Source organism: Myiozetetes cayanensis, unplaced genomic scaffold, assembly GCF_022539395.1.
Source record: "Myiozetetes cayanensis isolate MyiCay16 unplaced genomic scaffold, myiCay2020 scf5-8, whole genome shotgun sequence".
Taxonomy (NCBI): domain Eukaryota; kingdom Metazoa; phylum Chordata; class Aves; order Passeriformes; family Tyrannidae; genus Myiozetetes; species Myiozetetes cayanensis.
This window is the reverse complement of record NW_026087742.1, coordinates 36,811,583-36,954,568: the sequence shown is the minus strand read 5'-3', so window position 1 is coordinate 36,954,568 and position 142,986 is coordinate 36,811,583. Positions and strand designations below refer to the sequence as shown.

Genomic DNA, 142,986 nt, shown 5'->3' with positions numbered 1-142,986 from the left:
GAAGGCAGACACCTCAGGAGTCCTGGGGAGGACAAGGGCAGAGGAAGGAGTGCCCCTCCACCTACCTGAGGCTGCTACTCATCTGTTGTGAAAATGCAGTTTAATAGCTATGGTAGGGAGAAAGCATCTTCAGAAGTAAGGTCTAAATGAAGAGAAGACTGGTCCAGTGGGCTGGGACTGCTGGTTACTCAGTGGGGAGCACATCAAAGTCAAACACAGCACTGGAGAGAGAGGAGCTGGATGAGATGAGAAACTGTCTTCATTTGTTATTAAAATTTGGTGGCCACCTTTTTTAATTTAAAACCATGTGAAAGGTATTTACATGCTGACGGATTAAATAGGCCCATGAATGCAAACACTATACTTTTTCTGTGATAAAGCACCAAGACTGGCCAACCCTGCTGAGCAAAGTGAGACACCTCTGAGAAACCCTACAAGTTGGGGTATTTCATATGAAAAATCTCACTGCTCTCTTGCCTCCATTCAGACTGTTTTAGACAGATCTGCAAGCTCTGCTCTTCTGCAGAAACGCAACAACATCCTGAAGCTGTACTTCAGTGCCCTTTAACAGGTCACCATCCCTAACTTAGCAAAGGTTAAGGAAAAATACAAAAACTACTAAGTCTTTAAAGACAAAAAAAAATAACCTCATCACAAAAAGATCTTCATAAACAACCTCCTCCAGCAGAAAACATGAACTGTCATTCCTGAGTGCTACTGCACCTTGATCAAGAGGCAATCCAGCATCATTCCCTACGGACCAGCAGCTCAAGCAGCTCCTGCAGCCAAGGAGCTTCAGCTCATGGGAACATATACTGCAGATGCAAGCTGTGTGACATTAAATAGCAATCCCCTATGTCTGTTCAGAGCCCATCTATTTTTTCCTTTATGACTGAGACAAGGAGATAGCTGGCCTTCCTCTGGCAGCAGGCTTTGCTCCCCAGGGTTTGAAAGCCCAGATGTGTTACAACCAAGAACACTTGATGGGCTGTCCCAAACCTTGGAGATACACAGAAATAGACAATTTATGGTGAAAATTTAGTTTGTGAACTTACTCTCTGCTCTTTTATTAAGATTCATCATTGGTGAGAGCTTGTTCACTCAAAGAAATTTAGCTCTCAAGCTACGAGGGTAGATATAAACAAGCCTCTGTTTCTGCAGAAGGATTTTATTTGATGTAAAAGACAAGAATTTAAGGGCACATTAACATTATTGAGAAATAGCTACCAAATAAGCAAGAATCTGGTTGTATTTCACACTATTACTTGAGAAAAGCAGCCCAATACTGGCTGATAAGATTGGGTAGCATCTGCCAAAAAGATGTGACCAAAGACCCTCTTAGGATATTGCCGGTTTTATCAGCTGGTGCCTTTAGAGTGCAGATCAGGCAACAGGAGGTAGCCGAGAACTACAGTGCTATAACACCACCTAGGGGACTGAGCCGCGGCTCAGCTCATGGAGAGGCATGTGCAGCTGGCAGCCCAGTGTTAGCTGAGAAGGGCGTTGCTTTTAAACAAAAAAGGACTCGTCCAGCACCAACCCCCACTTTCCTTGCCTTTTCCATATGTCTCGTTTCTCACACAGCTCTTAAACCTTATTTTACCTTCGCTACATGTGTCACACTCCTTTTTTTTTTTTTTTCAGTTTTCATTTAATTTTACCACTTGTGCTACTCTGGTCTTCTCTTCCCTGCTTGTTGCCCCCAATAAATACTGATTATATATAAACCTAAGTATGTGATTTAAAAAATCAAATACTTTATGAGGGATTAGACTGGTTAAACATGATTGAAACAAATATTATTTTTAAAAAGCCGGTAAACCCATGAATTTGCTACTAGAAAAAAAAGCAGAATCAAACCTGATTTTGAAAAGAAACGTTCAGCTTCTGTTCAAGATTAGCACTGAGGAACACAGTGCATCTTCCTCTTCTTTCTGTTTATCCTAGACTTTACTGAGTGCTGTTGCAAAGTCCTCAGCTTTCAGATGGATGGGCACTGTGGGTCCCACAATTTCTGAAAAAGGTAGAATTATGGAATGGTTTGTGTTGGAAGGGGCACTCAGGCCCAGAAAGTGTAATATTTAAGGTGCTACAAAGCAAATAAACAATTTTTTTCTTGTCAAACACACATGCAAAACTGCAAGCCTATTAATCTACTTCAGCACGGTTAAAAGCTTCTAGGTTTTGTGACAGTAGAAGGGCAGCACCACCAGGTGCTCCAGCTTTCCCACTAAATTTTTCAGTGTTATAAAGCCAAGAAAGTAGCAGGCACTTTGAATCAAATTTTGAGTCTATCCTTACATGTAATTGATACAATTGCAGCCTCCTTAGCAAACCTTGACTATAGAGGCTTGTGTCTGCCTTCCCTTCGATTCCACTACAGAAGTCAGTTTTAAATGAAAAAATTGTTTTAAGCCATTGTTGATAGAAATACCTTAACTTTTATTAATTTATGATAACATTATCTTCTCTGGTGAAACATAAGAAAACTTAAAAAACCTGAAGTGAGAATAAAAAAATTATTTTTCCAATATCAGTATTTAATACCTTGCAGAAATTATGAAGATAACAATAATAAGGGAAGAAATGAGAAATTAACTCCAAAGTTACAATTAAATACGGTAATTGACACTGAGTCAACATTCAGGGGTCTTCTGAAGGACTGTGGAAACAAGACTCAGAATCAAGAACCGACTGCACTGAAAGAAAAACCAAAGAGGCTTGCAAATCTCTGTCACAGGAAGCAGATATCCATAAAACACTTACGTTAAAATATAACAGAGAACTGGGTCTGGACTGAAATGTTCAACACAGAACCCAAATTCCCACTGACACGCACTGTAACGAGCACACACTGTTCCACGGCACGGACCTTTTATAGCTCCAAACATAATGGGCTCGCTGCAACATAACCGCATCTTTTGAGTAAAAAATACTACTTTGCATCTCAGCATCATCCTATGGCAAATCTCTCACGTAGCAGCGGATTACATCAACCAATGCCCCTCAGGAAGCACAATGCCATAATCCCCAGAATAAGGATTAGGAGAGGCGCAGAGGGGACATCCCATCCAAACAGCTCCTAATGGAAAGTCAGCAACAGAAAACAGCCTGTTGTGCTTCCTTGCAGAATCCCATTGCACCTCACTGTGATTTTTAGCACTATCTCTCTTCAAAGATCTAAACCAAAATGTCCTTCAGTCAACCACTGACAGGAGCAATGGGCCTACATTTTTCTTCTGCACACTAACAGTATGAAAAAACGTCAACCATAGTCTTTCTAAAGATAACCAAATAATTTGAGCAGATCTAAAACCCATTACAAGGGACAAACAAGCCGATGCTCATAGTGAACAGAACACAGGGAACAAATGGCAGCATGCATCTGCTTTTAAGGAGCAAAGAGGCTGCTGATAAGCTAACAGAGTAGGGGTACCTGAGGAATATGGGAGGTACTTGGTGTTTGACAGGGAAAGGTGGGTGACACACAGGGGACCAATCACTTTGATGCTGTGGGTCTGCATAATCCTAGTATCTCATTCTTATTTTGAGCAATCCTAGGAGACAACCAAGATGACACACAGCTGTGAATGTAAATTGAAAAAAAAATTTAAATTTGTACTTAAAACATATATTTAAAAAATACAAATAATATTTGCTCAAAAAAAATAGAAAATCTTCTCTATTACTTTTAAGCAGGATTTTGCCCTTTCTGGACTTACTAATACCTTGAATCAAAAAATTTGCAAATGCTTGATACAACTGTCTCGTCAGGAAGGAGTTGAAGCGTGGAAAGAAAACTGGGTTGTCAAAACCCAGACATCTCAAAATATCCACTTGCAGAGGGAAACTCCTACACATGTTCTAAGCACCATCTCAGAGGTAATGATTTTGCACAAGACATGAGGACTTTGCACAAGACTGTTTTTGTGTTTCCAAGTGATGATTTAAAGCTTCAGCGTTATGAGTCACTAACGGCAAAAACAGTGAGGTCCCCTCCTTCCAGTGCTCAGCCACTGTCCAAACCCCATCCCACAAATGCAGGGTAATGCAACGAAAAAAAACCCTATTCTACCTGGGTTATGATCTTTAACATTTGACGTTGTCTTCCTGGTATTTATTTCTCAATCCTGAGCCTTCCTCCCCCTCTCTGCTTTTGTGAACCCTCTCTCTCATGCAGCATAGAAAAAGTATGTGGAGAAAACAGAAATACAGAGAAAATGTAAAATTATTTTTTCTTAATGGGTCCAGTGGGGTCAATGAAGTTTAGATGCAACTAGAATTGCTATCTTCTATTTCTCCTGGGTTTGCAAAATGAACAGCAAATCTGAGGGTTTGTTATAGCTAATTGGTTTTTATTTGCCCAGCAAATTATTTACTCAGCATTGGAAAGCAAAATTAATCTTTCTAAACTTATGACAATCAGCTTAATTACTAGTACGAGTATTAAAATCTATTAATTCTTTTTTCAAAAATGCAAAAGACAAATTACTTTACAAAACATTACAAAATTTTACAAAATGAGAGAAAAAAAGAAACTGTTTTATAAACAAAGGTAAATTATTTTGCAAAACAAAAAGTATTTCATTTGTATGCACATTAAAATTAATTTATTTACAGCATTCTGTGTGTAAGGCTAATAAATACTATTACCTTGGGTCAAAAAATTATACGTTTCACCAATCCCGCAATATGCTTAATAACAGCATTATTATCTCTGCCATGACAGTATAGGAAAAAAGGCAGAGAACAAGACAGAGAACAAAAGAGAAGTTCCCTGCCCTAATGAGCTTATATTGTTGATTTTGTTTGGGTAGAGCAGGGTGGCTGGTTGCACATTCCCATTCTGGAGCCAGGTTTGATGCTTCCCTGAGGGCAGCCCAATTGAAAGCTCCTTTCTCAGGCTGCAGAGCTTGAGTAGCCACGGGTTCATCACGTCCAGTAATCTTGCAAGATGCTGTTAATTCATCTGCAAAACCACAAATAACAACCTGCCACATCTGTGCTTTATGATGCACAACCTCCTGCCAGCACCATCCCAGCACTCTGTACCTGGTGTTTCCCCCATGTGAGCTCCTCCAGGACACAGCCTTGCCTCACCCTGCCTCACCTGCCTCATCCCACCTCTGCCCAGCTCTGCAGAGCAATGCTGGTGCTGCAGACACCTCATCTCTGCGGTGGTCCCCAGCTGCCACAAGAGCCCAGGGGGATGGAAACAAGCCCTCCAAGCAACTTCAGCTCACTTTAGCACAGACACAGATGTCTGAAACAGGTCAGATGGGAGTTTGAGAAACACTGTTTCTTCTGCTGGGGGTGGGAAGGCTTGCTGCTGGCAAGATGATGGGCAGGGAGAGCCCTGACATGATACCTGCACACCACCCACTGCAGACAAGAGATGCCAAAGCACCCACCTCAGCAAACCATAGCTCTGGAGATCTTTGGATGGGTTACTTTATCACCTACCAATTTTTATACCCTCTAGATCATATTTTATCATAAAAAATCAATTAATTTTGTGACTAGTTTTGGCCTAACAGATCTGATAACTGGTCTACAAGCAGCTTTTTCTATCCAAACTGTGAAACTAAATTAAGGAAGAATACAACAAAAATGGTTACAAAAGACACCTGCATCTAAGATGGTCATTTTAGACTCCTTTTATAGTCACTTGGCAGAAACAGGTCATGGTTCATCTCATCCTAAGAATAACTGGCTGGAAAGGCATGGTTAAATGATGCTGAAGGATTAGAAATATCCATTCTTCATATACATTTTTGTGCAGCATAAAAAACCCCACAGTATCCATTGTATATTAAGTATAATAATGTTCTTCAGGAGTTACAAGAAAAGTGAGTCTTCCATAAATTAATACAGCTATTTTCATTTTTTTGCAGGTAGAGGAATGTAGAGTGGGCCTTTTCATAATATCTGTATCTAAATAGAGAATTAATTAGGACTGTCATTTTTACGTATTTACACCATCTTAATTCATATTGTTCTTGCTTTATCTATGTGGATCTGGTTTCTGCTGTAGCAAGGAGGAGCAGGGGAGCAGAGCTGGCTCTGCTGTCACCTTCTGCTAATACACATGAGCACTGATTCCATCCTCCCATCCAGACTCCCACACTCTAGTTTATAAAAACAGGACACTAAAGAAGCAATGCACAAGAACACCATCAAAGCCCAGCTTTATTTTGCTCTTCACTGAAAGCTTTAACGCCCCAAAACCATGACAGTGTAAAAGCACTGCCATGAAAGAGGCAACAAAACAGAACAGATATTCAATACACGACTCTTCAGCTAAACCAGCAAGCTTGAAGAGGGGAAATCAATAACAAGAGCAAAGAGGTTAAAACCTCTTCTCCTGCCTGTCCATGGCTGCTTACAGACATTAATTACTATTTGCAGGATGCCAAGCTGCACTTGTAGATGCCTGTTGAACTCGGTGTCCCTACCCAGTCCCATCTACTCCTGGTACACAAGACAACACAGGCTTCTCTATGAGTATCGATCGTAGTACCCTACTACGTGCAGCCTGGTGACTCTCCCTTCACAAGGTCCTATAGATACAGTTGTAGGCAGACAGGACATCAGGCTGGATCACAGGATTTTGTAGCATCGTTGTGCTGCACAAAATCCCAGATCCTGTACTCTGTACTGACGGCATGCAGATTTGGGGATGGAGTTTGAGCTCTTTTCTACTGAACCTGAAATGCCCGAAATCTGAGGTCTCTGAGCCATTTTGGTAGAGTTACACTAGGGAACATGCTCCTGTAGCAGCTCTGGCAGGTGCTAGCTGAATGGATTTTGCAATTTGACATTGGAAATCAGTTCTTCACCTTCTGAAAGGAAAATTACTCAAATCTTATAACATCCACACCCTTTTGCTGTGCTCAGCTCTGTTGTTGGGCCTTTAAGGACAACTGAAAAAGCTGAGCTCAGTAATGAAAGGTTACTTTAATAATGGTGGTTTTTTCTTATTTTAGATTTCAGGAGGTCTGGATGGCTTCTTTTTTGACACATGAAATCCTTATGTTTTTAACAGAGGTGAGACACAGGCAGTCCTAGATGAATCCTTTGCTCTTTTTATAACTATTAATGTGCATATAACAGAGAGGTTTCAAAGTATGAGATATCAGCTTGTACTGGTTTCAGTTGGGATAGTTAATTTTCTTCATAGTAACTGGTACAGTGCTGTGTTTTGGATTTAGGATGAGAATAATGTGGATAATAATGTTGATAACACACTGATGTTTTAGTTGTTGCTAAGTAGTGCTTACTCTAAGTCAAGGACTCTTCAGCTGCTCACACTACCCCACCAGCAAGGAGGCTGAGAGTACACAAGACGATGGTAGAGGATACAGACAGGACAGCTGACCCCAACTGGCCAAAGGGATATTCCATACCATATGGCATCATGTTGAACAATAAAACTGGGAAAGCTGGCCAGGAGGGGCCAGTCACTGCTCAGGGACTGGCTGGGCACTGATCACTAAGTGGTGAGCAACTGCAGTGAGCATCACTTGTTTTGCATATTCTTTTATCATTATTATTATTATTATTATTTTCCCTTACTTTTCTGTCTTATTAAACTGTCTTTATCTCAGTCCACTGGTTTTATCCTCATTCTGATTCTCTCCCCATCCCACCACGGGCAGTGAGCAAACAGCTGGGACATGTGTAGCTGCTTGCTGGGTTAAACCAAGCACAGCTATACTGCTAGAGAACTGATAAGCAAGTGAAGTGCATTTATTGATATACACAGAGGAGAGAAGCCATATCTTTTCACTTTTAATAGACACCATTCTGTTTTCAAGAGCATGTGCACTCCAGCTGTCCTCAGTGGTGTGAGAGTGAGAGGAAAAATAACTCTGCTGCTAATACAGATGAAAAGTGTTTTCCAAACAAAGGAAATCAATATTTCTGTGTATCTATCCATGGGCATACATCCTATTTGGAGTAAAACACTAATGCAGTTAACTGTATGTATGTTTGTCTCCACTTAGGAGCTAATCACTTTAATTAAGCTGAAATATGGTAGGCTAGATGAAGATTTGTCAAAGAAAAGGCCCCTGATGTCAAACCTTTTGATCTCAGTCTCTTTGTGCATGTTCTAAGAAAAACAGGTAATCAGTAAACAGTGATCTGATTATTAGCTCCTTGTCCTGCCAAGGAAGGGCAGTGGAACAAAGGATTCAGTATTCAGGTGTGTCCTGGCCTTGGGTGAGAGTTGTCTGGCAATGCCTTAACAAGGACTGGGATAGCCTACTTCATTTCTGGAAAGGAATTAGAAGCAAAAGTGACAAGTTATATCCAGGTAACTGACTGATGGGACTCAGCTGCCATTTGTAATACAATTGCATAACAAAACAGAAGTATTATGGCAGCCTGACCTGCTCCTTGAGAAGAAGGAGGTATGCTCAGTGTACATAGGCATTTTTCCAACCATGCCTTTTTCTATGCAGGCTTTGTTTCAGTTACCTGCGTTTATCTTACCTTGGGACTGGATTACAGCAGCAGAAGGCAATATGTGGCCAGGCCAGAAAAATTGCTCTCAGGCCAATTGTATGAAAACCTGGTCAACTGAGATCTAGGGTGGTAACAAAACTTCTCCTGAGGTGACCCCATGGGTCTGAATTTCACTTCTGTAATTGAATGACACCTGTGTCATTGACTCTTCCGTTCTAGTAGACATTGACCATTTCAAACCATGGATAAAATCCAAGACACTAATTTTTACTCAAAGAAAACCCCAGAACGGTCTTTGGTACCTGACATGGGCTACCAAAGAGCCTGTGATTCTTCTTACTCAGTGCTGTCTAATTTAAAATCGGTAGTAGCTTTTGAACTAGAAACCCACTCTTCCTATAAAAGGACATTGCCAGCAGTGAGCTCCATTAACTAGTACATGAACTATTCTTCAGGCCACTTTTATCTCCAAAGATGGGCTGAGGATTGAGAAAAGTTGTTCTTTATTTTGTAGGTCACGTTCACTTTAGCCTATTATTTTTAGGTTCTATTTGGGATACCGTGGATGTGAGAGTGAATTAATTTTCTATTAACCTTTGAAGAGAATATGGAACACCACCTTAAAGATAAAGAAAATCACTTCATTTTACCCAAAATATGTAGTAGCCTGGCTAAGGATGGATGTCGATGGCTGCCACCATCACCATTGCTGTCTGCTCCAAGAGGCAACGGTCCATTGTTCTGATGTAGCACCTCCTCTTCCATATGGCTCCCCAAAATTGTGTATGCTTTGCTGTGTGAAGACTCAAATACATTCCCCATTGCCAGTGTGTGTCCCCAGGGCACACAGAGGCAAGTGAAATGTAGCAGATGACATCAGGTCATTGAAAATGTTGGTGTGTCCCCTGAAAATAAAAACATGATGAGACATGACCAACCAACATCTCTCCCTTATAGTAAAGAAGTGTATTTACATGGTGAAGAACAGAAACCTGTGTTTTGCTCTGGGGCTAGGGGATTCTCTGGCTCTTTGAACTTCTTTGCTTCATCAGTCTGAAAAAAAATTCCCTAAAATTTTGCTAAGAACCTATGCTGACATACCAAATCATAGAAACGTATGATGGTTTGTGTTGGAATGGATCTTAAAAATCATCTAGTTTCAATGCCCCTGCCATGAGAAGAGACACCTTCCAGCAGACCAGGTTCATCTATATATTGCTTCTGTTAAGAATCAGCTTGAGGTATTGAAGAAAAGTTGCCTTTTAAAGGTAGAACAAAGCTTATTTTACAGCCCAGAATCCTGCAATATTATATTTAGAATGATAAGTACTTTGACTACCTGTTTCATCTGATTCAAAGTTTACGTAAAATACCTTGCCACACGTCCTTTGTAGGACATTCCTCCCAAAAACAGCAGAGACAGTGGTTTTGCTGGTTTATTCCGTGGTACCCATTTCTCAACACAGCCAAGGTTTTTATGCTGTAGACCCATCTGAAACACAGCCCATTAGTTATGCTCTCTGCAAACAAAGGCACAAAACACACCATTATTTCTTGCAAACCCTGTTCTGTTTGTGCTGTAGCTTGTAGGATTGCAAACATCAGAGAGATGCAAAGCACCAGGGGTACAAAAACATATGAATACATTAATACAATGTAAACAGTGCACATGGAAAGAACAGTTTGACTTCGTTTCACTTTCTGCTGCTTCCAGAACAAACATCACATCAGTGTGGTCACTGATTGGTGTTGGAGCTGTCTTGCTGCTGTATTCCCTGTGATAATTTCTGTTGCCATGTAGGCAAAGACAGCACTTAGTCGTAGGGTGATACACCAGGAAAGTCCCTAGAGAGATTTCTCTTGTGCTTTGGTGAGACATGGGTGATTAGACACCTTTGGCTTAACCAGATTAAGTTTACATTGAAGCACTCACATGATGGAGACATTTCCATCTCCATCGTGTTACAGCGTTCCTCTCAAACACAAAAGGCAGGGGTGGGGATGGTAGCACTGCACTGACAGGTCAGAAATGACAACTCCAGCCAGACCTCAGCGTAGCAAAGAAATATGTGACTTATCCCAGCAGAGATCACAGATCCAGGCTGCTTTAATACAGCAGATCTTTCATCTTATTGACTGCCATGCACTCCTTTAGTCTCTAGAGCCAGCTCCTTCACATCACCGTGGTAGCTTTTTCTTTGTAGATCTCAAAGCACTTTATTAATGGGGAAAAATATCTCACAATCCCCCTAGGAAGTAAGGTTGTTATTATTAGGTTTATTTACAAATGGAGGGACTCTTAGTAGCTTACTATGATCAAAGTGAGGGGAAAATTGAATGGTCTGGGCAAGTCCAGTCTTACTCCATTGTAGATTTCTTAGGGGAAGAACCAGGCTGTCCCAAACACCCCAGCACCCACCACCATTAATTACTACCATCTCTGAGCTCATATAAGAACTGATCATGAGTCACATCTATCTATTTCGAGCACGGGTTTGTGTGAAGGAAAGTTGTAAGTGTGCACACGGATCTGAAGTGTAAGGCTGAGTGGAGACCCTCACCACCACAACTCACACACTGGGCCACCAAATGAAGGAGGAGGTAAGTGCAGGGAAAATGTCATCCTCACAACTTGCACTGCTGTCTCCAGGAAAGTCAGACAAGAATGACTTTCAAAGAATTAGGAATATGTAAGACTTCAGAAAAGGATGAAATCTACTTGTGCCTCCTGGACTACCCCTGACAGGAGACTCTCTTTAAAAATGAATATAGAACCATAGAATATCTAGAATATGATCCTAAGAGTGAAGGTCAGAAAAGATGTCATGGCTGGTCACAGGACTTAGAACCACTTAGATACCTCTCTCTTGACTTTGTGGAGGCTGAAGCAAAGATAAATTTCTGTGACATTTTCATTAAAGCCAGATGTTCTTTTAGCTGAATTTTAATGTTGAGCTTTTATCATATAAACCACACAAGATGTAATTGAAATTCTTTTCTGTTAGCAGAATGGAGAAGTATCTGTAAAATCAGATGATTGACAACCCTGGAAATTAAACTGAGTAGACTGTCTCACTGATGTCTCTTATCCTGCTCTGGTAACACCAGACACGTGAGATACCACAGAAACTAATGGATACTTTTCCTTTGATGCAGCAGCATTTCAGAAGGATCAGTACAGAAGGCTTTAATGTACTGTAACACCATAAGAAAAAGATGAACCGAAGAGGCACTACATGGTCGGACTCCTCAGTGAGAAAAAAGCCAGTGTTTCTTTGTGGTGATATCTTGGGTCAGATTCAGGCTCGAAAGACAAAACAGATATTTTTCGTTCTGTTACTCACCTGTCAGTCACCCAGACCATGTTCCTTCAGCATTTACACGTGCACGGGTTTATCTAGATTGCAAGTCCAAGAGTATTCCTGAGAGTACCCTGGTGAATGCAGTAGGGATGTATGGAGACAGGACTTGAAGCAGATGCTTCTATTCTAAATACCGATTCCTAGAGATGTGCAAGTTAGGTTTAATCTCAGTATCAGGTGAAATGTCCAAGCCCTTCTGGGTCCAAGCCTTAATGGTATAGCAGTCTGCTTTGCCTGTGGGATCTCTGATGCTGAAGCATTTTGCAGCAAACACAGATTTGTAAACATCGTATCCATGGCACTCTCTCATAACAAACTTCAAACTGAAGCCAATAGTTAAGCCTTGAGGAATCAATATATGCATCAATATGACACACTAAAACTGCAAACAAATAAGCACTGGTTAGGATCTCTGGTTTCACATGAAGAACGGCAAGCACAAAACCTCATAGCCTCACCAGAGACAGACCTGCCATCCAGCCTAAAAAGCGATGGCAAGTAACGGGTAATTACAGGGTAATGATGAAATTTGTTGTCTCACTTACGTTCTGTTAAACCAGCCCTGTCTTAGCATATGGGCTCTCATCCAGTCTGTCTTGAAGTTGAAAAGGTCATATTGAGACTTCTAAGTGGAAGTGTCAGCAGGCTCACTCAAAAGTAAGACAACAGGTTCCCAGACCCAGTGCTGCCTTTTATTTATGTAACTTCAGACAAACCATTTGAAATTATCCTCTTAATTTTTAAGTTTTAACTTAATGGTTATAAAGGGACAGTTTCATCTGAACTGATGAAATTTGTTCTATTTCTTTGCTTATTCGCACTTATTTTTGTGGCAGCATTAAAGGTGCTAGACCATGCCAGATATGCAAAAGCAGCAGAGCATGGTACACCAGTGCAGTAAATTTACTCTTCCAGCATGATTTAAAACACAGATCTCAATCTAGACCAAGAGAGATGGACATGACTTAGAAAAAATTATCTATTTTTTTAAACACTTGCCCAAATTGCTGGCTTTGTAGCATATATTGTGATTTAGATAGATAACAAGCAGGAATTTCCCAAAGAGCTGATGACAGTTTATATACTCCAAAATTACTTGAGAAATCTGTGGAATACATGAATGTTGATAGCACAATACAAACAGCATGTGGCTCAACAATACCCCAAGCATCCAGAAGTTTTTGGCAGCCTGCCTATGCTCCAGCAGTTAACATGGGGGGGGGGGGGGAGCAAACTACTTTCTCTTTGGACAATATAGCACTCTGCCTTCTTAAAGTAGCATTTGCAAAATAAATGAGGTTATTCATGAGCAAGCAAACTGGAAAAGGCCTAAATGACCTAGTCTTTCTGATGTACCTGGTGCCTCATGAAGAGTGTACCTACACATAGCTGTGCTAGTTTGTGTGCTTGGTTTGTGGGCTTGATTAAGGATATGGGGCCAAGATATGCTCTGCTATTGCATTGACAGCTTTTCTGTGAAGAGCCAGCACAACCACAAGCAACATCGCTCAAGTATTTAGATGAGCTACAAGATGCAGGGACATAGGGAGACCCAGGAGGAGCAGGTGTCTCATGAAGCTGAACGGTACTCTCAGGTCTGTCTCTACACCCTCTAGGTAGATGTGAACATGACATCAGAGCCACCAGCACTCCCCCAGAGCTCACTGCCCCCTCCAGGCCCTATGCATCTGCCAGAGGAAAGCAGATGACCTCAAGGACAGTCCACGTTCCCTTGAAGTTCAGAGGGATCAAGCAGGTGAATGAGTTACGAGAAGCAGAATGAGATGAGGGAGTGGTCTGAGGCACTCAAGGATCAAACCTAAATTTGCAGAGAAGCACGTATTCAGAGAAAAAGAAACTGAGACTTCTCTATTGCCATTTCTGCTACTGTCATGGGCAACATTACAGAGCAAATTCAGAGAGTTTCTTCAATTTGGCATTTAGGGATACTTGTCTCCTAGAAGCTCTTCTGTTCTTTGGGTGTGATTAGCTTTGGTTGAAGCAAGGAAATACATCATTCAGTTCTTCATCTCACTTTTTGTCTCTTCCCAAAATCTGGTAACTCCTCAGCTTGACTATCCACAATCCCAAAAGGCCACCAAAATAGAAGAACACATACATGCCTGTTGTTTGTTGAGTATCACAACCCACCAGACCAGATTAACCTGCCCAAGCAGCTGAGTTGGCCAGCAGTCCATCCAGAGGGAAATGAGAGCAAGATGTGGAAGGTGGCCCACAGCAGAAATGTAACAGACAAATGCACAGGGAGACACATCAATCACTAGAGCAAAAGGAAGAAAACAAGCATTTAAAACTGTAAAAAGCCTATTCAAATGCCTAAATAGCACATCCAGCTGTCCCACAGCCAGTTTAAAGAGTCCATAGCTTAGCCAGCTGGACAGGTTGCACAGGTGTTGAGAGCTTGTCAAGTTCTAAGACCACTGGACATTTAAAAATGTTGGTTAAAAATCACTTCTTTCCTTGAAACAATGTTGGGAAGAAGATTTTTCCCACAATACATCACAAGTCAGTAACCACTGTGAGGAAAGTGGCCTACACCTCTGTGCCTCATGCACCTACAAAACAAAGAGTGAGATTCATCTTTCTTCTGAAACACTGGAGATGTACCTTAACTTGTTTCCCAGTGCCTGATGGTCCTATTGATGATATTCAACCCAGTGGCAGAGTGGATCATATATCTTGCTTCTGTGCTCTGGGTAAAATTACTCCCACATGTGAAATACAAAAGGAACCCTCCCCCAGCCCCTGCCCTGGTCAGGTCACCAAGGCTGGCATTCAGCCTCCCATGCTGCTGCCAACTTTTCATCTAATACATTTCTTTTACAGCCTTGGGGATGTCCTTGCCTTCTCCTGCTTTCTTCCAGCTGTCGCACATGGGAAAAAGCTTGTAAGGCCTTTACAGTTTGTTTCTACAGCCATGTGAGCATTCTGAGACTATGGAAAAGTCTGTGCTTGTGAGCAAAAGGGTCTCCTCTTGTGTTCCTTTGTGAAGTTCCTTGCATTTCTCAAATGCTTTAGGCAATGGGATTCAGAGTACTTTACTAACTTTGGGGAAAAAAAAAATCTGAACACTTTGATGACATTTGTTTATCTTCTTCATCTCATGCATGGAGTCAAGCCCAGGTCTGCCACTCATTCATACTACCTGCAGTGATGGTGCCTTGGGGGCTGCTCCAGAATGACCTAAGCCAGTGGTCTAGAAGCAACCAAAGACATCCCAAGATATAAAGCTATTAGATATAAAGCTATTAGGGAGTTTCCAAAGGAGGGCAACAAAGATGGTGAAGGGCCTTGAGGGGAAGCCACGTGAGGGGCAGCTGAGGGCACTTGGTCTGTTCATCCTGGAGAAGAGGAGACTGAGGGGAGACCTCATTGCAGTCTACAATTTCCTTGTGAGGGGAAGAGGAGGGGCAGACACTGATCTCTTCTCTGTTGTGACCAGTGACAGGACCCAAGGGAATGGCCTGAAGTTGTATCAGGGGAGGTTTAGGTTGGATATTAGAAAAAGATTCTTCACCCAGAGGGTGGCTGGGCAGGAAGAGTCTCCCCAGAGAAGTGGTCACAGAATCAAGCCTGACAGAGTTCGTGAAGCATAAGGACCATTTCCTCAGGCACATGGTGTGATTCTTGGGATATCCTGTGAAGGGTCAAGAGATAGAGTCTGATGATCCTTGTAGATCCCTTCCAATTCAGGATATTCTATGATTCTATGCTTTCAGCATCTGCCTATTTACTGCACGGACAGAAGTGTGAACCAGAATCCTCCCATCGCTCCATCCCACCTGTCCCAGCTGCCACCCAGTAGAGAGCAGACTCAGATTATATCCCCAAAGCCCTGTACAACATTGCTGCAAGGGCTGGGCGGAATTTGTCAGCAACTTAAAAGGGTGAGAAGACAATTTTGGGGGTGTGCATTGGACTTCAAATCACTTCTGACAAACCAGTTGATCATGGTATCCTATTATTGCTTCTCAGTGATCTGTGACCCACCATGAAACAGAGCTACACCACTAAATAAAAAACTCACAACATAAAGTCTCAGCCTTAAAAATCTACTGAGACGTTTCACTCCAGGCTGGAGTATCCAACAAGATACTGCCATAAAACATGCTTCTCTGTTTTGTATTCAGCTTCTACTGCTTACTTGCATTTACCCCACAACTCTTGCAGAATACAACCAAAATTCTCAGCAAACATCCATATATTAACTTATTTCTTCTAAGCTTCTCTACAGGCCATCGAAGCCACAGGTCTGTGCACATTTAAGGAGCAACACATGAATGAAAAAGAAGGGAAACTAGTAATAAGCCAAGCAAAATATAGGTTTGGGACTGGAAGGGAAAAAAAAAAACGTTCAGAGCTCTGCCACAACCTCAGGAGGTCATTCCAGAAATAAATGTAAGCATGAGTACAAGTATGACTCTGAACCTGTGTTCTCTGGTTTTAACTGGGGCTAGAGTCAGCATTTCCAAGGAAATTTGTTTGTTCCCAGTTAATAATTTAAAATGTCTATCCATGCTTTCCTGCAATTGCATGTTTGTTTTTGTTTGTTTTGGTTTTTTTGTAATTTTGGTATCATTTTTCCATTTTAAATCCAAATTTGCTTTTAGGATAATTATTTTGCTGTATTTCATGTGCTCTTTTAGAGCTTGCTTCAAATAAATCAATCATCTTTAATGCTGCGCAAAGTTATTTTGCAGCATTATGAATACACCAAAATATATTCACAATCCGATAATCTATGCTTTCTATTTGCAATCATCTTTCTGCCTTCTGCTCAAAACCAAGATGGCCAATTTCCAGTCACGGGTGCTCACGTGATCAGGATCTCAAAGCCACAGCATGCCACAACTTGGGCATTGCTAGTGCTCTGTGTCTTCCTGGACTGAGCTTCTGATAATCCAAAATACCTACAGTATCTTTTACATCAGTGGCAAATTCAAGGACACAAATGTAGAATTTTTTTCCATGATGCATACAGCCAACCTGTGGGCTGATTAACTTTAAAAGACAGTTTAATAAATAGAGAAAAATTCAAATTACAAATTTGGAACCATCTTTTCACAGTTACTAAAAGAATATTATTAAAATATTGAGCATTACTGAAATAAAGTCCAGTTTTAATTCTGTTGTGAAAATTAAACCCATGCAAGAACCTAAAATCACTGAAGGATTTCAGAAAAGTATGTACTCCTTAAAAGAAAATTTTTCAATTAAAATGGGCCCATAGCTCCAGGATGCTTCCTGAGCACACTGAGCACCTTACTGCTGGCAGTGCTAAATCCCTGCAGCTCTCCAGGTACTTTTGAAAAACAGGCTTTGATTTGTTCATCTCATACTCTTTGGGGTGAGACTCTCAGGAACAGCTGCCACTGTGTGAAATTTAGGCTTAAGTAATTTAGCTCAAGATCATAAAGCAAAACATCTGCAGAATATAGAGAAGACATAGATACTCTGGCCACAGGTATTGTTTTTAAAATGACCATACAGAAGAAAATATAGAATTATATAAATTTTTAAATGAAGATTGTTACATAAACTGAGCTGGTTGCAAGCAACACCTGAGTTACTTGAATAATCACTTTTTTTTTTTTTTTTTTTACTGATTAGAAACAGGCTGTTATACTTGGATCCTGATTTATCTTTAGTTAAACACCACTTAAATCCACATTAAGTCATTGTGTTATAGTCGACAGATTTTAGAATGAGTCAGCTCTACGCTCCCTACAAAGGGCTATTTACACTTAATACAAACACAGTTTTATATGACTGTTGGATAGAGAGCTGTGTGAGCACTTTTAATCAGGCATAACTCACCTAAGAGTCACCAAACAAGCTTGAACAAATGGTACCCAGTGTTTGGCAGAAAAATATTTACACCACTTTGCCCAACCCCGTGTTCAGTCACATCTCGAAAATGAGCAAAAAAATCTCCCATCTCAGGCAGGAGTAAGCAAGCAGTCAGTTTAAACTCTGCTTACAAAAGTTAATTGGGATGGTGATGCAACATCAATTCCTTAAGGGAAAGAAGTGAGGACTGCAGCAGTGACCTCATCATGGCTGGGCAGGAAGCTTCAGAAATGTTGAAGCTTCTCAATACTGTGCACCAAGCAATATAGAAGACATATGAAGTGAGAGGTGAACAGCAGCTGTATGAAAATTGGTATCATAAAGTATTGACAAAAGCTTAGGGTCTTTGCTCTTTTCTTGCTCAGTTGAAGACAATAATGACAACCGTGAAAAAAGCAGCAGCTAAAAGGGCAGGTGTTGCACTACATGCTGAGTACCAAAATAAACATAGTCTCATTGTGAAATTTAAGGGGGGGGGGGAAGTATCTAACCACATTCAAATTCTCTGTAGGTCAAGGGACAGTTTGTTTTTTGATTTTGTTTAAAATTACAACTTTCCAACAGACACCCAACTTCAATAAATGCTCCTTTTCATATGGAAAATAACTCAGCACAGACTCTCCTATGAAAATATTTTTCTCCTGGCACAACCAGGTTTCATGACTAACCTCAAATGGTCTGACTACTTTGAAAACAATCAGCCACTTTTATTGATTAAACAAACATGAAAAGACATTCATTCTCTTTTAAAAGCAGTTTTCCATATTTTTTGTAACACAGAAGACAAATAAAAAATATGGTCAATTTGCACTACTTCCTTTCTTTAATTTTATTGAATGTAAATCTATATAATTAATACAAATACAATGTTACTTCATTCTATGAAGATCAAGACACCTTACAGTAAAAAATTCCCTGAGACATAATATGCAGCTTGAAGGATCACATAATTCTCTATTCCATTTACATTATAATCAAAAAGTAATGTTATTTCTTTTCCTTATAAAACCCAGAAGAAAACAATCTTCCTTTCTCTCCCTTCACCCCAATATTTTAAGGCATGGAATAAAACACTCTTTCAAAATGTATTCAAAGAGACTTGTCTACTTAAAATAGAAAATAACTTTGCTTAATTTTTACAGATGGATTGTATACATCATCTGCAATGTCCTGTGGAGTCTGGTATCTGATCTAAGGTCCAATTTGCTCAGGCAAACTTTCTTTTTATCATTGAACTTGAGCTTGACAAAGCAAATTACAAAAGCCAGTCCCTAGCCTGTAACAGTAGACTATCAGCCAGTGGAGTGGATGAGCCAAAAATCAGAGATTTATAGAGATGTTGTAATACTGACTTCATCGGCTGTAGGCCTGGGCTGAGTTTCCTCCCAAATGTAAAGGGAAAAATGTGCATCACTAATGTAAGAATGAAGAAACTAGAAAAGGCTTCTCTTCTCCCAGTGCAATTGCTCTGCAATTATTACTTAAAAAACTGCAGTTTTCACTATGCCAGTCTTGAAAATTCCCGGTGCATAACTTACAAATACTGTGCAATTGTGATCACCTAATTCAAATGTGATGCTTTAATTGTTACATAGCTCTTTTCTGAATTTTACAAAACTTTAGTTCCTCAAAGATTCCAACTGTTTTTCTTAGAGAGGCTGAGAAATACAATTAACGTTTGCAATCTCTGGAAATTTCCATTCTCCCGTAGCCTGATCTTCTGCTTGTGGCATTATTAATGATTACACAGAAGAACTGTATACCTGGAAACTTTCAGAAAATGCTAAAAAAATTAGGAGGACTGAAAAAAATGTACTGTTTTCAGCAGACTGATAAAAAGTAGTGCAATCTTAAATATTAGTTCACAACTTTTGAAATTGGGCTTTTGCCTACATTTATATGAAATGTGATTAAAATATGAACAGAAAAAACAAATTACAAATTCAAAGGGAGAGAGATGCTATCATCCCGACACTGAGCTATTACTGTTAATGTTTTACTTACATCGAATCTTTTTAAAATGTCAAAAGTAATGTTATGGGAGTAGCAACCGCTGGTAGAGAAACAGATGAGCATACCATGAAGAACATGCTTTTACTTTAAACAATCACTTTAGACCTGTTGAAGTGAAAGTGCAGCATTAGGTATCATCCCTACTATATGCCACATTGTGTAGACTGTCTTTTTTCCTCTTCCAGTAAATATTCAACAACAACTGGCATTAACACCAGAAAGGTTCATGAAGTACTTTCAGCCATCCTTTCCTGCACAAAAGCAGAAGGGAATAAACACAGAAGTCTGCAAGATCTGATCTGGTCAACTTATGCAAATTATTAATTAACTTCATTATTATTATTATTAATTCATTTTCCAGTAATCCAGTAATCCTTACTAATGGATTACTAATGCTTACTAATCATGGGGAATATCTAATTTAAAATATATTACAGGAAGCTCACAAATCTTAAAAGTACTCACCCAACATCCCATACTGCTTAAGTCAAATCTAATCCTTTTCTAACCTTAATATGACTCACAAATGCCAGTAAATGCCAGTAATGTTCTGATGCTCATCTCTTATTTGCAACTGACTTTCTTCTTTTCCCAAATGTTTTGTGCCCATGATTTTATTCTGAATGAAGTGTTTGAGGAACTCCATGGATTATTCAGCTCCTTAAAAAGGGGCTGAAGAAATACCTTAATCATTTGGGCAGGACTCTTGCGGGTTACCATTTTTTTCCTACCAAACTTTATAGTTGCAAAGGGCATGAAGGGCTCAGTTTCCCAAGGATGTGTAATTGTAACTGAAGTTTCTTGCTGGATTTCACTGAGGCTACATGTAACCAAAAAGTAACCACACACCAACTACTAGGATGACTCCAGCAAAATATCAGTCTAAAAGGGAATAACTACTGTAAATGCTCCCAACAGGCACTGAGAGAAGAAGTTTTATCTTAAGAACCTATTTATTGATTAAAAAACTGAGTCAGAAAGAAAATCCTCAAAACCAAAGGAAGAAAAATTGTGAATTCTTCCCATTTGATATTCTTTCTTCATACAATCTGTATTGTACCAACAGTCTAGATCTTATTCTCTACAGTAATTTTCTTTTTGAAAGGGAGAGATTTGGGAGTTTGGTAATTATTATTATACAAACAGCAAAGCAGCATTCTGAGTAGTCTGTCACCCAGCATTTTTAAAAACGCATGCCATAAACCTGAACAGTTGCTACACAACAACACTGTCTATTGATACTCGAGAAATAAGTTAGCCCTTCTGTATACATATTCAATATAGTAATAAAACCCCTGCCATTCTCAACCTTTCCCTGCATTTTCTGTATGGCAATAATTTTGCAGAGAAAAATATGCAGATTCCTGTAAACATTTTCTAATTCCTGAATAAAGGGAGGGTGGAAATGTACCGACTTTTTTCCCTACAGTCTCTCTTTTCCTGTACTTGAATTTCTACTATACTTTCATACAGGATAAACATGCCCATGGTTTCAGTAGGTAGTGGAAGAAATACTTTACATCATCTGAGCTGTTTGTCCACTGAACTTCAGTTTCCTCCCATACACTTTTTCCTAAATGGAACAATTATTTGGTTCAAAGCATTATTAGCTGGCTGCTGCAATTTTAAACATTGCTAAAAGGTGCTGCTGTATCATTACATTCTTACATTCAAAACTTGTGGCTCAGAAATATCTACAAATAGCTTTCACACACATAAAAATCAGTTTAAAACATTCACTTTTGCCTTAGGAGTACGGAAAGCCAGCACTGATCATGTATCCCCTGTAAGCAGAGGAAAGTTTCACAGTCCAGGAAGTTGTCATAGCCGACAAAATTAGTTTCAGCTGTACAGCTGAAGAACTTGGCATGAGATGTTTATGTTGAGCTGTGCAGAACTTTAGAAGTTTTAGATCTGTGCAACTTTTGGAATTTAACTTGGCTCTTTAAGAATCATCTGGCACAATGTGTTTTTTTGTCCTTTCATAATTTTCCCTTTAATAAAAATCTTCCTTTTGTGGGCTTTTCACAGCTTGTTTTCCTGTACCTGTATGCTTCTCTCACTGATGACAGGCATCTGTGTACTACCTCGGATAATGATTTCTGCTAGACCCATTCTTCCCTATACCTTGACGCTGGCCAGGCAAGCCTTGCCAGCCAGGCACATCAGCTTTCAAACCAGGTGGCCAGATTTTGTACAATCTTGATTTGATTCCCAGCTGCTCTAACGGCCTCGCAGACCTTGCAGAAATGCTCATCCCAGAATGAGGTGACGTGGACTTCGTACTTCTTCCTCCAGGCAAAGTACCGCCTGTAGTTGGGTTTGTTTTTATCGAGGAATTTCAGATAGGTGGCCAGCAGCCGGGGGCTGGAGAAGTCGTCGACGTGGATGAAAGAGTCGGGGGGGATGAAGCGCTCGTAGTTGGCCCTGCGGGGTCCGAGGACGACGGGCACGGCGCTGGCGGAGAAGGCGTTTCTCCAGAGCTTCTCGGTGATGTAGTCGGTGTGCTGGGAGTTCTCGAAGGCCAGGTAGAACTTGTAGGCTGAGATGGTCTCCACCACGCCGCCCTCGGCCAGCGCCAGCCCCCGCGCCCCGTACACGTCTATGGGCAGGTGCTCCTTCAGCTGGCGGTAGTAGCGCACCCGGGCGTGCTCCTCGTTCCAGTTGCTGATCACCCAGGCCACCAGCCGCGTCTTGCGGGGCAGCACGAAGGGCCGGGGCGCCGGCGGGGCGTAGAGGTACCCATAGGGCACGAACACGTCGGAGTCGCGGCGGTAGGACATGGTCCAGTTGAAGAGCCCAGACAGCCCCCGCAGGCCGGGCGAATGCGAAGGCGACTCGAAGTTCATCCAGACCCAGCGCTGGCGGGGGGGCCGCAGCGGGGACCCTCGGGGCAGCCCCCCGGGGCCGTGCCGCGCCAGGTCGCGGTGGTGGAAGAGCACCGCCTGCGCCTCGGCGAACCGGCTGCGGTCGGCGCTGAGCCGGCAGCCGCTGATGTTATAGTGCCGCCGGCAGTCGGCCAAGCTGCCGCGGGCGGCCGAAGGGCTCCCACCACAGCAGCACGGTCACCGCCTCGCCGCCCGCCCGCGTCGGCTCCGCAGCGCGGCGAACAGGGCGAGCGCGGCGGCAGCGCCCAGCAGCCCGGCCGCCAGCGCCCAGCGCCGCCAGCGCCGCCGCCAGCGCCGCCAGCAGCCGCCGGGGCAGCGCCGCGGGGCCGCCTCCATCCCCTCCGACCGCTGCCGCCGCTCTGCCCCTCGCAGGGCAGTGGCGGCGCCGGGGCCGGGCAGCGCATCGCGGGGCTGGGGCTGCTGCCGCCGCCGCCGCTCAGCCCCCACCCCTGGCCCCGGTCCCGGCCCCGGCGGGGAGGTGCCGCTGCCGCCGCCCCTCCCGGCCATGCCGGCCCGTCCTCCCCCCGCCGCCTCCCGGTCCTGCTGCCGCCTCGCCCCGCCCGCGCTCGGCCGCGGCCGCTCCGCCCGCGGGAAGAGCAGAGCTCGGTCTCTCTGCGGGGCTCCGCCGCCTCACCGCCTCCCCCGTGCGGCCGCTCCGCCACGGCAGCCGGCCGGCTGCAGGGCGGTGACAGCGGCCCCGGCTCCCCGGGCTGCTCGGGTGCTCATTCGCCAGCTCGGTGTTGCACAGGGGATTTGTGTCCCCGCAATCGGGAAGGGTCCCCCTGGGCAGAGCCGGGGCTCCAGCACGCACAGGAAGGGTCGTGGGGACTCTCACAGGGGTCTCAGGGCATCGGCACCTTGGGACCTGTGCTGGATTGACCATGGCTGGGTGCCGGGTGCTTATCACAGGCACTGTATCACTGCACTCCTCAGCTGCACTGGGAACAGAAAATATAACTAAAGGCTCCTGGGACGAGATATGGACAGGGAGAGATCACTCACCAGTTACTGTCATGAGCAAAACAGACCCGACATGGGGAAATTAATTTATTGCCAGTCAAATCAGAGTAGGATAATGAAAGATTAAACAAAATTGAAAAACACCTTCCTCCACACCTCTCCCTTCTTCCTGGGCTCAACTTCACTCTCGATTTCTCTGCCTCCTCCCAGACAGCAGCACAGGGAAATGGGGAACAGAGGCTGCAGTCATTTCATCACGTTTTCTCTGCTGCTCCTTCCTCCTCAGGGGGAGGACTCCTCATGCTCTTCCCCTGCTCCAGTGTGGGTTTCCACAGCTCACATTCAGCTTGATGTTCATGTAGGCCCCAGGTCATTTCCAGCATGATTCTTCATCAGCCAGCCAGTTCCCTGCCTGTACAGTGATGAGAGTTTTCTATTCCACATGCAGAACTTGTTCTTTCTACTTGCCAAACTTCTCAAGGTTTCTGTTGGCTCACTCCAAGTTTATTAAGGCCTCTCTGAATTGAAGTTCTACAAACCAAGATGTCAAACCTGATTTCCAACCTAGTAATTTCTGAAAAATAGTGAGATAGCTAATATCACCTGAAAGTCTCTTAGGGCCATAAACACAGCATCTATCTTGATAAATAACACTGATTTTAGTTACAAAATAGGATTATGGGAAAGTTACTTTACCACAGTAGAAAACTGCAAACAAATACAGAAATACAATGCTAAGGGAGAGTAAAATCCTCTGAGCCCTTGAGCTGTACCTAGGCTCAATCCAGAGCACATCCAATACAATGAACATTACCTAAAAGGAACACAATCCCTAGTCTGCCTTAATTAAAGATTCAAAGTTGTCCAAAATCTCTTCTGTTAGTAATTTTGTGTATTTAGACATTTCTGCAGATTATATGAGAAATTTGGGGCTCATGAAAGTGAGTAGGAGAGCTCAATTGACTTCTGTGGAGTTCTGAGTCAATAAATTTGATCGTATCAGCTGCAATGACAGTTCTTATTTTTCTTCAGGAACTTTCAGCACTGATATGTGACTTTGTAGGAGTCTTTGTCTAGTCGTGTTTTAATTTCCATTCCTTGAAGATTTGCTGCTAAGCCATTCCAAACCCAAATCCTAACCAGTTACACTGATGATGCAAAGCCTGATCTGTGTATGGTAAGTCAACAAAAATGTTGGCATTAATTTAGCATTTAAGAAATGTTTCAGGACAACTCAATATGGAAATCTTTATAGGCCAAGTAGTGACAAACTTGAAAGAAAAAAAAAAAAACACTTTCCGTGTGAGGATTCATAGCAAGAGTTGCCTAGATACTTTTTTTTTGCAGTGTCACAGTGAAACTTCAGTCCTGATGTTCAGCTGCACTGCAGTGGCATCCATATTAAGACTATTGTCATACAGAAACAAATCTACTAAATTATTTAGCATGAGATCCAAACAAGGCTTTCTATATTCCTCAACATAACATCAGCTAAAGCTCTATAGTGCGCATGAAAGAAAGCTGAAAGCTTTCTGAAACCTTACTGAAATCCACATTAATTGAGACTGTATACACAGCATGAACATCCAGTATTAAAATAATTCCTATTTGTTTTATTATGATAGATAAGAATTATAACAATTCAAGATGAGAGGACAGTAGCCTAAAATGTTTCTATGAGTAATATTATCACCTTCAGTTAATTTTCATGTTACACCTGCCTCTGTGGAAATTAAATGCCTGTTTACATTTATATTTATGTGTTGTACGTAATTCATTCATTCAAAAATCTTTATAGAATTTATATGTAGAGTATGATAAAAGCTATGGTTAAGGCATATTTTAGAATTTTTATCAATTACAGATCTGTCTGTTTTGTTGCTGCTGTCTTCAAACCCCTCAAAATATGAGAAATAGCAGAAATATATTACAAGTAGGTATTCATCACAGCCACTACTGATAGATGTGCCTTCATCTACAAGTCTAGCAGCCTCCTAGAAATTTTAGTGTACTAAGCTTAAAAGCCAGATGTGATGTGTTGCTGTAGAGTGACCTCACTGTCAGGACCAAGGTTAGAAGTTACGTGTCCCCAGATGTGAGAGTAGGTGAGGAGTTTCTGTTACCTTTTTAATGTCTCATTTGTCTTCTAAAGAATATATACCAGCCTGGCAGTAACACACATCAACTCCAGTTTGCCTCTTTTCTGCCCAGTGCCACCTCACCCCAGCACATCTGTGGCACAATCACATCAGTTCTCTGTGCTGGTAGGGTTTTGTCAAGGAGTTTTTTTCGCTTTGACTCAGGAAAAACTCCACAGACATCACTGAGAAGTACAGTATGATGAAGGTTGAGTAGCATTACCAGAAGCTTGAAGACCTCCCACAGGCAACACATCTGGCTTTGTCGGCTTTGGAGATAAACCAGCCCAGGAGATAGCCCCATGTACTGAGGACCACACAGACTTCTTGGCGCTGTATACACAACTTGAGGAACTGTGCTTTAACTGCTCTGTGGAAACCACAGTAAGTTCTCATGTTGCTGATAGTCAGGAATTTAAAATAAAATGCTATCTGTTAGTAATGAAGCTATTGCAAAATAAAAAAATATTTTGCTTATCTGAAGGTTAAAAATTTGCCGTTTCTAACAGCAGTAAATGTTTTTGCCCTGAGCTTCCTAACTGGCTTCCTCTTCTACTCTGACTCACTCTGTTTTGTCACATTTCAGAAATATTAAAGCCTAGAAAGTTATTTGTCAGCTGTCTTACAAATGCAGTTTAAAAGGTACTGCGACACATGGTTGTGTTTTTAGCCACAGATATCAATCCAGACATTTTCTCAAACAGGGAAGCCTTGTGGAGTTTTTCATCCTAAGAAAATACGATCATCTTCAAAGAGTAGCAGGATGCTATCTGGTACCAAAGTGACACTAAGAATGACTTTGAAGTCTTCTTCATGAATAGTCCCCATGGTTTCAATGCAAGTTTTTGCCAAGTAAGAACCTAAATCTTATATGAAAAAAAGTGATACAAGTTCTGTTCTGTATAAATTGCACCCTGTATTTCAGCATAAAGTTTAAATGCCTGTAATTTGATTACCTAGTGTTTCATGTTCAGGAATATGATCTTTCTGCTCAGAAGTTTAAAATTCTAAAACACAATCAGAGATATAAAAGTGGGTTGAAAGCTGATGCCTGTCTTGTTTGAATGAACAGCTTCTGGGCAGACAAACTCACATTACTGCACATGCAGCAAATGTAATGTTAAAATATTCTGCCTCACTACAGTTCCACTTGTGGCTGTGAGCAGGGTTGGATTAAAACTATGTAAAGTTGACATTTCCAGATCAAGGCACAGGCATGAACAAATGTGCTGTGCTCTCTGTGAATGGTGGATCTTGTCCAGAACACTCTTCAATCTTCCATTGAAGCACACAGCTTTGTGGTTCACCAGTGTAGACCAGAGCCAAAATCAGAGCAGAAAATTTTCCTGCCAAACTCACATGATCTTCAGACCACATATGGATATCAGCAAGCCAGAATCTGTGGATATGTGTTAGCAGTTATCATTAATTTCAATCTTTCTTGGTATTTTTGAGCACTGGACTGCATCTTACGCATCTTACAGTGATATGCAACCAGGACTGATGCTCTCACTTTACCCAGTGAGCATCCCCCAAGCCAGAGGGCAAGATTTGTTGTAAAGCTTCTCCTCAAATGTCTTTGAACTTCAAGCTTTGAGGTCATGTTTCGGTCCAGGAGACAAAACTAGCCCTGATTTGAAGTAAATCTCCTAAACTACATATAATCCAGTTATGGTTCTCTCAATACCATTCGCTTTAATAACTTGACCTCCTTATACTGTGCTTCTTTACTTAATAATGTAGATGTGGCCTTTGAAAAATGTAAATGTTTAAATACTGATATTAATACATACAAGGATATAATAATATAAGCAACAATAACAATTGTCTTTCAAAACAGCAGTGTTTAGTTTGGCTAGGAAACAATAAAATTAAAAATAGAAAAGGTGAGCTGAACAGTTAGACAGTAAAAAGTCACTATGATAAAATATGAGCACAGTTAATTTAAATTAACCAACACCCTGTTTAATGAAGTATTATAAATATCATATTAATATCAGTAACATTGCTGTAATATTATGCAATGTTATATTTAAACAAATTGCTTTGTTTTATTCAACTAAAAGATGAGACACATAGAAAGGTCACAAACATGAATATATCAGACTAGGTAAGAATTACCTAAGCCTTATAACTGAAGTAGTATATTCATTAGAAAAGACCTAACAGGCATTTCTCTGTTGTACAAGGTTGCATAAAAAGGGAAAGAGAGAAAAGGAGAAAATAAGCTTCACAAATCTACTTTTGTTGCAGCAAAACGAAGCTAGTGCAGGAATCTGAGAAAGAACGAGAAAGCATTTTGAAAATTTTAAAACAAGATCATGAAAAAGAATGACAAAGCAAGGAGAAGGAAGTAGGATAAAAACAAAACAAGGAGCAGAAGCAAGATGCAACAAGCTTAATCAAAGCCTCTATCTGAAAACCCAGTGCTTTTCAAATATTTCTGTGTGATTCACGATCAAATTTGCATCTAAAAAGTGAGAATAATGTTTTCAAAAGCAGCTACTCCTCTAGTGCCTCAGGTATAATTTTCAGTGCCAATAATTTTTTTCATTTAGAAACCAAATGGAGATGCTGAAAAGAGTTGGCTTGGAGCCAAGTGAGTGGTTGTTTCGATTTTAGGTTTGAGTGTTTTTCCCTTCTCACTGATACAAAAATAAAAAAAACCCTTAATGTCAGAGAAAAACTGCAGACAATCGAAGAACAAACATCCAGTTTCATTCCAGATAATTGTAAAAAAAGCAGCAGAAAACAAACTCTAGCTTCACAAAGTTGTCACTGAGACTTTCTTTTTAACAATATTCAGTGTGGTTTAGATACTTCCTGAGGATCTGAAAGCCCCAGAAACAAATACCATCTCCACCTGTTGGGCAATGTTTTGGTAGCAGAAGGTTGACTACAAGGATGGCTTCTGTGAGAAGCTTCTAGAAGCTTTCCCCATATCTGACATAGTCAGTGCCAGTAGGCTCCAAGGCGGACCCAGTGCTGGCCAAGGCTGCACTCTTCAGTGACCGTGGCAGCACCTCTGGGATAACAAATTTAAGAAGGAAAAAAAAAGTTAATGCACAGAAGCAAGTGCATCCAGAGAAAAGACGAGTGAGAATATGTAAGAGAAACAGCCCTGCAGACCCTGAGGTCAGCACAGAAGGAGGGAGGGGAGGTGCTCCAGGCACTGGAGCAGAGATTCCCCTACAGCCCATGGTGCAGAACATGGTGAGGCAGCTGTGCCCCTGCAGCCCATGGAAGTCCATGGGGGAGCAGAGATCCACCTGTAGCCCCTGGAGGACTCCCTTCTGGAGCAGGTGGATGCCTGAAGGAGGCTGTGATAGAGTGGCTTTGGCTGGTACACAGTGTCCAGCCAAGGTCAGGCCAACATATACACCTTAAGAAAGATGTGAATTATCAGTCTGAGGCATAGCTGGGAATAAGGAGCTCCTTTGTTTTAAATTACCCATCCATCCTAGTTAATCTTCTCATTGTAATCTACAATTCACTGGAATTTTTCCAAATTCCCTCCTTTAGAAAGTCAGTAACACCTGTTTATCCTACAAATATGTTGGAGAGTTATCTGGGAAGAATTCTGGGAATGGAAACTGTAAGATAAGTGCTAAGTATTATTGATTTGGGAATGTGCTGCAATTATTCTAGTAACGTGGAAAAGACAGATCATTAAGTTGGACTATCATGCTTGACACACTTCATGTTTCCCCAGGGAGGGGCTGCAGGGAGTAAAAGTCTGAGGCCCAGACAAGGCTCAGCAGATCTATCTCACAGTATACCTCCCCAGACAGTACACTGGGATAACAAATGGGAGCTTCCCTCTCCCACAGTAGGTAGTCTCTGTCTTCTATCACTCTTCACTTCCTCCTGCATAGATTAGGCCCTGCCAGCTCTGATGCTTTGCTGGAGAGGGCTTTCAGTCTCTAACCTGGTACCAAAACACTGAAGCTTATGTTATGGAGCTACAAGGGCCACTCTTGTCTCTGCTACACCCTCCAGTCGCCCATGACCTTTCAAACTATCTTTTGTTCTGGTTTTATACAGTGTCTATAAGGATCGACATTTGTTTCATAAGTGACATGACAATATAAAACAAACTAATGATCATTTGGTGTTACCTTGCTGTAATAATGGTTTAAGAGTAAGTGGCAAGTTATTTCAGGTTTCATGCTGCCTCTGTGGTTCTTTGATACTATGATAATGCTCATATAGAGAGAGGCTTATTTATGTTAAACTTTCATTAAATCAGGCTAGATACCAAATCACAAACTCATGCCTTCTGAAATGCTCTGTTTAATAGATGAATTCAGCCTAAAGCATTACAAGGCCTGTCTTCAATTACATTACAATCTTCTGCTGGAGCTTAGGATTCCTTTGCAACAGAGAAGACTATGAAAATACTGAGCTTCACAGTTGAACTTTTGTCAACAAGAGCATTTTGTGATCTTTGGATTGTGGCATCTTCATTGTTGGCTGAAATATGGATCAGATTTGGCTACTTAAAAACATCAGATTGAAAAGCATCGTGAGTATATGCATAAAACAAAAAAAGAAGTCATAGCTCCATATTCAAGCAAAATTTTATTCAAAGTTCTGGAAGTACAGATCTACATTTCCAAAGGTAGCTAGTCATTCTGATGTTTGATTTGACACATCAAAGCAGACTCAGGTCTTCATAGCACTAAAGTTCAGCAATCTGTAAAAAAACAAGATCTGCTTTCAGGATGGATGAGACATTAGATATTGAGTCCCCCAAACCAGTAGTCACTTTTAAGAAAGACATTAAAAGGGAGAAGCCAAAATGCATTAACTTCAGAAATTCCTGACCTTCTGTTCTATGTCTCCCCTTTCATTCCCCTTGTCAGTGCTGCTTCTTTTTCCTTTTGCTAGATCCTCTCCTTCTGGCACTGAACACGGTGGGCTCATCTCAAGAAACACCTGTTCTTTTTTGTCCATTTCCATAACCTGTACCTACTGCATCTCCCAGCTATATTTTGAGGGAGAATACTACTCCCTCATTTCTTCCCCAGACCCTTACACAGAACAGGGGGTGCAAATGAAGATAGTTTGGTGACTACAGGAGCTTAAACCAGATTGCTCCTAATTTTTCTCCTATCATGTATCTTTTTTGTCACCTCCTCTCTCATGATACCTGCCTATTCAGAACACTCAGTATCGTCAGTGAGGAGAGAACCACTTGTCTCTAGCAGCAGTCCCTGAGAAGGAAGGTACATCTGAATTCCCAAAGGAAAACCAACAGATTCCATAAATTTCAGCACCTACATCAATTTGAATAAACTGTTTTATTCTAAAGCTGTTCTTTCTTCATAGATCTCATTAGGAAGTGGAGATCATAATTTTTGAAAACTCTGCTTGCCTTCACTAGAAGCCTCAGTTTAACTTGAGTTTTAAAATTATGTCAACATCTCAAAACTCTGAGTCATTTTTTAGTTGTATTTTAGGCCTGCTCTATAACCAAAATGTTCCTACAAGTAGTAACTCTAAAGTAAAGGAGCATGTCAGAAGGCTGTAACTGTAAACAGTTCCTACACCAGTAATAACTTAATTCATGCCACTGTTGTAACTAAGACACTACTATCTCCAGATCTCACAAGATCAAGATCAGAAGAAAGAAGTGCTAGTCATCGATCTACCTGCATTTTTAAATCACCAGCCCCTGAGAACGTGGGAAGGAGCTTCATTTAATGGCAAAATATGCTGAGTTCATATACTCTGCAAGGTTGTGGCACTAAAAATATTCCTTTTACAAAGCTAACAAACTGTGTTTCCTTAGGGTTGGAAGCTTTCCCCTTCTACTATGAAGTTAATACATTTCACTAAAGCAAAGAAGGTGGGCACATTTAGAAGACTACGCTAAAATCCACTAGCTTATAAGGAACAGGTTTGCTCCACAAAAGCCACACTCTACAGACTGTAAAGAAAGAAATACATTACCCATAGAACTAGCTGGCATTGCAGGCAAATAGTAAAATGCCTGAAAAGTTACCTAGATCAAGCTCTTTTCAGGAGATTGTGTTGGAGGAGGGCTTTTCCAAACAACTGAATTTGTTCAGGTTGGATGTTAAGAACAGCAAGTAAGGTTCATTATGAACATGAAACCAACACTCACCACCTATCAGTAGGAAGCAAGTGATTATTCGATACATTTACAAAAGGTTTTAGAATATGAAATAAGGTGACTCGACATAGCAGTCCTAAACAGATTTCTTATGCAAAGATTTCGAGTCTGTTGGCTGCTTATTAAAGGAACAGGTGGGTTAGTTCTGTAGAAAGATGCCCTGCAACTTAAAAATGATGTGTTATAGTGAATGGTTCTTAACTCTTACTTTTCATTCTTGCGTGTCTTGAGTAGAATTGAGGCTGTAAAAGTAAACTGCTTCTGTTCTGTGACACTGCTTTCAGGCTTCTAATGGAGAAATTGTTCTTCACATCCCAAACTCCTTCTAGAGCCACTGTTAATAATTTGGTAAAATAATAGCATTATAACTGATTTCTTCAACATGTTCTAGAATTAATGTAATAATATTCTTCCATAGTTAATGAAAATAGATTGACATCTTCAGAGAGCAATTCAGATTGCTAAAGGCGTATAACACTCTCTACTGTCTGTAGAACAGATTAAGACTACTAAGGCTCCTAATTGAAGAAGGATATAGCTTGGCTATAACATATAACAAACATCAGTAATATCACTGATGCATCCAGCATCATTTTTTGGTCATACTGGAATATCAAATGCCCTCATAAAAAGATAGAAGAAAATGACCCCCTCCGCCCCCTCAAAAAAACCCACAAAAATAAAAACCCAACAAAATCCAACCAAACCAAAATAAAACCAACACCACCAGAATTAAATAAAAAGCTAATTCATTTTGTGGAAAGGTTCCAACTTACTAATCATCTAATTTATGTAAAACAATACACTTTCATAACCTAAACTGTGTAAAATAGTAACCTTCCAACCTGCCAACTGTTGTTTATCAGAGCCCGGCCACTTAGGGAGCATGTCTAATTCTCCAGATGAAACACATGAAAAAGGGTTACTGAATAGCCTGTACACCACCATCCATCTGACTGTATTTATTATCCATAGTGTTGTTGTACTATGCCTATAACATTATGCTATAATATCATTTTCACACTGAATATAGAATACCTTTTCTATACTGAGCTTGTTATAGATCCATATTATTCATTCCTGTAATCAGTATTTTTGTAATGTTTCTATGTTATCTTTAGTACCATAAGCCTTTGTAACATACATTTCACTGGGAGACTTTTGAGAAATCATGAGAACATATAAGGTAACATCCCATTATACAATCTGACCGAAATACTGCAGACAACTAATTCACTGACAGACTGGGTGCAGCAAAATAGTTGTGTTCAACTCCTAGTAACATTAGGAACACGAGCAGATAGAGCAGACCAACGTTAACATCTGCAGTTCAGCTACACATTCAGGACCCCTTTTGAGTCAATGAGTATGACAAATGCAATAGCAGGTATCTAGGACAAGACAAAAGAACTGCATTTTCAAAGTACCTTTTTCTCTTCATTTACTATAAACAGAACCTACATAAGTCAGTCATTTGCAGGTGTGTGCTGTAATTGCCTAACAAGACTAATCACAACAACAGAGGTGCAGGCTCATATGGTCTTTACATCTGATACTGATTACATTACCCCATTTACGTACACTTTTGTCGGTGAATCCAACTGTTTTAAATTCATTTTGAGTGAATTTAGAATTGGGTCTCTCAATCCTACACAAGAGAAACTATTCTAATAATTACAGCACTTCTTTCAAAAGAAAAAGGTAATAAAATCTCTTCCTACTACTTGGCATTTGTTTCAGCTTTATTAAACTGATAGATCATATGGAATTATCCATGTTCTCTGTGGTCCCATAATTTCTGGACAAAAAGAAAAAAAGTAATAAAGACTATATGCAATTCTTCTGTTTATGTATTTTACATAAAATGTTCCTCAGGATATCACATAAATATTCTGGGTTGCTTTTTTTAAAATAATTTTGCTGCAGTTCCTTAAAAGAAGCATTTGTCCTGACAAACATTTGCCCTTTGCTCATAAAGAGGGATTACCTGCAGCTGGATGTTTAACATTGCATTCTTCTTTCTGAAAACGAAGGTGCTCCTCAAGTATTTCTTTAACTCTCCTAGATGGCTCAACATATACACATTTCTTCCCTGTTAGTAAAACATATTACAAAAGAAACAGTTGTTACAAATCCCCTGAACGCTGACATGCTTTTCTGAATGGACTGTCAAATTATGCTGCTCTGCCTCTGTCTTTAATACACTGTTATTTTAATACACTGTAACTTTAATACACTGTGAGACAAATCATTTACAAATATATGTTAGTGTTCAGCCAGGCCCTGCTCCACAAAACCGAGCGATTCCTCAGATAGGAGGATGGTACAGGACAGGACCCTGGTGGGTATATCCATGAGGTGTGCTAGTAACCAAGGCCACCCAGGGCACTCGGGGAGACACGGCCACTCTGCCTCCCCCCGACAGACATCCCAAGGCAGGGCCGAGCATGAACGAGCATCCAAGGAGATGTCCCCGCTGAAGGAGGTCTCCAAGGAGCTGAAGAGGGATGCAGGCACCTCATGGCTGCAGGGGAGTCTCTGCCTGACGGCGCTGCCCGCGCCCTGGCCGCGGTGCCGGGGGCAGCGAGTGGCCGCCAAGGTGCCCGCGGGGCATCAGTGAGGAGCCGCGGGTGGCCGGCTCGGCTCCCCGAGGGGACACGGCGGGGCGGGCCGGGGTAGGGCAGGGGAGGCCGGGGACCGGGACAGCCGTGCTCACGGGGCTGCTCGCCGCGGGCATCGCTGCCCGGCTCCTCGGCCTCCGCCTCCGGCAGCTGCCGGCCCGCCGCCCTCATGGCCGCCGTGCCCGGGCGTTGCAGTCGGGCTGTTGCCACGGGAGGTTGCCGGGCCACCCGCGCAGGCGGGGCCGCCACGTCGGCTGCGACTTCCCGAGGGATGGAGCCCAGCGCCTGGGGCCGGCGGATCGGGTCCCACATTTCGGGTCACAGCGGGGTGTTCTATCCCTTCCACAGGCCAGGGATAAGCGTGGGGATGCCCCTCGAGGCCCGGCGCAGCCAGCTGCCATCCCCAGGGGCCAGCAGGCTGTGCCCACCTCATGCCTGCTTGGGGCACGGATGGTGACAGCTCTGGGTGCCATTAAACAGCTACTCCTTTTTGTCACTCAGTGTGACCCCACTCGGGAGAGGGGCATGCACGTCACCATGTACCCTCATGGGGTGTCACCAGTGGCCTGCCTCAGGGAAGGATGCCTTGTCACCCTCAGCAAAGGCAATGGTGGACTGGCAGGAGTAATGAGAGAAGAGTCCAGTTTAACTGATCTAGATCTACTGATACTCAAAAGTACTAGCTTGGTTATAAAACGAGGTATCTTGAGACGCTGTTTACAGGTTTGAAGTATATTTGATTCTCCTTGTTTTTGCACAGTTACAGTTTTCGGTAAGAGGAACAGCTGCCATTTACAGTAGTCAATGGATAATGCTGCCAGCAGGCACACAGGGAAGCTGTCCTGCTCACCTGGCTGAAAGCTTTCCTCTGCAGCAGCTTCCTTGAAACTGTCTCTTTGCGTATGGTAGTGAGAATTTATGAGATACAAACCAAGTCTGGTTACACAAATCCATGATGTAATCCATGTCTATATTACTCCTTGGCAGAGTTCAAGGTATATTCATCTTCCACAGATGTCCTGAAACCAAATTTTCAAAAATAATAAGCATTAAAATCATCTTATACCATTCATAATTCGGAGGCTGTTCTTCATTTTCTAACAGAAGTGCTGCACATTACACACTCCCTCTAAAAGGTGGGCGACAAAAATGCCCTCCACAGTCACTTGATGAGAGCACTAAATGTGGGCCAACATGCCCCAACCCTGCTGCTGTGACAATTGTGCTTCAGCTGTGTTAGTGGTGTCTGGAAGGAGCATGGGATCACTCAGTAAGAAACCTGCACGGCATAGTGAAGTGTTTTCTTACAGCTCTCATACTGAGTGACAGAACTTCAGGCCTTACATTCAATTTTCAGTTCAATTTGTTTAACAGAGAGAAGCAAGTTTCTCCGCTTCCAAATTACAGATGGCAAAGCTGAAGCTGAAAATCATGCAGCATGCGATTACCATGGGAAAATCTTTAATGTATGTCTCAGTTTAACAAGACTTCCCTCGGGACCAGAAGCCAAAATATGACCCGTCAAAAAACAAACAAACCGAACCCCAGACCCCTTCTCTCCACACACCCTCTCCGAGTCCGGGCAAAAGCCAAATCCAGCCCCCCGAGGAAAAAAAACCCTGAGCTCTCCCTACTCCCAGCTGAGGCTACGGCGGATGGGGGTTCTCCCTTACAGATTTAGTTTGTGCCGAGGTTATCTAGCACGTCAATGAACCAGTCGTTACGTCCAGGGCTCGCCTAACAGTAAGAGTCTTAGCTTGCTGGCAAGCAGCTCTTGGTATGGGAAAATTCACTAGGAAACGGTAACAAAATATAAAACTGTAACAATGTACTAACTCAAAAGTGGAAGATAAACGCTAAATTACCTGTAACTAAATCAGCTGTAACTAATCAGACACAACACTATGCTGGGTGTTTACCCTCACACAGTTCAGGCTCATTTGTTCCAACCAATGCCGCGTCCATGACCTCATATCTTTAATCAACTTAATTTTGCTAGGGAAAAGTAAACAGGATCTTGACAGAACGTCGTTTTCTTGAAAAGTAAAAGAAAAAAAACCCCAAAACTCCTTTCTCATCCTGTGGATAACACTTCGTATTTATGAACAGGCGCTTGCATTGTAAATGCTTTCAATTAAAAATATGACAAAGTACTTCAGGTTAAATATTTTATTTTAGAATAAGCCTTATACCAAGATCATTAAATATTTTGTGTATCACCCAAATAAGTTACATTCATTCTGAGCTTTCATGCAGTTTTAAAAAAGTTAAAATTTCTCAAAAAATTCAAAGTGAGTTGTAATAAACTCTGCCTAACCAAGCCAGAATTTTTTCATATCAAGTAAATATTCCAGTTTTCTTTACTGCTACGACACTACAGAAAAATTAGAAAGGCCCCCTCCAAATTTGTACTAATTAAATGGAAACTCACAGAAACTACTGAGGCTTCTCACTTCAAATTATGAGTGAGACCACTGAGCTGAATTGCAAGAAGTGACATTTTGCCTGGGGAGAACACTAAAGTATCTTATATTAAAACCTTGCTGCAAAGAGACAGACCACCACCGATGAGCATGCAGAACACAGACAAGAAAGCAGCAGCAAACCCCACATTCATAAGCCTAACCGCAGCTTTTAAGGGGACACGGCATTTATGCAGTCTTCTACTATTTCAAAAAGGTAGTGATACATATCAGTCCTCCTAGCGATGTCAAGGGCAGTTTCATCCAAGTTGTTTTTCAGGTCTGGTTTCACGTAGCGATTCATCAGCAAGAGTTCAAGGGTTTCTCTGCTGTTCTTGTTTCCTGCAGCAATATGCAGTGGGGTCAGCAAACCATTTGTCTGCGCGTTGATGTCTGCGCCCTGCTGCAGCAGGAACGCGGCCACTCTTGTGTTGTTCCACTTGCAGGCGCTGTGCAGGGGTGTCCAGCCGTCCACAGTCTGAGCGTGGATGTCGGCGCCCTGTGCCACCAATTCGTGTGCAATGTCCAAGTGCCCCCTGTAGGCAGCTCGGTGGAGAGGAGTGTACTGGTCTTCGTCACGAGCGTTCACTGGAGCCAGCTTTTCAGTCAGGAGCCTCTTCACTGTACTCAGCTGTTTAAAGAAAACAGTTTATTTCATGTGATTCCGTGAAACAGGCTTTTCCCGTCTGGAAGTTTGGTGGAAAAGCAATTTCTGGCAGTGTCAAAAAAACGCTTAAGTGCAACAACAGACTTGAAAATGAAAGCAGCTATTGTTACTAGGGTTGGGGGATTTTGTGGGTTTGTTCGTTTTCCGTGGGTTGTTCTGGTTTCAAAGAGCTAAAACATGAATATTAGTTGCAATGCTTTAAGAGTACCTTAACCTTACACCTTCTCCTCATTCACCGTGAAGACATAAGTACCTCCACAGAACTGTAGAGGAGAGCTTTTGTGTGTAAGAAAGGCAACTCATGAAAATAAGTGTATAATAAGGGTATAATAATATAACAGAAATCTTGGTTGTCTCTCCTTCACTTCCAAAAATAAAGCTGGGGTTCTTTTCCAGAAAAATACACAAAACCAGTCACCTGTTATCTGCATATGGAGCTTCTGAAACAATAAAATTTCAGATACATCCTCCTCACCTCAGTTAAAAGGCTTATTTGCCAGGAAGAAAGAGCCTGGCATGCTTTCAGTTTATAGAAGTTAAAGAAAAGTGCTGTTACTTGAACTTTGAACTGAAATCAAAGCTTTCTTTCTGAAAGCTAATGGATCCAAAATTTTTTAGTGTGCGTGGGCTACAAAGGGAGATGTTTTACATACAGTGGCTTGCAAAACCAGATCAAAATGGCTCAGAGAAGAACAGGAAAGTGTAGCTAAATTTTTGTTTGTGGATGAGTTGTTAGATATGTGCTTAAAATAACATTCTTCTAAGTGATACATATGAACAAAACAAGTGCCTTACCCGATTGTTTTCAGCTGCCCAGAGCAGCAATGTTTCTGGATTTTTTTCCATTTTCTTTTCTTGCATTTCATACCATTCCTCACTTCTTTCCTGCTCATCATCGTCATCATCAGACTGTCCTGACCAACAGCTCTGAGTTCCTACAGGAATCAAATGCCTGTGCGTCTCCAGCAGTTCAAGCTGGTTAAAATGCTCCGTGAAGTCTTCAAATAACTCGCTGTCATCGTCGTCCTCATCGACTTGCTCGTCTTTATTCATTTTCAGTCAGCATCTGTGAGCAGCAGATGTACAATCTTATTGTTGTACAACACAAATGGAGTTGGTGGACATCGACAAACATGAAAACTAAAGAGCAAAGTTCCTCCACTAACCCGGCCCTTGTCAGCTCTGCCAGAACTCCCAGACAATACCCACGCTGGAAAAGCACCGTGTTACCCCGGTCCCGAAACGGCACCACTTTCGGACGGGCAGCGAGAGGCAGCGCAGGGGTTTGCAGAGCGCACCCGGAACGCTGCCCGTTTTATTAACAAAGGGGCCGGAGCAGTCCGGACAGCAGGGCAGAGTCTCTGCGAGGCCCCGCAGCGCCCGTCCGGCCCCGAGCGAGGCCCTGGCCCGACCCGGCCCGGCCCGCAGCACCGGCCCCGCTCCGCTCCGCACCCCCCGGACGGGCCCCCGAGACACAGAAGGACGCTCCCCTCTCCCCGCCGGCTGGGCCGGGGTCGGCACGGCCCGTGCCTCCCCTCTGCGCCGGCCGTGCCCGCGGGCTGCGGGCAGCCACACCCTGCCCTAATCCCGCCCCGCGGGTCTCCCCTCCGCGCCGAGGCCCCCCAGCCCGGCCCAGCTCGGCCCGCGGTACCTGCGGCCCCAGCGCGACCGGCGCTCCGGGGCGGGGCCCAGCGGCGCTTCCGGGCCGCGGCCGGCGGACGTGACGTGCCGGGCCGAGGCAGCGGCGGGAGCGGGGACCGATCCGGCGGGGTCCGATCCGGCGGGATCAGGGATCGTTCGCTGTGCCCCCGAGCTACCCCAGCGTCTGGCCCGTGCTCTTAGGCTGCACATACCGCCTATGAAGAGAGAAGCTGACTCCCTGAGCTGAGGAGCCTTGGAACGAAGATGAGCACCGTCAACTCACAGTAAGCTCCCGTTGCCTGCACCGCCGTGCGGTCCTGTCACTTCAGACAGAGAGTGTTTCGTGTGCCACATCAGATAGCAAGTGTTTAGTGTGTCACGTCAGACAGCGAGTGTTTTGTATGCTTGGGATGACTTAAGGAGAGCTCCGATCATCATTTGTGTTTTCCCTCAGGTTCTTGTGATCATCATGCTTGCCGTCATATACACGCAAATTGCCAGTGCAGAGAGAGAAGTTGAATGTTTGTTCAACACGTATTTTTTAAGGCAGAAAATATACAGAGGATTCCGTGGTTTTTCATTAGGTACTGCGGAGAGGTGGTTGCAGCCCTTTACTAGAGCAGAATGACTGTGATGAACCTGCCAACTGGTTGGTTTGGTGATGTAATATTTGCAGAAAAATAGTGAAATATTTTGAGAACATTACAGGAATGACATTTGACGGAGTTTTATGGCAAATCTCCTGTGTATTTTGTGACTTTGGACAGATCAACTTACCTTAATAAAGACTGTGTTGAAATTTCCTATGTGTATTGATTGCTCTGTGACACAAGTTTTTCTGTCTTATGCAGGGATGATGAAGACACCTTTAAAATACTTGTTGCTACTGATATTCACCTTGGCTATTTGGAGAAAGATCCAGTTCGTGGAAATGATACGTTTGTAACTTTTAATGAAATTCTGGACCACGCTCAAAAAAATGAAGTAAGTGCTACTTTGTGGAAAGGGAAGGAATGAGGCTGTTGAAAATACGTTCCAATCTACCAAAAGCTGTAAAGCTTAGTCCTAGTACAATCTATACTAATATCAAATCAAATGACTAAGCTATTTATTGCAACCAGTTTCATTTCTGTTTTAGTAAAAGGAATGCCTATTCTTTTGAGAGAGCATTGAAGCTATTCATTGCAACCAGTTTCGTTTCTGTTTTAGTGAAAGGAGTGCCTGTTCATCTGGGAGAGCAATCGCGTTAAATTATGACCCTGGTTGCATTAACTGTGTTTTTGGATTGCCTGCACCAGTTTCACTGGTATTTACAGAGGGTTTGTCAATTCAAGGAGGGAAAATAGTAGGGGAGAGTGAGGTTGATAATACACAGTCTTCAGATCTTCAAATCGGAAAGTAGAGAAAATGTTAGAAGCTTTTGAAGTGTTTGTTAGAGCGCTGAGTTGCTGACATGACCAGCTCTGGTGCTGGCACAGTCAGCAGCAGAATCCTCTGGAGTGGTGCAGAGGGGGTTTCCCGAACCAGGGCAAGCTTATGAGGAGCTGAGAGCTGCTGCCAGGAGCCTGCATCTCAAACAACAGCAACTGATGGGACCTGAGCATGGCCACGAGCAGTGGCAGCCAAGTATCTCCCCACCTGTAAAAGAAGCCCATGGGGAGTAGCAACAAACAGAAGCGCTGCAAACACGACAGGCTGACATGCTGTGGCACAACATTTAATGCAGGAAGGGTGCTGAAGGCTGCCAGCTCCCTCAGTGAGCTGTTGTATCCATCTGACAGAAAGCCATGGCCTCTCTCAGCGCTGCATCCACCATGACTGGCACAGCTTCCCGGAGAGAGCTTCAGTGGGAACACACTGCCACTCCAGCATCAGCTGCAGGGTGGGCCCTGCTTTTCCACCAGTGCTGGCTGACAGCAGTTGAGCACAACTGAGAGACATGCACCCGGGCAGGGAAACTCCACTTAAGGACAGAGCACAGGGAGAGAGTGAGGAGGTGGAGGAGTATCAGGGAGCATGTGTGTGTGGGGGCGGTGGATGTGAGAGAGACACTACTGGAATCACACCATGCCTTCCCTGCAATGAGCCTGAAAGGCAGACAGGACACATGATCCAGAAGATTTTTGTCCTCTCTCCTACTGGATGAACTAACTGAATTAAGGCACAGGAGGCAATGGCAACACATTCCAGCCTGGCACAGCAGGCACATCTGCTCTGTGACTGCCCCACCTTCCCAGGTACCCTGGCATAACAGGTGTGAGGCTGCATCCCTGGGGCCCAGTTTTGTTGACATGAGCCAGCAGTGTTCCCAGGTGGCCAAGAAGGCCGGTGGCATCCTGACCTGTATCAGCACTAGTATGGCCAGCAGGAGCAGGGCAGTGATCGTCCACCTGTATGTACTTGGCACTGATGAGGCCACGCCTTGAATCCCGTGTTCAGTTCTGGGCCCCTCACTCCAAGAAAGACATTGAGGTGCTGGAGTGTGTCCAGAGAAGGGCAGCAGAGCTGGTGAAGGGTCTGGAGCACAAATCTGATGAGAAGGGACTGAGGGAGCTGGGGGTGTTCAGTCTGGAGAAAGGGAGGCTCAGAGGGGACCTTCTCGCTCTCTACAACTACCTGAAACGATGTTGTAGCCAGGGGAACATCAATCTCCTAAGGAACAAGGGCAAGAGCAAATGGCCTCAATTTGTGACAGAAGAGATTTAGACTGGGTATTAGGAAAGGTTTCTTCCCTGAAAGGTTTGTCAAGGATTGCCTGTCAATGGAACAGGCTTCCCAGGGAAGTGGTGGAGTCAATGCCTCTGAAGGTATTTAAAAGATTTGTGGATGGGGCATTTAGGAACAGGGTTTAGTGGTGGACTTGGCAGTGCTGGGTTAACATTTGGACTCAGTGATCTTCGGGGTGTTTTCCAACCTAACGATTCTGGGATTCAGTTTCTAAGGAATTAATGTTTATTGTTCAAATTATTTGTAATTTTGAAGAGGTTTTTTTTTTCCAATGCTTTTTAAAAAGCTAAATATATACAATATATGTGGAAACCACAACTAGTACCTTCTCAAAATAATGTGGTGATAGCTACTGATTTCTTCCCACTAGGAACCACAGCAATAAAAAAATAATGTATCTCTTCATGCCTATCAAAAAAATGTTCAGGAGCCAATTTGGTGACCCTTATTGAAATACTTCACCTTCACTGATGACTTATTTTTTAACACTATCAGTGTCTTTGTCCTATGGCTCTTCATAAATGGGTCTTTTTGGGTTTGGTTTTGTTTTAATCAGTAATTTAATTTTTCTTTCATGAGGAAGTTAAATTTTATGTCTATTACTACTAACTCCTTTTACCTAGGATTATACTTCCTCAGATATGAGAAAATATGTGGAACTCCCTAGAAGACATAATCTAAACAATTTTCTTAGAAGTCTTTCAAGGTAATACGAAGTGTTGTATTAAAATAATAAAGCTTTTTGTTACATACAGGTGGACTTTGTTTTGTTAGGTGGGGACCTTTTTCATGACAACAAACCTTCCAGAAAAACAGTACACTCTTGTTTGGAGTCGCTAAGAAAATACTGCATGGGTGATCGTCCTGTTCAGTTTGAAATTTTGAGTGATCAGGCAGTTAATTTTCATTACAGCAAGTAAGTATATTCCTATAAATTATCATGTAAGACTGGGTTTGCATATTGGGTGAACGTGTTGAGATTTTTGATTTATATCTTCCGTGACTGGAACCGTGAAGTTTTAAGCCTATCTGCGTGGGACGGTCTACAGGATAACTTCACTTACCTAAGTCTGTAAAGGAATGTGTACAGTATTTTGAGAAACTTTCGAATGTGCTGGGACACTTGATACCTTCATGTAATCTACGGTTTCTATCTTGCAAGTACATTAAAAGCAAAGCAATTTAGATGAATTGCTGTGGTAAAATCAACAGTTCTTTGTGTGTAAGCAAAGGTTATGCAGCTTAGTCTGCTGCTACCACACAATATGTTGTACAATTCTTTCCATAGGCTTCTTCTAAAAGAATAGCTCCTTTTTGCCCTGTTCCCAGTTGGAAGTGCTATTCCAGTCCATGAATAAGAATCTTCTTATGCTGTGCAGCTTTAACTTATTCATAACTGCTTTGTACTCATTTGTGCTGCTGCCATGATCTGTTTGTGATGGTGTTAGTTTGAAGAGAATATTGTTCATCCAAATTGCAGACATATTTTAACTTTCTTTCCTCTTGTTCAGATTTCCATGGGTGAATTATCAGGATGAAAATCTCAACATTTCTATTCCAGTTTTTAGTATTCATGGCAATCATGATGATCCCACAGGGGTAATTATTATCATAATTGTACTATACTGTTGCATTACAAAGATATTATAGAAATAGAGACTTGTATAGAAATAGAGTTCTAGTTGGAGATCTAGTTTTAGTCAGTTGCACCAATCTTTGTGTAAATATTTTGTATATCTTTAGGAATGTTAATAAATAACAAGTAAAGGGTAAGTGTGACATTAAAAAAGCAATGGAAAGAAGTTAAGAGATCCATATGAACTCCATTTAATTTCTTAATTTATGTAGGTTTCTGTCATTGAGAACAGGATCACTTTTCATGCCAAAATATTACAGTCTTTCAGAAGGTTTCTGAGACAATCTATCTGTAGAAACTGAAAGCTTTTTTTCTTAAAGGTGGAGAATTTTGATATTTTGACTTGGGCATATGCAATTGATGTGCATCTTGCATTTTCAGGGAAGATAATCTAATAGTGGTGAAATGCTAGCTTAAAAATAAGCTACTAAAAGTAAGCAGGAAATGGACATTTAGAAAGCATTAAAGTGTGCGTGTTGAACTAATAATTTTGCATTTTATATCAAATAACAGTGTATCATGGAGATTGGTGTTTTAACAGAAGTTTAACTTTGGACTTATTATGAGGTAGTTAGCTTAAACAGATAGTTTTTGTAGTAGTTTAGAGACTGTCTATTTGGGGTGGTTTCTTATGTTTTTGTTTTTCTGAATGACTTAATGTTTAATTTCACATTGTTCAAATTAAGTGGAACATGTAAGGAGAAGGGATTTGCCTCTGTACCCATGAATACTTAAAAAAAAAGCTAATACGTGTGGTGGGGTGTATCAACTGCAGAAGTTACTTAGGGAAAGATATTCTCTCTCCCTTTTTAGACTTTCATGTAGACGTTAAAGATTAAATGTTTTGTTCAAAGTTTTTATATTTGTTTCTTAATATTTTTTGCAGTCAGATGCACTGTGTGCATTGGATATTTTAAGCTGTGCAGGATTGCTGAATCACTTTGGACGTTCAACTTCTGTGGAGAAAATAGATATCAGTCCCATTTTACTGCGTAAGGGCAGAACAAAAATTGCTCTGTATGGCTTGGGTGAGTATTCGTCTGCCAGACTGTGACTAGACTGTTCATGTCTTACTGAAGCTCAGTAGGTCTAAATAAAGTTGTAACAAACTTACAAGGCTACAACAAACGTGAAGGTCTAAGTAATTCTAAATTAAAGCATATAGATTCTGTGGCAGTGTCAGTTTTCTCTTCCTGCTGTGTTGCTTTTTTTTTCATTTAGAATAAATCCTTCAATAATTTGATTTTTGTACTTCTCTTGTTCTTAAATGAACCCTGCATAAGTTAGCCATAAATAGCACCCATGTATCTAGTCAGAGCAATCACACTCTTAAATCCTCTCAGTTGTGTACTAAGCTTACTTCATCCTGTTTAGGTAAAACTTAAACACTGTATGTGTATGTACCATTTTGGTTATATTCAAAACCGTAAACTGTCTGAGCAGAAACCTAATGTCTTACATGCCTGTCTGAAGTGGTTCACAAGTAACATTTGTCACAGGTAACCTCAGTTTCTTTAAAGAAACTTATGAAGAGTTTCATACTTTAGAGGTGTTCAGTGCTAGGTTTTCAACTTCAGCTTTGTCCCTTTCTATTTCCTCTACCAGATTCCCCTCTATTCTTACTTCTTACTTAAAATGGTTATTTTTGACTGCTTTCTGCCTACAGAAGCTAAGTATTAATATCTTAATTTTCCCCCTTATTTTATGTCTAGACATGAGTGCTTAAACACTTACGTCTAAGCAACTTTTATAACTCTAAGTTAAGTCCTAGTTGGCCGTGATTTCATGTGTTTAATGAGATACTTTGTAAGGGTTAGTAGTGAAGGTTCTAATACCACAATATAAGTTTTCAATACCCAAAATGGTTACAGAGAAATGCAACAACTTTCTAAAGTACAGGTGTTGCTGCATGAAAATGTTCCTGAGATGTTTCTTTGAGATTGTTCCAGGATTATATATACCTTCTTGACTTTTTTCTGATTTAGAGAGCATTTGTTGTTAAACAAAATAAGTAAACTCTGTATGGGATTTTACTGAAATGCATCATGAACCCTGGTTATGGATGATTTGAGGTTTTTTACTTGTTAAAAACATCAGGGAAATAATCAGCGACAGGCAGTTCACAAGTTCAGCAGACTTTGTCCTGCTCTGTGGAAAAGCACAGACTTTGTAGAATTCATGGTTTATTTCTTGTTTTGTATAGCATTTTGAAGTATGTTTAAGAACTCCATCTCTACTAAGTATCTGTTTTTAAATTCCATATTACAAAAAATATGCTTCTTAGTCTGTCAACAAGAAACAAAACACCCCTTTCTGTTATTTTTAATTCTGCCCATAGTCAGTTGTTCGGCACAGAAAATTAGCAAGAGGTCTTAAAGCAGATGTACTTTGTGAAACTACTTTTAGCAGTGGTTTTAAGGCAGATTTCATGTTAAAATATCTTATTTTCAGAGGTCTATATAGTAAAATACCCATCTTATATTTTGTTCATAGTCATGCCTCAGACTTCCGGGGTCATGAAAATAATAGAATCTTGTAATCACAGAATAGTTTGGTTTGGAAGGGACATTAAAGATCATCTAGGTCTAACCCCCTGCCATGGGCAGGGACACCTTCTGCTTGACCAGTTTGATCAAAGACCCATCCAACCTGACCTTGAACACTTCCAGGCACAGGGCATCCACAGCTTGTCTACACAACCTGTTTCAGTGCCTCACCAGCATTACAGTAAAGAACTTCTTCCTAAACTCTAACCTACATCTATCCTCTTACAGTTTAAAGCCATCCCCCCTTGTCCTGTCACTGCTTTCCCTGGTAAAAAGCCCCGCTTAAGAAACTTTCTTGTAAATCCTCTTTAGGTACTGAAAGGCTGCTGCATTTTGTTCTTTGTGCTGTTTGTAATAGAGTTGCTAATAAAACTGCTATAAAATACAGAGTTGGTTTACCACACAAAAATGATTTAATTTTTTTTTGGTTTGTCAACTCCAGGAGCTATTCCAGATGAGAGATTGTATCGTATGTTTGTCAATAAACAAGTAACCATGCTGAGACCAAAGGAAGATGAAGATAGTTGGTTCAACTTGTTTGTGATTCATCAAAATAGGTAACGGTATGGAATGAATTATGGTGACTTTTAAACTTATTGTGTTACTTCATTAAACTGTCTCACAAAGGATAGGTGAGAAAGCAGATGCGTTAGTTGGTGCTTCTTGTAAGTACCTGAAAGAAAACTTTCTTTTACAGCTCTTTTTGCAAAAGAATCATAAAGGAAAAGGGTTGAAATAAATGAATTAGTAATGTTGGGAAATCTCTTCCCAAACTTTTATAGTTAGGGGCAGTGAGGGTTTGTAGTGTAATATGCATATAATTAAGTCTTGTCTGCTTGTTAGAGCTGGAAGAACATTAAATTTCATATTGTATTTTCTATAATTGTTTGAACTTCAACAGTCTATCTTACCTTGCACTGCTATGCTTTACAGATGTTCTGTCTGCCTACACACTTCTCTCAGCAGGGGTAGTAGGAGCAGGCAGAGTTCTTTTCCAGATCCTTCTAATTTTTCCTGAGGAAGAGGTCAATCCTCATGTTGAAGTAGTGGTGAGGCAGACATAAACAAATATAGCTCAGACAAGTCTGTTTCCTGATCGCTGTCCAGTAGGCTGAAGGAACTCACTTCATTCCTCCTTCATGTCCTCTGCATTCTGGAAAGGGATTGGGGGTAGCATGTCCCATATCTGTTTATTTCAGTGGGTTTTACACCACCATTTAAAAATAAAACAAAGAACCAAACAAAAACAATGGCCATGAGGTGCTATAAAAGCATTTATATAAAAAAGAAATAAGGTCTTGCAAGCCATGTAAGGAGAAAAGAGAGATCCAAATAAAAGGAGTGGGGCAGAAGACAGTGAGCTGTGTAAAAAAAAACCAGTGAGCTCTATAAATTGCCTTTTTGTTTAACCAAACATTAAACAATTGTGTAAGGAATAAATGTGAAGAGTACCTGACACGTATGTCAGATATTATTGCTGGAGTTTCTATATTGCTTTAAATCACACTGATGTTTTTCTCCTCTTTTCACTCCTCCTTGCCCACCCATTGTTTTTTTCTTATCTTGAACAGGAGCAAACATGGAGCTACCAACTACATTCCAGAGCAGTTTTTAGATGACTTTATTAATCTTGTGGTGTGGGGTCATGAACATGAGTGCAAAATAGCTCCATTCCAAAATGAACAACAACGTTTTTATGTTTCTCAGCCAGGAAGTTCAGTGGTGACATCTCTGTCCCCTGGAGAAGCTGTGAAGAAGTGCGTGAGCTTTTCTTTTTGTTCTTGTTTATCGCCTGTCTTACATCTCTCAGGTGTTATGCTGAGAACAAAACAACACTTGTATTAAGTATGAAAGGACTTGTATTAATGGTGTGGATTAGCTTCAGAGTGTAATATAAAAAAGTAGATGGAATCAGTGCCTAGTAGAATTTTTGCTTTCCTTACTATTTAACATTTGAAGCAAATGGAAATTATCTAAGAGGAGTTACTCCCTGATAAACTGGAATACAAGGAAATGAGTTCGTGTGCTTGTGTATGAAACAAGCACAACCTAAATATAATAAAACTGAAGTTTGACAGGTCCCACTCTGAAATACAGATCCAAGAACTTCCTATAGCTTTTAAAATTTTGCCCCTGAAAAGTAAACATGAATTTAAAACAAATCTTTATACCATAGTTCTCTTTAAGTTTATCTTTTAGTAAGTTACCTTTTTCCTTCTAGACACATTGGTTTGCTGCATGTTAAAGGGAAAAGTATGAAAATGCAGAAGATTGCTCTAGAGACAGTGCGAACTTTCCACATAGAGGATATTGTTCTAGCTGATCATCCAGATCTTTTTAATCCTGACAATCCTAATGTTACTCAGGCAATACAAGCATTCTGCATGGAAAAGGTAACTTGTAATGCTACTAGTTTATAGATAACAGTGTGCAGACAGGGGATGGGATCTGTGACTGATTTTGAGACTGGAAGATGAGAAATATTTTGTCTTGCCCTATATTATGTGAGATGGACTTAAGCAGTGTTTCCATAGGAAGCTAATTACATGCCATTCACTCTGCAGCCTTGGCTTCCACATTCCTTTTCTGGGATGACCTATTAAAGTAGGCTAGAACTGTTTTATGGGTTTCCATATCATCTTTGTACAAAAACTTGCCCCCTAAGAGTGGGACAGGGTTGGATGTGTGCTTTGGAACCTGCATAAATACGTCAACCTAAACCCTGAAAGCTCGGCTGCTCAGTCTGAAGTGGCAGAAGTAACTAAGTAGGTTTATTAATTGCTCTTGGTTCTTAGGTTTGTATAAGTCTCTTCCTGCTTTTCCCTGGAACTAGAAATTTAGCAAAGCATAATGGCTATAAAGTAAAGTAGTATGAGTGATCAGTGGTATAGATACTGCTGGAGTGCTACTACTATATCTGAAGGATGACCCTTCCATTGTGATGTTTTTCTCAGTCATTCTTAGGGTTTTCGGCTGAATACTGGTACATATGTGTTCAGGAATGAGAGCAGATCCTATAATTATTTGTTTCTATAGCTCCCCTTGCAACTGGATGTATTTTAAGTTAAATTTGAAACATTCAGGCATCTGTAAGAGAAAGCAGAACTTAATTTCTGATTCTCCTTCACAGGTTGAATTGATGCTGGACAATGCAGAAAGAGAACGCTTAGGAAATCCACGCCAACCAGAGAAGCCTCTCATAAGATTACGAGTAAGAAATTGTTTCATTTGAGTTGCTTTGTTTTGAAAGGTCGCTGCGATTAAGTTTCAAAGCAAAGTCATGCTTTTTGTGTGAGCACGTAATACATAAGTCTTTCTTAAGTCATATTATCCTGCATGTGTTCCTAACCTAATTTATGGAAACTTCCCCGAAGGCTAGTTAATGAAACAAATTAGAATCAAGTTATGAATCTGAGCCGTTCATTTTAGGTTGATTTAATTTTACTTTATTTTTTTCTTTGAAGGGTAACAAAATCAGCTTGATTTGCATGGCTTCTCCAGTTCTGTTTGTTTCATATTTAAATTTTTTTCTTTCCTCTCTTAGGTTGATTATGCAGGAGGCTTTGAACCATTCAGTGTCCATCGTTTTAGCCAGAAGTACATACATAGGGTGGCTAACCCAAAAGACATCATACACTTTTTCAGGCATCGTGAACAAAAGCAGAAAAACGGTAATTATGAAGAAAGGAATAACTGGCTTGCCTTGCTTTTCCTTCTTCTTTAATTTGTTGGCCAGCACTTGCAAAAGCTTGCTGTCTTACTTTCTAGTATGTTACAGGAGGAGTAAAAATGCATGGTCTCATTTAAGTGTATATGTTGCACAAGTACTTCCGTTCTATTTCTGGGTTTGTCTAAAATTCTGGTATTTAGCACAACATCTGCTGACAGTTATTCATAAACAGTTCCTTTTTATTTTGGCCTCAAAATTTATTGAGTTGCTTATAGTAATACATATAGCCCCATACCAGGCTGAGTTACTCTGATTCTGTGATAATTACCATGAAAGGCAATTAGCAGCTTACTCCTGAGGTTTATTAGAATGAGATAGTTTGTTTGTGTCACTCTGCAGGAAAACAGATGAGTGTAGTGCTTTTTCCCTTTGAATTTTAATTTTAATTCTTCAAGAGTTCATTTGTTTATCCCTAAAAAAGTAATGGAGGGAAGGGGTTGAGAGATGTTTTTATATTTTTTAAAAAAGGTCCAGATGTATGACAGCATTTTGTTTGCCCTGATTAATCATGTGTATGAGATGCTCTTGGCTTGTCTGTTCCAGGTATGTCTCTATTCAAGCATTTGTGCAAAACAAATAATAGCTGTTACTATTGCAGCATTTCTCACTGTGCCTAGAATTTTTTATAAGTGGTTAACAGATGTTGCCCAAATACTGGATTTGTAATGGTCCCTAATGAAGATGCAGCTTGTGCAAGAACATAATGTGCTAAAGCACTGTTAATAGTTCACATTAGTGCATTGTAGGTACTCCAATTCCACTGACAGTTTTTATAAACACTGTCAGTTCTATAAACTTCAAAATATCGTTTACTGAATAAAACCTACTTTTTGTTAGTTTTTTTAAAAATTATACCATATTGATCTTGGTTTACTTTTATTTGTTTGGGTTTTTTTTCATAGTTGTGTAATCTCAACCTTTTTGGAATACATGATAGGTTCAGTAATTCAGAAGTTGTTAATGTTTCTTTTGGCATAGCTGCTTATATAACCAGGCTAACAAAACACTGTTCTGTGCTTTCATGTGGCAGTTGTCTTAAAGCAGTCTGTAGTCACTTTATCTTACTTTATGTGGTACGTGCTAATCTCAGGTGATTATCTCTTTCATTCTTCTGCCCTTTCTAACTTGCTGCCAGAGAATGGGGGGCAGCTTTAAGGAGCTGTGGACATTTTCTGCTGAAAATCAGTCAGTGTGCTTTGGAGCAAAATTTCTTCTCTAATAAATGAGTTACTTATGAAAAAAACCTTTGTACTTTGATGCCTTCTTTGATTTTCTTCAGTTTGTGATCTTCTAGAGTTCAGTTATATTAACCTTCAGGATATAGTGTTCAGTATATAATTCCAGACATGTGGTAGTTAGAAGAACTCTATGACTCCTAGAGGTGAAGTTGTCTGTACAGTTCTTGCATCCAGTATGTTTTACTGTATTTCCAGACAACAGATTCTACACTTAGAAGAAAAAACTTTGTATATAAAAAGGACCCACAGTTCTTAAGAGGCCTGCATTAACCTTTTTTCCTTTTACTATCAGTGAGATGATAATAATTAAGAGCTGTAAATGTGAATGATGGTGCCACTGGGCTTTTCTGTTCTAGACATTGATCTTAACTTTGGAAAATGGGTTAGCAGACCTGCTGAGGGGACAACACTGAGGGTGGAAGACCTAGTAAAGCAGTATTTCCAGACAGCGGAGAAGGTATTTTTCTACCTTTCATGATTTTTTTTTTAATATAGCATAATATTTTTGTCTTTTCTTTTTCTTGACTTTCTTAGTGGAAGTAGTGCACCCTGAAAACACTCTGACATTGACTGAGAAGGGAAATTTATTTCCCATATAACTGCGTGTGAATTACCTCATGAAGTATGCATCTTAGATTAACAAGTAATTGTTGTGTATAGGTATGTGAACACATACTGGTTTGAGAACATTATGATAATTCTTCACAGGAACCTGCAGTGTCTGTCCTGTACTAAATAATGTGTCATGTACTTAGGTAAGGAGGAAAATGTGAGGCAGCATGCTCTGAGGGAGAAGCCACCTTAATTTACTATAGGGCCAATGTGAGACTGTAGCATTTACTATTACCAGCTGACTTGGAGTAACTTGTTACTTTGCAGTATATTTGTGTCCTCAGATGTAGTGCAATTTCACATTATATTTAAAGCAGAGCAGGGAGAAGAAAGAGAGACCCCCAAAGTTTGCTTTCTTCCCACCCTGACTTTAAATCTGATATATTTCCCTTTCCCAACACCCTGGCAGAAACATCTCAGAGTTAAAAAACAGTGAATCAGGTGCTCAAATGCTTGATCAAGATGATCAAGCATAACTTGCAGAAGCTACTTCAGAACCTGCTTTATAGAAGGTCTTTGGAGCAAGGATTTTTGAGGTAAAGATCCCCCAAATTATTTCGTCTGGCCCAACTTGGACACATGCTAGCTGTCAGGACAGTATAAATCATATTCTTTTGACATCCTTATTTTTTTATAAATGTCTTTTTTTATAATAGCTGTAAAGTTTATTCCACTGGGCAGCATTGTTTCATGGAAGTTTTTATTTTAGATATGACTAGCAATGTAGTTTCTTTACTGTTTGTGAAGAGCTTTTTTCTTGGAGAAGTCTGGAAAATACTATGGTAAATAAGTGTGACATGCTAGTAGGAAGAGAGTTGTAATTATATTAGGACAAGTAACATGTTTGCTTATTGCTATGGTTTTCTCTGAAATATTCAATGCATGTTACTGTTTTTGCAACCAATTTAATGTAATATATATCTGAAACAGCAGGAATATTACTTGCTTTCTTTAATGGCAGATGCTTCTTAACAAAATATTTTTCTCAATTCTAAAGAAAGTACAGCTTTCACTTCTGACCGAAAGAGGAATGGGAGAAGCAGTGCAGGAGTTTGTGGACAAAGAGGAAAAAGATGCCATAGAAGAACTGGTGAAATTTCAACTAGAAAAAACACAGAAGTTTCTTAGGGAGCGTCGCACTGATGCAGAGGAAGAAAAAATAGATGAGGAGGTAATATTCTGTTAATGTTAATTCCTCAGGAGAGGTCAAGACAGTAGAAAAATCAGATTTGTCTGTCTGTGGGGCATGTGTAACATTTGCCTCTGTTCATTTTCTGCAGTTAGTAAATATGGTGATGAAGCTTCAAATACATGGTTTTAAAGGCTTGTATTGAAAATGGGGTTTAGGTTGCACATGCATGCACAGAAAAGATCTGTCGCTCTAATACACATAGAGCTATATATTTACCACTACTGTGAGAAAGTGGTAGATATAATCTCATATTGGCTTTTTCATTTTGGCTTCAGGAAGAGTACAAGAACAGGGCAAACATAAAGGAAACTTGCCCTTCAGGTGCTCTACTGGCTTGTAACTGCTTGCAGCTCAGGGTATCCCCAAGACAAGCCTGGTGTATGTGTGTCGAGTAACCCTTATGAGATGTTTCTGTCAACTTGTTGAGCTTCCACATGAGCCCATGTATTCAGCTTTAATATTCAAGAATTGTATGAAAAGTTGTTTTGCAGCTTATCTTTTCACTGTGTAAAGAAAAATTTGGTGGAGGGAAGAAGGTTGCATCTACCCATTTTTGTGCTGATTGCTTTAATTCATGAGAGGTTGAAAGAGACCATAAAAAATCAGTGCTTGCAGGTTTTCTATGCCTCTTTTTGTTTTTTTTTTTTGTTGTTTGTCTTTAGAACTAATATTTTTTCCCTCTCACCTCATATGTTTTTCCATACTTGTCAAGTTGAGCTTCCATAGTTGTACACATATTGCAACATACATCTCTTCTGAATATAAATGTTTTCTATCCTGCTTCTTCATCTCTACCCCTTTTTTCCTGTTATTCATTTTTCAATATCCCTTATTGTCAACATTATGTATACACTCCTTCTCTTGAACATAGTATCTCCTACTTTTCATCATGTCCCAAGCCTTTTTCTCCCCAGTGATATAGCTTCAACTATTAATAGAATGTGAGAGTCTTAAACTATAGGATGGCATGAAAGGGCTCTAATCAAACTGTTCAATTATTCTTGAACTCTTCATTTCTCACATGAGCTCGACTTAATAATTCAGTGATCAAAGCTTCTCACTTATTGTGTTTTGATTATTGTGTGACATGAACTGTTATTTTGATGGGAACTCTTTTTTTACTCAGGTGCGAAAATTTAGGGAGACTAGAAAAAAGAATACTGAAGAAGAGGATAAGGAAGTCCGTGAGGTAACTCCTTTGAATTTTGAACATAGGCTAAAAAATGGCATGGTGACTTCTGCATATAAAGGAAGTCATGTAGCAATCCTTCAGCAATACTTTAAGATTGTCCTTGCCAGAAAGTGCCCGTCTGCCTTACAAGCTTAGAAACTTCTTTTAAAATCTTCATTGGTATAATATGTGCCTGAGCTACTGCTCAGTTTGACTTTTGAGATCTCTTTTCTTGTACAAATTTGTGAACCTGAATGTTCATTCATTCTTGCTTTTAACTGAGGTTAGACCAGGCAGGTGACCTTCAAAAATGTGTCAGCTTAAGCTGCTTGTGATCTGACTACCAGTGGACATGTGGATGGACTGTACTGAGTGATGTTACTGGAACAAATTGGTAGTAGGATTGGTAAGCCTTTAGGTGCTGCATCCTTATCAGCAATCTTAGAGTCTTAGATCTCCCACAGACTCGTATCTAGATTGCTTATGTTTTTCCAAAGAGAATTGCCAACTACTGATAGCACTGGTGCTCCTTTGTCTTTGTAAGCTATGTAGCACTGGAATGAAATTTTGAAAAAAAGGACACCTGGGGTGAGATTCACTTTTCCTAATCTGGGGTATATTCACAGGAACCAGTTGTCTTAAGCACCCGCTGGCAAGTCAGTGGAGCCCAGAGGGTGCTTTTCTGAGCAGGTGTACATAGTTGATGCAGGATGACCTGAACTGCTCACCAAACTCTACCAATAATGTATCATATTTACTAGTTCCATTCTGTTATCAGAGCTTAGCTAACTACTCTATATGTACACATCTAATTAAATAGACTAAATACTGTCCCTGCTTTTTCACAGACATCCTTTGCTTCCATAACGCTGTGGATTTGGTCCTGAACCTCAGTGGTTTAGAACTATATATCACAACTAAGGTGCATTTCATCATTTAAGATTCTTTTTCTTGTAATACTTCCTGTTCTGTGTCAGGCAATGACCAGGGCTAGAGCCCACAGATCTGAGGATGCAGTTCTTGCGGCCTCCAGTGATGAAGATTCCATGGATATGGAGATGGTAGGCATTAGTGATCCAAGTGAGGGCCTTTCTGCAACACTGAACCGAGGAAGGGGTCGGGCAAGAGGTAGGGCAAGAGGTGCAAAAGGACAAAACTCAACAGCAAGAGGTTCATCTCGAAGGGGAAGAGGTAAGAAAAACTTCATACTTTGTACTGCAGTTACTGACTTTTTTTTCTTTAAAAGGTGACTATCTTCTGATGCTTCCTTCCAGTGGAAATTTACTGCTTAAGGACTCTTACTGGAAAAAAAAATTTGTCTCGAATACTTGTGGTATCCTATTATATACAGCTTTACAAAGCTTAAGTTGTGACTTTTTCACACTGTGCTTAGAAGAAAAATATCTTGCTTCCCAACTGTGGAAACATAGTAGCCTCTTAAAAAAATGCATTATTGGGAATGTCTGTACAATGAAGTGTGTGGATAAACCTTTGTTACTGCTAATGGTAATGCATTTGATCAGTATAGGGAAGAGGTACAGCTTGTCTCTATTATAATGTAATTTACCAGACTTCAATATTTCTAGTGACTGAAAAAATGGGAAGTGTTTTCTAAGCAAAGTGAGTTAACTAGCTCCTTGGCTATGTGCCTGTGCACTTTACAGGGATAGTGGTTCTTCCTTTATAGATGTACTTCCATTTTAAATATATATATCTATATGTAAATAAAATAGAAAAGATGGGGTCTTGCAGCATTATTTTAATAGTTAATGGCCAGTCTTCGCGAGCGAAGATCCGGGGAAGGTTTTTACACCTTCCAGCCTGCGCATTGGATTTTTTAGGTGAGACACAGTGTGCGCGGAACTGAGCCCACCCTTTAATCCTAAGGTTCATCTGCCGGGGCCAAGCGAGCTTGGACGGTGGCAGCGAGGTCCTTAGGACGTAGGTGGGTTGCCTTTAAGGGCTAACGAGCCCCACCTGCCCGGGAGTGGCCCTGACCGGGAATCGAACCCGGGTCTCCGCGGTGATAGCGCGGCGCCTTTACCCCCTAGACCACCAGGGGCTCCGCAGCATTATACTCCTTTGAGTTATCTCACTAACACAGCCAAAGGTCTCAGAGCAGGATGAGTTGAAATAAAGGCTGTCGTCTTGGGCCTGATTTGGTTGGTGCTTTTAAACTAGTTCTGTGAGCCTGTGCACCAACACTGTTGTGATGCCATCAGAGCAGGGCTCTGTGTGTTAGAGGCTGTATCCGTGGAGCTTTGAACACGACCCAGAGCAGTTCTTCTGCATGTAAGGAGGGCCTTTGATTCCAGGAAGAAATTGAGGAGTAAAGAGGAATGTAGATTTTTTTTTTTATGTGACTTCCCACTCAGTAATGATAGACTAAAGGGGAAAAAAACCCCAACTGAACAGATTTGCATTTTGTTTGTTATCTCTACAGGAAGCACTACCCAAGAGTCAGCTTCTAGCAGCAGAACCTACAAGCCTGTGTCTGTGCCTGCCAAGCATACCATCATTGATGGTAGGCTTTTGATCTGTCCATTACTCTAGTCTGCTCTCTCAAACTGTAAGACAGGTGTTTGTTTAATGATGAAGTGCCTTAATTGCTTTTATTTCTATTAGTCCAATTCAGCTGTGAGAGATTCTTTAAGCTCTAATGAAATAGAATAACTTAACAGTAATGAGAAAAAGCAAAAAGAAAGGGAAAAGAGAATATCACTGTTCTTCTGTCATGGTGTAAAATGAAATGTTCAGGAACTTATGGCTTAAACTGGAAAGAGGGAACATATTACTGTATGCAGTTCCTGAAGAAATAAGCATAGAAAGAATGTGACTTAATAGCATTATTTTATGAAGAATATTCCTCAGGGGATAAAAAATTTTTAAACTTGGCTGATGTTTACAAGGTAGTAAGCTTTAATGCAAATCAATTTAGTCTTACATTGTAGTGAGTTTTAGAAATGCCAGTTTTTACTAGGGAAGAAAAATTTATCTGCAATAGAAGCCACCTGCATATGTGAGAGTAGCTCTTGCTTGCTAGGGAGAACAGGCTCTGAGGAAACAGCAAAGGTAATCTGAGTATTAAAGAAAAAGATACTGCTCACAGATCTGTACACGAATCCCACACAAAATGCCCAAAGGTAGAGCGAGTTTTAAATTAATCAGCAAATTGCCCCAATTTTAAATTGGTCAGCAAATGACCTAAAATACTGCAGAGAAGTAAATTTTAACAGATGTGTTGATGTCTAAACTGCTAGACATACAGGAATATCAATTATAGTAATATTTTTCTCTTCTGAACTAAAGTTCCTGGTGGTTTTTCAACCAGACTGGGAAGCACCTGCAGCTGCACAGAGGGTTATATCCTTGGGTTATCAGACTCCAGCAAAGGCTTAATTTATATTTTGGTTTTGCTTGTTTGTTTTACAGGGTATTTTGCAGAGACAATGCATGCTAAGCAGGTCTTAAATAAAAAGAACTATGTAATGTTGTTTGCACTTAATTGTGTGAGCACTTTAAAAATACTCCATATGTTTTATTCTAGCCTTTAAGCCTCTGAAACCAAACTCCTCCTTGAATTCATCTCAGGCTTACTCTGAGGTAAGCGTCGTCTTGTATGAGTGAAGTTGTGCTGCTTTTGCCATTGATTTGAAAAATAAATGCGTGGTCATAACATTAGCCTAAATGAGCAGATGTTCCCAAGCTATCAGTTCCAGCAGTAGGTTTCTGCATGTTAATTCAGAGACCTTTTATATCACCTGTAGGATGCTTGTCTGAGAAAAAACTGTTGTATTTGTGGTCATAGTCTAAGATACATAGTGTATATACATGTGTATTTTGGGGGTTCTGCAAGATCAAAGATCTGAAGAGCAAACTTGTGCTATATTTGCAAATTTGTCCAGTTCTAGCCTGGAGCCCTGTCAGGTGTATATTATTGTAACTAAGTAGGTGTATAGTTGGAAAAAACCCAAAGGTTCTATGCTATAATACTGAAGCATTATGCACTCTATCTCTAAAAATACATTCTGTGGAAAAGCTTTATAATTATTTTTTTTCAGGATATTATAGATGTTGACTCTGATCCAGAAGACACTTCTTTTGTTCCTTCTTCCAAAGTAAATCAAAGGTCAGTAGGTTTGCTTCATGAATACTACCCTGAGTGCCTTATTTCTGACTGGCAATCAGCAAAGTCCAGGGATTTGATCCATTACCTGAAAAAACAGATTTTTAAGAAAGTCATAAGAAATAGTACTTCGAGAATCTATATAAATTTTTACTTGTTAAAGTGGGTTATCTTTCTGTAACAAAAGAATTAGTCTACTGATTCAGGTAATCTAGATCAGAACTTTAGAATTAATGTTAGTTTGAGAATTTTTATTGTTCTACTTACTTCTGTTTATTCTTAGTCTGTGTATCGGTGGTCCAGCTCTAAGTTGAAGGGAAAGTTATTGGAATTTCTGGTAATTGAGAACATGTTGATGCTGTTGTTTTGGTTTTTTTCTCCTTGTGTCTTTCAAGGTTGTCAACTACATCTTCACTTAGTAAAAGAGGTTCACAAAGCCAAACATCTAGAGGAGTTGATTTTGAGTCAGATGAGGTATGGTATATAGTAGCATTTTTTTAGTTTTATTACATGTAAGTTTCTAGAGCTTACTGTTTTACAGCTATTTGAATAAAGCATTTTAGAGTAAAATTGAATTTACTGTTTTTATCACTAACAGGTCTAGATTGTTGCAACCAACTTTAATTAGACTATATTCATAATTCTCAAAAGTAACAGTCTTTCTTCCCTTCAGTTCTTAATCAGTGAATTGTCATTGCTGAAATGCGTACCAGGAATTGCCTGGGAGATAAACTAATCATAATCTCCTTTAATGCTTGGCTGAATTAATTTTTATGTATTTTATTCTTGTAAGAAGCAACATTTTCTTTTTTTGAATCTAAAATGGTTACTTTCTAGGGCACTTTATTGTTTATTGTTGCAAATTATGTAAACACACTTTTTAAAAAAAATTAAGACACTGTCTTTTCAAGTCTAAGATGCCTGTTTTTGCAGTATATCTTTGAACTGGTAGGAAATGGTTTCTTCAATAATTTAACAAGTAGGACTTTACACACAGCTTTTTGCTGAATAGAATACACATTATACTGTCAAGCACTGTGCAGTTTGTTTTCACAGACTGTCATGCATGGTCAGAATCCATTCCTTAACAATGTCAGAGGTTGGCCACTTCAAAGAAAATGTTACATTATTTTCCTTTCTCCCTACTGTGCTATTTCTTCTTGTACCTGAAATACAAAATTACATGTTTGCCTGAACTTGCAAAAAGAAACCGTATTTTTGATTCATGCAAGTCTCAGTAAATTGTTATGTGTGATGTGTATATGGACATAATTTTATTAAGGTATGTGCTGCTCATAGTGATAACAGCTGAAATATAGATTGTTCCTCATTCCAGAGTAGCTGTTCTGATCATATTGACAAAAACTTGGGTTTTATTCTCTGCACATTTGTGACCTGGACATTTAAATCAATAGATAATCTCTTTCGTATCAAAACCAACAAAACCAGGTCTGTCAGGAAATATAAAATATTGTGACCAGGCTTTCTAGTTTAATCTGAAGGTGACTTTGCTTTTTATGACTTGGAATGCATGCTAGTCCTAGTAATGCATATCTGTTTGCCAATTGCAGGATGATGCATTCATGAGCCCTGCAATATCAAGGAGAACTAAGTGACTTCTGGTTCACTATGCTAGAGAGACTGTGGAAGCCGGTGAAGAAAATGGAAAGCAGTTTGCAAGGCATTCTCTATATGATATTCCTCTGTCAAGGATGGCTTGCCTTCAATTTTCACTTCTGTGAAATGGTTTGGGATTTTTTTTTTTCCGGCGGCACGAAATTTAGTATAATTTTTGTGTTACGTTGCTTAATGCATTAGACTAGAGGGTCTAATATTCTGAAGTACTGCCTGAAACTGCAAGTTCTTTCTAAAACATGAAACCCTGTTTTCTTTCTGGGATGATAATAAAATTAACGGTTATATCTTTTATAGAAAACTCCATCTCTTTGGTTTGAATTTTGCAGATAAGTAAATTTACAGTTGTTTTAAAGTATGAATATGGACACAGACTGAGTCAGCACGTGGAACTTCTACTTATTTGCAATTTGCTACGCATACAGTTGAAAACTCTGAAAAGTACTAGTTGGACACAAAAATACAGTTTTCAGTACTGAAACTGGAAAACATCCTAATGCTTTCAACTCTACTAGGAGAACTAAACCCAGCATTGCACTGTTATTAGTCATAGTATGTGGGAATGAATTCTTCCCTGTAGTTCAAGAAGTACCAAAGAGGACTATATTCTAATGTTACACACGCATCCTAGCAAAGATTTTAGTAAAGTATAGATGATTAATAGGAGTTGTATCAAAGGTCCTTTTGCCCTTTTTGATGACTTTCTTTCTTACTACCTGAGTTCATGATCCATCCATATAGCTTCATTTTGAACATTACTTTTAACCTTAGAAATTGCATCATTTCACAGATACCTTTTACAAAAACCAGATTCAGCATAACAAATCCTGACATTCCTGCGCAGTGCTGCTTCCTTTGCTGTCGGTGGGTGCTGGGGCATGTGGAGCAAGGGTGAAGTTGGTAGGAACAGGTACCAAAGCTGCCAAATCTACGACAGCCTGTTCTCTAGTAACAACCACCCACAGGTGAGCTGTTTAGACAGCTCGTACTGGGGAATGTCTAAATACAAACTAAATCAGAAAGATGTGAAGCAGAGAAGGGCACACCAGCAGCACATGGCAGAGTCCTGACCCAGGGAGCTTCCACTGGGCTTCTTCCATGACCCTTTGTGGATATTTTCGGATAGCTTGCACGGTGTGAGGTTGGACCACCTCCTTTGAACCACAAGGTGCTGAGTCCAGCTTGGAGAAGAGTGGGCTTGAGCTGAGTGGGAGGAGATTCCCATTCTCCTGCCAGCAGCCTGTCTGAGGAGGTAAGACCTCCTGCTCTCCTGGATGCACCTGGTCTTCAGAGGTAATGGCAGCTCTGGTAACACATGCAAGGGTATCCTACTAGAAATGAAGAATTAGGTCAAGTAAGGTAAATGAATAAAAGTGAACATTTTTGCTGGAATATGGGTTATAGTGCATGGGAACAGGATCTGATAGATATGGAACAGTAAGAACTGGAGTTTGAGTGTCAGAAAACAATGCCCTTATGCACTGGCCAGCAGCAATTAAAAGGAGGGGTACTTGGGAGCTGCTGGAGCAGCCAGCAAGAAGGGGGACATATGCCTCCAACCTCTCTTCTCACCCCAAATCCATACTAGAACACTGCCCTGTCCCACTTTTCCATTTTCTTGGGCCTTTATATGAGACTGGGATTTCCTGACCATTTCTGATTGGGACACACATTTCTTTCTTCTGTCTGAATAACCAGAGGTCACTGCCACCTCGTCAGCTCCAGCAGGTTTACCGGAAAGCTTCCTCTGAGACAGGCGAGCTGCCAAAAGAGCTCAAATTGGACAGGTCTATGGAAGAAACAGGCCCTGGCAGCATTTTGCAGAGGAGCACTCTGGGCTGGCCATTCCACCTGTCCTGCTGCATACAACTCCTGTGATGAAAGAGCAGCTTGAGCTGTTCACTGAGGGAATCAAAACTATCTTCTGGAAAAGAGTGACCAACTTATAATACAAGCTTTTCAGATAATGGTCTTCTATTAATGATTAAATAAAGTCTTTTATGTACAAAAGTTCCTCTGGCTGGAATTAGTTAACACCACCCAAGCAGATCTGACCCCAGCAGTGGGGCAGCACCCTACATCTGTGCTTGGGAGTTGGCACATCTTTCTGTGCTGTGTAGGATTTGTGGCTCTTGGTCTCCTGGTACTGATTTTCTATTTCCTACTATGTTTTGTGAGGAAGGCAGAGGGAACACACGTGCTGCCATCTCATCAGTGCTTGTGTCCAGTGTACAGCTGCCTGTTGCTTTGGATACTGAATTCCCTGGGCTAGGACATCCATCCCTGTCCTCTGTCCCATGTAATCACTTCTTTGTAACTAAGTAGTTACAAACCCTAGAAAGCAGTTTCACATCAAACTTTTATTCCCTTGGCCGAGAGGAAATACCACCCAAGAGGAAACTTCAGTATTTCTCTGTCTCTCTGAGTGAAAAAGGTCTTTGGAAAAATACAGTAAGCCAGCTTGTTCATAGTTCATCTCTTACCCCCCCATTCTATGCTTTTCTATTCTGTGTAAGCGTCATGCTGTGAAATAGGCTGAAAATTTCCTGCCAGACCTTTAAACCAGCTCAGATTTGACCTGTCCTGGAAGAGAGCAGAGCTGGCACACACGCATCTGGCGTATAAATAGCACAGAATTTGCATGAGATGGGCCGCTGGTAAAGAAGGATTCCAACAGCTGAAGAGATTGATTTTGCCTTTCCCACAGCTGTACTTACCTTGGAGTAGCACCCGGGGGAGTGCAACTGCATGGAAAAGCAGCACGTCAGAGCAGAAATAATGTCATGCAGCCCAATGACTGCAGAAGATCGCGGCTCGGAGCTCACCCGGGGGTATAAAGCTGGCTGAAGGAGCAAAAGTAGCTGCGAGCTGAGCAGGAGAGAAGCAGGCTGCGGGAGACAGGAGCATCCGCCTGCTCCAGCTTCTCGTGTGCCGTGTTTGCAGCCTCAGGGAGCGCCCGGGCTGAATGAAGGGAGAACGGCTCTCCCAGCGCACGGCGTGAGCTCTGCCCTCTCGCAAATGAGCTGTTTCCGAAGCTGTTTCCGAATTGGAGGAGCAGAGCGGCATTTCAGAGATGTTGTCCTATTTCGTCTGGCTCACCCTTCCCGACTTGGTTAACGCCTTTGTGATCCCGGGGAAGTTGCCCCTCAATGGGAGCCTGGAGAAGACTTCTGAAATCCCGAACATATCAGGTTTCTTTTCCTGGGATAACGACAGCCTGGCCGACTGGCAGAGCTTTGTGGACAGGAGCCGGTACGGAGCGGAGTCACAGAGCATCACGGTGAAAGCCCTGCTCATTGTGGCATACTCGTTCATCATTGTCTTCTCCCTCTTTGGTAACATCCTGGTCTGTCACGTTGTCATCAAGACGAAGCGGATGCACTCTGCCACCAGCTTGTTCATTGTGAACCTGGCTGTAGCTGATATCATGATCACCCTCCTCAACACACCTTTTACATTGGTAAGACTGGGGCAGAGATACCATAAAGGCACTTTCAGTGGCCTTTTCTTCTTTACACTGCAGTAAAACAGGGAGTGGATGTTCTGCAAGATACCTGTCCACTCCAAAGTACAGTCATTGGAGTTGCCTTTGGAAAACTCCACATTATTTTTTCCTGTTATCTAGTTGGAGATCTGAAATTATCCGTTTGTTAAAAGTGGCCCTGATAGTACTTGAACAACAGTAACCTTGCAGTGACTACTTAGTATGTTAAAAGTGGCCCTGATAGTACTTGAACAATAGTAACCTTGCAGTGATTACTTAGTACTTTGTACTTTCTCTTCTCTGAAGTATTTCCAAGATAATACTATGATTCTCTTGGGAAAAAAATAAATGCTCACCATCATTTTACAAGTTGTGTTGAAAAGCTGTAGTTTGCATTGAAGTGAGATAGGATGTAGAAGTCAGCCCTCCTCTGTAAGGAGGGCTTAAAAAAGCTTAAAATGTATTGAGTTGGTAATTAGGCTGCAGAAGGATACACTGTGAATAAAACAGAACAAACATCTTTGTTATCATGCTGCTGTATTGTCCTGGAGGATTTTGCCGAGCCACTGAGCAGCACTAACCTGCCTCTTCAGAGTTCAGAAGGCAGAAAATTATACAACTATACAAAGAACCTGCTATCTTAAAAGTATCTTTTACAGAGCACAGGGATCTATGTGATGGGGGTGTATCTATAAGCAGTTGTGGGGGTGCACAAAACTAATGATCTTCTGATTTCAGGCTCGTTTTGTGAACAGTACTTGGATATTCGGGAAGGGGATGTGCCATGTCAGTAGGTTTGCGCAGTACTGTTCCCTCCATGTCTCTGCCTTGACCCTCACAGCCATTGCTGTGGACAGGCACCAGGTGAGAGGTCTCTGAAACCGAGACGGAAAGCTTGGGAGGGCATAAGTAAACTGAGAAAGGATGATCCCATATCCTTTCCTTCTCAGCTCCCAGGGTAGGGGGCAGTCCTTGCTATCAGATGGAGAGAATAGTTTCAAGCCTGCAGCAAGGTGGGAAGTGGGAGGTGTCCATTGCCTTGCGATCGCTTCCAGCTACGTAAAGGGAGCTTTTACGTGGCAGATAATCCAGTAGCTCTCAAACAAGGAGAAAGTCAAAGATCCTGATAGGAATTCACATGGACAGCTCTCCTCTGGGGTGGTGTGTCCAGCACCGAGGTTGTAGGGATATCCCAGTTAGCTTTCTTAGCTCCATCTCCTGCTGCTCTGGGATGTCTCACCCCTTGTTATTCTGAATACTGGAGAGCTGACTGTAGCACACTGCTGTTTATCACAAGCAGAGCTGTGGCTTGCTGTTGATAATGGGCTCAAAACTGGGGACAGTTGGACATTATCAGTTTGAAGTCACCCATCAACCACACAAAACAGTTGGCATTTTCTGCTAGAAAGAGATTGTTTCCAGAAAATGCACTGACTGTCAGAAGCATTCCCAGGGAGGTCTGGTTACATCACAAGCCTTTGGTTCTTTGGGTCACTGATACTGAAGAGTCTGGGACTTAGTTTCTCCTCTTTTTTTTTACTATAAAATAAACTGAACCTGGAAATGAATGTGTGTCAAGACTGGGTACTGCTGGTACCCAGTTTTTCTCATCTAGATGCAGATACTGAAATTTGAGAGTTGGACTGGGATCTCACTTGACCCATATTTACAGAGGAAAGCTTCAAATTTTTATGTACAGCTTACAGTCAATGGGAGCTGTGTGAAGACTGTACTGCTTGCATGCTGAATTTCCACATTAAGCAATAGATTAAAGGCTGGAAGATTGTATTAAAACAAAAAAATCATTATTTCCTGAAATGTAATAAGCCTGAATTTTGGTTTATTTTGCACAGGTTATAATGCACCCTCTGAAACCTCGCATATCTACTGGAAAAGGTGTTATCTACATCTCTGTAATCTGGATCATGGCAGCTTGTTTTTCCTTACCACATGCTATCTACCAAAAGCTCTTTACCTTTGAATACAGGTAAGGATGTTTTCCTCCACAATCTCCCTGGAGGCCAAACTCGCAGCAGTCTTGCTTTGGGATCTTCTATTGAAAGCCTTTGAACATATGTCAAGGTCAGCCAAATATGGATCTAGTCTATAATTTTCATCTGGTTCTTCTTGCTATGTCTGATATCCTACCCTTTCCATTTTTAATTATTTTATCTTTGTTCTGTCACACTAATCACATGAAACAGGCTAAAAGTTAAAGAGTCTGGCCTGGACCCATTACCTCTATGCGTTGGCATTTTACACCATATATCAATCTGGGCAGACCATACATGGCGGGGGGGGGGAGGGAAACAACCAAAAAACCCCACAAACTAAAACCCAACAGGTTTTAATCTACTCTTTAGCCTGGGAAAGTAGAAAAATATGCCTCAGCTGCTTGTTCCATAAAATGCTGTCAAGAGCCTTAATATTTGGAAAGTGCTTTAATGAGGGAAAGGTCCCTAATATGTGCAGAGACTGTGTTCCTGTTTGCCAAAGGACAGAAAATAAAAACCTGCTTATGTGCAGCTGGAAATTTTGTAATTGGTGAAATTCATAACATTATTGTAAGGTCATGAATGCCCATGAGAAATTACCACCACATTGCTCACTGACTGCTCCATGGCTCAGATCCTTGGACAGCAGAGCTCTGCTTAGCTCTGACAGATATCACAGACAAACAGATAGACAAAGGATTTGCTTTCAGGCTTTATGGCAGGAGCCCTCTCCCACCTGCCTCCTTGTTTCTGATGTACTTTTCCCGTCGTGCCCAGCCATATGTCCTCTCATCCCCTGTTCCATATCTCCATTTGCAGTGAGGAGGTTACCCGGTGCCTGTGTCTGCCAGATTTCCCTGAGCCTGCTGACCTCTTTTGGAAGTACCTTGACTTAACAACCTTCATTTTGCTCTACGTCCTGCCCCTCCTGATCATCTCTGCTGCCTACATGACAGTGGCAAAGAAACTCTGGCTGCGCAATGTCATTGGGGATGTCACCACGGAACAGTATTTCGTCCTCCGCAAAAAGAATAAGAAGACCATCAAGATGCTGATGCTTGTTGTCATCCTCTTTGCAGTTTGCTGGTTTCCCTTGAATTGCTACGTTGTCCTCCTCTCCAGCCAGACCATTCACACCAACAATGCCCTGTACTTTGTCTTCCATTGGTTTGCAATGAGCAGCACCTGCTACAACCCCTTCATCTACTGCTGGCTCAATGACAGCTTCCGATCAGAACTGAAGGCTTTGCTCAGCATGTGCAGAAAACCTCCCAGGCCCACAGAACAGAGGCTTCCCTCCACGGCCCCATCCTACCGACTGGCTTGGCCAGAAAATGGTAACTTCAAGAGATTGCAGGTCTCCCATATCCTTCCGTCATCCTCCAACATCCAGTCAGGAAAGACAGATATCTCTGCAGTGGAGCCAATAGTAGCTGTGAGCTAAACAGTGGCCCTGGGAAATCTGTAAGGACTGCACATAGATTTGGCAAGAGCTAAAATGGTCTGAAGATGTGGAGCCCTGTCCTACTTAGGGGCTGTGCAACCACATGTGATAAAACCAAGAAGGAGGTTCAGGTTCTGCAGGAGGCAATATGAAAGAGCTGCATGTTTGATGCAGGCTGATGGCAAAGGTGTGGAGCCCATAAATGGGAGGAAGCAAACTCTTCCCAGGAAGGAACTCTCTTTGTCTTTGTCAAGATGACTTTGGACTGGCTTACAGTACGGGACTGTCTGCATGTATGTCACTGCTATCTGCATGACTAAGCCTTTTTACTGCTAGGATTGTGTGTGTGTTTTGCTGATACTTAAACACTAAAGCAACAATCTAATCACATCAGGCCTCTCTTTTCCATTTCTAAGTCTCTTCCTAGCAGCATGGAAATGACTGAGATGCAGACCTTTAGGCTGCTGGCTTAGATCAAGTGCAACTGTGTAGGAAAGCATCCTCTCTGAACTAGGGTCTGAAAAGTCAAGCTCTGTTCAGAATGAACAAACAACTGTAATTCACAAGTTCTTTTTTTTTGTGGTGGAAATACCCATAAAGAAGTGGAGGATATGATGGACATCGACAAATAGAGGAGTTGCTTACATCACAGACTCTAAGGTAGATTTGGAGAAAAATGGATGCCTATTCTATGCTTAAGTAGATAGCTTTTCTTCAAATAGATAACTAAACCCCAAAAAAGCTACTTTGGAGAAAGCTGGACATACCATCCACAGTTGGAGAACAGATAATTAAATGCTACTGTGAGTTTGGACTAGGACCTTTTGATCAGAACATCTTTGCATTATTGTCAAGTGTCAGCTAAAGGATCCCACAGTTTGACTTTTTTGCCTTTGAATGTTACTCTCTTACCCTGTAAAGCACCTGTATACTTGTCAGTTCAGACATTTGGGACATTTCATCTCAACTAAGATGTTAGCTCTCTGAAATCAGTTTATAAATGAATGACTTTGAGAGAAGGGATGATATCTCTGATAGCAAGTAATCAAAGTGGAACGTTTCTCTACAAGTTATCCTCTGGTGATTGCACAATTTCAGTGCATATAAAGATAACTGAGATGTGTCCTTTCTGGGGTGGCTAAGAAAATTCACGACCACAGCTGTCTGAAGTACTTTGCAGAACTTAATGTTCTTAGTGGAAAAAAATATGGGTTTGAATAACAAAAAACATGGTGGTCCAAAAAACTGTACCTTATATTGCACAGAAAAGCAATAAGTCCCTGTGCTGTGGAAATTAGCTTGAACATCACACCAGGCTGCCCCATTCATCTTTCAGCAGTCAGCAATGAAGTGACAAAAATCTTCTTTTATAAATGGGAAAAAAAAAAAATAAACTCTTTTTTCCCAAATTCCTGTAATAACCTTAAATTTCTGAAATAATTTTAAATCTCGTGGAGGACTTTCACACCTGAGTATTTGAAGAGACTGAAATAGCAACCACTCCTTTCAGCTAACCAGTCTTTTCACAAGGTGTTATCAGTCTTTCACTGTGAATTCAGTGCTATTTCACTGCCCTTTATCAAGGCCCCCCGAGTTCACAGTACTTTGTATCACTGATCTGCAGAATCAAACCTTTCCTCCTGCCTTCTTTCAACCCTTATGCCAAGTCCCATTTCCTCCCTTAGCATTTGCAACACATCAGCCCTGAATTGGTCAGGCAGTTGGACTAGATGGTCATCGTAGGTCACTTCCAACTGAACTTTCTATTCTATTCTATTCTGTTCATTTCCCAAATGTGCACAGCTGGTGAACAATGCTCTCCATTCCAGCGATAGCAGATCCCAGCTCTTTACTAGCAAGTAAATCTTTGGGAGTGCTGAGTACCTCAGTAAGATGTTCTTTCTGAAGCCGAAGGAAACATCTTAAGATCCATTATTTTTGAATGCAGTTATCATCCTTCAAACTGCTACACATGCAAGAACCTTCCTGTAACTCCAGCAGGCAAAATCCTCAGATACCCACTCAAATGGTCCAGGTGAGTCTGAGCGGGGCTCCTGCAGTTACAGCTCTGGTGGCAAACCTTTCTTCTTACAGACTCTGCTCAGTCCTGAGTCTGGGCACAGAGGGGGGCAAGAAGTGTCGAAGCCATTTGATTTAATTAAGAAGAACAGGAGGTATGACCTGGGTAAAAAGAAAAGAAGAGGCAGATTGGACAGTGAGCCTTAACAGCCTGCCCAGAAATGGACTGGTGGCTGGTGGCCAGCAGAGGTACAAGGTTCAGAGAGAACTGGACAGAACCATGCAAGAGAGGTACTTGGTTAAAGCACTAGAAATGGTGTCCTTGAGAACTGTACATCATACGCTGTGCTGCAATGTGCTTAATGTGCTACAAGGCAATTTCTGATAATTAGCTACCTTTCATTTTCTTTGTATCTGATTTGGAATTCTGGAGAAATATTTTGCATTCACTGGTGCTGCTGAAATCAGTGGGGGGTTGTGATCTGTGCACAAAAAGTGCAGTATGATGCAAGCTATTCCAAAAATATCACATCCTGGGCAATATAACCTGGGCATCTAGGTTTCATGAGTATTTTTTCGTTCTACCCCATCTCTCTTGCAGACTAGAAGGTTCTTTTAAAATGCTAATACAGTCATTGGTGTGTAAACTGCATTCAGATACCATCTTGGTCAATGTGAAGCGAGGATCTGAGTGACGATAAAATGAGATACATGTACAGGGTGGAGATTATCCTTTTTAATTTTTTAATTCTGCTTTTTAATTTTAATCCTACTGCAGCTGGACTATTTGCTACCTTTTGAATTTTGGAGGTGTGCAGGGCTCTGAAACAGATGGTTTAGTAGCTATTCCAAGAAAAACAGACCTGCAGAAACAAGCCTGTGGGGGACATTGGTGTGAGAAGGGACGGGTTGCTCTGGAGCATGGTAAAGATCACGGTTTTGGGAGGCTTTTCTTTTCCCTCTGGGAATATGATGAATCAGAGTGAAACATGAGGCTTTATGGAAATGGAAGGTTATTTTGACTTAGCTGACTTGCAAGTCCACTCTCTCACTCCCACCCTCACAGCCACATACTTAGAAGTGTGGACTGTCCTCCCCTGGGGTGAGGGACAGCAACGGTACAGGTGATGTCCTGTGACCTTGTGGCCATCTTCCTGTCATCACACCACAACTCTGGCCCTGGGATCACTTTTGCCCCAGAGTTCACCAGTCTGACTGCCCTCAGACATGTCTTTGGTTGTCAGTGTAGGTCATTCATTTAAACTGGCCTGGTTGTTCCCTCTGGAGCTTTCACACTTGTGCCTCTGGAGTAGACTGCATAACAAAGAGTTTCACAAGGCACTGAACTGTTCATTGCAGGACATCCACAGAGCCTGAGAACAAGAGTTTTATGGGAAAATTTATTTCATATAGAGAATGCATCATCTGGTATGTTATAGTGGGTTGACCCTGGCTGGATGACAGGCATCCACCAAAGCTGTTCTGTCACTCCCCTTCACAAGAGAAGAGAGGAGAGAAAGTATAACAAAGGTTAATGGGTTGACATAAGGACAGGGGGAGATCACTCACTGAATACCATCATGGGCAAACAAGACCTGACCTGCGGATACTGAATTTATCACTAACAGAATCAGAGCAGGATAATGAGAAATAAAATAAATCTTAAAAACACCTTTATGCCACCCCTCCCTCCTTCCCAGCTCTACCTCCTCCTCCCCAGCAGTGCAGGGAGGTGAGGAATGGGGGTTACAATCAGTTCATCACAGGTTGTTTCTGCCACTGCTCAGGGAGAGGAGTCCTTCCCCCACTCCAGTGTGAGTCCATCCCCCTGGCAACAGTTCTCCATGAGCTGCTGCAGTGTGGATCACTCTTCCATGGGGTGCAGTCCTTGAGGCACAGCCTTCTCCAAAGTGGGTCTCCCGTAAGTCCTACCAGGAAACCTGCTCCAGCGTGGGCTCATCTCCACAGGCCCATAGGTTCCTGCCAGGAGCCTGCTCCAGCATGGGTTTCCCAAGGGTTCACAACCCTCTTGGGCATGCACTTGCTCCAGCATGGATCTCCTCCACAGGCTACAGGTGGATCTCTGCTCCCCCATGGACCTCCCTGGGCTGCCAGGGTACAGCTGCCTCACCAGGACCTGAACCAAGGGCTGCAGGGGAATCTGTGCTTGGGTACCTGGAGCACCCCTGCTCCCTCCTTCTGCACTGACCTTGGAGACAGCAGGGCTGTTTCTGTCACATATTCTGACTCCACTCTTCTCTGGCCACAATTACATCTGTGCAATAACTTTTCTTTCTTCTTCCTTGATATGAGGCATTACCACCATTTCTAATTGGCACAGACTTGACCAGCAGCAGGTCCATCTTGGAGCCACTTGCCATTGGCTCTGACAGACATGAGGGAAGCTTCTAGCAGCTTCTCACAGAAGCCACCCCTGGAGCCCCTGATAACAAAACCTGGCCATGCAAAACCAATACACCTGTGAATAAAGGAACTCAGCTAGAGTCACATAGTCAAAGTTAATGCTGGCATCTCCCAAACCTTGAGTAACCGGGTCTGCAACTTCCATAATTTAGAGAGTGCTGTGTTTTTTTCTACTCAGAAGTGAAATTATTTGTATTGACAGTACTGTTTCCTTATTTTTCTATTTCCTTGAAAAATATTACAACAGGCCTATGAAAATTAACTTGCAAGTTTTAGAAATTGATGAATGTTAATTCTCAATTTCTAACAACATTCCTAATGTTTTAATAATTTTCTCTGTGTAGAATTATGCAGAGACCTTGAAAGGGAACAAAGACAATGCCAGGCTCTATTTTGCGGCTTATGCTATTCTGAATAGCACTCAGGGGAAAACAGATGCATGAAACCTTTCTTGCCCTTCTTGATGTCAGGTCAGGTTTTTAGCTTCCACTTTTCATTCACTCCCTCTTTCATAGAATCATGGAATGGTTTGGATTGGAAGGGACCTAAGAGATCATCTCCCCAGTCCAACTCCCCCTGCAGGGACATCTCCCACAGGTTGCTCAGAGATTCATCCAACCTGACCTTTAACAATTTCAGGGATTGGGCATCCAAAACTTCTCGGGGCAACCTGTGCCAGTGCCTCACTACCCTCACAGTCAAGAATTTCTTCCTAATATCTAATCTAAACCCACCCTATTTCAGTTTAAAGCTATTCCCCCCTTGTCCTGTCACTACATGCCCTGTCAAAAGTCTATCTCAGTGTTTCCCATAAGCTCTCTTTTACTGAAAGGCTGCCTCAAGGTCTTCCTGGAGCCTTCTCTTCTCCACCTGTCTCAGTTGGTCTTCTTAGAAGAGGTGCTCCAGCCCTCTGATCATCTCTGTGGCCTCCTCTGGACTTGCTCCAACATGCCATGTCCTTCTCATTTGGGGGACCCCAGAGCTGGATGTAGCACTCTGAGGGGAGGGGTGGGCGTGTCTCATGAGAGTGCAAGTAGATGGGCAGAATCATCCTCCATATCCTTCTCACTAGCTCACCCTCAGTATCAGTCTGAAAGTCTTTAGCAGTAGAGCACAGGCTGCTGCTGCCATCAGACACTGTGGTGCTCAGCAGAAAAAATCTACTTCCTTATTCCACTGCATAGGGTTTTTTGTAACAGAGAAGTTTCTGTCACAGCCAAAAAAAATGGCAAAGACCATCTCCCTAGCTGAGATAAATGGAGGGTGTTTTCTTCATGGATACTTTCCTTTCCCTGCCTTAATTATCAGTAAGCCAGGTCAGAGGCTGTCTCATCCAAAGGGGAGCAACAAATAGCTCAAGCATGGTACCTGCAGCCATCAGAGGAAATTCATAGCATACAGGCAAAAATAACAGTGCATAGCAGAGTCAAAGCCTCTTGCTCTTACACATAAAAGGAAGACGAGATTCATTGAAAAATGCTGAGATCATGCAGAGAAAAGATGACAAGTTTCTCAAGACAAGCACAGAAGAAAGGAACCTCAGCTTTGGTTGGTATTGTTTCTGACTGCATGGTAGCCCACCTCTTTTCCTGTCAGCGTGGGTTGAATAGCTTCTCCTCTCAGCTGGCAGATTCAAAGGTGAGAAGGCAGCTGCTGAAAATGTAACAATGTCCTGTAACTTCAGACACATTAATGTCATTTTTTCTCCAGCATTTTCAAAGAGTATCAGGCACCGTTTCCAAGCTTTGTTTAACGGTCCAAAGATTTCAAAATCACACTCTTCTGATAAGCATAAATCTCTTCATAATTTCCTTAATGAATGTATTAACTAGCCTCTAATAGCTGATACAGCGAGTGATTTTTATCTCTGGAGCTGGAAAAGCCCTTAACAAAAGTTGATACAATTGTCTACATTTTGGTACCACAAAAAAAGAGCAGTTACCCCCATTATTGTGAGGTCACTTGGTTTCTTCAACCTAGAGAAAGGGAGACTTCATTGTGGTCTACAGCTTCCTCACGAGGGGAATTGGAGGGACAGGCACCGACCTCTTTTCTCCAGTGACCAGTGACAGCACTTGAGGGAATGGCACAAAGCTCTGTCAGGGGAGGTTTAGGTTGGATATCAGGGAAAGGTTTTTCCTTCACCCAGAAGGTTACTGGGCACTGGAACAGGCTCCCCGGGGAAGTGGTCACAGCACCAGGTCTATCTGAGTTCACAAAGTGTTTGGACAACACTCTCAGGCACATGGTGTGACTCTTAAGGTTGCCCTGTGCAGGGCAAGGTGTTGGACTCAATGATCCTTGTGGGTCCCTTCTAACTCAGGATATTTTATGGTTATTCTATTACTGAGAGTCTTTAACATTTACATATTGAATGTGAAACTTCAAGATTTCTTTTATGCATTTTGGGTAGACCACGATTAAAATAGTCTGGCTATGAACTGCATAGAAGTCGTTAATGGATCACAGTGTGAGCCCCCGACACCATTGCCAGCTACACACTCATCTGCTTATTCCAACTTGCAGCTACATTAGTTCAGTGAAGCCACTGAGTAGGAAGCTTATGCTGGGCTCAGCAACACTTGGATGAAGCTGTACAGCTCTCGGATGAGAGTAAATACATCTGCACAGTGCTGAGCCGTGAGCCATGCAGGGACCTAGTTGTTTCAAGAACTTCAGGGTTGTCTTAGTCCTCTAAACAGACTGATCTAAAAACTGTATATGGACACACAGAGCGAGCTTTAAAATAGCTGTTTCCCAGGAGACTAACTATTATTCACATCTGACTTATTCATAAATCTCCTGAGTGCTGATGAGTGAGCATAGCCAGCTCCGCTGCTGACGCAGTCTGACAGCCTTGCATCGAAGCCATGGGGCTGTGAACAGTCTGCCCCTGCAAAGGTACCTTCATGATCTAACAGCTGTCAGAGGCTTGGCTGAGAGAGGTCATATCTCCCCACAGCCTCTGGGTCTGGTACATCAGGACTGGGTAGCTTGCTCTCTTATTTCCTGATCTTCTTTGTGCCACCAAAGGGGGATGAGGATGGGATCCTCCTCTGCTTTCCCCATCCTGCACAGCCCAGCAGAAGGGCAGCCCCTGCTCCTTCCTGGGGGTGACACAGTGGGCAGGGGAGAAAGTTTGGACTGGCATTAATGACACAGAAACAGGGATAATCTTCAGCCCATCCTTTCTTCTTCTGGGAACCATGTCCCCCCTCAGCCTCTCCTCTGGTTTGCAGGCTTGAAGAGATTTCTGTGAATTCTGGTAGGGTGAAACCTCCCACCCCCTACCTTAGGCTCAAAGCCTTTTAATGATACTTAGAGAGGAAGGGGTGAATCCAGTCATCATTACATCTCTGACCAGGAGAAAAACTGCCTTTATCTACAAAACAAATTGGCACCTCCTGGCCAACTGCCCATAGTTTATAAACTGGGCATAGCATTTTATTGTATGGAATATGCCTTTGGTTAGTCTGGGTCAGCTGTCCTAGCCAGGTTTCCTCCAGCTCCTTGCATACCTGCTCATCAGCAGAGCATGGGAAACTGAATAAGTCCTTGGCTTAGGGTAAGCACTGCTCAGCAACAACCAAAACATCAGTGGGTTATCAACATTATTCTCATACTGAGTCCAAAACTGTGCCAGCTACTAAGAAAAAAGAAACTGTATACCAGACAAAACCAGGACACCAATTAAATAACTACATGCCTACAAATAATTTCTGGCTCTAAGGTGTTAGCTCACTTATTTCCACAGCATGTAGGGCTAGCTCCATCTAGAGCAGACCAGGTTTGTGGTAGTACATAGTCCTTGACTCGGAGCCCATAAGGTCACAGGGGTATGGGAATTTTAAGACATTGTAATTACATTTTTTGTATGCTTTTTCAGTTAAAACCACCATAATGTGACAGGTTTCTTAGAGGTCACTAGTTTTTAATAGTATGAAGCTAAAGACATGTATCAGATGTCCTAAAAGCACGTCATCAGAGTCTCTGAGGGTACAAAACTTAGTGGGGGTTGTTGGAGGGACATGTGGTAGGAACCAGGTTGTTATGGTCGCATTCCTACTGTCTCCTGGGAGCTGCTCTAGAAGTGAATTGTTCTCAGTGCCTTGCCCAGAATTTGTCTTGAAGAAGCCCAAGACAGGGCTCAGGAATGATCTGACACTTGAACAATGAGGACAGCAGGGACCAAACCCTTCAGTTGGTACTTCTGTTTGGCTCTGCAAACACATTCCGAGATGTCAAACAGACAAGCAGCCCAAGGCTCTGCTTCTCACCCTGCAGCTCAGACTCCCAGCACAGAGACACTGTTCTGAACTGTGCAACAGCATGTATTTCTATCATCCCAATTTAGCACAAATAAGAGGGGAAAAGCAAACAAAACCACAATTCTTTTGTTGCTGGTTGAGAGATTTCATTTCTGTTCGTTTAGGTTCATGAAGCTTGTAAGTGTGCTAAAGCAATTCAAAATGTAGCACAGAGTGAGCCCAGGCTATTTTCATCCCCATTCAAATGCTTTCAAAGGCACCTACCTCTTTCCCTGGACTTTGTGGGGAAGCAAGAACCTGACTTAAGAGGACTAATTCAGCAGGCCCCTGAGTTGGGTGGGAGTTCATTAGTAGGCGCAGAATTTTGTTTGCATGAAGGTGTTTGGTTAATCTCAATGGTTATAGAAAGTTTGAGGTGACTCTTCAAAAAATCTGAAGAAGTAAAAGAGAGAATGTAAACTTTACCATCTAAATAGTGTTATAATGGGAGTTTTGTGTCACTTGGGAGTCCTTCAGGGGAGAGTTGATAACATGAAAATGCTTTGAAGCAAATAAATATTTGAATACTTATTGATATAAAGCCATAATAGAGTTACTATTTTCATTACATTGTCATTTCAGAACTATATCCTTTAGTGTTTAATAAAAGTAATTACTTTTTATCATTACACTAGTAATTTAGTATATTAAGTCAAATATTCTATTATGAGGAAAACACTCTTCCAATGCTTCCAGCCATACAGCCTGCAGGACAGAAATCCACAAATTATCCATAACAGAGCAGTCAGAGACTGGTGATCCAGCTCAGAGTCCCCCATGTTCATATGACACAGCATTCCTGTATTCCCATATACACCTCTGTGCTCCTGCAGGAGCTCCCAGCTCATCGGCAAAGTGGTGGGGCTGAGCTGCCTTGCTCCTGGCTTTACAGATGTCCCTTCCAGAGCAGGTGGCTGTACATGGCTTTAATGACATTCTCCCTTCAGGCAATCTAAAATTCCAACCAGTATCCAGCATAACAAAACCAGCTGACATTGCTCAATGGGAACTCATTGAAGAAGAATAATGAATTATGAGCTTCCTGTGGGCTGTGCACACCGTGGAGGAAGTTCAGCTAATTAGTCCATAGGGCACAATAGTGTTTTTTTTGATTACTCATATCAGCAACATAATACTCATTATTGAAAAATAAAGTTTTACCCAAGTGGCTTCCTTCTTCCAAAGCTTTAACTCAGATAGACAGAAGCCACCATAGACAGCAGACAGTGGTGGTGGTGGAGGTAGGGATTAAATCCCTCCTACCTCCATCTTCAGAAAACCATTCATGACCTGATTTATGTCTTCCTGTTCACAAAGTGCAGCGAGGACATCCTTTGTTCATAGGCTCATTTAATGGGACTCTAGGCTTGAGCACTAAACTAGTCATTAAAGCTCCTACTAAAACAACACCCACTGCTCCCAGTAAGGGGAAAAAAAGGACCTAAAATATACTCTTTATTCTAAAAATGACTGACAACATCCACAGGAGGAAAAACAGCAGGATACAGCTGCTTTTAGAGGCACACCACCTGCTAATGAAATAAACATTTTTTACTGTCTCTCTGCATTTAAATCACAAGTTTTAAATCTCATAAGGAAGCTAAGAGCCATTATAAGGCAAAGAGCGTGCAGAGGCACTAGCTGCAACTCTTAATAGCCAAGTTATGGAGAGAGAGGAGTCAAAAAAGGATGGCACGGACCAAAGCTGAATCTTAACGTTGCCATTTTACTTTCTGGAGTATTTACAACAGGACAGATGCATGCAGACCTACACTGGAATTAAGCCCAGCTTTTGAAAATGGCAAAACACAGTAGGCACAGTACCACTACAATGTAAGTAGATTTGAGCTAGGCAGTTCAGAAACACATCTTAAAACAAGAAGATACAGTTGTAAAGTGCAGTGCTGAAACTGTGGCCAATTATTAGATAGTAACTCACACAATGGATAGTCTATTTATTATGCGCTGACATTTTCTCAATAGTGTTTAAAGGTTAAATAGATTTTGAACCCATTCATGTTGCTCTGACAATTTTATGAGAATACAGAATTTTAACTACTGTCCAAATGCTCGCTCAGGTTTTAGCATCAGCCCACATGTTTGTACTACATGTTTTTAGATGGTGACACATGACTGTTCCTGGAACCTTCAGTTACTTACGCTGCTGTAGTTCATAGAATTGACTTATTTAAATAACCAAGGAGAATTTATATGTATTTTATTGAGCACTTTTGGAAGACAACAAGAGATTCACTGCTGCAAGTCATATTTTAAAATACAAAAGGGGAATTCATAAAAAGTTAGGTACATATCCAACTTGAAACATGAACATGCAGCTTTCAGGAGCTTTGAATTTTAAAGACTGAGAACTCTACTTACATCAAACAGTTCAAATACATCCACATCACAAAATCTTATTATTGCACTATAGCTCCTTGCCAAAACACACAATGCACAATGTACACTTGCATTGCCCACATACATAGGACCATCAGCAACACATCAGCACAGCCACATAGTCTAGAAAAGGTCAGAGGAATTCTAGGTTTGCTGTCAGAAGTATGGCAATAAAATTCAGCAGTTTGGACCACCACTATCCAACACAAGCCCTGTTTCTTGCTGGTAATGCAACAGACATTAGGATTGCAGCTGTGCTGCTCTCCTGTGCAGAGGTAGCATAATACTATGGCTTTAGAGATTTATTTTAAAATAAGACTTGTCTTAGCTGAAAGCCATATAACTGAAAAATTCTTGTAATGCTAGCCCATAGTATGGCAGCACTTTTGGATCCACTTGTTCAACAACAGCCACTGAATTCAAGTAGGTGCACTATCTCTTTGAAAGAGTTCTGTGCAAAAATGGTAACACCAATCACTTCTGCTTCTCCCTCATCCACAGCCACATGCAGAATGCTAGCAGACAAAATCACAACAGTGGGTGACACAGAGGAACCGGAAAAGGGACATCCTATCTAGCTATAAAAGAAGTCCTACTTCTGGGCAGTTTAAAAAGACAACTTGGGAGAGGTAAAAGGCAAATCATTTCAGTTACATGGACAATACAGAATCAGCAAAAAACTAATCAGCATAAGACATTTGTGAAACATTCACGCTGCTACTGTGGTGCTTCACCGCCCACCCACCTTACCTTCTATCTAAAATTTCAAGACAAAGGTCATTTTAATACTCACTGAAGGTTGAGGTCCTGGGCCCGGGAGGAGGTCCTGGGCCCGGGAGACAACATTAAAGCCGAATACTGCTCTCTCCAGAGTCCAATAACAATCCAGGAGAGTTTTCCAGTGTAAAAACACTCCCCCTTGTCTGTTCCAATCCACTTCAGCATCTTATCTTTAATTAAAATACAGTCACATGGTGTGTGTGGAGAACCACCTTTCATCGTATTTACATCTACCTCACCTTGGCTATCAGGTGTTTGGCTCCGTTGAGGCTTTCAGGTGCTACTGTAATACAAAGTCTGTCTTCTCAAGTGTGGCTTGGAAAACAGCAAGACTAATATTGCATTTGATACTACAAACATGTCTAAAAAGCTTCCACACATAAAAACACTGTGAAACAACTTCAACAAAGCATTACAAAAATGGAACCAACTTCACTGATCTTCAGTCCAAAACTCCAAGGCAATTTTGTTAAGACACTAAGACCAAAACAACTAAGAGAGAGAAATTAAACTAGTGTTTAGCTTACATACCAGTACATTTTGTAATAAAAGGTGTTAAGACATTATTAATTTATTAACACATAGAAAATTCAAAATCCCTAATATTTACAGTACTCCCTTATTCTAAGCCTGTTTGTAGTTTCTTTTCCACCAGTGACAAGTACTTAATGCCAAGACATGAATGTTGGTATGACTAACCAAGACATCTTAGGCTGAACAGAGCAACCTCTATTTTTCCCATGAAGACACAACCAGTATCAGTGGCCAGCCGCCACCTGGTACAGATTAACCAGACTCTCTAAAAAAACCCACTCCCAACCCCCTTTTCCAGGGCAGAGGGCCCAAAATTACCTTACTTAAACCCCAGAACTGAGATGGCCACTCCCAGAAGACCAACACTCCGGGATGCAACGTGGTCATCTCTTTTTGTTACAATGCAGGGTTATGTTTGCCATCCCTGTACAGTGTGGTGTGAGCTCTTTCCAGCTGCCAGCTTCGACTGCATTCAATGCGCGTCACTCGTCCCTCATGAGAGATATCTTTTATTCTTGTTGCTCCTTGGGGGCAGTTTGTTTGGGGTCTTTTTAAATAAATAACGAAAGTCTACAACATGCTTTTTCAGGTGCATGACTCCTCAATATATATCAAGTAGTCTGTAAACCAGTTTGGCCTCTGGGGAACTGTCAGGCGATGGAGACAGTTGCATTCAAAGAGCAGCACCTTGTGCTGAGTGCAGCAGAGGCAGAGGAAAAGCCTTCCTGCAGAACTGAGCTCCTGCCTCCTGCAGCAGGGAAGCATCAGCACGAAGAATCTATAAGTCTCTGGCGAAGTCTTTTGTCTTCTCTCGGATTCACGTTGCCACTCGCATTATGGTCTGTCAAAACTACAGAGAAAGTAAAACTTTAGAAGTGAATGAGCTACAAAACCACTCAAGATTTTCTTGTGTACAAAGAAACCGCCCCCACGCCCGTGCTTCACTGGTGGCTGTCCCGTGCTGCCTTCAGCTGCCCCTGGCTGTCCGGATGTGGCACCCAGCCGCAGGATGCCCCGCACATCTCTAGCCCAGGCAGCATCTACCACTGTTTTGTTAACATGATTATTAATTAAAACATGCTGATGCCACTGGGGACAGAAGAAAAGCTGATGAGCCATGGGTGAAGCCTTGATGATGGGCAGTGAAGCCTGCAGCTGCCCCCAGGCAGGAGAAGGCTGCACCAGCCAGAGCTGATCATGAAACGGCAGCTTCTTTCTGCAATGCATTTTTATAGAGCTACAAGCACGAGTTTGTTCTGTTCTGGAAAAAAGTAAGTCTTACGAGTGTTTTTGTGAGATGAAAATAGTTTCAAAAGTTCTGCTTTCAGCTAAAAATTAGATTTTCTATTAACTTTCTCAGTTCCTTGAGAGCTCCTTGAGCTCCTTCACCTTGGGCTCTTACATTCACCTACCAAAATCCACCCGTCATTTCGTAAAGGGACACATTTACAAGAAAAACTATACTCTGTCAGAATTGCTCCCAACTGCTGTACTAGAGCTGGCTGCCAGAAATGCTTCTTCTAGTTTGAAACTAATTCTGCTTATATAAATTGACTTCGCCTTCAAATGTCAGCCTATCAGAACTGCTTGACTTAAGTACAGAGGAACAGTTAGCACCTGAGTACTGCTGCTTCTTTTTTAATAAGTACAAGGCAGACTTTCTCAAGAGAAAATAGATTTTTTTTCCTGCCTTTGAAACAGCTCTTTAATTTGCCCCCAGCATTATGCTCACCTACTCAGGTCAGCTGCCAAATGTTTTAAAGCATTATCACTTCAAGGAGTGAAGGACTTTGCAAAACCTTTTGGTTTATGCCTCTCCCTGGATATTTGGCTTCTCTAATTATGCACTTGAGGATGGAACTGGAATCACAATTCAGATATGCCATACTTTTTAGGACAGAATCCTAGACTGTATCTTATATAGGAGTGATTGCTCAGAGCCTATCATGTCTGTGAACTGGTGGGATATTCAGAAAATCTTTGCACCAATTCAGAATGACTCAGACCACTTTGGCAAAAATCTCTTTACATGCAATATTCCTTGCTCTGCGTAAAACAGAACAGGAACCTGTTCAGTGGCCCCAGTCCCACTTCCTTTCTTTCATCATCTTCTCTTCCTCCGTCAGCAGCATTTCTGAGCATCAGACTTATTTTTACATTTACCTAAGACTTCTGCCAAAGCCTGAATGAGAAGAAGTAGCAGCATTACTACACTTTGGAGCTAATTTCTGGAAAAAAAAAAAAGTCCTGAAAGCACCAGATTTCTTACTGGAGCTTCTTCAAGCACAACCTACTGTAGATCAATCTAGTGCTCTTCTACTGTGCAGGGGGTTTTAAGAAGTTCAAGTTCAAACAGCTGAAGCCCCTTGGTGCTCCAGCAGATGTGTCAGCAAGGACCAACACCTTAACAGACACTTCAGGGTCTAGCCTGAAGTGCAACACCACAATCTTCCGGCACAGACGTGAGGTTATAGCAGTTATACTGCAGACAATATAGCAAGGACTAGGTGGATTCATTGTCTTACGGAATATATTAAAATGTTTTTGGTAGGAATACATATCTAGATTGGCTTACCTTGTAGCTCTGTTGCATCTTTTTCCAGATCTTCTGTAGTTGTTTCTTCAGGCTTCTCCAACTCAGCTGTCCCTGGCTTCCCATCTATGGTATCAGTCTTAATAGTACCAAGGTTTACCAAAAGCTGCATGACATCAAACTTCTCAGAAACAGCAATGTTCTCCAGCACTTTGAGACATTTAAATGATTTAAGTTCACTCACATTTTCCTCAAGAAAGAGGAGGTAAAGGCTTAAGTCATCAAAGCACTTTGACTTGAGTTTCAGAACATCAAAAGTTGGCAGGATTTCATACACTTTGAGAATACTTGAATTCCACCTCCATGGGACAAACATTGCATACACTACCAGTGGCATCACTAGCAGATAGACTATCAGGTTAATATAGCTGAGTACCTTGAAAACACCAACAGCAATAAGCTTGCACTGAACCACTTCTGGAACAGTTGTGTCATTCTTTAAGATCCCAGTTTTGATAGTGCAGAGAAACTCATCACTCAACGAGGAGAGACTAATGTAGTAGCCCAGGTAGAGGCATGCAATGAAAATAATTACTAGTGTGAGTAAACGGCAGGTAATATATTTAATTATTAAACACTTGGAATTCTTCTTCGTCTTCAGGTACTGCTCAACAATTGGGTATTTAAAGTAGCTTTCAGATATTTCCCACAAACTGAAAAAGAGAGAAAAAAACACCAAATCATACAGAGCAGATGCTGCATTCACCTACCTCAAATATCAATGAAATCTAGTAATCTAAAATAGACACAAGATTGAAATCCCTCTTAAAATCATAGAATCACAGAATGGTTTGGGTTGGAAGAGTTCCTTAGAAATCATATACTTCCAACCAAGCCTCGCCCCCCTACCATGGGCAGGGACACCTTCCATTAGACCAGGTTGCCTGAAGCTTCATCCAACCTGGCACTTCCAGAGATGGGGCACCCACAACTTTTCTGAGCAACATGTGCCAGCCTCACCACTCTCACAGAGTTTTTCACAGGTTTCTCACATAATTTTTTCCAAATATCTAATCTAAACCTGCCTTCTTTCCGTTTAAAGCCATTCCACCTTATCCTGCCACTACATGCCCCTCCCCATCATTTTTGTAGATCCCCTCTAGGCACTGGAAGACTGCAAAGTGGTCTCTCCATATCCTTCTCTTCTCCAGGCAGAACAATCCCAGCTTTCTCAGCCTGTCTTTATAGAAGAGGTGTCCCAGCCCTCTAATCATCTTGGTGACCCTCTCTGGACCCTCTCTGGATCTGCTCCAACAGGCCCACATCTTCTTTTGGGGTAAAGCAGGGGTAGTTTCATTGAAGTCAGCAGAAGACCAACAGAATAGCAAATAAATGAAGAATACTCTAATACAGAAAAGTCACTTAAGAGACGAAACAGCTCAAACACTGGAAAACTGAAAAAGAGCATAGACCTCATGGTAAAAAAATATTTTTGTTCTTTTCCAATACAAAACAGGTCTAGTAAGTAAATCCGTGAGAAAAATCAAACTTCCCAAGCACTTGTTCAATAATTGAACACTGGAAGGCTTCTCACTTGTTAAGACCTAACTCCACACTTCAAAGAACAGACCTAAGTCCCCAGTATATCCCCCTTGCAGAGAAAAACAGGTACTCTGATGTAGAAGGAAGTAGAAACTGGATCTGATCATAACAGAGCACCAATTTGATCAGAAAGGGGAGGGGTTGCTTTTGGGTTTTGTTTTTTATTATTTTTTAATTTGATCAGAAGCTTTGCAGACCTTGATCTTAAAGGACAGGAGATGGCAAATAACTGACTCACAGTGTGCAAGAACATTAAGAACTGAGGACTGAAGCATCTGTTTTCTTACATTATGGTGGGTAAAACTACTTAACACCCACTACAACTAAAAAAATCAGAACATCTCATGTCGTCAGTAATCTGAAAAGCTCATTAAATGTTTTCTTTGAAAAAAGAACACTATAAGCTCCAGCTCCAAGTGCCCCCAGTAATCACTTCAGGTATCTCCTTTTTTTTTAACCAAATTTAAGTATATCAGGTCACCATTCAAACCTTTGCAATAAATTTCTAAGAGTACAGATGTCACGTCTCTTACGAACTTGAGGAAAAGAGCAAAGAAAGCCAAGCCCCAACATCTTACCTCTGTGTCAAGTTCTCATTAACAGCTGGAACCAAGTCAGTAGGATCCCTGGGGTCTCCACTACGAATGCTATTAGCAGCTTTGATTGCCCTGTTATAGGCTTTGTCAAGTTCTTCCATAATAAATTTCAGGTCTGAGGAAAGGTGAGGTGCTGCTGTGAAACGCCAGAACAAACATGGCAGATACAGCAGGATAGCGACGAGCAGAAGGATGTATGGGAAGAACTGAAGGGAGAAAAAAAAATCCTCATTAAGCTTTACCTGTATATAAAATAAGTCAGCCAATCATTTCCTATACGTATTAAGTTCCCTATAAGCCTATTAAATTCCCTTACAGTTTATTTAAATCCTTCTAGTAAAACCCACTGGGATATGCAGGAAGCAAAATCTCTTTCCAGACACCTCCAGTGACCTTGCTGCTGCTTAGAGCTCCCCACCACAAAAAGCAGACAAACAAAAAACCACAGCAAACAAACAAACAAACATATTCACAACTGCACTGCTCGAGCTGACATTGAGAAGCAGAGCACTGACCTGGGCAACAACACATAGCAAAGCAAAGCAGCTATCAGAGAGGCTGACTGGAAGAAGAGGATAGTGTCACACCCCCTCCCAGATGTGTCATTACTGTTCATAGCAATTAGAATGCTCCAAACACCAGTAAAATCTCTCCTGCTTTCCATTCACTGTCAGGAGGTTAATGAATAGACCCATAATACCTCTGCATCTGTCTGCAAACACAAGTCTGTTCAGAGTGCATGATGTACAACAACTGTAAAGGATGTAAGTTTGGCTGTAATATTTCAGAGTATTTATTTTCAGGTAACTCCTAAATGGAAACCAATATACAGAATCAGAATGGTCTGGTGTTAATGCAGCACTGAGAAGTCAGCCTTTATGCAGTCCCCACTGCTTAGGGAAAGGGCTGAAGCAGGTATAAAATACAACAGTTTGGTCTTTCCATCTTCCTTCTACCCATCAGCAAGTAGGAGTTTTTCATCATGAGATTTTAATTCTAGTTCCCTCCAGATGCTGGAGAGATGGTATTTTCTATCTACTGTCACATTAAATTCAAGGTGTACGATCAAACATAACATTACCCTTACAGAGACATGATGTAAGATCTGGTTAGACAAGCAGTTAGTTAATGAAATGTACTACAAATTTGTCCAAACTCCAATTAGTTACATTCAACTTTTGTTAACAAGCACACTAAACTCAAACCTAGCATCAGTTCCAAAGGAATTTTAAAGTAGTTGTAGTGAAGAAATGCAAAACAGATGTAATGCATCTTAAGTGTTACAGCCATGTGCACATGCACAGTCATTGAAAAAGCCAGTGGAGAATTTTAGAGGAAACTTGGACTGGAGTCATTAATCAGTGCCAGTGGAAAAGCTCCACTTACATTTGTAGGTATTTAACAAGATAAGAATCTGGACCTAATATTACAATGTTAATTTATGTTTGCATTAATGAAGAAAGATTAAGGTTTTGCATGCATAAAATAGGTAATTTTATGTTATTGAACATTTTATTCAGGAAAGTTACTTCTAATATCATCTACTATTAAAGCAAAATCCTGTGTTAGTATTGACAGTAGGAATGCATGTGATGTATTAGATCATAAATAAAAACTGACTTCCCCTACCCCCAGCAGCCCACAAAAACTGTCCAGAGCTCTGGCCCCACTACCACCTCTCTTCCCTCTTTGCACACAGCAGATAACCTCAGATCATCTTCTTTTTTCCAGGTCTAGCCTTTCCAATTGAGATGTAAAGCTCTGGCATGTCAAACACGTTTTTGTAAACATCTCATTAACTCAAACCCAACAGCACAAGAATCTGCTCTCCTTATTTACCCCTGTGGACAATGCCACCAGGTCTCATAGGTCTGAGTCCTGGATGCCTTGGCCTACCCACAGCTTTACAGATTCATGTCCAGGCTCTGTCAGTTCTCTGAATTCTGTACTATGTAGAAATTGCTGCAAAGCCTGTTTGAGTACACTTACTTCTGTGTCATACACCTCTGAGCTCTCTTCCACTGGTACCAGGTAGGGAAAGAAACAACGAAGAAACATCTGATTTAGTAAGGAGCAACCAAAGCCCCTTATATGGGTTTACACCACTTGGCTTTACTACTCACTCAAAATTTTACAGGCATCAGAAGATTTATGAATTTCCTTTCTGATCCTCAAAATTGGAAATGCCACCAGTGATATTCCATTAATCCTTGAGATCTCTTTACCCCGCGTCCTACAAGACATGTGGCAAGAGGCAAGACAGATGATACACTGAAGTCACAGCCCCAAACCATCACTGTCCCAGTCTCCACCTCTTCCTTTATACCTTGAAAGACTGTGGCTACACTCTGCACTTGTGTAGCAAATCGGCATCAGCCCTCTTATTCTACCCTAGATGTCCTCCAGTCCCCCCATCTCCCCTATCTCACTGGGCTGTTGCCTTAAGAAAACCAGCCTCTGTCATCTTCTCTCACACATCCTCCTCTCCCCAACTCCTTCACCATTGCCTCCTCACCTAGAAGCCTCACACCACTGTGGCAAAGGCATATTTGCCATGCATTTGCTGGGCTTCCCATCACCAGGTTCTCATCACTCCCAAAGCTGTAGCTTATGGCAGCGTGAGCAAACACTATGCAGCTCTGTTCTGAATGGTCTCAAAACCAGAGCAGCAGCGTGACCATTAGTCCAGCTCTTTTTGTTTGGAAACAAAAGCCTGTATTTGTCAGCCCTTCCACAGCACTTGACACACAACTCCATCCTTCTCGGATTCTGGTTTTTTTGAAAATGAAAGATACACTTGTTCTATTTGTTAACAGCAGGCTTAGATAACTAGCAAATTGTTTTGAATCATTAAAAATTAAGGCCTTGAACCAACAGGCAGAAGTGAAAATGCAAAGTCATCTGGCATGAGTCCTAGGTTTCAGAGCAACAGACTCAGATTATCCAGCTCATCTGACTAAATTTTACAGTCACACATAATGACTCGCCATTTTAAGAAGAGGACTCCATGGTGTTCATGCACAGATGACCATGTGCCACCCACCTTTCTTTTACAGTTTATGGTTTTATGGTTTATTTGCTTCCAAGGCACCGAACACACAAGGAGGAAATGCTACTTCAGTCCTGGATAGTTTGCAGGATTGAAGTTAAATGGGAAGTGTCACCAACCTCAAATACTGTGTGGTCAAAGATATGCCAAAGAAAGACACTAGCCTAGATGTGAAACTCAGTCTTTCCTTTGGTGTGTAGTTATCAAGTTCCTTTTCAACAGAAAGTTCACACTGTTGGATGCGAGATGGTATGAGACTGCTAACTGAAGAAAGGTCCTCTGAAACCAGATTACAACTGATACATTAGAATAGATAAAACATCCTATTGCCCAAAATGGTCCTTTCTGAACTTCATTAGTGAAAGTACATTGAGGGCTACAACACATCTTCAACCTGGATGTTCAGTCTTCCCTGCCACCCAGCTGCAAGGAAAAAAGGACCAGCAAGAGCCCATTGAGTTTGGCACTCAAAAACAGAGTAGCAGAGCTTTAACTAAGATAATCTGAGATTCTGGAAGGTACTAGACATAGGTATTGTTTGATTAACATTCAGTATGAGGCAGACAAAACAAGTGGCTCACACACCAGGGACTTGAACAGCAGTCCCCTGCATGTTTTCTGATAAGTATTGCTGAGCTCCTGAAAGCTAAAGACAATGGAAGCAGGTTCTCCTGCCTTGCTTGACCCTTAGTCTGACAGCACACTGGGTGGCACAGAGGGTTCCCAAGGAAGCAGAACACTAGGAAGCCAAGAGGTTGCTGCCCCTTGTTCTGCGCTGCTGCAGTTCATTTCACAAGCCTTTGAGCTCTGCATATGTTATAGGCAGTTTAAGCAAATTTGTTAATAGCTGTTCAGCCAGAATGTAAGCATGGGTATAGTAGAAGTGTTCCAGTAATCTGTTTGCATGTGCTTATGCACATAAGATGTTGGAATCACAAAACTGTCTTTTAAAGATGCATTTGGCACCACACTCTCCTGAAGGTGAAAGATAAAATCAGACTAAAACACAAAACAGCCTGTTACATAACATCGCCAGCTTCAACTGTTCTAAAACACACTATATATGCAGAAATAAGTTTAAAGGGCACTTAAAGAACTTCTTTATAACCTCAAAGACGTTTTTATCATCCAAAGAAAATACAGGTGGTGTTGGTGGACTGACGTAAAAGGCATTTTCAAGGTCCTAGTCTACAGAAAGCTTGCCAAGGTCTGGATAAAGATGGCTGGCAGAAGATAAAAACCACTTTAATGGTATTTAGAAAAGTACAGTTTTCTAAGTTTACTGCATCTTCAGTCCATATTTCCTCTGGGCAAATACTAATCAAGTTGATTGCAAGCATTCTGACTTCTACCATATCTGACCCCGGTCAAAGACTAACAATAGCACAAGTACCATAGCACAAAGCTGCGCAGGTCTGGAGAAGATTAATTTGCAGACAGTATTCAACAAAGAAGGAAGCACTGAACTGTCTTCTCTCACTTGACATTACAGTATTTCTCATTACAATATATGAATATGGTGAAATGTCTGCCTCTTCAGTTCCAAATTTCTGTCTGTCACTGGGAAGACTCTAAGCAAAGGCTTCTGTAAATAGGCCAATGATGGCAATTACATTTCCAGAAGCAAAGGTATTAAACTCCCTCTGGATACAACCTTATTCCTGTTTGCAGCAATGGGAGACGTTTCATTGGTGTTCAGAAGAAACAGCTATAAAGAACTCATCATTCTGACTGAGATCCTATCCTGTCTTCAAACCTTCTAGTGAATCTCAAACCACACCATATCCCACCTGTCAAACACTTTCTGTTTTGATGTAGCTTAAAAACTGTATTTCTCCGGTTTCAATTAGCTTCAGCAGTGGAGGCTGTGATGGTTTCATCCAGCTTATTCTGGACTTTGGGTGACAGATGGCAACTTGGTAGTCAAGGGTTGACTGGAATGGTGACCCAGACCTCTTGCTGGTATACAGACTGACTATAAGTCAACTACCAAGCTCTATACCAGCAGCCCAGGGCCTGCTGAGCTTTCCTGCATGGCTGGAGGCTGCATGTCAGGTTCTGCCCTTGAGTACGGATACTCTCAAGGTTACTCCTCAAGGCTGGGAGATTCCTTGCTGTAACACACTGTCAGTAAGTGATCAATAATATGCTAAACCTTGAAATCTTAGAGTGATATAAAGGATTGAATGCGCACACACAGCCTTTTGGAGATAAACTGTTGCTGAAGTCTGGGACTAAGTCTGAATGTAGCCACTAAGTCTGAACTCTCCTCTCAGGACGAGTTTAGAACACAAGGGGGTCCTTTCTGAACCTCATGACTCAACAGGAGGATCCCCTTACAGTTCTGTCTGATTCTATCCTCCATGCACTAAATGAAGCATATTTTCCCACTGAATCTTGTTAAACCACTGTCTCACTTACCATTGAACTATATTAACTCACTATTTTACATCAACAGATTGTTGCATCTCTTATGAGTGAAGTGCATAACTGCAACAGATTGCAGTAGTTCTAACACTACACTCTCAAATAATTGTTCATAATGCATCTGCATTCAGATTTCCTTACTCTGACAGTCCTTAATCCCTCTGGGTAGGGTTTATAGGTGAAACTTGAGGAGTCCTCAGTCAAATGACAAGTTGTACAAACACTGAATAACTAGAACAATCATAACATCAATAACCTCAAGGGGTTTTTGGTGTATTCACAGACAAGTAATTCAAAGAACAAGGTCCGTGGTAAATCTTCTTTTACAAAAAGTTTAACTTCATGCATGCAAAGACTTCAGACACATTCTATATATGCAGTGCTTTCAGCAGGTCCCACAGCACTTTCCCTGCACTTTGAGAGAGATCTGACCCAGATGACTGAGCGCTCTGAGCTGTGCCATGTGTGAAGACCTCTTCTCTCTACTGTCAGTCACATGAACTGTTTGCCTGCACAGTACAAATCGCCACCTTCTGAACAACCCTCTATTCCCTTTACCTCTACTTTGCTTACCTTTATCTTCCTCTCTGTTATTAACTTATAATAGACTACAAAATAGAGTAATTAAAAAATCATAGAATCATAGAATCAACTAGGTTGGAAAAGACCTCGGAGATCATCAAGTCCAACCCTTGATCCAACACCACCATGGTTACTAGACCATGGCACCAAGTGCCACATCCAGTCTCATCCTAAAAACCTCCAGGGACAGTGAATCCACCACCTCCCTGGGCAGCCCATTCCAATGTGTGATTACTCTCTCTGTAAAAAATTTCTTCCTAATATCCAAACTAAACTTCCCCTGGCAGAGCTTAAGACCGTGAAGATCTATCCCTAGAAGACTCTTGATCATAGGCAGCAATCCATCCTAGCAATCCAGATTTCTGGGTTATAAAGAGGTCATCACTCAGTGTTCAACTACCCCTCCTCTTGCTGGTTGCTATCATGTCTGCTGGCTATCAAGACCCAGTAAGATGATGCTCACTGTTCTCCTGCATGAGTTTTATGTGCACTATGGATTAGAAGGGCTTCATAGTGCAGTCTCCTTCTCCACTAGACTGCCCACGCACAATGGCCAAAAGCTTTCCTCTATTCCAGTTAAGACAAGTTTTACCAAAATAAGTTGTCAGGTGCAGCACCCACTTTTGGAGACAATAAACAAACTATCTGCACAGGGGGAACAAATACATATCTCCTCTATCCCACCTCACCACTGTTTGTCTCTATTTACCAACCACCTTTAGAAACCAGTATGTCTGGTTTGATACTTCAGATAGACACAAGAAACCTCTTAAGGGAATTAAGCCTGAATGGACAATCCCAAAAGAAAACAGAGACAACAGAAGAGTGAAGACTGATCACAGTAGGTTTCATCAATGACAAACCTGAAGAGGAGTCTTGTCAGAGGACTCAACTGAATAATCATTTTGACAGCTCTTTCACTGACAAAGAGGAGGAAATCTTAGTGTTAAACCAAGAATATGGGCAGGACCTACCACGGTCTCTTCTTTACATTTATCTACCTGCAGGTATTTTGTTTATTGAATTGTGCATTTGAGTACACAACTTATTTGCTTTCTCCTCAGGATTATCCAGTGTGAAGAGTTATTCCAGGATCACTGGAAATTTCAGAACTCCTGTCCTGCATGGAGAAAGTTCCTGGGCACCCTCTAGGAGCACACAGATCTCTAGAGAGTCAAGGAACACAGAAAGTTGTAGTGTGCTCCTCCACTCCAAAACAAGTTTCCAAACTGATAAATTCAACCATTGGGAGAGATCTCCAAGAGCAGAAAGGACAACCAGTAAAGGTGCCAAGATTTGGGGGATTGCTCAGTACTAAACCATACATTTTACTGTTCAAAAAACCAAAAATCCCAGTGCAAACTTGTACTCTGAAATAGGAGGAAAATGGGAAGTTTTCAGCTTTTCTGTAATTTAACCTGGGTTTGAACCTTCAACCTTCCGGGCAACCAGATGCTTAGAAAAACAGCAGAGCAGTTGCTATGATTTGGCTTCTTCACTAAAGAACTCTCTGGTCCTACCTGCTCTCTATACCACCCTGAGCACTGCCCTGAGAGGCAAACCTTTGACAGCACTTCTGACAGAGCACAGAGAGCACGCTGTAAGGAAATCCATCCATTTTAATCAGGAATTGGCACCTACAACCTCATTCTCCCAAAACTGTAATATAATACCTCCTTAAGTATTTTTTATAGAGCCTTTCCAGCATGCCAATGCAGTGAGATACTGAGTCAGAGTATTGGAAAGAACCTGAGACACTCTGCAAATAAAAGCCCTGCTGTCCAGAAACCAGAAAGAGTTTTAAGTGTTGTCTTCAGAAGAACTGGGCCTAATGATTCCTGCTGTCCCTCTGTCTGCATTCCTGCCCTTGCACTGCAGAGTCAGGTCTCCACTAACCTGAGCATAGGAAGGCTCCCTCTTCTCATTAACATCACTGTGCTCCCCAAAAGGGTCTGCTATTTTTAAATTCATTATCTAGCCAAAATCTGCAGAGCAAGGAGCTTGCATGTACCTTGCAGTGCAAGATTTGGGAGACAACCCAAGCAAGCGCTGTCCTCATGCAAAAGTGATCCCATGTCATGCAGAACCTGTCAGCCCCGGATGCAAAGAACAACCAGACACCTTCAGATACCACACTGGGAACCAAAGTTCACTGTTAATAGCTGTAACCACTCCTTCCCTATAAACATGTAAAGCATGGAAGCTGATGAACAACCACTAGAAGGATATTAACTAATACTGCCCTCCAAACAGCACCTGCAGCTCCCAACGCCTGGATCAGAAGGGTGGGTGGCTAATCATAGATCTAGGAGGTTAAGACGAGGTGCCCAGCCTCTGCTACAGCCTCTGACTCTGCTGTTCATACATACTCCCTGCAGGTAGTGAGCAGGGTGTTTACAAGGAAACATCACATACCACTAAGCTGTCATGGAGGAACCGCAACAATTCCTGAGACAGCACTAGTCAGCAAAATAACATGGGTTGCGTCATAAAAGTATGACTGCCTAAGTTATTTGTCATGGTTGGCAAACTAGCAGTCTTAGAGCTGTCAGCAGGTGACTGTTACATAAAACTCAACATAAATAATTTGGGTAACAAGAACTCATTCCCTGAAGAGAAAGGGGGAGTAAAGTGTCCAGGTTTGCAGGTGGAGTTTCCATGTGTGCAAGCTACCTGCACTGTGAGATGTCGCAGCAGCTTTGACTAGCCTCTGTTGAAGGTCTGGCTGAAATGCAGTGGAGCCCTAACTGAGCAAGGAAGAGTTCAGGATAGAAACCAACAAGTCCAGTTTTAACATTCATGAAGCACACTACTGCTAGGTCAAGGTTTTGAATAGCAATAACTGGGGAAGGCAGCAGTAAATCCTCAGCTAGTGATTTGAGTCAGCAAACGAATCAGAGACAGCATTGAATAGTCTCTCAGATAAGATACCACCAGATGACTGGATAATAAAACTGTTATAATATTATATATTATTAATATCATAATAACTGAGAATAATCCTGCTGTTCAGGATATAGCAGCAAAACCTTGAAATACAGGTGCTGCAGGTCCCACATCTGAGCTCCCTCTAGCACCAGCTTCTCCTCCACTCCCACATGCCAGGGGTTTATTTGCTGGGGCAAGTAATAAAAGGGCTGAGGAAGGCAGCATACAAATTTGCAGAGCCCCAGAAGCATTTCTTACTTTGGCATTGGCACTGCCCGAGAAAGCCAATGCTGCCTCTTGAGCTGAGTCAGCTCCAGGCATTGGCATGGCATTGACTTGGTCTGTAACTCCTGCCAAAGCTCAGCTAACTGCTTTGAGCCAGCCCAAGTATCTTAGTACCCACTGCACTTTTTACCCATAAAACAAGACTCTTTCTGTGCATTCAGTATGATGCTGCTTTACCTGAAGCAGTGAAAGCCAGCTCACGGTTTGAAAGGGAACAGCCTGTGGACACGCAGAAGAGCACACTGAAGAAAGGAGTTGCACCTGCTGGTACCAGTGATTAACTTCATCTCTCCCAAAACCCCTAGCTGCCATAAGTCTCTCTCCATGCATAACTGGCCAAGCGTAACACAATAAAAATATAAAATATACCACTCTGTTTTCCTAAAATAAGTTTTTGATACTAGCATTAAGGCAGTTGTTGTGGCCCGTATTCCAGTTTTAAAATAGTTCCTGGCTAAAGCCAGGTAAAGCATTCAGCTCCAGGGCAACACAGTAACCCTAACATTACTCTTGTGTCAGACAACTGGTGATCCTTTATTTAAAAGCAGAAAATACCTTCTCCATTACTACCATCTTTGGAAGTAAGGGAAAAAAAAGTTCTAAAAATAGAGAGTCAATTCAAAGTCAAGGACTACAGCAGAGCAGAGGAGCAAGAAAACTGAGGCAAAGGTAGATTTCTATGTGGGAATAACTCTTCTAGGAGATGGAGATCTATACATACTTTATGCAGCCACAGGGGTATGTTTTCTAAGTTGTTCTGGGATGGTTGCTTCTGCTGCACAGCTGCCCAGCAGTAGGAATCCACATAAGCAGCTTGTCGCCAGGAGAAAGAGCTGGGTGCAAAACAGCTTATCTGAGCACCTGTGAAAACAAAGCAAAGGTTATCACACCCTCAAAAGATTAAAAAAAACAGAAGAAAATTTTAGGAAGAAAAGCGTACACTCCAGATTTTACGGTATCCAAAGTTATTAGGTTAAGCAGTCAGACAAAACACAGCAGATCTGCAGGGAGGAGGGTCACTGAGTTCCCACTGCATCCAAAGGGTAAAACTCCCATGGGGACTCTCTGATGTCTCCTAAAGGTTGAGACAGAACATTAGAAGCACCCATCTTTCAGGTTGATTTCCATAAATTTTGCAAGCAATGCAGCCTTGAAGACCTGTCTCACTTGCACTTAACTGAGGCTGGCCAAAGGGGAACGAGCAGATACAAAGTGTGACCAGATGAGGCTGGTGTCCTGAGGCAACAGCTGCCATCACGTACCATCGTGCCCAAAAGCAAAACCTACAGCTCACACATCTATTGAAACAAGACCTCAAACACCTTTCTTGCAAACTGGCAGTCCTTGCAATGATTGAAGGGCAAGTTTGGCCCAGGGTGCTGCCACTTCTCCTGCCTCTGAGACTGCAAATTATTTTGAGGGGTTCCGGTTACCTCTGTGAAAACAAGGATTTCCTCCTGTAACTTTTGGCAGAGAAGCTGTAGCCTCAGACATCTCCAGAGGATGCCAGACCCCTCCTCACCAGTGCAGTGATGTGCTGTGCCCAAGGTCATGCATAACACTGTCATCCCCAGTCATTTCCAGGACCTCTCCAGCTGCTCAGAACTTCAAATTAAGATCAGGGGATTAACTAACAACAAGAGTAGCTATTTAGCCAGCGTCAGCCTTAGGGTCAAATTCTGCTCTGACCAGCTATAGGCACCAGGTGACACTTCCTGCAGCATATCTCAATGAGGAAGAGTGGTTACTGGACATGGAGTATCAGTGGCTCCTCAGATTAGGCCAGCAAAACAGGATGAAGGGGTTCAATTTTCCTTCTAAAGTTTTGATAGTGGAAGCAACCCCCCCCCCAAACACACATTTCCAGTAGACTTTCATAAATATTGAAATAAGACAGCTATTTCATCAAATGACTACACAAAGTGGAGATGGCTCTTTCATAAGGCAACTGTTCCAAGAGCAACTTCCAACACTTTTGCCAATATCAAAAGAGGGAAAATACTGCTACCTCTTTCCCCCCTCAATATATCCATCAAAGTTAGTGCTAATGGCATTGCTGTGTGCTTTATGGGAATAGGCATTTAATATAAGATTGCACCATTTGTCATGTCTTTTCACTAGTTTAGCTTTCAGAGAATAAGAACTTCTTTTGGAAAAAGAGCCAATCACACTCACTTGTACAGGCTCTTTACAATGTAGCATAGTCAAGAAGCTTTATGAATAAAAGCCTTTCCATATGAGTCACTATTATAATTCTTTCTTAAGCTGCAGTATCATGGTTTGGTCATCATGGTTTGACCTGTCACAAGCCTCCTTTATGGAAAACAAGTTACTGTTTATGAGAGCAGAGTTCATGTGATTTAGCAGAGTTGGCACCAAACAAACACTTGCTCTCTCCCAAAGCTTTGTGAGTTTTTACTTTCCAGAAGATTTCCATTAGTTGTGGAATCTCAAGAAATAATACACTGCAGAATAATAATAAAAAAAAAAAGGAGGGGAGAAAAAAAGAAAATAAAAAAGCAGGCAATTAGAGTGTCTGCTCTCGACTGGATAGGGACCATTTATGCCCTGCTCTCATCATTTAACCAACCTCCAGCTGCTTGCTGTACTCAGGGCAAAGCAATAAACAAGTGACCCTTTCAAAGGGAGAGGAATGGAGTGTTGCTTTGTCTTATTCATGTCTGTGTATCCACAACAAGGAACACATTCCATGTGTTCATTCTTGTTAAGAGGTGGGACACCACTGAAAGTGATGGAGTATTTAAAAGGCAGGAGCGAGGAAAATGGTAAACAGGGCCCTTCTCCAAAATTAGTGATGAAAAAGGCAACCAGCTTCCTCTCCAAAAATGTCATGTGCGTAACTTCATACCAGAATAGCTACAGTGATGCCAGCGCTGCAGCAGAGCAGTGAATCTCTGGTGTTTCAGCAGGCAGGTTGGAAAACTTTGGTAACTTGACCTGGGAGCCAAGCAGATAGAGCTCAACTGGGACACTCCAGCTGTTGAACTGGTTTTTAATCAAGTAGATGCAGTCTTATTTGTAAACACTTGTTGATGTAAATTACAACTTTGCAGTAATAGTGGTAATGTTATGACTTTAAAACAGAGAATATGTTTGGGCATAATCTGCACAGAACACAGATCATTAAATGTCTCTGAACATGGTCACAATTTTCCATCTTTTTTTCCTTCCTTCTCCCCTCCAAAGGAATAATAGCAATAGGTCTATACAGATAATTTACTTAATGTTGGGCTATTCTGAAAGAAGTTGAAAATAAAATCTGTAGTTTTCATTAGAGGAGAAATTAGGCAAAGGGCCAAGTGCCTTCCACAGACACACTGTGCACAGTCATGCACACGGCTCATTTATGAATGGCTATTAGTCCTCTGCTATCAAAGGAAAAATGTCCAGGCTTGGTGAAATAAAGCCATTCCCATCTTTTGCACCACATGTAATAGATGGGGAAAGAAAAGCAGCAACCAAGTTCGTAATTACAACATGGATATAAAATATACAACAAGAAGAATGAGGAATAACAAATGACTGCATTTGTTAAGCAGTTGTCACAACAGTCTTTGGCCAATTTATCATTATACTTGGCAATCCCTAGTCCTAAATCAGCTTCGGAGAGGGAGCAACTGATTTACACTTTTGCAAACAAATAAGGATTAAAACAATGCCACTTACTATGTTTATCCTAAAGAGAGACCTCCCGAAAGAGCTGCAGAAACCTAAGACATCAATAGGTGTGCAGCCACGTATAATAAAATGTCACTTTTATAAGTGTGATAAGATTGCCGCATGGAGCTGCTCGCTGGATTACTTGTAGGCGTGGAACCAAGTGCAGAGTACAAGCCCGAGTCCCTGCAGCCAGCGCGCACCGAGGGCGAGCTGTCACCCCACCCAGCTGTGGCACATCTTCATGGGTGCTTTGCCAACAAACCTCCAGCTATTTCCTCCATGTATGTACCAGGACAACCCTTTACTTCTGCACCTGGCTCCTCTGCAGCTCTTACACAGCACTGCAAAAGCCAGCATGACTACAGGTGGAGATCCTCCGCCCTGGGGTAACACCTTTGCATCTACTTTGCCCAACTTTTGCAAGTTCATTTGGAAAGGATCCTCCATCAGGTGTTGAAAAGAAAATGACTCAGCCCCAGCTAGGACTTCTCAGAATTGAGATGCAAGCCGTGGACCTACTCTGGCTCCTTTTGCCCAGTGGAGGTGGAAATTTTGCTATCAATGCTAAATGAGCAGGATACAAGACACTTCTGTGATTCCCACCCTACTGACCCTGTAGGTGTTTTCCAAATAAAGGAAACCTACGTACAAAAATAAACTTTTAGAATCCCAAGGAAAAGTCTCAAATCTGAAGGACAGTCCCTGTTCAATATTTGACTGCTTTGCTGGGGTTCAAGGCAGGATGAGCCAAGGGCTCAGCATCCTCTGGCTGCATCCTTCACCAAAGAGGGAGCAAAATCAGCAAGCCAGACTGGTTTCCTCTCCAGTGGCTCATCATCCCCCTGCTGACTTACACATCTAATTAACAGAGTTGACTCTCTGCAACAGAGCACTTCCAAGAATCCATGTTAATCAGATGCTGAATTATTTTTCCCGAACCAGGATCAGATGGTTGTAGTTGACAGGACTAAGTATTCAGTAATTATTTGTTTCCTAATACACTGCAAAAAAGATTTGCATAAGCTTGGAGGAAAACCTAGCCATTAATTAGTGCTGTAATTTTCCACAAGGCAAAATGAACTAGCAATGATACCCAAACATCTGATTTTATCTAGCAAGAATTATGCACTTTAGTAGCTACTAAAGGAAAACCCAAACAAGAAAATCAAGGCACACATAGACAATGTACAGACTGGCAGGCACCATCCAAAGTTACATCCCCCACACCAACATTAAAAAATATTTTAAAATTTGACAAAAGGTATCTCAACACATGCCAAAGAAGAATGAAATTTACGTGTGGGAGTACACACATGCACTAAGGGCAAACCAGAAGGAATGATTTTATTAGATTTACAGACACTTCTCATAGACCAAAGTGGCAGGTTGGGTGAAACAGAATAGACACCACGTTGAAGAAGGAAGTATAGGGAGACACAAATGGGTGCACTGGAGAAAAGAACTTGTTCCCTAAGGTTTACTTTGGCTATGGAGTAGTAGCAGAACGTAAAGCTCACATGATGCAATGTGTAAGTGGAGTGGGTCAGAGAAGCCAGTAAGTATATTTCCCTCTTCATAGGGCTGCCAGTTTTCTCTCAAAGGAGTCTCAAAATCACGCAGTGATAAAAGGACTGGGTGTTCAACAAGGATTGCCTTCAGAGAGATAGAGTTTTTTATTTGTGGGGAAAAAAACCTTGTGAATTAAATTCAGACCAGTGAGACATCAGGAAAAGAAAAAATTTCCCTTCATCTGAAGGAGAAACTTCTCAAGATGGTGACAATGAGCATCTAGCTTCACTGCCAACAGTGGTGATACCCCAAATCTCAGGCAATACCAGAGGCCCATGATGCTTTTTAAATTTACTCTGGCACCAAAAGCAGCTTACTGTCATTCCCATAGGAAATATAAAGCTGGCTCTGCAGGAGTTAAACAGAAAAAAATCTTAACCAACAGTTGAAGATGTTCACCCAATGACAGTTTAGACCTGACATTAAAGTAAACGCTTTTACAAGTTTGTCCTGGCTCCCCAGGGAGGCCTGTGCTGGAACTTCTAGTCTGTCCTGAGCACTCCTTACATGCCAAAGAGCAGCACATGCTTCTGGGGTCTGCATATCTGACGATAGAAGCTCACAGCCTGTCCGGCTGCTCCAGACTGAGGCTACTCAACACACTTGTTGACTCAGCTCTGTCATTAAGGCCCTGGGTTTCAGAGCATCCTGCTGAATTAAATGCAAGGTGTGCAAACTACTAGCATAGAGCCTGCTTCAGCAGCACTGGGAGGTGTTTTTCAAGCTCTCGGCCAGCAGCTGCCATAGTAATAGTCTTTGGCCTAATTAAGCTGAACCCAACCTTAACCCCTGGCTCTTACGGAAGTCACAAGATAGGATATTTCCCAAAAGCCTCCCCAGCAACTTGTAAACACGAAGGGAAAGGGACATAGCAGCATAGTGAGGGGATAGCAGGAGCGGAAAGGAGCCTAATTCAAGAGTTAAGACTGTTTTTTCCTGTGTATTTGTTGTGATTTAGTCTCACAAATTTCTCCTTTTATACATTTTATTGTTATGACTGTTTGAGAAACATCCATGAACCTGTGTAGAGAGACAGCTGGACACGCAATAAGGGTTACTGCAGAGGGGCACTGCTGCCATTGTAGCACCCACAGAAGCTGTTGGGATGCAGCACCCAGAGTTCCCCACTGACACCCTCCACCCTGCATTTCCTGATGGCCAAAGCACCTCAAATCCCACAGGCAGCCAACTGAGGGATGGGAACTAAAAAAACAAAGTGTGGAAAAAAATTGCCCAGAAATTAGGTGGAAATTGAACAGGGCAAGAAAGGATTGTCACCACTGGGAAAGCCCAAAGTGGTCAATGGGGACATTAACCCTGTGATGTGTAGAGCGTAGGGCAAAGCTACATCTTCCCACCTTTGAGCACCCTCCAGCAGGATAGGATGCAACAGAGACCATCAGTGTGAAATGAGATGCTTTTAGTGCAGCAAATCTTCATTTTGACAGATTCATGCACATGCTGTGGGTTGGTCCATGGCCAGGCACTTCTAACCCAACATCCTGCCACAACTGATAAGCCAGTAGCACTACCCAAGCCTTCACGATGATTATAACCAAGTTTCTTAGATGTCTTTACTCAACATGTGATTGTTTATGTGTCCTGGAAAAGGTTTCCAAGGTGTTTTCTTATATGATAAAACAAATAAGAGATGCTAAAACATGAGGATTATTTCATCCCAGCTATGTATGAGGCATGCACAACCAACACCCAAATCAAACACGTAGTAAAGGCTGCTTTTTGTGGCAACCACAAAATTCCCTTCCTCTCCTCTCTCCAGTTCTCTCCCTCCCTCCTCTTATCCCATCCCAGCCACCACCTCCCATGCAAAGCTGCAGTGAAAGCAGGCAGCACACACTGCCCACTGCACAGCAGTGCCTGAAAGCTGTTGTGTACATAAGGTCAAACAACATCATTTGGTGACAAGCACAGATGAGCAATTCCCAATTTCCTTCCTATGGGAAAACATGTAAATGTCGAGTGGACAGCTCTCACATCTGCTTTTCTTTCAGCTTCAATCCAAGACAGCCACTGATACTCTCTCCAAAACTAACTTAGAAACAGCTGCCAAAATTAAGCAACTTCTTTCTATTTCTTCTCTGCTTGTCTGACTACCTGCTTACGGCTGGGCTATCCTGCTCCAAACACTGCCTTGGGAATAAATAATCTATGTTTTCAGCCAAGTTGTTTACAGTAAGAAAGGACACCTCACAATATACACACACAGAGTTCAAAAACTGAAGTCTCAATCCTGACTCAGAGCTATTCTTATCAAAAACATGGTCATGGAATGGATGATTTAGCTCGATTTAGATGGTTTCTGTTACCATAATACCCAATCATCTATAGTATATTTACCCAAGAACTGCCAAATAATAAAAGGAAATAATATCAAACCATAACTTAAGGAATATAAGCATGTACAACACAATACTTACAATTCTATTGTTATTTCCATTTTCACATTTCCAGTATATATAAAATTAAATAAAATTGTATAAAACAAGGTCTAGCTGCAGAGATAGCAGGTGCAAGATTTCAAACAGCAGAGATTCCCACGGTTAGCAGAGAACGGCTCAATCACAGCTAAGCACTACCAGAACCAGCTTAAAATACTCACAAACCTGCAGCTGACCATGGGTTTCTAAAATGTAGCCAAAAGTAAACTCAGCTTAGTTCTCTTCCTGCCCCTGAAGGGTGCTGAAGTGGGGTATGGGCACTAACCCCAGAAGTTTCCTCAGTGCTCCCCAGCTGGGCATAGCAGTTGGGTTTTCCATGCCTCCGGCAGAGAAATCCTCTACAATTCATATGGCATCTCATTTATTTCCTGAAACTTCTATCAAAACTAAAAGTTACTTCATGGCTTCAGAAAACCTCCATGGCCTTTGTAAACATTTTAATCACTTTTCACAATTACGAGCAAATGGATGTGGGAGGAAAATTACAGGTAGCTGCTACCACGCTGCAATGGAAAGGAAAGCAGAGAGGGAAGGATGAGGCACCAAGAAAATCTGAGGTGGAAAGAATACAATTATCCCAACAGAAATAGGAGCTGAGCATTCATTTTTGGAAAGGGTATTCAGTTTTTGTACCCGGAGGTAGGTGTTTCCACCAAACACTTTCACATCCACCTCTGAGTTGCTCTTTTTCAGACCTAAAAATGGACCCTGACATTTTCGCTCAGTTTAGCACTCCTGGGCTTTTTCAAAGTACGATTACATCAGGAAGTGCTTGAAACCAATTGTTGCTCTCTTATTTTATCACTGGCTGAACATCAGAACTCACAGAACCAGGCATATCCAGACCTCAAGACCCTCTCTGTTTCCTCAAAAGCCTTAATGGAAACAGCTTTGGGACATCCCATAAGCAGCCAGCCTGCTAAACTGTGAGGACTGTGTGGGAAATAGGCAACAGCCCTAACAGCAGCATGGCTGATATACTATCACTTTCTGTATGGAAACCACGTGGTGCAGTTTCTCCCACTCCAGGGGCTGGACGTATTTCTTGTACTTACTTTCATATTTATTTTTTCAACTAAAATAGTTCTTAATCCCATGTTTTCTTCTACCAGATTCTCAGGATTATAAGCAAAATAAAGCACAAGCAAGATGTAGCACACATTTTAATTCTTGCTTTATGAATCTACTGTAGTCACAGATTCAATTTGAAATAGTTTAATATTGAAATAATTGAAAGATGAGAACTTAACTCATCCAAAAGAAAGGCACATTTTACTGAACTATCACATTTACTATGAACTATCAACTGTGTGTTCACTCTTTTTGTAAGGAAAGAAAATGAAAGAACTAAAAAGAAACCCTGACACACAGGCATTGTTTCAAACTGGATCCACCACTTCTAGAGTAGAAGCAGAAAGAAGAACTAAGGGGCCCATATACAAGGTAGCATGTGGAAGTGCAAACTCTCTTTTTCATTGTTTAAAGAGGAAGAAATGTGCACATACCAGTAGCAGATCTAAAACTAAAAGCAGCCAGTTAAGAGTACAGAATACAGCTGTATACATCCAGTTTCTGAACAACTGGAGCAGCCAGAGGGCTCAGACCTGGTCTTAGTATTCCCAGCCTGGTTATCCTTGTGCAGTTATTGTGGGCCACAGTGCTCTGGGTCAAACCTGCATCTCCTGCAACAGGTGTGTAGCTAGATGTGAATACAGCAGTCTGGGACATCTTATCTCTTTAGCAGTCTGGTATCTGATTAATGCCATGCACAGATTCACCACTAATTCACAGTCCTATTCCAGTTTCCACTCTCCTGATATTCACTTGATTCAATCCTATAGACGATGCAGATCAGCTATACAACACTGAATGACAATCAACAGGTACATGCAGCAAATCAAACTATTTCGGAAAGGGTGGAAGTCCTGTGATTCACACTTGTATCAAAATGGACAGTACTGCTTATTCACCTTTGAAATTTTCATTCATATAGTGCTATTTAAATACAGAGCAATTCTTATAGAATCATAGAAAGGCTTGGGTTGGAAGGGACCTTAAAGATCATCCACTCCCTGCGTCAAGGGCTGCTGCACAAGTACATCTGTAACTAGGGAATGGGGGTGGGGAAAAAAAAATAGCAAAATAATTTGGAATTTGGCCCTTTTCCTGTAAAGCACAGTTTCATTTACCAAGTCCCATCCCAAGTTGAACCCAAACAGTTGCAGAAGCGCAGCGGAGCAGGGGAAAGCTTGGGAGAGCTCTCCCACTGTCCGTCCTGCGGGTGACCAGCCTCACGGTACCGCCGTGCCCCCGCAGTGCAAACGCAGAGGTCCGACAGCCCTCCTCCGTGCCACCTGTCCCTGACAGCTGCTGAACGACCTCGACATCTGACTGCAAAATACCCCGAGCGCCGGGAACTGCAGCAGACGGGCAGTTCCCGGGGCACATCCCGGCTGGCCGCTCCCGCTCCAGGCTGAACTGCGCTGGGAAACAAAGGGCAGCGCGGCTCTACCGCAACCCATCGCTCCCACGGGAGAAGATGCGGCGCCTGGGCTGACAGGGCTCCTGCTCGGGAGGTGCTGGAGCACGGCAGCGGCCAAGGAATGCCCCAGCGAGGAGGAGGGCACCGGGAAGCGCGGGGAGGGCTGGCCGGGAAGCCCAGCACACCTGGGTGAGCCGCACGGAGGCACCGCCTGCTGCCTGGGATGCTTTCCGGGAAGGCAGCTCTCCTCCCCGCGGCTCAAAGGCGCCCTTCGCCCTGCCCCGAGCGGGAATCCCCGGCAGCGGAGCCCCTCGGAGCGCTGATCTCCCTCCCCGAGCTCCGCTCCGCCGCCCCCCGCCCGCCGAGCCCTTTGTCCGCCGCGGGCCGGGAGAGGGGCTGCCGGGGTTACCGATGGACACCTCCTGAGCGAAGGCAAGGGAGATGAGGAGCAGCGGCAGCCCCACGGCGATGCAGGTGACGATCTTGTCCAGCGCCAGCTCCAGCCGCAGCCCCTTGAAGCGCGTCTCCGGCGGCTCCTTCAGCAGGAAGTCGGAGAAGACGTACTCGGTGGCGATGTGAGCGATGGCCATGGCGGGCACAGAGCGGCCAGGCTCGGCTCAGCACGGCCCGGCCCGGCCAGGCACGCCGCGGCTGGGCTGGGCTGGGCTATGCTGGGCTGGGCTCCGCCCGGCGCGGCTCGGCAGCGCCCCAGCGGCCCGGCCCGGCCCCGCCCGGCCATGGCGGGGCGGGGCGCGCTGCGAGCGGGCTGTGCCGCCCCTCATGGCGGGAACTCGGACCGTGCAGCCCTCCCCGCTCGGCGCAGGGGATCTGGGCCGTGCCGGGCGCCGTGGTGTGTCCCCTGGGGTCACAGAATAACAGAATCGTTTGGGTTGGAAGGGACCTTAAGGATCATCTAGTTCCAACCCCCTGCCGTGGGCAGGGACACCTCCCATTAGAGCAAGTTGCCCAGAGCTCTGAACAGTCTGGCACTGAATGCTTCCAGGGATGGGGCATCCACAGCTTCTCTGGAGAACGTGTGCTAGTGTCTCACCGCCCCCACAGTAAAGAATTTCTTCCTAATAGCTAATCTAAACCGAACCTTGTTCAGTTTAAAGCCATTCCCCCACTGTCCTATCATTGCATATCCTTGTAAAAAGTTGCTCTCTCTCTCTCTTTTATAAGCCCCATTTATGTACTAGGAGGCTGTAATGAGGTCTCCCTAGAGACCTCTTCTCTGGGCTGAACAATTCCAAATCTGTCAGTCTGTCTTCTAGGAGAGGTGCTCCAGCCCTCACTCAGATCATCTTTGTGGCCTCCTCTGAACATGCTCTAACGTGTCTGTGTCCTGATGTTGGGAGCCCCAGAGCTGGATGCAGTACTCCAGGTGGGGTCTGATGAGAGCAGAGTAGAAGGGTAGTGTCACCTGCCTTGCCCTGATGGCCACACTGCTTTTGATGCAGCTCAGGATGCGGCTGACCTTCTGGGCTGTGAGTGCACACTGTTGGCTCATGTCCAGCTTTTTATCCATAAGAACTTCCAATTAGGAGACTCACTCAATGAGCTCTTCTCCCAATCTGTACTCATATCTGTGATTGCCTTGACCCAGGTGCAGGGTTTGAATGGAGACTTCTTGGGTCACATTTTGTGTCCATCCGCTCAGGTCCTCTCACAAGGCACCACCAAGAACCTGGCTCCACCCATGTTGTGCTCCCATCAACTGTTTGCACACACTGTGAAGGCCACTGAGCCGCTTTCTCCAGGCTGATGAGCCCTGGCTGTCTCAGCACACACTTCCCCACACCAGCTGGACAAATGGTCCAAGCCACTAACCTACCACCATGTGCTGTGGTGTTTTCCCCACCCAAAGTATTTGATCACCACTTCTCAGATCACTTCTTGGAAGAGTCAGTGGGATGCCTTCACCTTTAATAACCTTAATTTTCCCTCTTGTATTTTTTGTGGTGGTTTCTAGATGTCTGTAAACCTGGAGTATCCTCTCACCCCAGGAGTCTCAGAGGTGGCTGTCTGACTCGTGAAGAGCTAACTGCTGTGCTGTGCTTTCATGCAGTTCTCCCCCAGCTCATTGCCTCTGCCAAAAGGACAAACTTGCCTTCTCCACTCAACTCTCCCCTTTACAAAATCACTATCCTATCTGTTTTCAATTTTCCTTTCTATTTTTTCCAAGGTATAATCCAAAGAAATCATACCTCATACGGAAACTCTTCTACAACACTGATTCCCTTTCTTATTAATTCTGTCCTGATCCTGAGCTGCTGTCTGGATGGGGTTGGGGATTTGACTCATGCTGCATTCAAGATGCAGGTGCCTCAGACATTTTTGTAATGGTACTAAGTGGTTTTTTGTTTTGCTGTGTTAATTCTTAGTGATTCCTAGTATTGAATTGCCCTTCTGCCCTCTAAAAAGCACTGGAGATAATGTTGCCAATAAAGTATTACAAATAAGATCCCATTTTTGAGATGCTTAGACAGTGTGATGCATATAAGGCTAGGATTGCTTTTTTCTACAAGTAATATTGTAAACGTATCAGTACTAAATTTTGTCTTTTTATCACTCTCTTTTTTGTGCTACATTTACTTATGATTCTCCCTCAACTTGGCATCCCTTTTTCACAACAATTGCAGAAAATACTGAAGAGCGAGGGTATTTGTAGCACTCCATGAGTGACTTTCAGTATGAAATCTGACCATTTTTCACTGTCTTTTAACCAGTTAATTAGCCTCCATGGACTCTTCATCTCATTCCATTGTGATTTCATTTCCTTAAGGAGCTTTAACTGAAGACCTTCTCAAACATCTTATGGAAATGTAAGCAGGTTATATTCATCCAAGTCTCTTATCTATGCACTGAGTCCTTCAAAAACCTTCCCAAGGCACAATTTTCTTCGGTTAAAAACAAACAAACAAACAAACCAAACAACCAGTTTAAATTCTTCCATGTTCTGTTTTGTTCCTTTGGCCACTTTTCTATTTGTTTTTTGGAATTGGTTTTTTTTTAGAATGGTTTCAGCCAGCTCGCATTGTAGGACTGATAGGGCTGCCTATTGCTCTGGAAACTTTTCGGTTCTAGGACAGTTCCCAACTGCTACCCCAGTTCATAATCCAGATCTTTCATACTTGAGGACCTGTAGCAATATGTGGAGAACATGCCTGCTCTGGTGACGATTTTTTATTCATTTTGTTGCTTAACTCTGTTACTGCTGGTGCTTCAGACCAACAGAGATGCTGTTCTTCATCACAAGTGTCAGGGCACAGCTGGCACAGGGCTGCCTGCAGCAGGCAGGCCATGGTAAACTCAGTGCTTTATGCTTCATGATGTCTGTGGCAGGCTGTGTCACTGGTCCAGCAGCGGTGATGTCCTGGGGCCCTTCGGAGGCTTCGCTCTGGTTTCACAGCCACCATCCAGCTGACAAGCTGAGAACTGTGCCAGGAGGTTCATACAAATAACTGGATTTTTTATTATCATTGTAATCACTTTGGCTGGCTAGTTTCTACAGTCAAAAGATATTTATAACTCTGTTTCTAAAACATCAGGCGCATTAGCTACCCAAGAAGAGCCAAATAATTTTCTTTCTTAATATTGCATGTTTAAGTGAAAGGCTTTAATTTTATATATAAACAGAGAACAAATGTTCTGTGCAGACAGACAGTCTTTTTGCACAGAACAGGAGACCCCAATTTTAATGCTTACAAAACAGGAAAATGAAAGGCATTAGAGTATCTGGTTTCACCAGCTCAAATGGAAGATTTTGAGAAGGAGTTTATAAGTGTTTGTTGCTATGATATAAATTCTGTTACGGCTCAGTCCTGCAGTTCTACCTCACATGTGCACTCTTAAATTACTGAGGAAAAAAGAATCAAGAAATAACTGAGAAACATCCAAGAAACTTCAACATGTTGTTTGACTGGACATCAGTGCAGGACACCATTAAGCTACAGTAGGAGTGAAACACAGTAAAGTTTCCTGCATTTGAATATACTTCAAAATAGAGAAGTGGAAAAAATAAAATTTAAAAAAACTCCCAGCAACTTGAATTTACATTCAAAATCAAATTTGGACAGACAGTTTCACAATAGCGTTTGTTGTGGAGTTCTCTGCAAGACCTATAGCTGGCATGAACAGGCAAGAATGAGCACTGTCTAACTACAAAAGATCTATAAACATTCAAGTATCACTAAACATGGCCTGATTCTGCCTGTCTCCCTCACAGAGCACAAAGGTCAGCGTCCTGATGGCTTCTTTACAGGTAGGGAGTGAGGTGCTGCTCAGTGCAAAGAAGAGGTACAGAATCAGGACCACAACAAGGAGCAATTACAAAGTCAACTAACTTGCTGGAGGTTGCTCAGGGCTAGATTTTTAAAGATATTAATAAAAGCTGTTAGAAACTAACAGCGGGGGCACTGCTGAACCCATCAGGTGCTAAAATATGTTGGTAGGTCCCTAAACGCCTTCAAAAATCTGTCCCAGTGCAGAGTTTCCTCATTTGACAGGGGGGAAAAAAAAAAAAAAAAGGAGAATCACTTAAATGTTGGTGAATTCATTGAGTCAGACTTTGGGAAACTGCAGGAACTTTATTATTAACACCTGCTCCTCCAGAAGCCAATAACTTAAAACAGTCCCTGGTGGTGGTTCTTCCTAGTGTGAGCCCCATGTTTCTGCGCAGAGCACATGGATGCCCTGCTGCTTGCTCCTTGCTCCTGTAGAAATCCTGTGTACCTGATGCGGATGCCAAGAGGTGTGCTGCTCTGTTCAGCTGCTGTATTGGATCTCAGGCAAAGCTCAGCTGAACTCCAGAGAAGTGGAAATGGTGGTGGGTGGTAAGTGGCTCTCAGAGCTGAGCCCTACAGCTCATGTTCACTCTTGTGAGTGCTGGCTATGGATAGGACTATCAGCATATGCCTCGCTCCAGTTTCATTAGCAGCATGTCACCTGGCGGTATTAGGTTAATGGTTGGACTCAGTGATCTTAGAGGTATTTTCCCACCCTAATGATTTTATGATTCTATGTTGTGAAATCCAGTGAGGCCCTGTGAATGATATTAAAAACGGGGATTTACAAGGAATCTGTCAGAAGTGCACTTTTGTCATGCAGAGCTGTGTAATGGATCCTGTTTCCTTGGCGGGTGACAAGGCAGAAGAAGATTAATGCTGTTGACAGCAGAACAAGTCCAATGAAAAAAAAAGCTGCGAGTATCAGGCTGGTTTCTCCAGGACTCAGAGTTTTGCCAAAATAATTGCCCCCCTTGCTGTCATCATCTGTTAAAAGAGAAGTTGTAAATAAGAAAGCTACGCAAGAATCTGAAGAATTTGAAATGACAATTTAAAAAATCCTTACCCTTTCCAGTGGTTCTGTTTGTTGCAGTAGTTGTATTGTATGCTCCAGTTGTGAGTCCTCCTTCTGATGGAACTTTCCACTCTGTGCAGGGAGAAGAAAAGCATAGTTAAGTCAAAAGCCTTAATAAATAATTTTTTCTCTTTTGAAAAAAAGTAGTGCTGATTTTATTTAATTATTTCTACCTAGTTGATCTGAACAGAAATCATGATTAGATCAGCACAGCTGTTGCTCTGGGCACCTCCATGGGCAACATCCCCTTCTCTGTAGGCATCTCTATTTACTATTTATTATTTATTATTTACTGTAGTGATAGGACAAAGGGTAGCTGTTTTAAATTGAAAGAGGGTGGGTTTAGATTTGACATAAGAAATAAATTTTTTATGATGAGGGTGATGAGGCACTGTCACAGGTTGCCCAGAGAATGTGTGGATACCCCATCCCTGGCAGCGTTCAAGGCCTAGTGAAAGGTGTTCCTGTTCATGGCAGAGGGGTTAGAACCAGATGATCTTTAAGGCCTCTTCCAACCCAAACCATTCCATGGTTCAGTTCTGCACTTGCTTGTTCATTCAAAATTTCACAGCCGACAGGAATATGTGGTAAAAATAAATTCACCTTATCCAAAGGAGGAGTATTTTGGATACATTTGGCCATTACATTTTTCATCCTGCTGCTACATGGTTACAGGTATGAGTGCCTGGTGGCACTGTTACAACCCCTGCAGAGGAGTGTAGACAGCACAGTGGGGACCCAGGCAGGACAGGCTGAATCCTGATGTTTAGTGAAGTTATGTGATATAGAGAGGCTCACAATGTACTTTTGGCTTCACTCACTCACATGTGATGGAAGGAACCAGCACCACTCAAAAGGTTTGCCAACTTCTTTTAGTCAAGGGATCGCCTATTTCTTGGACAAGATTGAACAATCATTTTCTGGAGCATCTTTTATCTCAGCTGGTCTGCCTCTGTGAGTCAGCAGTTATCACAAGGAGGAACCACCACCATGCCAGACTGTAGGCCCTTCCTTCCACACACCGTGTGGCAAAAAGGACTTAAAACCAGCTCTGCAGATGTTTTCTGCACCACCTGTGGATGGCTAATGGTCCACAGGCTGCCACTGTGTCAGAAGGGCACTTGTGAAGCACCAACTCTTTGTAAATTGCAGAGTGCAACAAAGATTACTGTCTTTGCCATGTCACTGAGGGTGTTCGTCCTGTCCCTAGATGATGCTGACTGGCCATGGCAGTAACGCACAGGTGCTTCCCACCAGTGTGCAGGGTGCGGCAATGACACTGGATCTCCTCCTTTCTTATCTGCCTTCCATCCATCCAGCTATGCTGCAATACCATCTCTGAGTCTAGGAAGTTTCTGATACTGCACCTGATTTATTGATGGTGTAGGTTGTCTCCATGCCAGCATGGATGTGATCAGCTACGTGGCAGTGCAGAAGCCATGTTCCAGGGTTTTCTGCTACGAGTTCAACTGTTTGGAAAGTCCCAGGGAAAAGGTCATATACGTCTCCTCTGTGGTCCTTATCTGTCTGTGGCAAGGAAAAAGCAGAGAGTTGGCTCAAATACCCCCACAGGCACTGAAATATTCCAGTTAAACTTCCAGCTCCTCAAGGCAGATGAAATGCTGCTTCTTGTACATTTCTAAGAGAGCCTCATCCAGGGAAACTGCGGTCTGGGGACATGTCTCATTTAATCCACTAAATAACAACAGGAGACTCCTTCTGGTGACTACAGGTACTGGATGAGCAGAGGTGTTTCTTTGAAAGACAGATTTTTTTAGGTAGTCCTGCCTGCAAGCTGTTACAACATAAAACCATACTCTAAGCAGGTGTAGCTCTGATTTTGCCCGTGTATCTTTCCATATACCCATGGGTAAACATGTATTTTAACCCACTTAACCATGTCATCTAATAGTGCCCTGTATTCATGTTTCATAACATGAATATGGCTCAGAGTTATAGAAGGTTTGCAAGAATATCATTCATCTTCTAATACCTTCACGTGCAAAACTCCCACCAACCTCAGCACCAGGCAAGGGCTCTGTGCCCAAGCTACAAAACAAAGCTGGAACCTGGTTTAGTTTGGTTTGTTTTTTTTCAGAAATTTCCCATCACACTATATAGGTTTTACCTTGATTTATTTTACTAACCTTGAAGATGAAGGTCTGTGCATGGAAGTGAACTGTATGGATATCCACTTCATTGCCCATTCCTATCAAATACCAGTTTGTCCTGTCACCTTCATTCATTGTTAGACCCAAGAGACTGTTATAAATCTTCCCATTGATTGCTGGAAGAGTGGCAAAATAGGGATGATTAATAACTGGCCATCTTATGGATGATGACAACCTGTGTTTGAGGCACACTTTGGACTTTTGGGGAAGAAGGAGTGGCCACGCAGAGAGGGGACAGGCATGTGTGGTCGAGGCAAGGGCTTTCCATAGTGACCCACTGCCATTGTGGGGAAACAGTCATGCTTTTGTTTCAGTTTCCAAATCATACATCAGCAAACATTGTCTTGAAAAGCATGATATCGACTTTTTACTAGTTGAGATTGAACTCCTGAACAAACAGGATTTTTGCTGAGAAGCTACATGGAAAAAGAGGAAAATAGAATTGTTGCCCAAAATGGGTGCCACCTGTAGAAAGAATTTTGCTTTGCCAGGGCTGTTCATGTCCCCATGCAGAATGTTCTGTCTGGCTCCTGGGCTGGTTGCTACTACAGCCACAGTTTTAAAATATCATCCTTATGCTACCACAGAACAAGCCTGTGAGGAACATGGCTCCCAAATAGCAAGGGAAGTCTGGCAGGCCAGCCTCTTCCCAAGTGTATACAACTAAGCTATCTTGTTAGAAAAATATCTTGGCTGGGCCTCAGGAAATCTTTTTGTTTCCAGCATTGCAGTTTATGAAGTTGTCACATGGTTGAGGAACGGCAGGCTAAGTCCAATGTTTTCCTAAAAATAAACCTCTGTCCTCTTGGCTGCAGCCACCGAGTCCTACATACCGTGCATGCTGTTGCCTTCTGCAAAGTTCTTAGTGAAATTAAAATCATCAGGATTCTTATGAAGGTATGTTTCAATATTTTCTTTCAAATACCAGGACTGATTTTCATCAAACACCATAAAGAGAAGAGTAAATTCACGATCAATGTCTTTTCTTAGACCTCTTTCATCTAGAGTTCCTTTTCTGCAAACTACAAGAGGCCCAATCAGACCGCTGTATGTGTCCTGAAATAAAATAAATACATGTATTACAGATTCTCAGTTCCTCCAGTCATGGAATAGGTACAGACTAATTAAAGATTAAATTCCTTTTTCCTATCAGATGAGAATAAATTTCTTTCTACATGTCTCTGTGTTAATTCACCAAAGCAATGACTTCCAACCCTACCCATTCTGTGATTCTGTGATTTTGTGTAATGTTTTGCCTTCACCCAAAATCCCTTCAATTATTCTTTAAGGAAGAAATCATATTACCATGGTGTATCCCTTGGGATTTCAGTAGATGAAATTATCCAGGCATGTGCAACTGTTATCAAAGAGGACAAAGTATCTGCCTCTGTAAAGGGCTCTTCTAGCCTGTGGTCCTCCCCAGAATGAGAAGCAGAATCCTTTCAGAAACATTATGCAAGGCAGGATGCTTTAGCCAAAGTAATGTAAGCTTTAAGGGCCATTTCTTGGTTACCTTTACAAAATTTGCCGTTGAATAATAAACCCAAGTGATACAGTTTGGATCTGTTTTACCAGGACCAGATCGTTCTGGGACATTCCACCTGTAAGTGTTTATTTCCCCTGAAACAGAGAGAATAATTTTACCATGAGCAGCTGGGTATCAGAGGCTTTGAAGAGAGTGTAACTCAGATCTGCTACTCTCCTCATCAAAAAAAGATCTGTATCAAAACTATCTGTGGAAGCATGCAGCAATGGGATAGGAATATGATTCTGCTTTCCAGGAGGTCAGTGAAGTTCCAGTGGTGTAAATGAAGGCATATTGCCCTGGAAAAGATCTGCAAATGATACTTAGAACAGTGGCATCTCACAGAGGGAAGCTTACAGACAAGATTCTTCATCTTCCTCCTTGGCAAAACTTGTAGCAGTTCAATGATCTTGGCTGCTGATGTTTAAGGTCAGTTGAAGATGTTGGGAGCCAAGCTGTCAATTGAGAAGGGCAAAAAGATGTGGCAGTTGCCACTGGGATTTTGCAGAAGGTGCTGCAGCAGTGTAGCACCTGGGAGTCTGAGGGGAGCTAAGTACGAACAACCTCCTGACTGGGAGCAGCAGGAGGCACCTGTCCTCTACCAGATAAACCTCTGCTCCACAGCAATTACCAGAACCTCTGCCCCTTCCCCAAAGTGATCACATCTGCCACATCCTCCATGAGCAGAAATTCGCTGACCTCTGATTTAAAAAGAGGAAATTATCTATTTGGATGTGGATCAGTTCTCTACACTAAACACAAATATCTGTGTTCGGATGTGCCTGTGCTGTGTGTCTCCGCATTTTTTCTTAATTTTTCTTTATTTTTTTTTGCTTGTCAGCAACTTGCCATGTTAAGTGGTGGAAAGATGCTGAACCAGGCAACCTCAGGCCCAAAACTCTTCTAGGACGACAACAGCCAAGAGCATCTTGGGACATGTTATGAGTCAGGGTAAAACAAGGAAATCACAGAAATCTTGACCATGGTCTTACAGCCACAACCCAACAGCTGCCAACAGCTGTGGGCATCAAGACAAGGAGCAGTTTCTAAGCCTAAATAGCTGTGAAGTGACTGCGCCTAGCTTTGTGTCACTGAGCCACTCCATTGTTTTCACAGATGATGCAACAGTAGATATTATTGCACAGAGATAACAAAAAAAAAAAAAAGGTACCTCTCAACTGTCATACTATATTGAGATGGGTCTCACTAAGTATTGCAGTGTCTTTTTACCTTACAGGACAAGCATCTTCTGTTCATTACAGTGTGGGTTTACACACCTCAGCAGAGATCAGAAAGGCTTACAAGACACAGCACTACACTAATAGGACAGAAAACATTAACAAGAAAGCCCTCAGTCTCCAGAGCGTTCATGTCATGGAGACATAAGCCAGGGAAGAGTTTGTCATCCACCTGTATCTAACCTACATGTGATCACCTCTTTTTAGACGGTGTGATGTGAGAAGGGAGGCAGGTCATGGTACTCCATCACTTCCTTACTTTTTACTCCCCACTTCAGGATGTTTGGAGGCTGTAGATGGAAAAAATTTCCACTCTACTTAAAACTTGAGACATTTCAGAAAAGGCATTGAAGACCTATCTTTGAAGTGTAAATAAAGCATAACTCGTGAAAAGACTGATAAACATGAGGAAAATTGGTGTTTTCTCCTTTTTATTACTGCATAGATGAAAGAATGGCCAGGGAGAGGACAAAGCTGTGGCAGCTGGGAGCTGGCTTGGCTTAGGCTGCTGTGAATCTGCACTCTGCATCTATTTACCATGCCCCCCACAGTCTGTTTGGGAGCTGGCAGTGCTTTCAGGAGCACAATTTATCAGGATATAAATCTGTTTGATGACTCATTTAGGAGAATTATAGGGACTCTGGGAAGCTTGGGGTGAGCAGTCCAGCCTGGCCTAGGAAGACAGAGAGCGACGATTTCTAGGTGACAGTGGCAGGGACTGAAGTGCACAGGAATTATTCTTGTTTTGAGGGATTTGTTTTTTATGTTAACTGTTTCTCCCAAACTCCTAAGGAGAAGTCTGTTCTTAGATCTTGCTGAAGAATGTTTTGGCTTACTCTCACAGACTCCTTCCCTCATCTAACTCATCTCAAGCCTGCTCCCCTGTGGACACAGGAGACATGACAGTAGTGTTCCCAGTGTTATACCTCAATTGTCAGCATCATCATCATGGAGCAAATAACAAAAAAAAGGAATCATATAAATCAGCTGTATTTTTTCCCCCCTATGTATTAGCCACAGGTATTCGTTTGTCAAAATCCAGCAAGGCAGATGTTGGCTCACATTTGGCCATGAGTTTCTGTGTGATTGTACTGTACCGGTACTACTGCTTACAGGAAAGAAATTTCAGCTTACAAAGAGGTTTATTACATCAGAATTTCTTTTCACTCAGTTTCACACTGAAGTTTCAAAAATACTGTGAAAAAAATTGCATGGATGTTGGAAAGCAAAGGTATGTACATTTTGGATTGACTATTATGCCTGGGTTTGAGTTAATTTCCTATCAGAGTATAAAACCCAGCATAAAAATTGAAGTTCAGAAAGTTTAATGGGAATTTTTCTATTTAAAAAATTTCAGTGCTGTGAGAACTGTTTTCTACTTATTTCCTCACTAGCAACTGAGGCACATTTGGTACACTTTTTCAAAGATTTTTAATTTGTATGACAGCTACCTACATTTTATGCATCAGCTCTGAATGCAAATGCTAATTCTGTATAGCTTAATAGAGAGGCAGTTAATACTGCCATCTGCAGCTGTACCACCGAGTTTGAAAGGTTTTAAAACATTGTTAGAGTGTCAGTCTGGAGGCAAATGCAGCACTACCTTACACTTCTCTTGCCATGATGGTCCTGCTTCTGCTTTATTTTGGATGTTTTCCAGTAATATTACATTCCTTTTTCTACCCCGATAGGAACAAAGGTTCAGTCTCTGCCCAAACATGCTCACTTGATCAGGAACCTACATGTGTAACAACTCAGAATTATAGCTGAGCAAACATTGAGCATATTATGCCTTGGTCAACATATGCGTATGTGCAAGCTCAAAAAAGGGATTATCACTCATGTGTTTAAATTCTTTTCTAAGCAACTTTTCTAGCTCAAAGAAAAGAGACTAAAATAAAAAAAAAATAAAAAAAGAAGTGGCTTACCAGGGAGGGTAATTGGTGTCTCAGGCTGTTCTTCACAACCCACTTCTTCTATGCCATGTGCACTTATTGAATAAGGCCTGCTGGCTTTGTTCTTAAATACAATCAGTACGGAGTCACCGACCTCAGCATGGAGTAACGGCCCTAAATTCAAACAGACAATGCTTGTGATCAATGCTGCTTTTCTGATTTCAATAAACTTTCAGTAGGTTGGTCTAGGAGTGGAGCCAAGCTCTTTATCAAAACCCTTGGGCTTTTCTATTCTTTCAGCAAAGCCCTCAAAATTGGTTAGTTATCTCAGCTCCATATACACAAATAATCTCTTTTCTTTTTGGTCAATGAAGAGTAATGTTCACTCTTGAGGCAGGTTTTTGGACAGCTTGTTTTTAAAGAAAATTCTTGTGGATGGTTTTTGTATTTTTTAAAATTTTATATCTTAAGCTGGTAACCGCTTTTTATTATCTTTTTTTTTTTTTTAACTTTTGTACTTCAAGAAAAAAGGAAACATCAAATACATACCTAGAGAGTCTTGTCCCCTGGCAACGGCCTGGAGCTGTGTCAGGTGAAGTTTAGGTTTAAATATTAGGCAAATGTTCTTCACCCAGAGGGTGGTTGGGCACTGAAGAGACTCCCCAGAGATGTTGTCACAGCACCAAGCCTGACAGAGTTCAAGAAGTGTTTGGACAATGCTCTCAGGCACATGGTGTGACTCTTGGGGCTGTCTTGTGCAGGTCCAGGACTTGGACTTCAATGATCTTCCACCTCAGAATATTCTATGATTCTGTGACTACTTTATGACCAGTTGTTGTCCACTTCTCATCCCATAAAAAACGAGCTGATTGTTATTTTATGACATGTAAAAATATGTCTTGCCCAATTGCAAATGCAAATCCAGCCCCTTTATATTGTTTTAATCTGCCTACAAGAGTCTCCCCTATGTTACAAGCTCTAAAGCTAAGGTGAATCCTGAAGTTGCAGTTTTAGCATCCTCCCTGTATTTACTCCTTAGGAAATTCCTTATTCATGTTCAAGAATGAATTATCTCAGCAATTATATAAATTGTCTGTAAAATCACTGATAATCTGTGCTCCTTGTTTTCTGTCCTAACAAAGCTGGTAAAACTCTTAGTTTTTAGAAAGCAATCCTCTCACTGACCAGGCTTCATCTGAGAGATGTGAGAATTACTTGCCCAGGATTTCCAAGTGTTCCTCCTCTTCTGTCCTCATTTTGCGATGTGTGAAGTTGCCATTTGTGTACTCCCTGTAAACCACCTTCTTGTATTTTGAACCAATCAGATCTTCTGCTTGGCTCAGAAAAATATGCCCATAGCTGCAAAATAAAAAGGCAATAAAACCACTAAACTTTAAACATCTAAAATCTATTAACTATTGTGTTAGTCACAAAAGATTTGATAAGAATATACAACCTTGAGTACTGCAAGAGATTTTAAACAGCAAAAAATAAGAGTGATAATCCTCACCAAACACACACCTTCTTTAAACAGGTAGCTGAGGATAAGTTGCACTCACCACAAACTTTTGGGAGTTCCTTCACCAGAGCTGTCAGAGCAGAGGTGAAGTTCAAGGTAAGAGTGGGTTCAGCCACTCTCTCCAGCTGCATTCTTCTCTCCAATAAAAGATACTGTCTGTCCCTGAAAACCTGAATCCTTTTATCTCAGTGGTTGCTTTCACTACCTTGGCTATTAGTCAGCCACAGGAAGATGATAACCAAAGCTTGACCTTCAAAAGCAAATGCCATCATCTGAGATAAGAGGGAGCTGCTTTACTCTGGCCTTTGCTGCTGTGTTCTGTGCAGGGCTGGATGCTTTCCCAGCATGACAATAAAGTGAGAAATGTATTTTCCCTTCTGCACCTGGTAGAGGATGCTTTTTTATGCCCTCCATGTTTACACATTCACCCACAGTTTGCTGCTGCTTCCACGGTATCCTAGAGGGCTGACTCACCAGCAGAGGACACTTGCCATCTGCTCCATCCTCTTCTGAGAGCAGCTCTGTCTCCTGGCAGCTCACCTCCAAGGTGCCCCTGGCAGGGGAGTTGCAAGGTTGACTCACAACACACTAAATGAAACCAAAAGTGCCCCAGGGATACTGCTTACTGTAGTAATGGACTGTGTTGCAACAGCAGCCTTTAACAGTGCTGGAGTTAATATTTTCTTTAAACTCCACCACCTGAGATTCTTCAGGTATCTTTTTTTACAGACTCCTCTTCCCCTTTACAAGAAGAAGTTTCCCAGATGCCTAAGGTTTATTTTTGAAATATGTTCCTTGTTCCTTTTCACTTTCATGAGAGTGTCCTCAGGGACCAGTCTATGCAATATGATCTGGAACAGGTATTTTCTGCACAAGATTTTTATTCCTTAGCACAGTGCAATGTAAATGTCATTCGCTTGGGGTTACTATGTTCTAACCTTTTCAGGGGAGCCAGGGGTTACCACCCTGCAGAGAAGTAGGCTCAACACTTCCCTCATGCATCTGCACTGCCTACAGGGGCTCACACCTGGGACAGGTACCGGGTTCTTTCTATGTGAAAACCAGAGCACTGCAATGGGGAAACTGGAAAGAGTAAGGGAGAGTATTGGGGGGCATCACTGAGCCATGGCTGAAACACACATAGGGATTTAGGGACTTGGAAGCCTTTTTGAGTTCAACAACATTACAGCACACACAGAGATGAAAACATTTGAAACTGGTGCCTATGAACTAGTCTAGTCTGAGAGGTTATGACTTTATAAATAAGTTTTCTGTTATTTTGTTCTGCAAAGAGTTCCTCCTAAAAAGTACAAGGCTAGCTTTGTGAAACGATGTTTCAAATATTCCCCTCCACTATGAGTGTGTCCCATGCCCACAAGTGCTTTTTGCTTTGAGTACCTTTCCTCGTTGCTGCTGACGTTGTAAATCTTCTCTGCTGAGCTCTTATTTGAGGCATAGTCCCACTCAACCTCCTCTGCGGCAATGTAGTAGAGTCTCATGGTTCCGTACTGCTGCTGGGCTTGGGTGGTATTGTGGCAGCTGCTGACCTCGTAGAGATGTTTCATCCCACCAACAAAGTGATCAAAAGTCCTGCAAACCACTTTGAATGTGCCTGGAAAAAAAGGACATGAGATTTAATCAGTTTTAAAAAATAAAAAGCAGCTTGGCAAATTAGGCTCTGTGTAGATCTCTGATCTGTCCTTGAACAAACAAAATCTGTCCACAGACAAACCTAATCTGTGATACTGTATGGAAAGTCAAGCAAGGGGATGTTTATATAGAGTCATACAATATTTGAGGTTGGAAAAGACCTCCATGATCATTAAACCAACCATTAGCCCAGCACTGCCCAGTGCACCACTATGTCAAGTCCCTAAGCACCACATCTGTAGTCTTTTAAATACCTCCACCACTTGCTTGGGCAGCAAGTTTCAGTGTTTCAGTGTTCCACTGTTTCAGTGGAAAATTTCCTTCTGTGAGGAAATTTTTTCCTAGTATCTAATCTATACCTTCCCTGACACAACTTGAGGCTGTTTTTCTCTTGTCCTATTGGTTGTTCCTTGGGAGAAGAGACTGACCCCCACCTCACTGCAGTCTCCTTTCCGGTAGTTGTGGAAAGTGATAAGGTTCCCCCTGAGCCTCCTTTTGTTCAGACTAAACACCCCCAGCTTCCTCAGACCCTCTTCATCAGACTTGTTCTTCAGACTGCTCCCCAGCTCTGTTGCCCTTATCTGGACCTGCCCCAGCACCTCAATGTCTTTCTTGGAGAGAGCAGCCCAAAACCAAATACAGGGTTTAAGGTGCAGCCTCACCAGTGCCGAGTACAGGGGGACAATCACTGCCCTGGTCCTGCTGGCCACACTATTGCTGATACAGACCAGGATGCCATTGGCTTTCTTGGCCACCTAGACTCACTGCTGGCTCATGTTCGGCCACTGTCGACCAGCTGGTGACCCACGTGGAGGACTTGGCAGAACATGGCCTTATTTTGCTCCATATGAACCATTAGCCTGCTCCATAAACTACTTCTAACAATTCGAGTTAGATTAGCTTAGCCAAGAAACTCTAAAAAGCAATTGATTAGATGTTTGACAGCAGGAACAGGATTGCCAGTGAGCTTTCACCAATGCTACCCATGCTGCAGACATGCCCACAAGGAACATGAGAAGATGTAGGAGGAAGCATTCATTGCAGAACTTGATAAAGCCATGGAGGAACAAGGGGTGTGTTTCAGAGATGCTGTTTCCTTGTCCTTGAGGACAGAGCCACTGTACCAGCCTTTGGTGCAAGAAACTTTCCACTCAGACCCTGCAGTTGTTCGGTGTAATCAGGCTAATGGAGACCTCTTTGCAGTACAGACACAGACAAACTGTACAATAATGCCTGCTTATAACCATTTCTTGATGTGCACCCATATGGTGTAAAAACAATGGAGCTAAACTGCAACTTTCTGACTCTTTATACTCCCTCCACAAAAGGCCAAGCCACCATAGGCCTTTTTTTTTTTTTTGGTAGCTCTGATGGTCAAAGGTTGCAGTGATGGTGGGAACATCTTTTGGCATGTCCATGGGCAGATTTTAATATTTATACTCTCCTTCTCCCTTTCCCATTTACTCAAGCAGAAGCTGACCACTATGTTATCCTTCACAGCTCCACCTGCTAGCACTTTGTGAAGTGCTGAACTTTCACAGCTGGTCTGCATATGAGTCAGTGATGGAACCAAAATTAGAAACACAGCTCTGTTCAGACTGGATCTCAATCCATTCCTTGTGCTTCTAGGGCAAAAGTGATGAAACGATAAAATAACATGCAGTTAAACAAAATCACATACACTGGTGATTGTAGAGATCTGATAATAAATTCAATTTCCATTATTGCCAGTAGAAGGTTAGCTGGTAAAATTAATAATCTCATGGAATAGTTGTTTCGTGTGAGTCCTGCAGTGTAGTTTCATGGCAGATGGTGGAAATGTTTGGGATATGCATAAGGAAAGTATATTTTGTCTTACAGACAGCTGCACCAGAGGTCTCACCTGGCATGTACGCAACACATACCAACTATCAGGTTCTCTGGCCAAGGATGGCCCTTGGCATAGCCTTGCACAACTCTGATGACTCTAATGATTTAAACAGAGTCGCACCAATATAAAGCAAAGTAATGTTGCAGTCTTGGTTATGAAACTTATTTGCTAAGTCTCCCACAAACAATTCACCCCTTCTTAATTTGAAGTATGAATCACTGGATTACCCATGAGAATTAAAAGTGTCTTTAATGTGTTTGCTTCTGAAGAAACTCCTAAACACTGACTATTATTGAAAAGTTATGGTTGAAGTCCTAAAATACCTTAAATGATGCTGACTATCCACATAGCAGTGAATTTGCTCTTCTACAAATGCCTGTTTTAAGAATTATAGAAATTCTGTGAGCATCCTCTTAGCTATCTCTCTGCTTGCTGCTCTTCCCATCACAAGGTCATTGAAGCCTCCACTCTCTGATGCACATGCACATTTGATTTATAGCGCCTTCCCAGAAAAGTAATCCAGACTGAATTCTCAGCTATGCCAGGTCTCCACAGTCTCCATACTTTCAGGCTCCTTGTGCAGAGCACAGCATCCCACCGACTGTTATTTTGGCTGACTGGTATCTGCAAGTGCCACACCACCAAAATCGGTTCATGAACATACCCACACGATCTGGCTGCATCAGTGCTGTCCCCGATAAATGAGGAAACAAGGCCAGCCCATCCCTTGTTGTCCCTCTGAGGTCAATGGTGTTTCCTTGAAAATGAACGCCGTGCATGTCATAGTGACTGCCCAGCCCGATGAGGTGCCAGGACACCTTGTCGTTCTTGCACATGGTCAGGCCTGGCAGATTACCATACAAGTAGCCGTTGACAGCTGGAGGAGAAGGAAAGATCCCAGTTAGCAACAGGTCCACAGAAACTCATCACAGGGCCTGCTACCACCTTCATGGCAAAAGACTCATGGCTCAGCAAGTCACAGCATTAAAGAGGCATTTTGTGAAGCAAAGGTAGTGCTGGAGGACACCAAATTAATATCTGAGTGCTATTCCTATAACCTCTGACCCTCTACCTTTTTGCTTTTAGCCTGTAAAATCTTGTAATAGCCTTTTGCAGTGATGCAGCACTCCTGAGCTTTTCAGAGTACCTCACAGACACCAGTTAAGTGTATAAATTAGGTACCTCCTTTCAGCCTGAAGAACGTATAACTGTGTTATCAAGGCTATGGAGAAAGCCACAAAGACTCTTGGTTATAAATCCAGGTCTGATGGAGCCTTTTTATGTTATTTTGATCTTTGACTTCCACTTTTACTTCTTAAATGTATCCATTTCTTTTACAAGGCTGTTACGAGGCTAAACCCCCTAATCCTCAAATGTTTGCTGAGATCAGTGTGTGAAAGATGTGTAACAGAACAAAACTTTAGTATGAGATCCACCTCATAATGCAAGAATAAAATAGATGGGTCCAGAAAGCCCTAGGGTTCTCTAACAATATATAGTCTCAGTGCTCTTCAGAAAACTAAAGCAAAGACAGGTTATACAATCTGCTCAAGTCTGTCATGTCAGGATTACCTTGCAGGAGATACATGCTGAAGTCAGATACTTACATACAGAAGTGATGTTTTAAAATACTATTAGCCATTCTCCTAGTCTTCACCTCTCCTCTCCCAGATGTGGTCGCTGCCCAAGTGGGACATGGCAAAGCAGAGCAGGTGGACCTTTACTGTCTGAATCAGTGCCAAGGCCAGTGGAGAAATTTAAAACTACTGCACATTGGCTTCTTCTGCAGTTGATGCCTGTTTCTGGAATTAAGTCTTTCTGTAGACCTAAGTATTGTATCTAAAACCTGCACTCTATTCCCATTCTCCAGGTATAGTTGGTGGGTGGATGCATTCATTGCTGTTATGACTGGGGTTTCAACATGTACATGACCATAAGGTGACTGACAGCTTTCCTCCTCACTCTTCAGTGTACTGCAGTTTTCTGCCAACTCATCTTCCTAATATGATCGAAGAAAAGGTATCAGTAACATATATTAGGCATTTCATACCATGCATTTTGTTGGATTCCTTGAAATCAGCATCATTTTCATCTACTTTTGAAGGGTCTCCAGTAAATGCTTCAATATTCTTGTTCAGATACCAGCTGTCATTCTCATCAAAGATTGAAAAGAGGAGGTAAAATTCTCTATCGATTCCTTTCTGTAGCGAAAAAAGAAGCCAAGACCTTCAAAAAGTATGTTCATTCAGAATGAATTTCTTTTTTTAACAAATTTTTCTTTCCCCAGAAATCTGAAGCTACCTTCTTACTAAGTCTGTGTAGAGACAGTGATTGTCATTCTTCCATCAGGCAGAAGGATAAATAAATTGTTCATTACTTGGGGTGAAAAAGGCATTAATTGCATGAAAAAGATGGAACAACTAGGGACAAACCAGGATATTAGGGAATGACAGTTTCATCTCCTTAACATTCCCCTTAGGTCAGCTTTTACCCTGAGGACTGACCTTTGTTTAATCTCTGCAAACTGAACTGGGAACTGGGCAAATAACCATATGGGAACCCCCCCAGTGCACCACCCTCCTGTTAGGGACAAGCAGATGTTCACTTTTGGCACCTGTGTTCCATCATGATTCAGTGTGTTCTTCCGACAGACCAGCAAAGGCCCCACGAGGCCGGAGTTGGTGTCCTTGACAGCATCAGTGGCTGAGTAGTACAGATAGGTCAGGCATGGCGGGTCACTCTCTGTTGGACCTCCATTTTCAGGCACCCTCCACTTGTAAGTGAAGGTTTCCCCTGGCTTAACATGGGCTCCTGGCTTCAGATAGCCTGCAGAGAGAATATTGAGACACAACAAGATTACAGGGAGGTTTTGTCCTCCTGACTACAAGAAGTCAGAAAGATATAGCTGCTGATTTCCGTGGAGACGCTCCCACTTTCAACTGCAGCTCAAGCATGATCCTAATGTCTGGGCAGTTATGCCATGGGGACAACCCGAGTCCTGTACCATGGGGACAACCAAGCTCATTCCCTGCAGAACAAGTTTAGCTGCTTCACCCAGACACCTTCTGACGCTCCTGTGGATTATCTGGATTGAATCAGACAATACAGCAGACCTCATCCTGGTGCTTAAATGGCTTCCTCTAATGTTTGTAGATTACCTGCCCTATCATGAGATTTATCTGTGGCACAAACTCAGACTCTGGCTCTTCATTATGCATCAACAAAGCAGTTACATTAGCAAGCCGAGCTGTAGCTGTGGGTCTTTAGAAATTCTAAACAAATCTGATCCTGGTAATTGTTTCTTTTTGATTTTGAAGCAATGCACTGAATCCTCTGTCAGCATCTCCACAGAGTGGCAGATATTACTTTTTTCAAGGTTACTCTTAAAGGATTCGGGCCATTGTCTACTACCGTGCAAAGGCTGGATGTAGCACCTCTCGTGTAATTTAGCGACTGTAAAAGAGTGTTCATATTCACTCAGAGAGAGCTTACAAAAGGGACTTGAAAGTCAGAAAAAGGGGTCAGCCCTGCAACCTTTGTAGAAAAAAAGTGCAAAGTAACCTTTCTGGTCTTTGCTACAAGGAAGGTCAAATCAGAAGTTTTGTTTAACACTTAAGTATCTATTGGCTGGATTTTTTCATCACAGTCAGATGAGTCGGGCGGCAGCACACTGCACTGATCTAATACTCCTCTCTAATGTTACAAGAGAATCCTCTTAAAAACTTAGACACAAGTGAAAATAGCAGTATTATGTTTGAAGACATACTACTTACTGCAAATTGCAATACAGAGTACTGATTCAACAGTATCTTATACTGAAAGAAACCTATATTTTCAAACATCTAGATATCTGCAGGTACGTTTATATACAGTATTTTCCCATGAATAGGCTGCAATCAGACAATGCACAGCCTTTGAAAAATCATTTTTCTGTGTAAACCTACAGTCCCTGTGGGACTTCTGCATGTATACACTTGTAGATAGATGTAATGGAAATCAAAGGCACAAGGGTTAAAAGGAGAGAAGAAGGGATGGAAAGACTATTGATGAATCTGGAGTCAGGTTCCTCTCCAAAGACCCAGAGGTACGCAGATCACACAGCTGCTGAATTGTAGGTTTTTGTTTGATTTTGCTCCATACCAAAGTGTGCAATGATGGAGGGTACTATTACCAGAAAGTGTTAAATGAAAGCACAGTAGGAGTGCGAGCAGAGGGAAGCTGCACTTCCATTGGGGAACTACCTCAGACATGGGTGGCGTTAGGATCTGTGCAGATAACTTCAAGGCTGAACTTAAGCCAGTTGGGTTTTTTTGTGATTTGCCTCCTGGCAAATTTCTTGAGTTGCAAGGTAAGCAACTAGACACAACAATTTAATAAAGCCTTTTGCATTGATTTTATTATATGATGACTTTTACACATTGACCTAGTTCTCTTAGTACAGTTTTCAAAGGAGGGATTATGTCCCAGGAGTTTCTTTTTGATGTATTGTGGAGGAAACAAAGCAATTTTAGGGCAACAAGGAAACTACCTTTCTTTTCAGTGCTGCGAATGCAGCAAAAACTTTTTCAGAGACCACAACATTATCTCTAGGCTATGGATGGGATTTAGCTCACCTTAATCGAGCCATCTCAAGCTAAATCTCTATTCCAAACTCTAGACTTCTGTAGTTGATGGAGACAGAATCACATCTCTAGGGGGTGAACTACTGCCTCCTAAAATAAATGCTCAAAGTGAATGGGACTTGTCACTCTCTGAAGGATTTGTTTCTTGTCACTGACTGTAAAAAGTGCATATCAATTAAACATGACATTTAACATTTAACAGTTAAACTTAGGGAATAAAGTTCCTGTCCTTGCACAAAATTAGAGGAAGACTTTCTCAAATGCTCCATTGCAGTGTTTATCTATTTATGAGGGTTAATAAGGATTGTCACAGCTTCACATTCCAGGGTAATCAGATAAAAATTGTCTTTGACACTGACTATCTCAACAGTAAAGCAAGGGCAATGCCCGGCCTGCATTAGAGAATAGTGGATAGTTATATCTGAAGACTCAGCAGGGCCATCATGCCAGATCCTAAGATTCATAATGCTGGAGCATGTCCAGAGGAGATCCACTGACTACAAGGAGTAATATTAGATTAGACCTAATATAAATTGGATTCTGCTTGTGTGTTCTGTTCAACATGGACCTCAGCTAGTTTTAGACATCTTGTCTGGCACACATCCATGGGGAAGAACACACCTGCACACCATGGAATCCCATGGATTGTGACAGGTATGGTAGACACAAACTAATAAAATAATTCCTTCCATGCCTTAATACCCACAAAAGAGACAAACCTGCAGAGCAGCAGCAGATTTTTAGACTCAGGTATTTTGGATGTGATGATACATTAGCACAGTCTAAACTTACCATCTAGGTAGGGAGCACCTTCCGACAGCTTGCTGAAGCTTACGCCATGGGCCATAATGCTGTAGCTTCTTCTGGCTTTGTTGGCAAAAGTAACTAGCACCGTATCTCCCACTTCAGCTTTTATAACAGGACCTTAAAAAAGAGAGTGAGGGAAGCAATTAGAAGAACTACTCTCTAACATATTTCCACCAAAACAAGAGGGGACTGCAAGCATTAAATTCCCCTCTGGATCCAAGTGGTTCTGCATTCAAACCTGATATAGAGACAGAAGGGGAAAATATTCACTATACCAAGTATTCCCAGATGCTTCATGTCCTCTGACCAAGCCTTCTTACTGAATGTTGCATCAGTGTATTCCACATAGCGAACTTTCCAGTATTGCCCTCCTATTCTGTCAGTCCCTTGTGTGAAATATGTTGCAGATTCACTGTGGAATTAGCAAATCAGACGGGTTAAATAATTGGAGGTTCGGGTGGAACACTTCATTTCAGATAAAGTTATTACTCCAGACACAGGAGACATGACCCCCAAAGCTACTAGGTTGCATACACTTTTCTAGCAGACAAAGAGAGTTGTTACTGGCTAGAATTAGTTACCAAATGAGCATTCGTCGTGCATTAGACTTTTATGTTTAACCCCAATTTACTTAGGGAGGCATCTATATTGACTTACCTTAGGGCAAGAACTGTGCACAGTGTGTCTGTAATCCCTGTTGGCTTTTCTGGGAGATACTGTAATGCAGTTTGTAATAGCAGGGGGGGAAATTCTACCATTATGGCACCTCTGAAATGCACTGACTGTAAGTGTGAAAGCCGCCTGAGGAGTCTTGACAAAGGGTCATTAACTCTGTTGAACTTGGTGTGCCTCACTGGGGTCACTTTCTCCACGGACTTAATGGAGCAAGATAAGTGCTTCCAGAAGGCTACTCCAAGCATCACAGTTACGAATCTAACTTCCTGGCAAGGCTGTGTAAATCCATTCTTCCCTGCCCCCTTCAATTAAAATTAATAACAGTGAAGGACCTAGCCCTGGTGATTCACTGGGGAAGTCTCACAAAGACTCCTGAAATTAAAGCACAACAGGAGAGGACAAGAAAACTCACCTGCCAGTGGCATTCAAACCCTGCCCAGTGAATTTATCATAACCGTCAGGTCCATAATTCCAGAGCACTTCTTCAGCAGCAATATAATATTTTCTCATGTGACTGATTGGTGAAGGGTGAGACAGGTTTTTTTGGCAGATCTGAACATCGTATAGTGCTTCCATGCCACCTGGGAGGAGAAAGAGTCTGGAGGCAGTCCCTGACCAGCTGCAGTGTCAGCAATCTCATGGATACAAATGCACATTCAAAACTCCCTGGGAGCCACATGGATTGGAAATAATTACCAGAGTAAATTTTTGTTTTAAAAGACTTTTTCTGCCTACACTGGGCCAGATGCTGGCAGCAAGGTGATGCTTTATGCCAAGGTGAAACTCACTGACATCAGTAGCACTCATTAGTTGGATTATTTACTCAATTTCTTAATCTGCGTAAGGATAGTGGAATGATTTGGGGCATCAGAGTGCCTCTAGAAGTCTGCAAAATGGCATCATTTCCCCTTGACTTTCACTGAAATAGAGACTGGGTATTTCCACTGAAGGTATTTGTTGCTTGACAGAATCAAGTCTGTTTTGCCTAATGCAAATCCCACGGAAATCAACGTGCAAGCTCACAGAAGTAAAAATTCTCCCAACTCATCTCTGCTATGATAATTATACACTGCCTCCTGCTGTGAGACCTACTTTATGATATGTGCTTTTGGGGTCTTGCACCACACAGGTATCACAACACCATCATCAAATTCCTTCAACTGGCATGTTTTTTTAATGTGTAAGTACTTGTCTACAACAATAAGTGGTGATGAAGGCTCCTCTCATTGCTCATCAAAATCTCCCGTTTACGTAGAAAGCGTGGTGGCTGTGCTGAGTCTAGCAAGCCTTCCTCATATGAGTTACACAGCCAAGTCATTCATACTAGCTAAAGATTTGGCCCAACATGTATAATTTCCCTGGTGACTAAACTCGTATTCATGATGTTTATCTGATGAAATAGTTCCCAAATGTTTCAAAGTCACAAAAAAAGTGTCAAACCCTGCTTTCCCTGGAAACATCCCTCAGTTTTCTTTTCCAAACATAATAGAGTGTGGAACTTCTAAAAAGGATGAGGGAGATCTATAGCAGCATACCTCGTAAGTGCTCATTAACCTGGCACGTTATCAGCCACCTCCCAGGGCTGCCAGGAGTCATCTCCGCTGTGATGAACGTTGCTGGGAACAGGCCGACGACATCTGCTCTCTGGTCTCTACTAGTGAACGTGTGGCCGTAGAAATAAGCAGCGTGGATATCTATCTCACTTCCCATGCCAAACAAGTGCCAGGACATGGAAGTGTCAGCACACATCTCCAAGCCGGGGAGATTACCATAAATATAACCGTTAATGGCTGAAAACAAAAGTATGAGACTTTATGAGAGGTGAAAGAAAAGTGCCAAGTGCCTTTGATACCATTTCTAAGCGTGACTCTTTCCTAGCCCAGAAAAGAAACTGCCTGAATGTCCACACTGAATAAGGGCCTCACAGGCTCCTTCATGAAGAGTAACAGTTTGAACACACAGTTTACAGCTCTAGATGATCAAATGCCCCAAATTCTCTGTCTGTGTCTTTGAAAAACTTCCTGACTAATACCAAGATGTTACAAAGGCTGAGTCACCATCCAAAAGGTCAGATAATGAAGTTAACTTGTTCTGCAGCTATTTAGCATGGCTGAAATTTATTTGCTCTTATTCTGAGTCATAAATATGCCATTATATGCCCGGCTTAAGCAATTCAGATTTGAAAATTATGATATCAGTCAGATCAGTCTAGTCAGCTCTCTCTTCCTTGGCTTTGACGTCTGACAATGTATCAGGACGCTCAGAGAATGAGACTCATATTTTGAAAAATATTTGAGCTCCTAGGTTCCCTGGAACAACCAAAAAGACACTGAAATATCTGGAATTAACTTCTTACACCTGATGCCTAAATGGCACAAAGCACTATTGGCCAATGGATTTCTGAAGGGCAAGAGTGCTTGTACCAACCACAAGTCCTTTGAGAACTCTTCCAATACACACATCTCTAAGTGCTCTGCAGCTTTCTTTTCTCTTTTCACAGTTGTACAAATGGCTTAAATCTATTGCTTAAGATAAAATGCTAAACAAATGGCAGAGCTGGCCATGAAAGCCAAATCTCCTTTCTGCAAACCAGTGTGTCATGCTTTAGTTAGGGAGAGGTTTTTATCAACACAGTACTTCAACATCCTGACTCATTCCTTGCTGACACAGATAAAGGAGAGACATTACAGGGCACAGAAAGTCCTACTGAAGTGAAAAGACCCTGCTAACTGCTGTAGGTCACCATCTGCTCAAGAGTCCTTCTCACCATGCATTCGGTTGCTGGTCTGGAAACCTTCATCCTCTTTGTCCACTGTGTCTGGTTCCAGGCAGAAGGTGTTTATATTCTCATCAAGGTACCAGCTGAAGTTTTCATCTACAATGCTAAACATCAGGGCAAAAGCATTAGCAGCACCAGTCCCTTCTATTGTGGTGTCATCTGCAGTTCCTAAATTGCAAACAAAAAGGAAAGTGATAAAAAAAGCCTTGGAGAGGATTGAATTTAAAAGTGACAATAACCTTGGAGCACTCAAGGAAATACAGTGCTCTGCCCATGTTCTACAGGGCAGGATGAATCTCCTAATTTTGCTCTTCTAAGACATCTTAACACTCTTCCAACAGACTTTGAACAGATGAGTGCCTCCAGAAGCCAGTTCCCCTTGTCTAAGTCAAGCTGATATTTCATTATCTCTTTGTTTTGACATAAGCACAGATACCTGCCAATATCTGTTGTCCCATTTCCCCCTCTTTGGCCCGCTGCACCCAACCCTGCCCTTCAATCAGTGTTAGTTACCATCTGTGCACAGTGAGCCAGGTTGTGGGCCTGATCTAGCCAGAAAGCAGGGAGGGTTTTTTTTGACCAGGAATTAAGGTGGGGAGAGTGGTAGCCTGCATTTCTGTTGCATTGAAGCAACTGCTGAATCACACCCCCATAAAGGCTGTCTAAATGTGGCTCACTCTCCATGGACTAACGAGGAATCCTTGACAATTATCTAGGACTAGATACTTAAATTTAAAAAGGCTGAAGGCAGGATGAATAGAATCTATTCCGACTAAGTTCAATACCATTATCCAAGAAACCATTTGGCGAACAACCTGAGACTATAGGAGTGGCAATATCGAGGAGTCTATTATTATCCACTGGCAGGTGTAGACTTCATGTAATTGCCCAGTCTATCTCCGAACCCTTGAAAACCTTTGCTTCCCCTGCCTTATACAGGAGGGAGCTCAGAACCTTGCTGTCACTCTTGTGCCCACCGCTGCTGTGTGGAAGACTAGAGCAGTAATATTATGTAGACATCCAACACGCAGATAACCCTGGCCTTTCAGGCTAGGATTGTTTAGAATGTGCTATCTCCTAGCTTCATGCATTGTTGTGTTATCAGCTATCAGCTCACATATTCAGGCAGTTCTGCAGATTTCAAAGGCTCTCCAAGAGAATATAAGTCTGAAACATTTTAATTGTGTGAGTTAAGCTGGAGACCGGGCGTGTCCTTTACACATTGAAGTCTTTCTCTTCTTCATATGTAAAACCTGCTTCACTTAGATGTTCTGTACATAAAATCAGGGCTGATTTTGTTCTAGGGGAGTTACTGGAATGAGGGGCATAATTACACGTGCCCAGGGGCAGAGGTGGCAATGGTTCAGCTGATCAAGGGTAGAGGGCTGGTAGATGATGTCTCCAGCAAAACATTAGCAGACTAAAACATACACAGGACAGGCACACCCCTGTGTGCACCCCTCCCCATGGTTGTGAGATACAACTTGTGAGCAAAAATAAATATATGATCTGTATGGGGAAATAATTACAAACACTGGGCTTTCAAGTATGTAAACACCGTTGCCAAAGTCACCTGCCCAGCCCTAATTTCATTTCCTGAGCAATGAGTCCTTTGTTCTTCCTGAAATTACTCCACTTTGGGAACATTTATAGTTGGTCTCAGCCACGACAGGATGGTCACAGAGCATGCTGCAGTCCCTCCACCAGCCGAGGTAAATCTCTCATCAAGCCAAAGGGGAGCAGGAAGGGGGTTGTCCCAGAGCTACAATACCTACCCTGGGATGCTTCTGGAATGGCCCATCTATTCCTTGCCCCTTTTTATGGGCTATGTAGGGATAGACTCTAGACCATCATGATTATACCTGTAAGCAAAAATGACTGTTAAGATGCCAAGCTTGGCAGAGGGGCTTGCTCTATTAGTGTTTCTAGCTCAGTACCTTTTTTACACACCAGCAGAGGCCCAATTAAACCAGATGCAATATCTCTTGGTGTGTCAATGTGAGAATGGTAAATCCAAGTCAAGCAGTTTGAGTCTGCCAAAGTTGGGGAATAATCTTTCCTTACTGGCCATGTGTATGTGTAATTTCCGCCAGGAACAACAAAGTCGTCCTCCTTGCTTTTACCGCCGGTTCCATCAGGGTAAAGTGCTCCTAATACATAAAAAGGAAAAAGGAAGCTTTTATCCCCCCCCTTAACTTGTTTTGTTAAATAAATGTATAATTTACTTTAACACTTGTTTATAAAATAATAACAGCACACAGAATCACTGAGAAATTGTGGAAAAACTCAATGTTTCTGACAATCTCATCACAAAAATGTTGAGAGTTAAAATCCATTTTTTATCAGTAGAAAAAACCTTTAAAATGTTCTATTTTTTTCTTGTTTCTTTATTTTCATCAGTCATCTGTACATTTTGTCAGCTAACATTATGTATCTTCTCACAAATAACTGATGAGGGTACTGAATGTAGGCAAATCTACACAATCCTCTAACAAAGATACACATGCATAGGTCTGGGATTCTGAAAACCATATCATGCCTGTTATAACCCAAAAGAGAGGAAAACATTTAGCTGCAAAAACTCCATCCATTCAACTAGATTAAATAGGTAAAAGGAAGGAGGGAAGATGTTTCGGTTACTTATAATTCAGAAAAATAATTCAGGAACGAAGATCCATCTAACCTGTTTCAGTACTGGATTTATCCCAAATATCAAAAGTTTGTGGTAAAAAGTTTTAAGAGATGAGGCTGTTCCTGGTTTTAGTCATCAGCTGCAATTACTAATGAGTTTGTGAGAGGGTGATCTCAAGTACTCTGATGCCAATGTCCATAACAAAAAATACTTAAACAAACTTTTAGCCCTGATACAAGTTACTCCAGGAGGAAAACAGAGAAAAAGGCAAACGAGCTTTTACCTTCAGAGTCCTTGTCATAGAAGACCCCGTGTGGATGCACAGAGTATGGGCGGGAAGCAAAGTTTTTTAGATGGATGATAAAGACATCCTCTTGTTCTGCCTTCAGGACTGGCCCGAGGAATCCCAGCCATGCTGCTTTGGGGATCTCCTGGGAGTAAGTGTCATCTGTGAATTGCCTAAAAATAGCCTTTTTGTACACACGTCCTATCCGGTTGGCTCCTCTTGTCGCATACACACTCGCAAACCTAGTGTTGGGAAGGGAAAATAATTTAGAGACAATAAACCTCACTTAAGAATTGACCAAATAACTAGTGCTTACTGGGAAGATAAATAGTTCCCTGGCACAGATCACACAGCTGGTGGAATTAAAGCTAAGAAGTAAATCTGGACAGGACTAGCAGGGTCCAAGCCCCTTCTTGTACAATAACAACCATCTACTTGCAGGTCTGGTCTTTAGCACAGTTGCTACAAGTCTTCATTGAGGAATGGCCACTCAAGCCCTTCTGTACAGTTTTAGCAGCTTCTCCCTCTTTTGAAGATTTGAAACCTCACCTCTGAAAGCATGACTGTTCAGAAGGAAAAGAATAAGTTTTTTCAAAAGCCAATAAGAGCAATTCTAATCAGATAGTTTGACTCTGGAAGAGTAACATTAGATGTGTTTTGAATGAAATGCATAATTTCTACATTCCAGAATCTGTGTTTATAGCAACTTCAAGTGATGGAGAACCCACCATATGGTCAGTGGTTAACATATTATAGCTTTTAATATGTTAAAAGCTTTGAAGCCTGAATTGTATTTGCAGTCTAATATCATCCAGCTCCACACTCCAACTGGTTCCCTCTCTCAGAACAAAGGAGTCACATGCCATCAAGAACTTCTTTTCTATGCAGACATCTGCATGTTTTAATTAATTGACTAAATTGCCTCCTACCCTTCTTCTGGACAAACCAAGTACACTGACATTCTTTATGCCACAAATCTTTCCCAAAGTTCTTTTTTGAAACCAGTATTTCCCAATTTTTTTCAAGTCTGAACACAAGAACTCACACAAGAGGTACATAATGTTCCAGCCAGGGCCAGAGGTGCTCCCAGTCAATATTTCTCACACAACTGGGAAATAGTTTTTCCCTTTTAATTATAACATCATACTCGCAACCCATGTTCATCCCAACTGTGATGATTTAAAATCCATTTTTTGCTTCTCTCCAGGTTACAGCTGATAATCCCTAATTATCCCACACAATGAGGGAAGAAATGAAGCACTTTGCAACACAACCAGCAGTGGATTGTATAACCAATTTCACCAAAGGTGACTGCTCTCTTTTTCATCCCCTGAAGATTTTTTGAACTTTCATGGTTCCTAACAAACTCATAAAAAAGCTGAGCTAAATTTTTCTGAAGTATCACTGGTAGAAATACAGCAATTTCAAATTCATTGTGAGTTTTTGAGACCGGTTCAGTTCACCTGCTTAACAAATTTTTTTCAGATGCTTTTGTGAAGTGCCAGCAGCCTAAGTGGTGGATATTGCATGAGTTGAAAGATATGATTTGAAAGATATGATTTGATGTAAGAATAATAATTATTATTATTATTATTCTTTTTTTGGAGGCTTTTATATCTGGATCAATTCAGGGGCATGTTTTAGACAGTGACCATGGAGGTGTGATGACCACATGGGGGTTGTTGTGAGTTATGGTGTCCTAGAAATCATAGAATCATAGAATGTTTTGGGTAGAGAGAGTAGTGTATCTTATGGTGAAGAGCTTACATCAAATCATACCTTTCAACTCATGCAATATCCACCGCTTAGGTTGCTGGCACTTCACAAAAGCATCTGAAAAAAAAATTTGTTAAGCAGGTGAACTGAACTTTTTCATTTAAAACATGTGTTTTATAACAAGCCACAAGCTTTGGCACAAATTAAAACATTGCTAATGATACTGCTGTGGCACAAACAGTCAGCTGGGATGGCAGAAGCTTCTCAGTCTGCTTCTTCACAGAAAAGCATATGTCAGATAAATACACCCAAAAGCATGGTTGAGGAATGAGTTGCCAAGAAATCTGGATTTTCATGTCAGAATTAGCATGTCTGTGGTAACTGTCTGTGCACATAGCAAGACCTGGCAAGTCACACCGCATTCATCAAGGAGAAGATACCTTCCACTGCCTGGGGGGAAGAGCTGCTACAAGAGTCTTTACCACAGTGGTAGGTGGTGTCAGTAGGAGTTCAGTGTAAATGCACATGCTTCCTTACCTCATGGCAATGTATTCATGTGGCTATACCCTAGTTCGAATTATGAATTGATTTTTTTAAACAGTTTATAAGAAATTTTCTCTAGATAAATATGAAACAGATTTTTTGAAAAGTTCCTATTTTCAGGAGAGTGTTTTTTTCCAATTTCATCAGCCACCAAATATTTAAATGAGGTGCTGCAATGGCACCATACTTCCCCCATGATGACAGTGTCTTTATGCCCTTGGCTTTCATGCCAGACAGTTTTGCACATTCAGTTTTGCACATGAGAATTGTACCCCAGAAAAATGCACTTCTTGATGAGGCTTTGTTCAATGCTTGATATGAGGCTAGCTCCTTTAAATGCATAGATCAGGGATCCCAACATGCAGTTAATTACTGAAGTTCAAGAAATCACCCTGAAAAAAAACCTCTAGGCTTAAGCACTGGAGACTTTCTCATTTAAAGCCATGCTATAATATCTGGATCTGTGCTTATCTCGTACTTAAAGCCATCTAGAAGCCAGGAGAAGAAACCTTTTTAGTGGCAGTTTTCTGAAAGGGGCCTATTCAAATGATCCCCTGCACTGTCAGTGCAATAGGTATCAATTGCAGCAGTCACAGCGTAGGTGATGCTCTGTATGTACAGGGACATGTATTTTCAGCACACCCATTTGGTTGCCCTCAGTACCTGAGAACAGGGCTCACTGGTTGTTGTGAGTCCCACTCTAGGTGCCCAGGCTACTCTATTTCATCCAGGAGGATTTTGGGTGCCCACCTCAGCATTGCAAGTAGCTGGTAGCTCTGTGCTTCTTTACAGGTGTTGCTGTGTTGCACATTACAGTGCTTAAAGTCCTTTGCAGAATCAGAGAATCACAGAATATTCTGAGTAAGAAGGAACCCACAAGGATCATCAGAATACCCACACTGGATCTCACGCCAAAATGTTTCTTATCTGTCACTCCTCTCTTGTCACAAGAAGACAAACCTTCTCCTTCCCTCTTCATTACTCCCCTTCTCACTGCAAACTGTTTCATCCTCCTGGTGGTTTTGTGGTATCACTGCCTGAACCACTTCCATCTTTCTGGTCTTGTGCAGATGTAAGAAATGCTGCTCTAGATTTTAACTGTCTCCCTCCAACTCAGTTGTCAGCCTGCACATAATGCTCTGCCAGCTCCACTCCCAATAGCAAAGGGCAATACTCCATCCTCTGGGGCTGTACCCATGAAAGTTTCCTGAATTCCCTCCTTCATCTCCTCTAGTCAGGGCAGTCTTGAGGTTACATACAGAAATAAGCAGGCTTGCAAATTAGGGCTTAAAAAAAACTTGTTCAGAGTAAGAAAGCCATGCAGTCCTGCCTTTATTTTTGTGCCTGGTTTCATTTTGCTGCCTGACCACTTTCAGTATTTCCTAAGCTCCAAGAAAAGTTGGCAACACAAATTAATGGAACAGGGAGTTATTAATAGGGAATTAACTCTAATTTCTTAAAATAAGTGTTAACATAATTACAGACATCCATGTCCCTGCAATGATGAGCAGTAAGACTCTTCCAAATGAAAGAAGGAGTAAAACAAGAGTGTCACATAGATTCTACTTCAAATCAAGACTAGAAATGCAGATAATCTGCTGTCTCCAGTAAGGACCATGATTTAGGACAGGATCATGAGTGAAGTGTAATTTCTCCACTTATTTCTTTTATCACACTGAAGAAGTGTTTTGCCATGGTTTTTACTATATTTATGTTACCTTTGATCTTAAGGTTACAACCTAACAGATGTTATATTTTCCAAGAGGTGCTTACACCAGTAGTGTGTTACAGTGTGCATGGCCAAGCAAACAGCTCCTCGGTAGCCTGGAGACAAATCCTCTCTGATAGAATTTTGAAGCCTTCTGAGTTTGTTTGCTGCTATAATCACCACTGAGTGCCAAAAAAACAGCATTCAGAATAACTACCAGATATGAACTCCCAAATTTTCTCCTGAAGTTAACATTCCCAATAGCTGCTGTACGGTCCTGGGTAAAACTGCAGGCAAATGAAAACTTTCTTTTATTGTTATTGTTCCACTAAAGTCCCATACATTTTACACTGGCAAACATTTAAACAAGCATCTTCATGTATTTATTCCCTAAAATATGTTGGTGATGAAACCTTCCTTACTCTCTACCCTTTTCATATACTCAATGACTGAATTTATAACACGTTTTTTACCTCATATTTTTCCTGTGGCTGAAGTAAGCAGGGATAGTGCCCATGGATCCAGATTGGCCCTACCGTTTTAACCCCTGGATCATATAACCTGTTTAGGATAACCCTTTGACAAACCATGACTCCCATGCTAAGGCCAATGCAATGTCTATTCTTGAGGAATGGCCAGTGGAGGGGGACCGGGAGTGCCAACTCACCTTTGTAGACGGTGCCCTGACCACAAAGCATCAAACAACAAAGTAATAAGTTGTGTGTCCTCAAAAGAGAGATACACAAAGTCCTCAAAGAATGTTTTAGGCTTTTTCTGACCCACACGAGCCATGGAAAAGGTCAGTCGAATTAATAAAATCTTAGATGAAGCTCTGACATGTCACTGGTGTGGTATGATGGCTTCTCTCCTACAATAAACTTGTACTTCCCCTGAAGTCAATAATAAAACTCCTCTCTGGAGTTTTCATTAGAGCCAGGATTTCACCTTGGATGCCCTTTTGATGTTGACCCTTCCCACAATGATCATCTCTGCTGTTGCAATTGGGTTATTTGGCCACATAGTGACTCAGCCATTAGTTTAGCATCTGTGACGACAGTTTCACCGTCATTTGTCTGGGTGGGATCTCCTCATAGGCAAATTGCTCAAAACGTGTTTCATGCTGTGGTAACAAAAAACACCCGTTAGTGCTGGTAGGTGCAAGACTTGGCCCAGATAAATGTAGAATGGGTGTTCCAAAGAAAAGGGGTGAGCTGTTACATCAGGTAAATCTTACTAACATCGACCACCAGCAGAGCAAGATTTAAGCATCTATAGTATAAACTGGTATCAAATTAATTTAAAGGGGTTATCAGCTAAACCTAAATCCTGAAGGCTGAGCTACAGTAGACAGAGAATGACTGATGCCTGTCAAGGCACAACACCTAGGTGTATTTTCCTCTTGAAAGGTCATTTCCCATGAGACCATTAAAGGGAACAGGCAACATCCAAGCTCACCCTCCTACTGCAGTAATACCCATGACCTAACTCACCAAATCTGCAGCACATCCAGAAGCACTGACAACACCTTGTGTGTCCAGTCCAGCATGGTTTAATGATGCCAGCTCTTTCACCAGTTATATCAGGTGGGAAGGGATGCTGAACACCTTCCCAGCTCACCTATGCCCAATGGCTACAATTTGGATCTGCAACTTCCAAAGGCCCTTGTGCTTCAGAAAATGTAAGTTTAATTTTTGAAGGAAAAACAGAGAATGAAATTTGTTCATTTCATTTATAAGACTCAAAATTATGAGAATTAGTAGAACAGCTTGAGGCCTCAATTAGACAAGACAAAGGGAAGAGGTGAACAGCCTCATTATTCGCTTTACATAAAAAGTACTGATGTACAGCAACATACTTGTGATACTTGTTCCGTGCAAGCAGCAGACTGGCCCTTGAGCAGCACAGTAAGACAAGACATAATAAAAATCATCATCCAAGCAGAATAGTTATGCTAACACAGGGCTGGGTTTGGGCTAATCAGCTCTGAGGAGAGGCAGCCTTTTCAGCTCACACCCATGGAGGTTCTGATGCAGCACTAGGACTCCTGGCTCTGGAGGCAGCTCACTCAGCACCAGCACAGCAGGAACTGAGCAGCATAGCTGTGTTTGGTGCCAGAATCAGCTCACCTGACGTCCAGCCCCATGCCTCAGCTACCGAAGCCTCCTTTATCCTCTTTATTTCTAAAAACTGAAGGCTGAGGAAGGTATTATTGACTTTGGCACAACATTGAAAACCACCTCTTAAATGTCACTGTCTGATCCAGGTAACGTAACACTTTCCATTGCAGACTTGCTAATTCAGGATTTTCATTAAGTACTGAAGAATAAGTGGTTTTGATTATATCTCTGTGGGTTAGCTGGAATCAAAGGCTGCATTCCTTTATGTGTATGCACCAACTCTTTTAAAGATAATCAGTTTGTCTGCAACCTCTTTATCTTCTCTTGCCTCTCAATAGAACTGGGATAGTGCCCCATCAGATGGGTGCTATGAGAATGCATCACAAGGTGAGAAGTGCTAGGCTCAGCGAGCACAGCGTTGCTGCTTGCAGAACACACCTGGCTCAGAATGTATTCCTGTCACTACCTGGGAAATGGTCTTTAAACTTTGCTTATGGAACTACATTTTTTATAACATCCATAGGAACCAATTAATTAGCTGAAAAGTAGCCCATTAGTATACTGCTTTAAATTTACATTAGAGGTTATCCTAAAGAACTGAATAGTCAAAATAGTTATTACTGGTTCAGTATTTAACCCACATGCTTATGCAGGCACACTATTATTCCAGAATAAAGCATTTCATTCTGGCTCAAATCAATACAGTTTGAAAATGGAATAATGTAAGAACAAGAATCACTTAATTATTCTGCATGAAGGGAGTTCACGGCAAACAGCTCCTCAGCCTTGAATGTACAGTCTACATTAAAATCCTCTGTGGGTAAATCCTTTGGAATTAGCGTTCTGTAATTATTACATTACAGTGATGACTGAAGACACAAGCCATCTTTCCTCCCTTTTTTTTTTTTTTTTTGCCGCTTTGTGAAAGGCATTGCATTTGTGTCACAGACTTAAAAGCAAACGTGCCACTTGGATGTTCAGGGAACACCAAAGTGCAGACAACCTCAGAAGTACAATTTACAGAATAGGTTCCAATCTGTCTAGTGTATTGGAGTGGATTTACTAATTTATAATGAGAGGTCTCCTGGTTTAGTGAGTGGAGAAAGTTATCCTCTGCTATAAAGAGTAGGAAACTGAGAAATTCAAGTATTTAACACAAATGAGGAATAAACTTGCCAGAAAAGCTTGTTTTCATGGGCTGGGAACAAACTATTCTCCTGAATTCTCCCTATAAAGGTTAACACCTACTGACTTGGATACTAACTGGGACCTTTATTTATTAAAAGTATAAGCATAAACTTGTGTTGAAAAATAAAACTCTTTATTGCCTCCTGCTTGTGGCAAAATAATTTTCTCTATTAAATGCAGCTGAGAGTGATTCAGAAATTATTGGCCACTAGAGAAAAGTTCAGCATCGTTTGGGATTTTCTGAAAAGTCAGAAAATACATTTCCATTTCTAACTCCTGGAATGCACCATCCAGATCCCAGTGTGCTTCCAGATCTGGTATGGGCACCAGGACCTCCTCACACTCACAGCTCCCACACCAATCCCAAGCCTAGATTCAGAGGAAGGACCTCTAAACTATCTCTATCATGTCAAAGATATCGATGAAATATTACAAATATTCCCTATGCTGTAAAAGGTAATGGTTTTAAACTAAAAGAGAGTCAATTAAGATTAGATATAAGGAAACAGTTTTTTCACAATGAGGGTGGTAAAACACTGGCACACACTGCCCACAGAGGTAATGGATGCCCCATCCCTGGAAACATTTAAGGTCAGGTTGGAAATGGCTCTGAGCAATCTGATCTAGTTGAAGATGTCTCTGGTCATGGAAAGGGACATGGACTAAATGGCCTTTAAAGGTCCCTTCCACCCCAAATTATTCTTTAGAGAGGCACCAAGGATCAGTTCCACCTCCATCCAATGTCCAGGCCTGCTCTCCCGGTGTGGGAGGAACACACAGCCAACCCCAGAAGTGCAGACATGAGAACAGACACCTGTTTTCCACTGGCCAAGGTACAGTTCATCACAGTGCTTAACTAGGCTCTCCTTCAGTTCCAGGGATCACCAAGAATTCTGTCTGACCATTCACTGTTGTATATATAAGCGTCCATCAAATAGATTTCCTAAATGGAGGTCCCCCCAGCTGTATACACTTCAGAGATATGGGGACTTGTATCTCATTCAAAGGTACTAAACACATTTCACAATATCATACCAAGTTCCCCAAATTTTATCATCTCACAGGGAGAAAACTTAAAATCTTTTGCCTGTTAAACAGATTTTTGGGTCTTATTGCAAGACCCTGTGCTTGATTATAGCAAAGTTGGGGTTTGCTTTTGGATACCCCAGAAATACCTGCCTCTTCACGAAAGACACACAGGAGGTTTTAAGCCCGCTACCTGATGCTTTCTTGACAAATATGAGTTCCTTAACATCCCCTTCAAATGCACACATACTATCACCTTGCTTAACCAACTGTGATGGAAGAGAAGTCAATCAAAGTCTACTCTTGCCTCAAAGCTGAAATTCCTACTATGACAATGTCATCAGAACAAAACCAAGAAAAATGGCCATCTTAACAACATTGCCAGTGATATTAACCATATTAACCAATTTTGTTGGGAGCTGTTGATACACCTTCAGCTTATCAAAGCCCCCAGTTACTTACTTGTCCTCTAAGAGGCTTTGTCCAGTGATCAGATTTTTCCCAGATGGTGCATAGTCCCAGTTCTCTTCCACAATTCCCAGGTAGTATGTTCTGGTCTTTGCTTCTACCACTGCAAGCAGCCAGAGGAACCCCAGGGTGCAGAGGCAGCCACCACGCTGCTCAGGAGACATTTGTGGTGGTGACTGCGAGGTTGGCAGCGGGCAGGCAGCAGCAGGATGCACCACAGGGAGCTCACCCCTCCCTCCCTCCCTCCCAGCTCTCAACAAGTTATAAGTAAGGAAGGGGCAGAGCAAAGCTCCTCCTTTTCAGCAGGTTGGGACTGGGATAGGTAGAGAGCTTGGCTATGCAGAGCAGGGCTAGGCAGGAGCTTGCTGTCATGGCAGGACCTTTGCCAATGCTTTGGTGAGCGCATAAATTGCTCACTTACCTGCCCAAGCTAGAGCCAGTCGGTGGTTTTTAGAAGTTTGGATGCTTTTTTGTCCTCTTTTTTCCAGAGTAGATGATACGGTATATTGAGGCAGATGATGGTTTTGACAACCCTGTAAAAACCCTTTTAAAAAACCTTTAAAAAAATTTATTTTAACTTCTTTATCATGTCTGAGATTTCTAAAGCTAGCATCTTGTCACCTTCATTGTTTGGGGTTTTTTTCAATGGCATAACACTAAGCTATAATCCGGCATTATCAGAGAGAGAAAAAGCATTGGCCAGTACCTCTCCAGTTTCTAGGATTTTCTAATCCATTTATTAAGATTGCAAGTGATCTGACTATATTCTGTTTAGGCCAAAATGAGGCCTGTTTTTACAAACATTCCTGGAAATTAGAGATCTTATAAAGTCTTTTCATTCGGACACCTAAGAATCCAGGCACACAAAGATCACCCTTTTATTAACCTTGGTTAATTAACATGCATATGTAGTTGTCTAGAAAATCAGTACCTCCCTTTATAGTTTAACTTCCTCTAAGAGGATATCTGTGTTACTGTCTTGGCAAAGCCCAGTGTAAACCTATACTTGATGGGATAGGATATTCTAAACTCAGGAAACATCCCAAAAAATATCACCTAGATGGCAAGACATTTTGCAAAATTATACTGCTCTCTTCCTAATTTTTAACTGAATAAAGGCATAAAACACTTGCAGGTCTGGAATACAGTTCTCGAGACTCATTACAAGCCTTAACAATTGTGAAATTCCCCTTTCAGCTCCAGAACTATCTGACCTCATCCTCTTAAATGGTAACTCGTGGCTAGGGGTTCAAGAGGCTTCACAAATGGATTTGGTAGTCACAGGTTTAATGCTGCCAGCCAAGACATAGCTCAGTGATGTGAATGAGGTTTTATGTGGCAGTCGTGTGAGGTTCACCTCCTGGCACGCGACAGCGATGCCTACACATGCAGTCAGCTGTGCTGAACACCTCTCTCCATCACTGGTGTGCAGGTGTCTCTGCAGTCACTCAAAAAACAGGTGAGGTTCACAGCAGCCCAGTCTTCAGCCACCTGTACCATGGTAGATCTCGTCTACTTTAAGAGACAAGGCACACAGACACACGGAGTATTTTGCTAAAGAAGCTTTTGGTTGTTTAAGGCAATGCTTTGCTTCTCTTTAGCTATGAGGACTGAAAGCCCAGTATACGTGGGCAAGCAGACAGTCAGGCAACTGCAAGTGCTCGGCTTGACATAGCTATGAAACTGGAGTCCCTCAGCTGAAAGCTTCTCTCTGATACATGCTGATGTTCATTTTCTCATGTCAGGTAACTGATGAACAATGAGAAGGAG

General features: G+C 42.0%; 7 protein-coding genes across 9 annotated transcripts; 2 read left to right on the top strand and 5 right to left on the bottom strand.

Annotated features, from left to right (window-relative positions):
* Nucleotides 1–18,173: 18,173 nt before the first annotated feature.
* Nucleotides 18,174–23,110, bottom strand: FUT4 (fucosyltransferase 4). The gene is given in 3 exon segments (XM_050333694.1): nt 18,174–22,738; nt 22,740–22,813; nt 22,816–23,110. Coding segments are annotated over 3 exon segments (1,227 nt in total). The 3' UTR covers nt 18,174–21,880.
* Nucleotides 23,111–30,337: 7,227 nt separating this feature from the next.
* On the bottom strand, nt 30,338–34,773 carry CUNH11orf97 (chromosome unknown C11orf97 homolog). The gene is made up of 4 exons (XM_050331415.1): nt 34,557–34,773; nt 33,828–33,932; nt 32,049–32,174; nt 30,338–30,397 (listed from the first exon to the last, which is right to left on the bottom strand). Exons 1-4 carry the CDS (start codon nt 34,771–34,773, stop codon nt 30,390–30,392), a joined length of 456 nt encoding a protein of 151 aa, XP_050187372.1. The 3' UTR covers nt 30,338–30,389.
* A 1,842-nt stretch (nt 34,774–36,615) lies between these two features.
* On the bottom strand, nt 36,616–39,295 carry ANKRD49 (ankyrin repeat domain 49). 2 transcript variants are annotated; one of them, XM_050332352.1, is made up of 3 exons: nt 39,242–39,295; nt 38,386–38,656; nt 36,616–37,554 (listed from the first exon to the last, which is right to left on the bottom strand). In XM_050332352.1, exons 2-3 carry the CDS (start codon nt 38,641–38,643, stop codon nt 37,096–37,098), a joined length of 717 nt encoding a protein of 238 aa, XP_050188309.1. In that variant the 5' UTR covers nt 38,644–38,656; nt 39,242–39,295; the 3' UTR covers nt 36,616–37,095. The 2 variants fall into 2 exon arrangements, with proteins under 2 accessions (XP_050188309.1, XP_050188307.1); XM_050332350.1 differs by lacking the exon at nt 39,242–39,295 and adding an exon at nt 38,757–38,920.
* A 33-nt stretch (nt 39,296–39,328) lies between these two features.
* Nucleotides 39,329–60,145, top strand: MRE11 (MRE11 homolog, double strand break repair nuclease). Of its 2 annotated transcripts, XM_050332347.1 has the most exons (19): nt 39,329–39,515; nt 40,083–40,215; nt 42,714–42,874; nt 43,470–43,557; nt 44,481–44,622; nt 46,583–46,697; nt 47,712–47,897; nt 48,362–48,533; nt 49,271–49,351; nt 49,685–49,811; nt 51,465–51,565; nt 52,718–52,891; nt 54,039–54,101; nt 55,061–55,274; nt 56,527–56,607; nt 57,631–57,686; nt 58,145–58,212; nt 58,605–58,683; nt 59,781–60,145. In XM_050332347.1, exons 1-19 carry the CDS (start codon nt 39,496–39,498, stop codon nt 59,823–59,825), a joined length of 2,106 nt encoding a protein of 701 aa, XP_050188304.1. In that variant the 5' UTR covers nt 39,329–39,495; the 3' UTR covers nt 59,826–60,145. The 2 variants fall into 2 exon arrangements, with proteins under 2 accessions (XP_050188304.1, XP_050188305.1); XM_050332348.1 differs by lacking the exon at nt 39,329–39,515 and having other exon boundaries at nt 42,733–42,874.
* Nucleotides 60,146–60,291: 146 nt separating this feature from the next.
* On the top strand, nt 60,292–75,780 carry GPR83 (G protein-coupled receptor 83). Its single transcript, XM_050332349.1, has 4 exons — nt 60,292–63,304; nt 64,067–64,192; nt 65,182–65,315; nt 66,142–75,780. The coding sequence occupies exons 1-4, from the start codon at nt 62,918–62,920 to the stop codon at nt 66,764–66,766; spliced, it is 1,272 nt and encodes a 423-aa protein (XP_050188306.1). The 5' UTR covers nt 60,292–62,917; the 3' UTR covers nt 66,767–75,780.
* Nucleotides 75,781–77,717: 1,937 nt separating this feature from the next.
* PANX1 (pannexin 1) lies at nt 77,718–104,031 on the bottom strand. The gene is made up of 5 exons (XM_050333576.1): nt 103,830–104,031; nt 93,951–94,090; nt 83,941–84,164; nt 81,803–82,473; nt 77,718–80,077 (listed from the first exon to the last, which is right to left on the bottom strand). Exons 1-5 carry the CDS (start codon nt 104,008–104,010, stop codon nt 79,992–79,994), a joined length of 1,302 nt encoding a protein of 433 aa, XP_050189533.1. The 5' UTR covers nt 104,011–104,031; the 3' UTR covers nt 77,718–79,991.
* Nucleotides 104,032–108,490: 4,459 nt separating this feature from the next.
* Nucleotides 108,491–141,380, bottom strand: HEPHL1 (hephaestin like 1). The gene is made up of 20 exons (XM_050333575.1): nt 141,211–141,380; nt 132,448–132,692; nt 131,470–131,682; nt 129,521–129,700; nt 128,289–128,543; nt 127,166–127,334; nt 126,354–126,490; nt 126,064–126,195; nt 123,264–123,475; nt 122,700–122,850; nt 121,314–121,526; nt 118,528–118,741; nt 116,830–116,969; nt 115,644–115,784; nt 112,466–112,572; nt 111,786–112,008; nt 110,929–111,068; nt 110,149–110,308; nt 108,773–108,853; nt 108,491–108,693 (listed from the first exon to the last, which is right to left on the bottom strand). Exons 1-20 carry the CDS (start codon nt 141,378–141,380, stop codon nt 108,491–108,493), a joined length of 3,486 nt encoding a protein of 1,161 aa, XP_050189532.1.
* Between the last annotated feature and the right edge of the window lie 1,606 nt (nt 141,381–142,986).

Bases quoted from the DNA above. Each gene is read 5' to 3' on its own strand.
- CUNH11orf97 (XM_050331415.1), bottom strand. From the start codon at position 34,773: ATGTGGGACCCGATCCGCCGGCCCCAGGCGCTGGGCTCCATCCCTCGG. The intron at 33,933-34,556 runs GTGAGCACGGCT...TTTTACTAACAG, and splicing joins TGCCCGCGGCGAGCAGCCCC to GGAAGAAATGTGTATATGTT. The intron at 32,175-33,827 runs GTAATCCCTCTT...AATTATTAACAG, and splicing joins TGTTAAACATCCAGCTGCAG to TGGCTCTAGAAGGAGTTTGG.
- ANKRD49 (XM_050332352.1), bottom strand. From the start codon at position 38,643: ATGAATAAAGACGAGCAAGTCGATGAGGACGACGATGACAGCGAGTTA. The intron at 37,555-38,385 runs GTAAGGCACTTG...TTCTTTAAACAG, and splicing joins GGGCAGCTGAAAACAATCGG to CTGAGTACAGTGAAGAGGCT.
- MRE11 (XM_050332347.1), top strand. From the start codon at position 39,496: ATGAGCACCGTCAACTCACA. The intron at 40,216-42,713 runs GTAAGTGCTACT...TGTTACATACAG, and splicing joins ACCACGCTCAAAAAAATGAA to GTGGACTTTGTTTTGTTAGG. The intron at 49,352-49,684 runs GTAAGAAATTGT...TTCCTCTCTTAG, and splicing joins AGCCTCTCATAAGATTACGA to GTTGATTATGCAGGAGGCTT.
- GPR83 (XM_050332349.1), top strand. From the start codon at position 62,918: ATGTTGTCCTATTTCGTCTGGCTCACCCTTCCCGACTTGGTTAACGCC. The intron at 63,305-64,066 runs GTAAGACTGGGG...TTCTGATTTCAG, and splicing joins TCAACACACCTTTTACATTG to GCTCGTTTTGTGAACAGTAC. The intron at 65,316-66,141 runs GTAAGGATGTTT...CTCCATTTGCAG, and splicing joins CTCTTTACCTTTGAATACAG to TGAGGAGGTTACCCGGTGCC.
- PANX1 (XM_050333576.1), bottom strand. From the start codon at position 104,010: ATGGCCATCGCTCACATCGCCACCGAGTACGTCTTCTCCGACTTCCTG. The intron at 84,165-93,950 runs GTATGTATAGAT...TTCTCCCTTCAG, and splicing joins TACCCCTGTGGCTGCATAAA to TTCTTCCCATACATCCTTCT. The intron at 80,078-81,802 runs GTAAGCCAATCT...CTTTCTCTGTAG, and splicing joins AGATGCAACAGAGCTACAAG to TTTTGACAGACCATAATGCG.
- HEPHL1 (XM_050333575.1), bottom strand. From the start codon at position 141,380: ATGTCTCCTGAGCAGCGTGGTGGCTGCCTCTGCACCCTGGGGTTCCTC. The intron at 128,544-129,520 runs GTGAGAAGGACT...TTTTGTTTTCAG, and splicing joins GACCAGCAACCGAATGCATG to CCATTAACGGTTATATTTAT. The intron at 127,335-128,288 runs GTATGCTGCTAT...TTCTCCTCCCAG, and splicing joins GGTTAATGAGCACTTACGAG to GTGGCATGGAAGCACTATAC.